The sequence below is a fragment of the Calliphora vicina genome, chromosome 5 (genome assembly GCF_958450345.1).
Source record: "Calliphora vicina chromosome 5, idCalVici1.1, whole genome shotgun sequence".
Classification (NCBI taxonomy): Eukaryota; Metazoa; Arthropoda; class Insecta; order Diptera; family Calliphoridae; genus Calliphora; species Calliphora vicina.
This window is the reverse complement of record NC_088784.1, coordinates 18,892,583-19,036,761: the sequence shown is the minus strand read 5'-3', so window position 1 is coordinate 19,036,761 and position 144,179 is coordinate 18,892,583. Positions and strand designations below refer to the sequence as shown.

The following is a 144,179-nucleotide window of genomic DNA, read 5'->3' as shown; positions in this document are numbered from 1 at the left end:
ACTATATAAAGACCTACAATTGAAGCTAAAATCTGACTATATAAAGACCTACGATTGAAGTTAAAATCGGACTATATAAAGACCTAAGCTAGAAGCTAGAATCAGACTATATAAAGACCTACGATTGAAGCTAAAATCTGACTATATAAAGACCTAAAATTAAAGCTAAACTTTTACAATATAAAGACCTACAATTGAAGCTAAAATCTGACTATATAAAGACCTACGATTGAAGTTAAAATCGGACTATATAAAGACCTAAGCTAGAAGCTAGAATCAGACTATATAAAGACCTACGATTGAAGCTTAAATCTGACTATATAAAGTCCTAATATTAAAGACAAACTTTTACTTTGTAAAGACCTACAATTGAAGCTAAACATTTACTATAAAAATACCTACAATTGTATCCAAAATCTGACTATATAAAGACCTACAATTGAAGCTAAAATCTGACTATATAAATACCTACGATTGAACCTAAAATCTGACTATATAAAGACCTACGATTGAAGCTAAAATCGGACTATATAAAGAAATACGATTGAAGCTAAAATCGGACTATATAAAGACATAAGCTAGAAGATAAAATCAGACTATATAAAGACCTACAATTGAAGCTAAAATCTGACTATATAAAGAAATATGATTGAAGCTAAAATCGGACTATATAAAGACCTACGATTGAAGCTAAAATCTGACTATATAAAGACCAACGATTAAAGCTAAAATCTGACTATATAAAGACCAATGATTAAAGCTAAAATCTAACTATATAAAGTGCTACGATTGAAGCCAAAATCCGACTATATAAAGACCTACTATTGAAGTTAAAATATTCAAAATAAATATGTAGGATTGAAGCTATTAAGAATAAGTTTGAATCTATTGAAATATTTTTTAATTATTTTTAATATCTATCCTAAAATACTAAAATATTACATTATAATAATCGATTAAATTGATTTCAAACCGGAATTATTACATCACTATTAAGCAAAATTCCCTCTAAATATAATTATTATAATTTGTTTGCTATTAAGATTAAAAACAATCTATTATTAAACACGAATTGTATTTATAATTATTAACTACAAAAAAATATATTTATTTAAATTTATTATTGTTCAACACATAAATAACTATTTATTTATATTTTTTTAAAATTATTGTCTTTTCTTTCTCTCATTTCTACAGATACACTTGATAAGGCGGCATGTTGTTAATTTAACACTTTATAAAAAGTTTAACAAACAAATTCAAATACTCTCTTTAAGTTTTTCTGTTTTTCAAATCGAAAACGAAAAATTATTAAAACAACAAAGAAATAAATATAAATAGTTGCATACGTATGTACCTAAAAAATTGCGTGTTTTCGTTATTGATTTAATTAAATCGAATCGAATTGAACGGACGTACAAAACGAGCGAACGGTCGGGTCGAATGATAAAAAGAATTGTTGTTAACAAAACATAAGATTGTTATAGGGTTTGTATGCTTTACGTAGAAGCATAAGTGCGTGTAAAAATAAAATAACGGTTATTTAATAAAAGAAGAGACCCTCCTCTCTCTCACTCATTAACAAGAAAAAAAGGAAAAAACAGTTACAAGAAAAACTAAACAAACAAAACAAAAAATAAACTAAACTAAACAGTTGACCATGTCACCATTTATGGAAAGAACATTACTTTTGGTGGCCTTATTGGCCTGCCTGCAAGGTGAGTATTAAATACAGTTTTTAAATTAATTAAAAGTGTAGCATTAAACTAATTTAATTAATTGGAATACCTTTAACAACTATTAAATTGTTTTATTAACACATTTTATATACATACATTGTACCTACATACTAAGATTTTATGTTATACAATTTCCCCTTTATTTAATTGCATTATTGAGATTACTTTTCTGTTTTGAAATACTTAGTATTTAATTGACAGTTGTTTGTATAACCGCTATTCTATTATTATTATTACTTTATTCTAATATGCAGTTTTTTATTTAATTTTTTTATGATGATTGCTTTTTTTCCTCTCTTTTTTTTAATATTTTGTAGTGACAGGTGTTATTGGAAATGTCACTAGCTTATAATAATGAAATGTTAAAATTATTTGACACGTGCATCCATAATAATGAATGTGTAGGAGTTGGGAAGAATTGAAATTGAGAAGTGTATAATCATACTTTGTTATAAATTTACTGTAGCTGTCAAACTATTTAATACATACATAAATAATTCATTTATTAAATGTATTTAAAACATTAATGTGACAAATTGAGTTTCTGAAATGGGATGGGGGTACTAGGGTTCCTAAGCGGGAATATTTCAAGTGCTATGCTGGCTTTGAGGGCCTAACCGGATCAAATCGCACGATTTCGGATGTAGTTTCAACAATATGGCCGCTATCAACTGTCAAAGTTCGAAAGTCCTTATTGGACGATTCTTTATAGGCTGATTTCAAAAATGTTTCCCTTAAAAACTTTGTACCAACATCGATATCGAGTTTTTCAGCAAAACATCGATTGTTCGAACGATCAGCTTATAGAACCCTAGTGGGAACCAATTAAAATAAAGTTAATAATGTCAAAAGTACAAAATTGTTAGAATCATTACCATTTTAAATATATGTAGATCATATCACGGGATTTTGAAATATAAATAGTCTGTCAATTTAGCAAAAAAACCTAAGTTGTACACTTTATAATAAAGTACATCTTTATTATATGGTACTAATTTTTAAAAAAGTACCAACCTCATACGGCCCAAGCCAATAATTGTCATATACATATTTATGTAAATAAATATTTGTGTGGCTTTTTAACAAATGTTTTTTGGACATTTTTCTCAAAGAGTTATAACAAATTAATTTGCTTGCCAAATATGCTCAAGCACGTACATAACACATACCATGGAATGAATACGAATGAAAATGGAAGCCGAGAAACATTGTAAACAAATGATACAACAAAAAATATTTAAATAAATAAGAGAATTGCAATATATGTATGTATTTTATTAAATATTTACAATGTGTGAACGTACCTTGCAATTTATTTTTGTTTATGTTGTTTGAGCTATAAAATTCGGCCTGTTGGTTTTGTTTCTTTTACTTTTGATGTAGTTTTTGCCGCAACAAACACTAGTAAATTTGACAGCTCAAACCAAGGCGAATTTATACCAGGTCGTAGCAGTGGCGAATTCAGGCAAATACGATCGAATTCATTATTTTTTATATTTTGAGTTTGACATTCGTATTTCCCTGAATTCGCACTGCCACCACCTGGTATAAATTCGCCTTGGATCACACATCAACAACTACAGAATCGGCTATGCCGAATCTTACAGACCCTTCACCAAATTATTCTTTAAAATAATTTTTTTTTTAATTTAGGTAAACAAAATTTAATTTTTTTTAATTGTTTTTCAAAATTTTTAAACGAATTTTTTTTTGAAAAAGTTTTTTTAAATTTTAAATTTTTTTTTTTTTTAATTTAAAAAAGAATATATGACAAAAAAATTTTTTTAATGAAAAAAAAATTGGGGTTAAAAATTATTTTTCCCAATTTTCACCCATTGTAGGTCCAACTACTATAACTGTATATACAACGCACAGTGGTTTAGAAACTTTTTTTTTGGAAATAATTCGGTATCTTGGGAATTATTGGATATATTGTTACGAAATTTTACACGGTTTGAGCTGAGGTGTTTTCGAGTTGATTTACGTTTGTTCAGATTCGTAACGATAATGGGGGCCAGTGCGTAGCTCCCCAAATTTGGTCACCTCGGGTCTCCAATTTTTTAAATAAGGAGTGAGATCGAAAAATTCTTAACACACGTTTTTCATTACATTTTTTAACCCAAGTATTATTTGAATTTTTTTTTGATCAAGTTACCTTTGAAAAACATGTCAGTTATTATGTGTAATGTCAATTATATTAATTTTTTTGTTAATCTGATTAAAATGAGTGACCAGAAAAAAGTGCGTACTGAAATTATTAAATATTTTCAACAAAACCCAACTTGGTCTTACAAAAAGTTGGCCAAGCATACAAAGGTCTGCCGTCAAACTGTTTCCAATGTTATTAAACAGTACCGGGAGAACTTGTCAGTTGATAGAAAACCTGGTTCAGGTAGAAGGAATGGTCCACATGATGTTTCTAAAGCCAAAAAAATAGAACGCATTTTCAAAAGAGCTCCCAACACATCCGGTAGGAAAGCAGCCCGGTTAGCTCAGTGCTCGGACTATTTGGTACGAAAAGTTAAAGCTAATGCAGGTTTAAAAACATACAAGGCTCAAAAAGTTCCTGACAGGAACGCTACTAAAAATTTAGAGGCCAAAAACAGAGCACGGAAATTGAAGTCAAGTTTTATAAAAAAAATATTCTTGCTGCATAATGGATGACGAAACGTATGTTCTGGCAGATTTTTCGCAACTTCCAGGTCAAAAATTTTATGTTGCTGATGCTCGAGGGAATGTTGAAGAAAAGTTTAGGACCCAAAAGCAGACAAAATTTCCCAGAAAGTTCTTGGTATGGCAAGCAATATGCAGTTGCGGCAAAAGAAGCCACTCATTTGTTACAACGGGCTCTATAAATACCGAAATTTACATCAAGGAATGTTTACAAAAAAGGCTGCTTCCATTCATAAGACTTCATAATGTGTCCACTTATTTTTGGCCTGACTTGGCATCCTGTCACTATGGCAAACAAGCCCTTGAGTGGTACAAGAACAATAATGTGGTATTTGTACCAAGAGAGGCAAATCCTCCAAACTGCCCGGAGCTAAGGCCAGTGGAGAGATATTGGGCTCTTGTTAAAAGAGAATTGAAGAGTACAAAAAAGGTGTCCAAAAGTGTGGTAGATTTTAAACGGAGATGGACTACATGTTCGAGCAAAGTGACAGAAAGCACTATAAAAACGTTAATGGAAGGGTTTCCGAAAAAGGTTCAAAATTTCATCACTAGTGATTAAAACTATAAAAATAATTTTTTTTGTAAATTGTAATAATAATTTCAATCAAATAAAAAAAAAATTAAAGCTGTAAGTTTAGTGGTTTCTTTTTTATAAACATATATGTATGTTAAGAATTTTTCGATCTCACTCCTTAAATCGAATGAGCTGAAATTTTAAATATAAATAGTCCTTGAGAAGGTCTACAAAAAATATGCTTACAAGTGTAGGTTATCTCTATTAGTTGAAGAGATATTCAGGTTTATTGATTTATTTTTTTTAAATTTTGCTCGATTTTTTTATGGTTTTTTAGATATGGCGGGCCTACGGAGGGTCGAAATTTATTTTTAAAATATCAGCTATATTGACGATAAAATTCTAAATAAAATAAAAAAATTGCTAACAGTTATCTGTTCCCCAGAAAAAGTATGCATCCAAAGTTGGAACTTATAAAAAGGCCAATATTTTTTACGTTTTTTCCCAAAAAAGCCCATATATTTTTTCTTTTGTGGAAAAAAATTTTCTTCGGGACGGAAAGACAACTTAATGCAAAAGCGTGTAAAGAAAAATTTGGCTCACTTAATCGGACATATCACCCCGCAGACCTATCCAAACTTGGCCAATTTTAAAAAAAAATGTAGGCAAAGAACCAATCTACAAAAAAGCTCCATATTTGTATAACCCGTATGTTTCTTAAATATTTACTAAGTGTTTTTACTATCACACGGTAAATAACGTCACATTAGGCACTTTTCTAAAAAAACTCAGTTTTTGGAACACATTTTCCCCGTTTTAGGAATTTCGGTATTTGAAAATACAAAATGTCAAAAATTCTAATGCCATTGATTTAAGGACATTTGAGTCTATATTGGTTCCAAATTTTGTTATGTTATCTTTAATTGTTAAAATTTTACATTAATTCAAATTTTATATTTTTATTCGTGGAAAATCACCATAGTTTTTAAAGTAAATGAAGTCCCAAAATTTTATAAAATTATTTAATTTTACTAAAATTTCATTCCTCAAGTGCTTAGGTTTTTAACAATATTAAATACTTATATAAAAAGCCTTTATTTACTCCTCAGAAGTTCCACAAACCTTGCCCCCTTTGACAAATTTGTACTTTTTTTCAAATAATGCGTACAAAATGTTATTAACATATCAAATGTAAATTTTGAATTGAAACACATACTGACTTAACAGAAATTTTAGTGTAACAGATTTTTGCACGCATTATATAAAAAAACGTACAAATTTGTGAAATTTCGTAACAATATATCCAATAATTCCCAAGATACCGAATTATTTCCAAAAAAAAAGTTTCTAAACCACGTTGCAAAAAATCGGCCATTTGTGGATTTTGTCGATTTTAAAAAGCAACTGAGCCGGGAGAATTGCCGGCGGATATATTGATGTATAAATCAAGTTTGTAAGTTATGTGGGGGCTGCGAAAAGTTGATTTCAACATACAGGCGGACATGGCTATATCGATTTCGCTTGAATATACATACACAGAGAATCGAATGGTTCTATCTTAGTGACCGAATTTTACAGTTATGGATACAATATTTTGGAAGGGTAACTAAAGTTTGGTTGCTCCAACAGAAATTCTTCTTTATCAACTGACTTTCTGTGGTTAGAACTGACAAATTCTATGTGACCAACCGAATCATTCGATTGGTAACAAATTCGGTTGCTATCACGAATATGTTTTCTCTGTATGTAGAAATTACAAACGGAATGACAAACTTATATATACCCATGCCACTCAAGGTGAAGGGTATGACAGATATGTACCCTTCAAAATGATATACAAATTATTAAAAATAAAAACCGCGTTCAAAATATACACCATCTATGGCCTATTTTAAGTCTTAATAAATAAGAGAATTGAAATATATTTTATTAAATAACAGATTCTTCTTAATTAAGTACGGCCTGGGCAAATGTGAGGATATGAAGTAAATTGGCTGTCAAATGATGAAATGTCAATAATTGAGCTGTCATCCTTTGACATTTATTTACTACAAACAAAATCAGCTTTAGTTGAGGTCCATTTTTGGTTATGTAAACAAACTAATTTTGACAATCCCCTGTCGGGATTTTTCTTGATTTGGCGATGTCAATTGGCCGTCTTGTTCCTGTGATTTAACGCCGATGTGCTATTTCCTCAGGGGCTAATTGAAAGACCGGGTTTTCGTGAAGAACCTTATGCTGTAAATTGGAGCTTTTGTAAAATGTGGTTACAAATTTTGCTCGGCATCATATTCCATTATTAATTCCCATATTTTTACTACACATTGGTGTCAATAAAACTAAATTTGTTAAAAAACTTGAACCCTTCTTTGTAATCTATAATTAGTATTCCGGTTCCTGGGTTCATTTGGAGTTTGTTCTCTTCCAATGAGTCACATATGAACTCAGATTGAAAAGGCGATTTATTACGATGTCAAGTACTTTGCGATTGTTTACCATTGAAGTTATGTTGAAGTAGGTTTCATGAGATTGGCTCCTATTGAGGTTTATAGGCTTCTTTTTTAAACTCTATTTGTTATGATGAACAAAAGTACTGCACTAAAGATCCTTCGGATAGCAGTGCTGTAGGCTCTTTAATTTACTTAATAATCAAAATAGAGTTCGCCAAGCTATGTCACAATAAGTGAAGTAGCGATTTTTTTTAAACAAAATCGTTTTGCTTGTCTACAGATACACCCAGAGTCTCTGGCGGGAATCGAACCCACAACCTCCAGATTGATAGTCCAGCACACTATCGTGTAGTCTATCGGGGCACCCATTACTTCCGCTAATAATGACTAATACTCATATATGTGCATAAAAGAACTTGTCTTTGCTTTCCGCGGTAATTTTCGCCTAACGCTATTTGCTGACATCATTTTTTTATTGATGGTGGAGGTAAACAATTTTTTCAAAACAAATTCGTAGATTATTTCGCACTAACAACTGTCGCCTAAAATATGTCTCCTTATTTCCGACGGATATTTTCTCGGGTATTTGCAAGCATAAATTTTGTCTTGTCCTCATTTGGCGGCAGACAAATATGAAGTCGATAATACAGTTTCCAAGGGCGATGCCAACTACTTATAAATTTCGTATTGTTTTATACTACGAAACTAGTTTTTAACACCATTTTTGAAAAGTAACTCCAATTTTAATTTGGCAAAAGTATTCCATATTCTTGATTTTTGGACACTGTAGGACATTTTAAAGACTAACTAAATCTATTATACATACATATATAAAAAAACACTAACATTAATTATCTTATTTCCTTATTTCCAGTTACAACTGCTTTAATGTGCTACGACTGCAATAGTGAATACGATCGTCGCTGTGGTGATCCCTTCGATCCTTATTCAATAGGTGAAGTTAACTGTAGTAAACAGGAACCACGTGAACATCTCAAGGATAAGTATAAACCAATTTTATGCCGTAAGACTGTACAAAAGGGTAAGATAACTTTAAAACCAATAAAACGTTTCTTCTTACATACTAAATAGAAACAAGTATTAATTACATTTTTTAAAATAATTTTCTTTTCATTTTAAAAAAAAAACCTTGTAGTTTATGGCAAAGTACGCATTGTACGAGGTTGCGGTTATATACCCGATGGACGTACCGATGACAAAGAGTGCCTGAAACGTTCCGGTACTCATGATGTCCAGGCTCTGTATTGTGCCTGCACCAATGATTTATGCAATCATGCTGCATCAACACTAAACAACAATAATAATTATTTGATTAATTTATTGCCCTACACAGTAGCTGCCCTATTCATAATGTTTTCGTGTCAACGTATCAATTTTCATTTAAAACAAAATTCATAAATATAAGTAACATAAAATTACAAACATAATAAATAGCAAAAAAATAAAAAATAAATTCATCTGAAAGAAAAAACCAAAAAAAAAAATAATAAAAAATTAAATAAAACTTAATTTGAAACCAAAGGCAGAAGAAAAAATGAATTGTGGTAATGAAAAGTTAAGAGGGATAAATAATTAAGCTAAATTATAACAAAAAAACAAAAACATAAAAACAAAACATTTACGCTTGACGATAAATAAACAAAATGATAAATGAAAAACTTAAATAATAATAAGTTATTGATTAATTGAAAGAGTCTATATATAAAAAAATAAAAAACAAACAAACAACAAGAACTTTATTAAACTAAAATACAGAAATTAGGTTTGAGTCTTGAATAACTGAACGAAGTCTTAATTAAATTTCATTAATTTTGTTTAAATACATTTTATGACATTTATGTTAGATTTTTTTTTCCAAACCATACAATAGTAAAACTGCCTAAAGATTTATTTATAAATTTTAAGTATTATAATGATAAGAAGATTTAATAAATAAATAGTATAAAACAAGTATAACAAAGAAATATGATTGATTGGCTTTTGTTTTCGGAATGTTAGAGAAATGCAACAAATTTAGCGAAAAGAAAAAAGTGGTTGTAAAATTGTAAACATTTTGTATTTTGTTTGTATTACGGAAACCCTATCATTATGAATATTAGATTTCAAATTTTCATTTTTTTTTTTTGTTTGGTTCAAATTTATATTGATTTTATAAAACATAAATACCAGCAGAATTAAAGCAAATTTAGTGGAATTTAATTTTAAATAGTTTAATATTTAAAAGAACAGCAATAATCTAAAATATAACTGTTGTTCTTGTTTTAAAACATATGGTAACTCCTTTATTTTGTTATTTGAGAGAGCAACGGTAAAATTCAGTGCTCTCTGAGATAAAGCTGTGCTTGTTATGAGATAAAGCAGTGACTTATATGGTAACAGTGTTTCTCTTAATAAGCAGGGTACAACGGTGCAATCACTTATACAGCAAGTGACAAAAAAATTACTGTTATATAATAAATTTGTGGAAATATCCATATTTTCAATATCTTTGTTATATTTAAAGTCATAAACTACCTTTTTCTTAAAAATTTAAATATATTTAATCATTTTTTTAAAGATTTCAAGATTTAATTATTTAAATTTATGAAACTTATTACATTATTCTAATATATTATCACATATTTATTGAAATTGTCCAAAATATTAAACATTTCCATATTTTAACGAAACTGCCATACCAAATTAAAGCCATTTTTCACTGATTCAATGTAAAATTTTTGATAAAACTGCCAATAAATAGTGTAGAAAATCAATTATCAAGCTAAAATTCAAACAATTTCCTGTTAAAAAATAATCATTAACTCCCAAAATCTATTTCCAGGACTCTAAGAAGTAATTTTTAGGGCACTTTTCTATAGAATAACGTCTTTTAAAGACACATTTTTATAGAATAGTGTCTAAAAATGACAGATTTTTATAGAAAATGTGATTTTTTAAATACATTTCCACAGTTTTCATTATTCATATAGAAAACAGTGTTTGTTGGGCAGTTTTCATATAGAAAACAGTCTTTGTAAGATAGTTTTCATATAGAAAACAGTGTTTGTCAGGCAGTTTTCATATAGAAAACAGTCTTTGTAAGACAGTTATCTTATAGAAAACAGTCTTTGTAAGATAGTTTTCTCATAAAATTCGGTCTTGTAAGACAGTTTTCTTATAGAATTCGGTTTTGTCAGACAGTTTTCTAATAGAAATCGGTCTTGTAAGACAGTTTTCTTATAGAATTCGGTCTTGTAAGACAGGTCTTGTAAGACAGTTTTCTTATAGAAAACACTCTTTGTAAGACAGTTTTCTTATAGAAAACAGTCTTTGTAAGACAGTTTTCTTATAGAAAACAGTCTTTGTAAGACAGTTTTCTTATAGAATTCGGTCTTGTGAGACAGTTTTCTTATAGAAAACATTCTTGTAAGACAGTTTTCTTATAGAAATCGGTCTTGTAAGACAGTTTTCTTATAGAATTCGGTCTTGTCAGACAGCTTTCTTATAGAATTCGGTATTGTAAGACAGTTTTCTTATAGAATTCGGTCTTGTCAGACAGTTTTCTTATAGAATTCGGTCTTGTGAGACAGTTTTCTTATAGAATTCTGTCTTGTCAGACAGTTTTCTTATAGAATTCAGTCTTGTGAGACAGTTTTCTTATAGAAATCGGTCTTGTAAGACAGTTTTCTTATAGAATTCGGTCTTGCAAGACAGTTTTCTTATAGAATTCGGTCTTGTGAGACAGTTTTCTTATAGAAAACATTCTTGTAAGACAGTTTTCTTATAGAAAACATTCTTGTAAGACAGTTTTCTTATAGAAATCGGTCTTGTAAGACAGTTTTCTTATAGAATTCGGTCTTGTCAGACAGTTTTCTTATAGAATTCGGTCTTGTGAGACAGTTTTCTTATAGAAATCGGTCTTTGTAAGACAGTTTTCTTATAGAAAACACTGTAAGACAGCTTTCAATACGAAACACTGTTTTCAATAAGAAACCCGATTTTGTTAGACAATTTTCATATAGAAAACCGACTTTGTAAGATAGTTTTCTTATAGAAAACAGTAAGACAGTTTTCTTATTGAAAACATTCTTTGTGAAATAGTTCTTTACAGAAAAATGTGTAGTTTACGCAGTTTTCTTTTTGTATTTAAAATATTCCTTCTGCAAATCTGTCTATTCCTATTGAAAATGATTAAACTCCACTAAATTTGTTGTGTAAATTTTATTCACAAAAACTAAAATTGCTCTCAAACAAACAGTCATAATAAAATAATTTAAAAAAAATTGTAAAAAAACTCTCATACTCTTTATAGTAGAATGAAATGGCCATAACCAAACTGTTGTTTAAAAATTCAAAAATTCTTTAATATTTTCAAAAACTTCTTAACCAGAATAAATAACGGAAAAGTTGTAGCCATATTTTTCTAAAAAACCACATTTTCTTTGTGTAAATTAGTAATTTTTATTGTCATAAAACCAAAAGTAAATACAAACAAATAAAATTCCTCTCATTATTAATAGAAAATACAATACAAATACAATAAAAAGCATTAATTCAATTTTCAAACCTAAATACCACGAAAGTAAAACAACTCCTTTTAACAAAGTTAAAAACCAAACTCTAATAACAATAAATTTTGAAATAAATTAAACTAAAGTCCACTTTAATACAACCAACAAAACCACTTTCATCATTTAACAGAAATTCTAATTCATCGAACTTAAATTTCTATGAAATGCAAAACAAAAAAAACCGTATATATTTAATTAAAACCAACAATTTAAACAAAATTTATAAAGAAAATATATATAAATAAAAAAAAAACAAAAATAATAAAGAAAAATCTTCCTATGATACCATTAAAGTATACATACATATTTAAATGTCATAGAGTATTAGAGCGAACAAAAAAAATAATTCTATATTTATGGAAAATTTTCAAAAAAAAAATAATATTCTGTTCAATTTTTTTAAGTTTTGTTGATGATTTTAAAGAAAATTATTTATCATGCATACAACAAAAGAAAAAAATTTATTTATTAATTAAAAATAAAAAAAACAAGTAACAAAACTTTAAAAAAAATGGTAATAGTTAAAATATTTTTTGGATAAACAAGATTTATAAGTGCAATTATAAGTAGTATTTTTAAAATTTAAGTTTAAAAAAAGTTAGGTGTTCTTTTCATGAGTTATAATTAATTTAAATTAATTAAATTTGGTTTTAAATACCTATAATTTGACAAATAAATGAGAAAAAAAACTCATGTAACTGCAAACTAAAACAGTATTTAGCAAAAATTACCACAATTTACAAAATTATTTTATGAAAAAAAAAAATTATTGAAACGAATTGATCAAAAGTTTTTTCTCCCAAACTATTATTATTAATTATGGGTTTTTATTTTCTTTTAGAAAATCATTTAATATTATAATTTTTAGAATAATTTGTTTTTTCATTGAGGTTTTTAATAAAATGTTGAGAAATTTCCACAAATAAGCTTCAACTGTAAAATATTTGTATGTTTTACATTGGCAACTCTATTGTGGTAATGCAGTAATTAATGCATTCTCTCTCTGTCTCTCACCCTTTCTTTCTTTCAAATTAACTGTGTTTATTGCAATCAGCAAATACAGTAGGCGTAAAAAAACGTTTCACTTACATTTATATAAAAATAGATAAATTATTGTCTAAAAAATACCTTTCTCTATAGAAAACTATATAAAAAAGATTTTCAATTTAATTGTGTAAAAATTTCAATAGAAAAAGTGTTTTTCTCTATAGAAAACTATGTAAAAAAGAAGATTTTCAATTTAATTGTGAAAAAATTTCAATAGAAAAAGAGTTTTCTATTGAAAACAGTCTTACAAAGGCTGTATTCTACAGAAAATTGTCTTACAAAGACAATTTTCCATAGAAAATTGTCTTACAAATACTGTTTTCTATAGAAATTTGTCATACAAAGATTGTTTTCTATAGAAATTTGTCATACAAAGATTGTTTTCTATAGAAAATTGTCATACAAAGACTCTTGTCTATAAAAAATTGTCTTACAAAGACTTTTTTCTATAGAAAATTGTCTTACAAAGACTGTTTTCTATAGAAAATTGTCTTACAAAGACTGTTTTCTATAGAAAATTGTCTTACAAAGACTGTTTTCTATAGAAAATTGTCTTACAAAGACTGTTTTCTATAGAAAATTGTCTTACAAAGACTGTTTTCTATAGAAAATTGTCTTACAAAGACTGTTTTCTATAGAAAATTGTCTTACAAAGACTGTTTTCTATAGAAAATTGTCTTACAAAGACTGTTTTCTATAGAAAATTGTCTTACAAAGACTGTTTTCTATAGAAAATTGTCTTACAAAGACTGTTTTCTATAGAAAATTGTCTTACATAGACTGTTTTCTATAGAAAATTGTCTTACAAAGACTGTTTTCTATAGAAAATTGTCTTACAAAGACTGTTTTCTATAGAAAATTGTCTTACAAAGACTGTTTTCTATAGAAAATTGTCTTACAAAGACTGTTTTCTATAGAAAATTGTCTTACAAAGACTGTTTTCTATAGAAAATTGTCTTACAAAGACTGTTTTCTATAGAAAATTGTCTTACAAAGACTGTTTTCTATAGAAAATTGTCTTACAAAGACTGTTTTCTATAGAAAATTGTCTTACAAAGACTGTTTTCTATAGAAAATTGTCTTACAAAGACTGTTTTCTATAGAAAATTGTCTTACAAAGACTGTTTTCTATAGAAAATTGTCTTACAAAGACTGTTTTCTATAGAAAATTGTCTTACAAAGACTGTTTTCTATAGAAAATTGTCTTACAAAGACTGTTTTCTATAGAAAATTGTCTTACAAAGACTGTTTTCTATAGAAAATTGTCTTACAAAGACTGTTTTCTATAGAAAATTGTCTTACAAAGACTGTTTTCTATAGAAAATTGTCTTACAAAGACTGTTTTCTATAGAAAATTGTCTTACAAAGACTGTTTTCTATAGAAAATTGTCTTACAAAGACTGTTTTCTATAGAAAATTGTCTTACAAAGACTGTTTTCTATAGAAAATTGTCTTACAAAGACTGTTTTCTATAGAAAATTGTCTTACAAAGACTGTTTTCTATAGAAAATTGTCTTACAAAGACTGTTTTCTATAGAAAATTGTCTTACAAAGACTGTTTTCTATTTAAAACTATCTTACAAAGACATTGTTCTATTGAAAACTGTCTCACAAAGACATATTTCGTTAAATGAACTGTAATTTTTTTTTAATAAATTATTCCCCTAAATGGGTAAATTTTGAAACAATTATTTTATTAATATTAAATTGTTGTTTCATAAAGCTGAGAAAAGAATCATAAATTTGTTTAAATTGAGTAAATAATCTCAAGTGAACTATTTTTTATCACTGTGTGTAAGCTTAAATGTTGTCCTCGACTTACATATTTGCGATTTGTTTACCTTTTTCTGCAATGTAAACAAACCTTACTTTTGCAATAACAAATCAACAGCAGACGCCATATTGAAAAAATAAACTCACAAAAGGTTTGTTTTAATGCTCTCTTCATTAAAGAGATCACGAAAACCCGTTATATTTAAATAGAGTTGCCAAACGAAAGGTTTTTGCTTAATATTGGAAATTTTTTGCTTTTTTTTATTAAAAACCCTTGATATTTTTCTTCTTTTTCCTTTTCTATGAAAACCACTAATTGATGTTAAAATTTGGAAACAAAAATACTCCATATATTGTTTGTTAAAGGTCTGTCTTAAAATAAAAAACATATAAAACAAAAACTTTAGTAAAAAATTTAATGAAAATATAACAACATAAAAAAACAACTAATTTAATAATAAAAACTTCATTAAAATTGTAGATAATAATCTATTTAATTTTTAGTACATATAAAATAAATATGTTATAAAAAAATTTAAACACTAGCCGGAAAAATCTCATATTAAAATATATTTAAATATAAGAAAATAAATATTAAAAAAAACAAACTTAAAGTTTAAATATAGTAAAATAAAATTTAAAAACAAAAGGTTCTTTACTAAAAACAAAGCAACTAAAATAAATAAATTTAAAAGAAAATCTTAATATAAAAACGTCTTTAATTAGATATTAATAAAGAAAAAAAGAATAAAGCAATGGGTTTAAACAAAAACAAAAAAATAAAATAATTATAATACTTAAAACAAAACAAAAAAAAAATACAAATCATAATTTACGTGTAACTTGACACGCTTACATTTTACATTTACATACATTACTCCGCCCCTCCTTAAAAAACACACATTAAACATTAAAACATTATTGAAAAAAAAAACAAAAAAAAATTATTTAAAACAAACAAATATTTACGCATAAATGGATTTATTAAAAAAAAAACAAAATAAAAATGCGTAAAACCATATCATGAGCTTTGCTTAAACTCTTGACAAACCAAAAAAAAAATTAATCATTAAATGCAATAATCAAAACAAGCCATTAAATGCATTAAATCATTAATTAAAACCAACACAAAAAACAAGGAAATACAAAAACAAAAATTTAAATTACCTTCCATGGTTCTAATATTTTTTAACAAATAACAACAACTACAACAAAACAACACCTTAAAAACACTGCTAAACAACAACAACAACAAAAATATTTAAACATTTAAGTTTTAAAACAAACACCAACCAACACAAAAACCAACAAACAAACAAAAAAGCTTTTCTTGTAACTTTTTATTAAGTTCATTTAATAACAAACCACTCGTTTTTTCCTTTAACAGTAATTTGACAAGCAAAAACAAAACAAACCAACAAAAAAAAAACATTAACCAAACGTTATAACAACAACAACAAAAAATATATAAATTGACAAACCAAGAAAATAAAAAAACAAACAAAAATAAAACAACAACAAACTATATTTTACTTTCATTCAGTTTTGTTTATGAATTAGTATTTAAGTCTGTAAAGCTCTGCTTGTAGAAGAAATCAATAATAAATGATTAAATAAAGGAAAAATACTAAATAAAAGTTAAAACTTTCACAAAAACAACACACAAAAACAAACCACCTACGTGTATGTTTTTATTTCATAACAAAAGCTTTGTTGGGGAGGAAAAGAGAAAGAGATAAAAGGTGAGTACATATTTACCGTTAAATACATATGAGAAAAAATGGCCAACTAGTTTGTTGTTATTGTTGAGTTGCCAAACATGAGGTTTACTCCTGCAAGGCTGCCATATGTTTTAAAAGAACATCGCCATTTCTAATTAAATGCTAAAAATTTATAGTTCTGTTTGAAAACAAGTGGAGAAATATAAAAAATAAAGAGAATAGCTAATTTAAAAAAGTTATTGAATAACTAGACTGGTGCAAATTTTAATTTTCACAAAATCATTTATATTTATTAAAAATATACCATTAAATAATGCAGATTTTCTATAGCTCTGCTTTTTGAATGAATTAAAAAGCCAAAACTTTAAACAGTAGCAGACAAATTCCACTATTTAGTGTCATATTCATACATTTTCTTTGAACATTTCTATTTCAATTAACCACTTTCCCTCTTTCAACATACATAGTACAGGTAGAAAGAATCTCCTTTATTTATATTAAAAATTAGAATAACTATTCACCATTATTTACATACTTCAAATGTAGGCCAATTTCCTAACGTATTGGACGCTCGTGCCTTTTTTTCTTACTTTAAATCTATAGTTATTTTTCCAATTATTAACTTTGTGCTTGATAGACAACATATTTATTTAAATAAAAAATCACACTTTTTCTAGCCAAATACTAGTTAGAAAGATTATACTTGCACGTTTGACTGCATTCTCATATACTAAATAAAAAAAATACTCGTAGCAGAGTTTTAAATTTTTATGATTTGTTTTTCGTTAAGACCAGGCATATTTGTTGCTTGTTTTCTCAAGAAGTTGTATAAAGTGTTACACAAATATTTATTCTAATGATGTTTTAACTAAACAACGTATTAAAATTTCCATATGCTATAAAAAAGCGATATGAACAGGCACTGTTAAGAGATAAAAGTGATTAAGTTGAGTTAATGAAAATACATTTTTAGCACAAGAGTTGCACATAATTTCGGTTATCATTTTTATAGCTAATTTTAAGTGAGATAATATCATAGAAAGACAAACAATGGGATATTGGCATGCGTCGTCTGTAGAGGAGAACAATGACCCATCTGTAGAGAAGAACACTGACTAGTCTCATATGTAGAGGAAACCAATGACTTGTCTCATTTATAGCAGAGACCAATGTCTCGTGTCATCTGTAGAGGAGAATAAAGTCTCATCTTAGTATATAGAGAAGACAGACTAATGTCCAGTCCACAGAGGAGACTGAAATCTTGTCTATAAGAGACAGATTAAAGTCTTGTCTGATAGAGAAGGCAAATTAAGTCTTGTATACAGTATTGTCTATAGAAGAGATAAACTAAAGTCTTGTCGATAGAGAAGACAAACTAAGTATAAACTATAGAGGAGACAGACTAAAGTCTTGTCTATAGAAAAGGCAGACTAAATTCTTGTCTATAGAGAAGACAGATTGAATTCTTCTAAAGTGGAGATAGACTAAAGTCTTGGTTATAGAGGAGACTAAAGTCTTGTCTATAGAGGAGACTAAAGTCTTGTCTATAGAGGATACTGAAGTCTTGTCTATAGAGGAGACTAAAGTCTTGTCTATAGAGGAGACTAAAGTCTTGTCTATAGAGGAGACTAAAGTCTTGTCTATAGAGGAGACTAAAGTCTTGTCTATAGAGGAGACTAAAGTCTTGCCTAGAGACGAGACTAAAGTTTTGCCTAGAGAGGAGACTAAAGTCTTGTCTATACAGGAGACTAAAGTCTTGTCTATACAGGAGACTAAAGTCTTGTCTATACAGGAGACTAAAGTCTTGTCTATACAGGAGACTAAAGTCTTGCCTAGAGAGGAGACTAAAGTCTTGTCTATAGATGAGATTAAAGTCTTGTTTATAGAGGAGATTAAAGTCTTGTCTATAGAGGAGATTAAAGTCTTGTCTATAGAGGAGATTAAAGTCTTGTCTATAGAGGAGACTAAAGTCTTGTCTATAGAGGAGACTAAAGTCTTGTCTATAGAGGAGATTAAAGTCTTGTATATAGAGGAGACTAAAGTCTTGTCTATAGAGGAGATTAAAGTCTTGTATATAGAGGAGACTAAAGTCTTGTCTATAGAGGAGACTAAAGTCTTGTCTATAGAGGAGACTAAAGTCTTGTCTATAGAGGAGACTAAAGTCTTGTCTATAGAGGAGACTAAAGTCTTGTCTATAGAGGAAATTAAAGTCTTGTCTATAGTGGAGACTAAAGTCATGCCTAGAGAGGAGACTAAAGTCTTGTCTATAGAGGAGACTAAAGTATTGTCTATAGAGGAGATTAAAGTCTTGTCTATAGAGGAGATTAAAGTTTTGTATATAGAAGAGACTAAAGTCTTGTCTATAGAGGAGACTAAAGTCTTGTCTATAGAGGAGACTAAAGTCTTGTCTATAGAGGAGACTAAAGTCTTGTCTATAGAGGAGACTAAATTCTTGTCTATAGAGGAGACTAAAGTCTTGTCTATAGAGGAGACTAAAGTCTTGTCTATAGAGGAGACTAAAGTCTTGTCTATAGAGGAGACTAAAGTCTTGTCTATAGAGGAGACTAAAGTCTTGTCTATAGAGGAGACTAAAGTCTTGCCTAGAGACGAGACTAAAGTCTTGTCTATAGAGGAGACTAAAGTCTTGTATATAGAAGAGAGTATAGTCTTGTCTATAGAGGAGACTAAAGTCTTGTCTATAGAGGAGACTAAAGTCTTGTCTATAGAGGAGACTAAAGTCTTGCCTATAGAGGAGACTAAAGTCTTGTCTATAGAGGCGACTAAAGTCTAGTCTATAGAAAAGATTAAAGTCTTGTCTATAGAGGAGACTAAAATCTTGTCTATAGAGGAGACTAAAGTCATGCCTAGAGAGGAGATTAAAGTCTTGTCTATAGAGGAGATTAAAGTCTTGTCTATAGAGGAGACTAAAGTCTTGTCTATAGAGGAGACTAAAGTCTTGCCTAGAGACGAGACTAAAGTCTTGTCTATAGAGGAGACTAAAGTCTTGTATATAGAAGAGAGTATAGTCTTGTCTATAGAGGAGACTAAAGTCTTGTCTATAGAGGAGACTAAAGTCTTGTCTATAGAGGAGACTAAAGTCTTGCCTATAGAGGAGACTAAAGTCTTGTCTATAGAGGCGACTAAAGTCTAGTCTATAGAAAAGATTAAAGTCTTGTCTATAGAGGAGACTAAAATCTTGTCTATAGAGGAGACTAAAATCTTGAGCAGACTAAAGTCTTGAGGATATTAAAGTCTTCTATATATATAAGAGAGTATAGTATTGTCTATAGAGAATACTAAAGTCTTGTATATAGAAGAGAGTATAGTCTTGTCTATAGAGGAGACTAAAGTCTTGCCTACAGAGGAGACTAAAGTCTTGTCTATAGAGGAGACTAAAGTCTTGTCTATAGAGGAGACTAAAGTCTTGTCTATTGAGGAGAATAAAGTCTTGTCTATTGAGGAGAATAAAGTCTTGTCTATAAAGAAGGCAGACTAAATTATTGTCTAAAGAGGAGAAGAATAAAACAAAGTCTATAGGAGAACAAAGTCTTGTCCATAGATAAGAACAAATTCTTGTATATAGAGGAGACAGAAAAAATACACTTCAATAACTGCAGTTTAAACTAACAATCACCCTTTCATTAAATCTCTGTATTTCCATATTTATGTTTTTCTAATGCACTTTCTATTTAACATTCAAAAAAACATATTTAATTAGTCAAAGTACTTAGCAATGACAATATTTATTTACATATAATTTCCATAGTAAAACACAATGATTAGATTCGAATAAAACAAAAATACCTTTTTCTCTCAAACACTGTTTGCTTAAAAGAAAAGGGTTAGAATAAGTATTTTCTTATCATTTGGCTGAAATTACTATTAAGTAAATAAAAGAAATTTTAAATTATTTTAAACAATATAAAAGTATAAAAGCCTAAATGGCTGCATTATGACAAATCAGTTGTAATTGAATATTAGTAGAAGCAACATTATGGCCAGGATTTCCTTAATAATAGTAGCTATAGTGGCTGTGTGTCTGGTGGATTTGACCTGGGCCATATTATATGTACCGGCGGAAGAATGGTCTGAGTATAAGGTGAGTCATAGAATATATACTAAGAAATTGAATTTTTAATTAACTTTTGTTTATTTTTCTTTATTTAGACCACCTATCAAAAGGACTACTCTAACTCCCATATCAGTGAGGCCTATGCCCAGTATTATTATGCCTATAACAAGAAAATGATTGAGAAACATAATGCTTTGTATGATCGTGGTTTCCGAACCTATAGACTGGCCATTAATCAATTTACCGATATGCGTTTTATACACTTTAATGCTCTATTCCCATTGGCTACGTCTTCGGCTGTTTCCTACGAAAAACCACCGCCTGCTGTGCAACCAGCTGGTCCCAGCTACGATCCTCGTGTTATGGGTTTCAAGTCTAAGATCGAAGATCAGGGCCTTAAGTGCAACAGTGGCTGGGCATATGCTGCTGCCAAGTCTATAGAACTATTTAGAGCCCAACAGACGGGAAATATGAATCCTGCCTCCCTGTCGGCACAAAATTTCATTGATTGTGCTGGCCGTTCGCAAGCCTGTAAAAACCAAGGACCCCTGGCTGCCTTTAACTATCTGACCGAACATAAAATGGATTTGCATTTAGAAAACGATTACAGAAACGTCAATCACCAAAGTCAACCAGGCATGTGTACGCCTCCAAGTGGTGCCCAACATCTGCAGGTGGAAACTTTGACGGCCTATTCAAAAATTAAAAATGGCGACGATGAGTCTTTAATGGCATTTGTATCTGCTGGTATGCCTGTAGTGGTGGAATTTAATCCTTCTTCATTTGAGTTTATGCATTATTCGGATGGTATTTTCCAGCAGCCGACTGCACGTAAAGGTTCTCATTTTATGGTGGTCATTGGTTATGGCACCGACAAAGCTACTGGCCTAGATTTTTGGCTGTTGCAGAACTCATTTGGCTCTACTTGGGGTAAAGAGGGCATGTTGCAATTGCACCGCACCGGAAATGTTAAGTTGGCCAAAAATGCTGTATTCCCCTCAGAGTGATCTTATTTATTTATGTATTTGCATTTGTATTTCATTTTGCTAAATTTGATTAAAATAAAAATAAAATAAGAAAATCGTTTGTATTAGTTAGTCTCCCCTATAAGCAAGACTTAAGTCTCCTCTATAGATGACACTTTAGCCTCTTCCATAGATGAGACTTTAGTCTCCTCTATAGACGAGATTATGGTCTCCTCGACTTTTATATCCTTCACAGCTGAGGTTAGTTTCCTCCATAGAAGAGACCATAGTCTCCTCCATTGATAAGACTTTAGTCTCTCCCATTGATGAGACTTAAGTCTCCTCCATAGACTAGACTTTAGTCTCCTCTATAGATGAGACTTTAGTCTCCTCGATTGATGAGACTTAAGTCTCCTCTATAGACGAGACTTTAGTCTCCTCTATAGATGAGACTTAAGTCTCTTCTATAGATGAGACTTAAGTCTCCTCTATTGACGAGACTTTAGTCTCCTCTATTGACGAGACTTTAGACTCCTCTATTGACGAGACTTTAGTCTCCTCTATAGACAAGACTTTAGTCTCCTCTATAGACAAGACTTTAGTCTCCTCTATAGACAAGACTTTAGTCTCCTCTATAGACAAGACTTTAGTCTCCTCTATAGACAAGACTTTAGTCTTCTCTATAGACGACACCTTAGTCTCCTCTATAGACGACACTTTAGTCTCCTCTATAGACGACACTTTAGTCTCCTCTATAGACAATACTTTAGTCTCCTCCATAGACAAGACTTTAGTCTCCTCCATAGACAAGACTTTAGTCTCCTCCATAGACAAGACTTTAGTCTCCTCTATAGACAAGACTTTAGTCTCCTCCATAGACAAGACTTTAGTCTCCTCTATAGACAAGACTTTAGTCTCCTCTATAGACGACACTTTAGTCTCCTCTATAGACGATACTTTAGTCTCCTCTATAGACGAGATTTAGTCTCCTCTATAGACGAGACTTTAGTCTCCTCTATAGACGAGACTTTAGTCTCCTCTATAGACGAGACTTTAGTCTCCTCTATAGACGAGACTTTAGTCTCCTCTATAGACGAGACTTTAGTCTCCTCTATAGACAAGACTTTAGTCTCCTCTATAGACAAGACTTTAGTCTCCTCTATAGACAAGACTTTAGTCTCCTCTATAGACAAGACTTTAGTCTCCTCTATAGACAAGACTTTAGTCTCCTCTATAGACAAGACTTTAGTCTCCTCTATAGACAAGACTTTAGTCTCCTCTATAGACAAGACTTTAGTCTCCTCTATAGACAAGACTTTAGTCTCCTCTATAGACAAGACTTTAGTCTCCTCTATAGACAAGACTTTAGTCTCCTCTATAGACAAGACTTTAGTCTCCTCTATAGACAAGACTTTAGTCTCCTCTATAGACAAGACTTTAGTCTCCTCTATAGACAAGACTTTAGTCTCCTCTATAGACAAGACTTTAGTCTCCTCTATAGACAAGACTTTAGTCTCCTCTATAGACAAGACTTTAGTCTCCTCTATAGACAAGACTTTAGTCTCCTCTATAGACAAGACTTTAGTCTCCTCTATAGACAAGACTTTAGTCTCCTCTATAGACAAGACTTTAGTCTCCTCTATAGACAAGACTTTAGTCTCCTCTATAGACAAGACTTTAGTCTCCTCTATAGACAAGACTTTAGTCTCCTCTATAGACAAGACTTTAGTCTCCTCTATAGACAAGACTTTAGTCTCCTCTATAGACAAGACTTTAGTCTCCTCTATAGACAAGACTTTAGTCTCCTCTATAGACAAGACTTTAGTCTCCTCTATAGACAAGACTTTAGTCTCCTCTATAGACAAGACTTTAGTCTCCTCTATAGACAAGACTTTAGTCTCCTCTATAGACAAGACTTTAGTCTCCTCTATAGACAAGACTTTAGTCTCCTCTATAGACAAGACTTTAGTCTCCTCTATAGACAAGACTTTAGTCTCCTCTATAGACAAGACTTTAGTCTCCTCTATAGACAAGACTTTAGTCTCCTCTATAGACAAGACTTTAGTCTCCTCTATAGACAAGACTTTAGTCTCCTCTATAGACAAGACTTTAGTCTCCTCTATAGACAAGACTTTAGTCTCCTCTATAGACAAGACTTTAGTCTCCTCTATAGATAAGACTTTAGTCTCCTCTATAGACAAGACTTTAGTCTCCTCTATAGACAAGACTTTAGTCTCCTCTATAGACAAGACTTTAGTCTCCTCTATAGACAAGACTTTGGTCTCCTCTATAGACAAGACTTTAGTCTCCTCTATAGACGAAACTTTAGTATCGTCTATTGACGAGACTTTAGTCTCCTCTATAGACGACACTTTAGTCTCCTCTATAGACGATACTTTAGTCTCCTCTAGAGACGACACTTTAGTATCGTCTATTGACGAGACTTTAGTCTCCTCTATAGACTAGGCTTTATTTATTCTCCTCTATAGACGAGACTTTAGTATCCACAATAAACGGCTTTAGTATCATCGATAGACGATTCTTTAGTCTCCTCTATATACGACACATTAGTCTCCTCTATACACGACACTTTCGTCTCCTCTATAGACGACACTTTAGTCTCCTCTATAGACGACACTTTAGTCTGCTCTAGAGACGATTCTTTAGTCTGCTCTATAGACGAGACTTTAGTATCCTCGATAGACGAGGCTTTAGTATCCTCGATAGACAAGGCTTTAGTATCCTCGATAGACGAGACTTTAATCTCCTTCACAGATGAGGCTAGTATCCTCCATAGACGGCACTTTAGTATCTTCTATAGACGAGACTTGAATCTCCTTCACAAATGAGACTTTATTCTCCTCCATAGATGAAACATTAGTCTCCTCCATAGGTGAGAATTTACTCTCCTCGATAGACAATTCTTTACTCTTCTCTCCTTCTCTATAAACGATTCTTTAGTCTCCTCTATAGATGATTCTTTAGTCTCCTCTATAGACGATTCTTTAGTCTGAGAATACACTCTCCTCGATTTATGCATGAATTTATGCATTATTCAGAGGGTATTTTCCAACAGCCCGCAGTACGTCAGGGTTCTCATTTCATGGTTGTCATTGGTTGTAATACGGATGCCTCTTCCGGCATGGACTATTGGATTTTACAGAACTCGTTCGATACTACATGGGGTAAAATGGATTTGATAAGAGTGCTTAGATCGGAAACGGCAAAACTGACTGAGATTGCACATCAAAAAAAAAGACTCTATAGGGTCCTCTAAGTATGTCTATAGATTTGACTAAGCTGTAGTAAATTCGGATAGACTCTAGACTAGAATATACAACAAAAATATTTACATTTTATGAAACAAAATATAAAGATTTTCTGCTTTTTCCCACTTTTCCCCTAAACCCACTTAATCTGTTTGGCCTGGTAACCGTCTTCTTAGTACACACATATTTATTTAACATTCACTCATCATTTCAATGGCAAATTAGATTACATTTTAACACTTTTTTATGAAGTCTACTTATATTTAAATGGGTTAGAATATCTTGTGTATTTTTTTCTCTCATTTGGTGGGTGAAATTTCTTGTTAAACAAATAGATGATAATAGTAACATAAAAACTTAATTTAAATAGAGATTTTAAAAAGAATTTAGGAAAGTATAAAAGTCTTGTTAGGTGCTAGAAGAAAAATCAGTTGATTTCGATTATTACTTTGGATTACACGGCGGAAATTGGAGGATACGTAAATAGTTATGGCGAGAATTTCTTTAATTGTATTAGCAGTGCTAGTGGTGGCTGTGAGTTTGGTGGATTTTTCGGTGGCCATAAATCATGTACCGACTGAGGAGTGGGCTGAGTATAAGGTGGGTGTTGTGAATAATAGAAATAAGAAAGAATTTAATTAATTTATTTTTTATTTTTGTAGGCCAAATTCAACAAAGACTATACCAATAGCGACGTCACGGAGGCCTATGCCCAATATTACTATGCCTACAACAAAAGACTGATTGATCGCCATAATGCTTTATATGAACGTGGTTCTAGGACCTATAAATTGGCAGTTAATCAATTTACCGATATGCGTCTTATACACTTTAATGCTTTATTCCCAGTGGCCACATCTACAGGGCCCTCTTTCCATTCTGGTCTACCCACTGTGCAGCTAGCCACTCCCACTTATGATCCTATTAATGATTTTGGTTTCCAGTCTAATATTGAGAATCAAGGTACCAAATGCAACAGTGGTTGGGCTTTTGCTGCCGCCAAATCTATAGAACTCTTTCAAGCCCAGCAGGCGGGCAATATGAGTCCTTTATCCTTATCTGCGCAAAACCTAATCGATTGTGCTGGTCGTGCAGCTGCTTGCAAGAACCAAGTTCCCCAAGCTGCCTTTGATTATCTGACACAATACAATATGGATTTGCATTTGGAAAGTGATTACCCTATCAATGGCACTATAAAGGAACCGGGTATGTGCACGCCCATGGGTCAATTGGTAACTAATTTGGGCACCTACTCTCGTTTAGCGGACAAAGATGATGTTTCGCTGAAGGCTTATGTTTCCAATGGTTTCCCAGTGGTTGTAGAATTTAATCCCACCTCATTTGAATTTATGCATTATTCGGAAGGTATTTTCCAACAGCCCGCAGTACGTCAGGGTTCTCATTTCATGGTTGTCATTGGTTATGATACGGATGCATCTACCGGCTTGGACTATTGGATTTTGCAGAACTCGTTCGATACTACATGGGGTGAAATGGGATTGATAAGAGTGCTTAGATCGGAAACGGCGAAATTGACTAAGAGCGCTATATTTCCCACAGAGTTAGCTTAAGTTTATAATGGACTTGGTAGTGTTAATTATATTTATTTAATGTATTTAATATAAAGTAAAGAATTTTTTAAAAATAAATATACAGGATTTTAATAAAACAAAATGGCTAATAGAAGTAGTATTATGAAATAAAAAGGAGCAAATCACTATTAATTCCAATATAGCTGTAATATGAAGATGGTTAAATGAAATTAATAAAATTATTATTATTCGTTTATCATCTCTTCGTACCCGTCAAGTTTTAGGTCATTGACCTATTGATGTAAATACTACATCAATCAGTATGCAGGTAAATATCGTTTCGTATAAAAATATTTATTTTCCATTGCAACCATACAAAACTCCACTTAAATCAAACACACACAAAGTTGTGTTTATTTAAGAACCAGGCAGACAAAATGCATTTGAATCTTTGTCAACCGGTAGCTAGCTGCAGCCTCACTGTGCTAACTAAACAAATTTAAACAAATCATTGCGACAAACAAAAGCAAACAGTCAGAGAATAAACCAATGTCGTGTTTACAAAAACAAATATTTAATTATTTATAAATGAAAGACAAACAATTTGAAGTACCTAAACTAAACATAAATAAAATAAACCACAAAGTAAACTAATGCCGAGAAACTGTACAATAATTTAGGCATACTTTTTACTTAAACTTGCCAAGCTGTCATTGAATACCTAGCCGATGAAGTCAAGAAACTTCTCTGTAATTCACATAAAGGAGTCATTTGAAACTGACAGGGAATAAACATCAGAAAGATGATGGTGGCTAGAACAGAACTAGAACAGAACTAGAACAGAACAGAACTAGAACTAGAACAGGACTAGAACAGAACTAGAACAGAACTAGAACAGAACTAGAACAGAACTAGAACAGAACTAGAACAGAACTAGAACAGAACTAGAACAGAACTAGAACAGAACTAGAACAGAACTAGAACAGAACTAGAACAGAACTAGAACAGAACTAGAACAGAACTAGAACAGAACTAGAACAGAACTAGAACAGAACTAGAACAGAACTAGAACAGAACTAGAACAGAACTAGAACAGAACTAGAACAGAACTAGAACAGAACTAGAACAGAACTAGAACAGAACTAGAACAGAACTAGAACAGAACTAGAACAGAACTAGAACAGAACTAGAACAGAACTAGAACAGAACTAGAACAGAACTAGAACAGAACTAGAACAGAACTAGAACAGAACTAGAACAGAACTAGAACAGAACTAGAACAGAACTAGAACAGAACTAGAACAGAACTAGAACAGAACTAGAACAGAACTAGAACAGAACTAGAACAGAACTAGAACAGAACTAGAACAGAACTAGAACAGAACTAGAACAGAACTAGAACAGAACTAGAACAGAACTAGAACAGAACTAGAACAGAACTAGAACAGAACTAGAACAGAACTAGAACAGAACTAGAACAGAACTAGAACAGAACTAGAACAGAACTAGAACAGAACTAGAACAGAACTAGAACAGAACTAGAACAGAACTAGAACAGAACTAGAACAGAACTAGAACAGAACTAGAACAGAACTAGAACAGAACTAGAACAGAACTAGAACAGAACTAGAACAGAACTAGAACAGAACTAGAACAGAACTAGAACAGAACTAGAACAGAACTAGAACAGAACTAGAACAGAACTAGAACAGAACTAGAACAGAACTAGAACAGAACTAGAACAGAACTAGAACAGAACTAGAACAGAACTAGAACAGAACTAGAACAGAACTAGAACAGAACTAGAACAGAACTAGAACAGAACTAGAACAGAACTAGAACAGAACTAGAACAGAACTAGAACAGAACTAGAACAGAACTAGAACAGAACTAGAACAGAACTAGAACAGAACTAGAACAGAACTAGAACAGAACTAGAACAGAACTAGAACAGAACTAGAACAGAACTAGAACAGAACTAGAACAGAACTAGAACAGAACTAGAACAGAACTAGAACAGAACTAGAACAGAACTAGAACAGAACTAGAACAGAACTAGAACAGAACTAGAACAGAACTAGAACAGAACTAGAACAGAACTAGAACAGAACTAGAACAGAACTAGAACAGAACTAGAACAGAACAAGAACAGAACTAGAACAGAACTAGAACAGAACTAGAACAGAACTAGAACAGAACTAGAACAGAACTAGAACAGAACTAGAACAGAACTAGAACAGAACTAGAACAGAACTAGAACAGAACTAGAACAGAACTAGAACAGAACAAGAACAGAACAAGAACAGAACTAGAACAGAACTAGAACAGAACTAGAACAGAACTAGAACAGAACTAGAACAGAACTAGAACAGAACTAGAACAGAACTAGAACAGAACTAGAACAGAACTAGAACAGAACTAGAACAGAACTAGAACAGAACTAGAACAGAACTAGAACAGAACTAGAACAGAACTAGAACAGAACTAGAACAGAACTAGAACAGAACTAGAACAGAACTAGAACAGAACTAGAACAGAACTAGAACAGAACTAGAACAGAACTAGAACAGAACTAGAACATAACTAGAACATAACTAGAACAGAACTAGAACAGAACTAGAACAGAACTAGAACAGAACTAGAACAGAACTAGAACAGAACTAGAACAGAACTAGAACAGAACTAGAACAGAACTAGAACAGAACTAGAACAGAACTAGAACAGAACTAGAACAGAACTAGAACAGAACTAGAACAGAACTAGAACAGAACTAGAACAGAACTAGAACAGAACTAGAACAGAACTAGAACAGAACTAGAACAGAACTAGAACAGAACTAGAACAGAACTAGAACAGAACTAGAACAGAACTAGAACAGAACTAGAACAGAACTAGAACAGAACTAGAACAGAACTAGAACAGAACTAGAACAGAACTAGAACAGAACAAGAACAGAACTAGAACAGAACTAGAACAGAACTAGAACAGAACTAGAACAGAACTAGAACAGAACTAGAACAGAACTAGAACAGAACTAGAACAGAACTAGAACAGAACTAGAACAGAACTAGAACAGAACTAGAACAGAACTAGAACAGAACTAGAACAGAACTAGAACAGAACAGAACAGAACTAGAACTAGAACAGAACAGAACTAGAACAGAACTAGAACAGAACTAGAACAGAACTAGAACAGAACTGGAACAGAACTAGAACAGAACTAGAACAGAACTAGAACAGAACTAGAACAGAACTAGAACTAGAACAGAACTAGAACAGAACTAGAACAGAACTAGAACAGAACTAGAACAGAACTAGAACAGAACTAGAACAGAACTAGAACAGAACTAGAACAGAACTAGAACAGAACTAGAACAGAACTAGAACAGAACAAGTAAGAGAGCTATATTCGACTGTGCCGAATCTTATATACCCTTCACCAAATTATACTTCAAAATAAAAATTTTAAATATTTTTAGGTAAACAAAATTATTTTTTTTTCAGTTTTTGGAAAAAAAATTTTCGAAATGTTATTTTAAATTTTTAAAATTTTTTTTTTATTTTTAAAATTTTTTTTTTTTGTTGAAAAAAAATTCGGTTAAAAATATTTTTTCCGATTTTGACTCGTTACAAAGGTCTTTCAATCCCGAAGATATCTTGGAACATACTTTGGGGATAAATAGGAAACACAGCAAGGTTTCCAAAGCTGCTTTCCGTTTTCTGATCAAAGCTTTGGGATTTTAGAACATGTGGCCCAAATATGAAATTTTTATAAAAAAATAGATCAAATTCCAAAGGGCGTAGGGGCGACATTTTTTATACCAAAATGTTCTTCGTAAAGATTTTATTTATTGTTTTATGTTCTGAAAGAAAGTTTTTTTTTAATAAAAAAAAGAGTTAAGCCACCTTTTCGACCAAAACATAGCAAAAATCTACTATTTTCTTGAATTAAAAATCGTTTATTTTTGGATCCATATTTAATATTGTTCTGAAATCTTTTGTATATTATTTGTAATTTAGTGGGAAAAAAAACTAAAAATGGCATGTGTCGAAGTTACCCTACTTTTAGCCCCTAAATGTAGCATTTTTAGGATACATTTTAATAACTTAAACTCGAATACTCCTTGGCTACGCCCACATAATATTTTATACCGATCCTACCAGCCGTTTAGAAATGCCAGATTTATTTCCAAAAGAAATTGATTCTACCCCACTGTGTCATGGTGAAGGTTATAACTAGAACAGACTAGAACATAAAAGAAATGGAAAAGAAATACATAGATCTCATCAAAAACCAACTAGTTCCAACAATACATTTTTGATTCAAATAATTACTTAATCAACTGAAGATCAAAAGAAAATATGTCACCATAAAAAAGTCATTAAAACCAGTTAATCTCTCTACGTGAACCCACCTAATGTCGCACTACAACATCTGTTAGCTGCTGACCACATGCGAAAAAAAGCGAAATTTAACACACATTATTTTTTTCAACTTCAATATTATTTTTTTTTTGCTACAAATGATTAATTAGCCAATAAAAATTATTCGAAAAAGTCCATAAGTTTCATATAAAAATATTTTATTTGTTTAAAAAAAAACAAATTAACATAATTACGTAGATTCAGTTCAATTTCTTTCTAAGCTAAAAAAATATAAATACAAATCAATAGATTTCTATAGAAACTATGTATATTCCAATGAAATTAGAGCTGAAAATAAAACAAGCTGAAGTTAGACTAGCTTTACGAAAGCCAAACAAACAAAAACAAGTCTATGACAAATTAACAATTTATTTAAAATAAAATTCAACACACAAATTTACATTAATTAAAGATTTTTGGTGATTTTTTTTGTTGATAAATTTTTTCTATCAACCACAAAAACTCTTTAATATTTTCTTAGAGCTAAATTTTAGTCACAGTGATGCTATATGAAAACATAAAACATCTGCAGCTATATAAAAAGATTTACAAAAATGAAACAAAGTTTCATTTGATATAAAGACGTTTAACATAAAACATCGAAAGTTAAAGAAAACGTGTAAACGTGAACATTTATTTTAAATTATAGCAAAAATAATAAATAATTTCTGGAAATTGAGGTGCAAGTGAGCGGATATAAGAAATTGCAATAATTATCGTTAATAATTTATTACGGTTTTTGTGCATCTTAAATTAAAAAAAGGTGCGTTGTGTAAAATTTAAACAAAAAAAGTGCAGAAAACTAATGACTAAAAGCAAACAACAAATGAAGATTTATGATATAATATTTATTTAAAAATTATATAATAATATTGAATGATGAATTTTATTTAGCTTAAAGCGTTAACATAAAAACAAAAGGAAATGTTACAAAAAATATGTTTATAAATGCATAATAAAGTAAAGAAATTTGTGTGAAATTTAAATACATGATTTAAAACATTTAATTAACTTTAAATTATATGAAATTTGTGTGTCTAATAAAAGAAAATTGATACGAAAAGTTATTAAAATAAAACCGCCTAAAATTATGCTTCATAATAACAAACATTAAACGTTTATTGTGCAATAGATAAGTTGTTTACTGCAGTGTTTATAATTAAGGGTATTCATGGCATGATATTAAAAAAAATATAATTGATTTGATTAAACGTATAATTAATTTTAATATTAAAATAATTTTACTCAATTTTTGGATTAAAAATTTTAAGTTGTTTTAAAAAGTTTATTTGAAAATATTTAATCAAAAAAATGTTTAAAATTTTTTTTATATTAAAAATAATTATTCGAATATTGGATAATTCTGATAAATATTTAATTTATTAATCGTTTTAACATATTATTAACCAAATTTAATGAATTAAAACTCTAAATGTAAAAAATATATTTTATTCGATTAACCAGGTATTCGTTAATCGATTAAACTTAATACAAAACATTTTTTAAACGGAGCAATATAGAAAAATAAAATATAATCGAATAATTGATAATTCGGGTACAAAATTAATCGATTAACTGTATAACTAAATAGTTTTTTAGAAAAATTTAAACAATTTAAAATATTTTATAAAAAAAAAACAGTAATTTACCCCGAATAATCGATTATTCGGAAAAATAATTATTCTGATTTAAAAAAAAAATTTAATAAATAAAACTTTTAAAAAACAAATATTTTTTGTCCATTAAACCTAATTAGAAATATTTTTTAACTTAAGATATTTTATAAAAAAAAAATTATATTCGATTATTCGATTAAACCTAATTCGAAATATTTTTTTTTAAAACAAACTAATCGATTTATTACATTTAATTAAAAAATTATTATTCGAATAATCGATTATTCGGATAAATTAGTAAAATTATTCGATTAATCAATTAATAAATAACATCTTTTAAAAAACAAATATTTTGTATCCATTAAACCTAATTAGAAATATTTTTTAACTTAAAATATTTTATAAAAAAGAAATTATATTCGAATATTCGATTAAACCTAATACGAAATATTTTTTTTTAAAACAAACTAATCGATTTATTAAATTTAATTAAAAAAATATTATTCGAATAATCGATTATTCGGATAAATTAGTAAGATTATTCGATTAATCAATTATACGGGTAAGTCATTAATCTAGTAATTTAACCAGACAATTATAAACTATTTTATAAAAATTAATATTCGAATAGTCGATTATTCAGGTAAATATTGTTACGTTTTAACCTTTTCAAAACGTTGGTTTATTTCCTTTAAATAAACCGGATACTTTTGATTGCAAATAAAAGCCGTTTAGTAGTTTGAAAATTGTAACAACTCTTTATTTATTCAAATGTACAACAACAACATAATTAAATAGTCACTCAATGTTTTTTATACACGTTTATAAATTCGCAGAAATACAGACACAATTTATAATGTACACGAATTCACTTGAAAAATACAACACATTTTAAGGCACTCAGTTAATGTTTATTCGAAAAGCGTCTCTGATAAACTCACTCACGACTGCAACCTCTGCCACTATTTATAACACTGCCATCTGCATTCTAGATTGCTCTTTAACTGTCTAGAGCTTTCTAATACATATGCCATCTGAGGTGTACTTTCTACAATGTTCTATAACTGAATATTCGAATTCGAATATACGGTCGCAGCAAACAGCGTTGCCAACATACGATCAATGGTCAACTGAAAGCTTTTATTCAATGTTAATAATGCCCACAGATATGTTAAAGTTTGCTATTACAGCACTGCTATTTGAAAGCATTATACTACTTTTAAATCAGCCGTTAAAATCGTTATATTTGAATTCAAGTACAATTTCGTAACAATATATATTCTCGCAATTGTATAAAAACAAAATTTTGTAATTTCCTGGATCCTGGATCCTCATAGATAGCGGAGTCGATTAAGCCATGTCCATCTGTCTGTCTGTTGAAATCAACTTTCCGAAGCCCCCAAATAACTTACATACACGATTCATACATCAATATCTCCGGAATCGAGAAAATCAGTCCACAAATGGCTGAGATATGAGGAAAAAACAGGACAACCTCGATTTTTTACCCATATCTGGATTATCTGGATTATATTATCATTAATATAGACAATAATGATAGATATTTCAAAGACCTTTGCAACGACGTATATAAGACCATAGTAAGTTGGACCTACAATAGGTTAAAATCGGAAAAATATTTTTTAAACCGAATTTTTTTTCACCAAAAGTTTTTTTCGCTAAATATTAAAAAAAATATTGATAAAACAAAAAATAATTTTTTAAAATTTTAAAAAAAAAATTGAAAAAATTTAAAAAAAAAAAATTCGAAAATTGTTTTCCAAAAATTAAAAAAAACAACTTTGGAAAAAAAATTTTGTTTACCTAAAAATATTTAAAATTTTTATTTTGAAGTATAATTTGGTTCGAATAAGATTCGGCACAGCGGAATATTGCTCTCTTACTTGTTCGAATAATCGATTATTCGGATAAATAATTAATTTCTTAATCGTTATGTGAACAAAATGCATGATGCATGAAAATACTGTAATAAATAACACATTTAATTTCAGTAATCGATTATTCGAATAAAATGTTAATCGATTAATCCAAATACGAAATATATATTTTAGAAATGAGAAAAAAATTACAAAATTTAATGAAATTTAAGAAAAAAAAATATTTTATTCGATTAACCGATTATTCGGATAAAAAAAATTAATCGATTATTTTGTAATATTATTCAAGTAAAAAATTGATATATATTTTGCAAACAAAACTAAAGTATTAAACAATCATTGTGTAAAATAATATTAATTATTCGAATACTCGATTTACGGATAAAAAATTGATAATTATTCGAATACTCAAATGCTTAGGTAAACGATTAATTGATTAAAATTAATATGAAATATTTTATATATAAAAAAATAAAGAAATGGGCAATTGAAAAATTAAATCGAATTCAAATCTGGATAATCGAATATCGAGTATATATAGGATAAAAAATTAATTTATTAATTGTATGACCAATTATTTGTATCATAACTGCAATTCAATGAGTAAAATAACTACAGAAGAAAAAAGTATTTTATTCAACTAACTTATTATACGAATAAAAATTAATCGATTAATTGCAAGAATAAAAATTTGATTATTAGTCATACGAATAATCGATTAATTTTTATTCGGATAATATGTCAATCGAATAAAATATTTTTTTTTATTCAATGAGTAAAAGAACTACAGAAGAAAAAAGTATTTTATTCGACTTATATTTTTTATTTTTTTCCTTTACAAGTGTTAATTTTTATTCGAATAATAAATTAATCGAATAAAATATTTTTTTCTTTCGTAGTTCTTTTAATTAAATTTAAAAAATTTATATACAAAATAAACGATTAATCGTTTATTTTATAAACAAAAAATTGAGCTTATATTAATTATTTGACCGAAAATATAAACAAAATTCATCGAGTAAAAGATCTATAGCTGAAGAATGGTTTATTTTATAAACAAAAAATTTAACAGTCGAGTACTCGATTATTCTGGTAAATAAGGTCTATATTAATCGTTTGACCAAAAATATTATAAACAAAATTCATTGAGTAAAAAATCTATAGCTGAAGAAAATATATTTTATTTCATTAAACGATTATTCGAATAAAAATTAATCGATTAATCGTATGACAAACAATTTTTTAAACTAACAAAAAATTAAAAATTATGTAATATAGACCAACAACCAGGTAATCGATTATTCGTTTATTCGGGTAAAAAATTAATCTTTAAATCGTATTACCAAATACATTATAAAACAAATTTAGTGTAAACAATTTAAAGGAGAAAAAAATATTTTATTCGATTAACCGAATATTCGAATAAAAATTAATCGATTATTCGCATGACAAAATATGATGTAAATGAGAAAAAAAATTAAAAAAAAATAATATAAACAAATTAAAGAAGAATAACATATTTGATTAAACGATTATTCGTATATATATTAATCGAATATTCGCAGGACAAAATACTTGGTTTCAAAAGAAACAAAATTGTAATAATGAAATAATGTAAACAAAATATATGTAGTATAAAAAACAAATATTTACAAAAAATTGGTAATCGATTACTCAATTATTCGGTTAAATAATTCTTGCATTGACCAAATATATTATAAAAAACTTAGCTGAAAAAAAATTAAATATTATATTCCATAATTCGATTGATTTTTACTCGAATAATCTACAAAATATTTTTAAACGATTAAAATTATTGTAATGACAAAAACTTACTCTTATGATAAAATGTTTTTTAAGAAAAAATATGTAATCGAATACTCGATTATTCGGTTAAGTAATTCATGTTTTAATCGGTATACCAAAAATATTATTAACAATATCACAGAGTAAATAGATTAGAGGAGAAAAAAAATATTTTATTCGATTAACCGATTATTCGAGTAAAAATTAATCGATTAATCGTATAATAAAATATTTTGTAAGCAAAAAAAAATAATATTGTAACATACATATATGTATTACGAAATAAATACATATATGTATTCGAATAATTATTTGAAAAACTCCATTGAAATATTTGAGGTCTTCAGAAATTCATTATACTTAGTAAACCTCTTGAATACCCCTACTTTCAAAAATATGTCACATTCGCCACACATTTGCATATGTGTTACCAACATCTCCATGTATTAAAACCATCATCATTTGATTATCTTCAATCTTTTGTTTTTTTCTCCCCAAATCCATCGATTTATTACCTGTCAAAAGTTACAATTTCAACAAGAAAAACTAGTTTCATCTTCAAAAACAATGATGTCGTTACCCTGCATTTACACACAAATTCATTAACATACATTTTTATTCAAAAAAAGACAAAAGAAACACAATAAAGTAAAAGAAATAAATGTTAGACGAAATACAAAAAACTGAAAAAAAAGTTAGCAAAACTTACCTACAAACATAATTACATGTTATGTATTGTAGTAAACAAACATAATTCAATACATAATCTAATGATCACTGAGATGTATTACAGAAAAACCTTACATGTTGAAGATGAATACAATAATAATAGGTTTGTTTAACCAAATTATGGTAATACCCGGAAATAAACAATTTTTTGGTTAATTTTCTAAAAAAAAAAAAAATACTTGTTTTGCCAGCTTAGAAGACATATTAGCCTGATTGTTTTGTTTATTTTGGAAAGGAGAAATCCCCTACTAATATAAAGTGGTTGTTAAAGTTCTGTTAACTATAAAACTAATACCTACATATTCAAATAATAAAAAAAAATTGAGGATTTCAAGATTTTTTGTAGTTTTCATAAATAAATTAGTTGTCTGTTGAAATCAACTTTCCGAAGCCCCCAATTAACTTACTTACGTGATTGATATATCAATATTGCCGCTATAGTCCTAGTTCGGTTGCTATTTATTATTGGAGAAAATCGGCCCATAAATTACTGAGATATAAGGTATAAGGTATTACCTTCGTGAGAAGGGTATATATAAGTATGTCATTCCGTTTGTAATTTCTACATTTTTCATTTCCGACCCTATAAAGTATATATATTCTGGATCCTTATAGATAGCTGTCTGTCTGTTGAAATCAATTCTCTGAAGACCCCAGATATCTTCCGGATCCAAATCTTCAATAATAATTTCAGACATGCTTTCGAGAAGTTTGCTATTTAAAATCAGCAAAATCGGTCCACAAATGGCTGAGATATGAGGAAAAAACCAGGACAACCTCGATTTTTGACCTATTTTTTTTACCTATATCTGGATTACTAAGACATTAATATAGACAATATGGATATCTAATGATAGATATTTCAAAGACATTTGCAATGACGTATATAAGACCATAGTAAGTTGGACCTACAATGGGTCAAAATCGAAACAAATATTTTTTAACCCGAAATTTTTTTCACAAAAAAAAAATTGAAAAAACAAAAAAAAAATTTTAATTTTTTTTTTTCCAAAAAATGAAAAAAACAAAGATTCGGCATAAAAGAATATAACCAGGACAACCTCGATTTTTGACCTATTTTTTTTACCTATATCTGGATTACTAAGACATTAATATAGACAATATGGATATCTAATGATAGATATTTCAAAGACATTTGCAACGACGTATATAAGACCATAGTAAGTTGGACCTACAATGGGTCAAAATCGAAACAAATATTTTTTAACCCGAACTTTTTTTTCACAAAAAAAAAATTTAAAAAACAAAAAAAAAAATTTTTTAAATTTAAAAAAAAAAATTTAAATTTTTTTTTCCAAAAAATAAAAAAACAAAGATTCGGCATAAAAGAATATATCTCTCCAGTTTTTATACAACAATATTTCTAATTTTGTTGTTTACGTCATACGATTAATCTATTAATTTTTTATCCGATTAACCAAATAATATAAAACATTTTTTTCTCCCATTGTTTTTATTTGCTAAATTTTGTTTTTAATATGTTGGCTTATACCAATAACAAATGAATTATTTACCCCAATAATTGAGTATTGGATTACCCAATTTATTTGTTAATAAAATACATATTTGGTATCCAATTAATCGATTAATTTTTAAAATATTATAATACTTTACTATAATTTTCATTGTTTATAAAATATTTTGTGATATAATTACCAATTAAATTTTTACCGAATAATTGGTTAATCGAATAAAATGTATTTTTAATTTCTGAATTTTTTTAATTTATAAAATATTTCGTCATTCAAATAATCGATTATTTTTACTCGAATAATCGTTTAGCCGAATAAAACTATACTATATTTGTTTATAAAAAATTTTTAACATTTAATTAGCTATTAAATTTTACCCGAATGATCGATTAATCGAATAAAATATATTTCTAATTTCTTTCGTTTAAAAAATATTTAGTGTTGTGATTAATCGATTAATTTATACTCGAATCAATGGTTATTCGAACATTAAAATATTGCTATCTATATATATAAAAGAGTAACGTTACTGACTGACTGACTGATTCATCATCGCACAGCCCAAACGGCTGAAGCTAGAATCACGAAATTTTAACTGTGGGTTCATCCCTCCCCAAAACGATCCGATAAGAAGGGATTTTTGGAAATTCGAACGTTTAGGGGGTAAAAAAGGGTAAAAACGGGTAAATTCGGTAACCTTATATCTTCAAAACTAATAAAGATACAAAAAAACTTAAAATTGCATGTTACTTCATCTAAAAAATAAGCTGACAGGTGTTTCGTACTTTTTCGAAATTCGAACATTTTAGGGGAGAAAACGGGTAAAAACTGTATTTTGGTACTTTTTTGGCACCTTATGTATCTTTTAAACCAATAAACATAGAATCAAATTTTAAATCGTATTCTTTACTTATCAAAAAATAAAAAATATAAGTTTGGTACTTTTTGGAAATTCGAAACCTTAAGGGATAAAAATTGTGTTTATTTTTGGTACTTTTTCATAAAATATGTTTTTCTATAATTTGACATAGACATACGAATATTTTATTATGAGCTCCCACCACGTTACGGAAATTTATTTGAATAAAATTGTACCACCTCAATGGGGATAAAAAAAAGGTACCAAAAAGGGGATAAAATCGGGAAAATACATTATATTTGAAATTATTAAGTCAATTTTGATAATTTTTTTAACGTTGGATCCTGGATTCATACAAAAATTAACTAACAGGGTGTTATTTGGAACTCGAGTACCAAGGTGTATATTAGGCCAAATCCGGGTAAACAGTTTGGTACTTTTTTTAAAACATATTTATTCTTGGGCACATTAACACAGATTTTAATATTTTGAGACATGCCTGTAGCATAAACAATTTTGGCAAAATGAAATATTTTTAAATTTCAAACTTGATGGGTGTTCAAGGAAGAAAAGGGAAATTGGTACTTTTCTCCTAATGGTACTTTTTTAACATTTTAAATTAATTCAGTTATCGACATTAAAGTTAGCTGATATGTATCTGAGTGAAGTTAGTGTTAGGAATAGGGAATAATATTTAGGTACCAAAATGTGTGAACTGAACTATACTTTTTTGTTCTTCTAATGGTACTTTTTTGAAATTTCTATAACAATGGACTTAGAAACATGAAATTAAACATATATGGTCCTAAGTGAGTTAGGATTCTAGGGGGAAACTTTTTGGTACTTTTTCTGTATTCAAATTGTACTTTTTGTAATTTCTTCACCAATGAACATAGAAACATGAAATAAAGGTTATATGGACCCGAGTGGGTGGGCAACTACAAGTGGGTGCTTTTTGGTACTTTTTCTATATTCTAATGGTACTTTTTGAAATATAAAATTAAGCGTATATGGTTCTAAGTGATTGAAACTTCAAGCGGATACCTCATGGTACTTTTTGTTTATTCTAATGGTACTTTTTTTAATTTTCTATAGCAATAAACTTAAAAATATGAAATTAAGCATACATGGTCCTAAGTGATTTAGAATTCTAGGTGGAGACTTTTTGGTACTTTTTCTTTATTCGAATGGTACTTTTTGTAATTTCTTCACCAATGAAGCTAAAGCCATGAAATTAAGCTTATATGGACCCGAGTGAGTGGGAAACCACAAGTGGGGGATTTTTGGTACTTTTTATATATTCTAATGGTACTTTTTTGAATTTCCTATAATAATGGACGTAGAGTTTCCAAAAAATCTAAGAATTTCAAAACCGCGGTTTCGGTTTTAAAAAATTAAAAACCGCTCGGTTTCGGTTTTGTGATAATTTATTAAATATTATGTATTATAGAAACAAAATTAGTTGATAATATGGGAAATGATATACAAATCTAAAATTCAAACTTGACGGGTTATGGTTTAGTGAATGCGAATTTAAAAGTGATAGTCAATGGTACTATTTCCTTATTGCAATGGTACTTTTTGAATATTTTATAATAATAAACCTAAAAATTTAAAATTAGGAACACATTTTGCATTTTCTATAATAATGGACCCAGAAATATGAAATTAGACATTTACAAATAGATTCACAATGTGAGACTTGATATTACTATTTATTTCTTTTAATTGGGGTGGCGAAGCGCACCGGGTCAGCTAGTAAAATATATTTAGTAAATTTTCCCTTTATAAAGTATTTTGTCATACGAATAATCGATTATTTTTACTCGAATAAAATATATTTTTTTCGTATAAAACTTCATTTATTTTTTTGTTTTGCTTATAAAATATTTCTTCACTCGAATAATCGATTAATCGAATAAAATATATTTTTAATTTCTTTCGTTTATAAAATATTTCCTCATACATATAATTAATCCATTAATTTTTACTCGAATAATCGGTTATTCGAAAATTAAAATATATGTAGTATAAAATATTTGTACATTTATTTAATCGATTATTTCTTAATCGTGTTAAATGAATAATTTATTTAGAATTTTTTTTTCGTTTTTAAAAAATCTTGTCATTTCAATAATCGATTCTTTTTACTTGAATAATCGTTTAATCAAATAAAATATTAATTAAAGCTGTAAACTATTTTTAGAAGAAACAAAAATTTATTATTCGATTAAACGATTATTCGAATAAAAATAATCGATTATTCGAATGACGAAATATTATATATTCGAAAAAAATTAAAAATATATTTTATTCGATTAAATATTAATTTTTTTTGAATTTTGTGTTTGTATCATAAGATTAATCGATTAATTTTATATCTCATGATATAAAATTATCATCGAGAATTCAATTACACAATTTTGTTCTTTATAATATTTCATCGGTTAGTCGAATAAAATATATTTTCCCTTTTAATCGATTAATTATTTATTGCCAAATAATCAAGTATTTGGTTGCCAATTGTTTGTTTACAAAATATTCCTTCATATATGCATGCCACTAAACAAATCATTTTTAAATACGAGTATTTAAGCTAATTTTGTAATTTTTTTTGTTTTCCGAATAATCGGTTAATCGAATAAAAAACATATTTTTATCGTACGAAGTTTCATACGAGGAATTAATTGATTAATTTTGTAAACGAATAATCGCTTATTCGAATAAATTATTGAATATAAAATTAGTTGATTAATCGTTTAATTTTGTACCCGAATAATCGAATAAAATATTTTTGTACATCATACAATATTTTTAAACGATAAAACTATTAACAATTGGTTAATAATATATGTTGTCAATCGTTTATTCGAATAATTTGTTAACCGTATAATCGGTTAATCGTAAAATTTTTTTGAATTTTATAACATTTTTGCTTGATTATTTTTATGTCGTTTTGCGACATAATAGTTAAATATTTTATCAGAATTATCGGTCGATTGTTCGATTAACTTTTGATATGAATAATCGGCCAATTAATCGACTATTTCTTGATTTGATAATCAGCCAATTACTGAATTATATGCTGTTTAAGACGATTTTTTTGTTTAAAACATCTTGTAAACATTAATCAATTAATTTCAAAATCGAATAATCAGTTATTTTAATATTTTTTTCAATATGTATTTTAATTTGATTAATGTTATTAAAAACAAAAATAATTTTGTACCCGAATAATCAAATAAAATATTTGTTTCCCTTACAAAGTTTTTACTAGATGAAATTTGTTTATAATATAAAATATTCGATTATTTTTTTATAACATATAACAATGATGCTTAACCCTCCAATGTTCAATCATACCCAAGGCACTCATCGCAAAAATGCCAATAAATGCAAATATAACGGATTTAGAATTTCACAAATTTAGAATTCTTAAAAAGTTTTTCTTGATGAAATTTGTTTTTAATTTTGTCATGAGATTAATTTTTTAAACGAATAATCGGTTGTTGTAATAGCGTAACAACTTTTTAACTCAATTAAACGGTCGTTTAATAGAATTATTGTTAAATCGTATGATTGCAATAACAGTTTTTCTTTAATATTTAAGAAGATATTTTTGTTTATTAACTAGCGTAAAAATGAATCAATTAATTTTATACCCGAATAATCGTTAATTTTAATTTGATTATTTTTGTTTAAAATAAAAATAAGTTATATAATTATTCAATTAATATTGTGGCCGAATAATCTATTAATCGATTAATTATTTATTCGAATAATAGTATAGTTTCTTTTATACATATATTAAGATATGTTTGCTCTATTATTTCTATTTACAAGATACGTAGTCGACTAATCGTTTAATCGAATATTTTTTTAAATATCACAATCGATTAATTTTATTTCCAAGATATTTCGTTATGGTATTGCATAAAATATTAAGTCATTTCAACTTCGTGAGAAGGGTATATATAAGTTTGTCATTCCGTTTCTAATTTCCACAATATAATTTTCCAACCCTATGTAGCATATATATTCTGGATCCTTATAGATAGCGGAGTCAATTAAGCCATGTCCGTCTGTCTGTCCGTCCGTCTGTCTTTTGAAATAAATTTTCTGAAGACCCCAGATATCTCCGGGATCCAAATCTTCAATAATTCTGTCAGATATGCTTTGGAGAAGTTTCCTATTTAAAATCAGCAAAATCGGTCCACAAATGGCTGAGATATGAGGAAAAAACCAGGACAACCTCGATTTTTGACCTATATCTGGATTACTAAGTCATTAATATAGACAATATGGATATCTAATGATAGATATTCAAAGACCTTTGCAACGACGTATATAAGTTGGACCTACAAAGGGTCATAATCGGAAAAAATATTTTTTAACCCGAATTTGTTTTCACCAAAAAAAAAATTTTAAAATTTAAAAAAAAAAAATTTTTAATTTAAAAAAAAAAAATTTTAATTTTAAAATAATAATTCGAAAATATTTTTTTTCCAAAAAATTAAAAAACAACTTTGGAAAAGAAAAATTTAATTTTTATTTTGAAGTATAATTTGGTGAAGGGTATATAAGATTTTTTTACCTCATTATTTTTATTTACAAGCTAATCAGTATTTATCGAATCATAAATTAATTAATTATTAATTAATCACGAATACTTGGTCCAAATTAATTCCAATATTCTCTTATTGTAGTTTTTTTAGCAGAGATACCCTTAATATACCCTCATGCACAAAATAACGGTAAAATAGCTGTTACAATAAACTATTATTTGCTTTGATTCCGTGAAGCATACTTTCAGGCTTAAAATGCAAATGGTTGGCAGTGATGCCACAATTATGCAAATAATTATTAAAAAAAATATTTGTTTAACTAAATTTATCGTATGTCTCTACAAAAATAGCGCATCATTAAGTCATCGATACTTAAATTAAATATTTGCAACAGTTTCAAGTTTAACGAACTTCTTTTTTTGTAGCAATTTGTTTCTCCCTCTTACTATTAATTTTTAAGATACCAGTGACTAAATTAGCACATTTTTAACAAGAAAAGCAAATAAATTCTTTAACTATTTTTAGCTTGCTTTAAAAACCGCAGACAACAACACAACACGGCAAAAAAAAATGTTTAAAATCTCTAAATCACACAGCATGCTGGTGGCGACAGTGACGTTTCTAACCAGTTTTATAACATTGAGTCATGCGCTACACAGCTTTCCCAAATTGTGTGATGTGCGGAATTTTGACGAGTATTTACAGCAGACGGGTAAAGTCTACAAAGATGAGCAAGAGAAGCAATTTAGAGAGTCTATATTTATGGGCACCAAGGCGGTGGTGGATATGGGCAATAAATATGCAGCTTTGGGTTTAGGCTCATTTCATATGGCCTTGAATCCTTTGGCAGATTTGACGCACAAGGAGGTGGCAAAATTATTGGGCTCTAGAATTACCTTTACGGGAGAGTAAGTTTTTTGTGTTATAATTGAAAACTACTTCTTACTAATCTGATAACTTTTTCTTGTTTTTACAGAGAAATCACTTCCAAACATGTGAATTTTGTTACCGCCAAATCTAATACGAAGAATTTACCCGAACACTTTGATTGGCGTGAATTGGGTGGTGTTACACCAGCCGGTTTCCAGGGAATAGATTGTGGTTCTTGCTGGTCTTTTGCCACCATAGGCGCCCTAGAGGGTCATTTGTTTAGACGCACCGGTTTGCTAATACCCCTATCCGAACAGAATCTGGTGGATTGTGCCGAGGACTATGGCAGCATGGGCTGTGATGGCGGTTTCCAAGAGTATGCCTTCGAGTATATACGTGATCATGGTGTTTCTTTGGAGGCCAAATATCCCTATACCGAAATGGAAAATGCCCAGTGTGGCCGCAATGAAACCTATGACAAGGGTGTCTTTATCCGAGATTATGCCCGCATTAAGCCAGGCGATGAGGAGAAAATGAAAGAAGTTATAGCCACTTTGGGTCCTTTGGCCTGTTCCATAAATGCTGATCTCATTTCATTCGAACAGTATAGTGGTGGCATTTTTGATGATGACACCTGCAATCAGGGTGAAGTTAATCATTCCATAGTTGTGGTGGGTTATGGTTCGGAGAATGGCCGTGACTATTGGATTATTAAGAATTCATATTCCGCGAATTGGGGTGAGAATGGTTTTATGAAATTGCCACGCAATGAGAATAGTTTTTGTGGCGTGGCTAGTGAGTGCAGTTATCCTATATTGTAGGATGTGCTTGTGGTTTTTTAGTTTTATTATAAATATTTTATTTTGTAAATTATATTAGTTAATGATGTAAGACAAAATGTTGTTTTATTTAGGTTTATTTTAAATAAAAAATTTCTTAGAAAAATTGTATACGAAAAATTAAATGTTTTTAATTATACTCAAATTATATAAGAAGAAGAGACTGAAAGTAAGGGATCCAGTTTAATTTCAGCGTTAATTTGGCAAAATTTATTATTTAAAATTTCGTCTACTTAGATGACGTCGCAGTGGCAGTCTCCGGGATCCACTTGGGCACGATATATCAATGCAACGCCTGGAATATGCACTCAGTGTACTCAGTCGGTGGAGTACAGACAGTGGATTGGGTGTTAACCTAAGAACAACCAAGCTTGTACTGTTCATAAGGCAGTACAAGATTCCTCATTTCTCGCTTCCCCGATTAAATGGTTTTAAACTAACATTAAACTAATCAGACAACGTAAAATACTTAGGAGTTATTCTGGATAGTAAACTATCCTGGAAACCCAATACCCTTTCAGGGACATCAAAAGCCTTGATGGCTATGTCCATATGTCTGTAAGAAGACCCCAGTTCGTTAACTGGCTATGTGATACGGTCATTAAGCCGACACTATTCTATGGAGTTTTAAACTAATATTAAACTAATCGGACAACGCAAAATACTTAGGAGTTATTCTAGAAAGTAAACTATCCTGGAAACCCAATAACCTTTCAAGGACATCAAAAGCTTTGATGGCTATGTCCATATGTCTGTATGAAGGCCATTTCGTTAACTGGCTATGTGATACGCTCATTAAGCCGACACTATTCTATGGAGTTTCTATCTGTTGGAAGGCACTAGACAAAGGCTCAATTTGTATGCTATTCGAGGGAGGTTTAAGAAGAATGACAATCCTGATAACAGGAGCTCTTAGAATGACCGCAACAAAGTAGCTCTTTACTATATTGAACTGGATCCCTGTGGATTTAATGGCAAGACCTTGGCCTTTAGGCTAAACGCGTTTGGGGCATGGAAACATGCTCCATACGGATAATATCGATTACTGCATTTCTAGGCCCTTCATGGCGAGGAATTTCGGTTTCTCAATTCCGTATAATACGGAAGTAATTGACGGACCTAAACATGACACGAGTCTCTCAGTCTATACAGACGGTTCTAAGAAGGGAGATCGAGTAGCCACAGGTGTCTACATGCAGGAATTCGACACTAGGTTATCTTTTAGACTTCCAAATGAATGTAGCATTATTCAGGCTGAAATATCAGCCATTAAAAGTAGTAAAACTGGCTCAGTTATAACAAGATATCAGGCAAGGATATTCGTATATATACTGACAGTCAGAACGCAATAAAATCTATAACAGGTGTATACTCAACCTCTAATTTGGTCCAGGAATGCGGGGCATCCTTAAATAGCATGGGGAGACATTCAACACTCGTACTCAAGTGGGTACGGGGACACGGAGATACTACGGGCAATTGCGTTGCTGATGATTTGGCGAAAAAAGGCGCCATGCTATCTGACGGAGACATAGATTTCCTATGTGGGATTCCATTATCCAAATGCAAGCATCATATTAGTAACGTCTACTATGAGCTCGCTCAGACATGATGGGGTTGTCAATCCACAATTGAGTGGTGTAGTGGCGTTCATTACCGGACACTGCACTTTTGGCAACCACGCGACGATACTTGGCTTGCCATACAACGATTTCTGCAGAAGTTGTCAAAACGAGGAGGAGAATGAGACCATTTTTCATCTTCTTTGTCACTGTCCGGCATTAGGAGATCTACGCTTAAGGTTTCTGGTACATCGCTCCCTAAATAATCACCCCTATCATCAATAACATGTGAAATATACATTTCCTTCGAAGGAAAAATTGCTATCTTGAAATTCCCCATGAACTTTTCATTCACAATAGTTGATTGTGTTCGTAACAGCTGTTTATTGTTTACAAAATTCCATCGAAAAATTCCACAACATGGGAATTTTTTCATTTTTCATGTGTAATATTGATTCGGGTGAGTCTTTCTGAGCTCTCAAATATGAGGCTAGAGGGCATTAATGACTTTATAAGGAATACGATTTGGTTAAAAATACCAGACATGGGGATCTCCTTAAAGTGAACTAATAACCGCCAACTCATTGGTACGCAATTTAAAAATCTCCTCCCTATCTCTTTCTTCAGACACCTTCCTCTTACTTTTCAATTTTCCCCTGCTCTCTTTTGATTTCCATCTGTCCCTGTTTTTCTGACTTTCTACTTTCAGGTAACACAAAGGGACCTATTGCTTGGACTGCTCTTCTTTTCTTCACTTTGCGGCTACCTGAAAACCTTATCTTACATTTCTTTCTGTTCTTTTTGTGTTAAATCACTGAGAAAGTGTTTTGCTTGAGCAAGGTTTAGGTTAGAATTAGAAAAAATATTAAGAAAGATATTTCAAAGCCCTATCCAACGACATCGTATAAAGTTAACGGACCTGCGCAATATCTGCATTATCTGATTTTTCTTTGTAACATGATTCTCGACTTATGCTCAAGGAAAAAGTAAAAGAGAGAAAATGCAACAGTAATTATTGAGAAAGCAAGAGAGTTAAGAAAAGCCAGAGATGGACACTATTGAATTTCTATACAAAAAGATCACAGTAGCTCTGCGATTTAGCAAGAACTAAATAAATACTATTAAATTGTTATAAAGCTTTAAAAAAATTTATTTCGAATTTTTTAAAGTTTTTTGCGATTTTGATTTTGAAGATGAAGTTTTTTTGATTTTATATGTTTGCAATTTTTGTTCCTTATGACAAGGACTACAACTTTGCCTCAGAGAGTAAATCAAAATTCCGAACTATTTGCAAGATATGAGCCAGCGAAAATTATCACTTTTTTGCAAAAATGACACCAAGTCCCCAAAGCTTTGGGGCCCCATAAAAAAAGTGCATGACTTTGGGCGAAACTGAGAGACACGGGTCTTTTTATACCCTTCACCTTCGTGAGAAGGGTATATATAAGTGTGTCATTCCGTTTGTAATTTCCACAATATAATTTTCCGACTCTATAAAGAATATATATTCTGGATCCTTATAGATAGCGGAGTCGATTAAGCCATGTCCGTCTGTCTGTTGAAATCAATTTTCAGAAGACCCCAGATATCTTCGGGATCCAAATCTTCAATAATTCTGTCAGACATGCTTTCGAGAAGTTTCCTATTTAAAGTCAGAAAAATTGGTCCACAAATGGCTGAGATATGAGGAAAAAACAGGACAATCTCGATTTTTGACCTATATCCGGATTACTAAGTCATTAATATAGACAATATGGATATCTAAAGATAGATATTTCAAAGACCTTTGCAACGAGATATATATACAAAGGACCATAGTAAGTTGGGCCTACAATGGGTGTCGCTGGCTGCGACCTGAGCCTATATGTTGAGGACAGCGAATTTAACCAGTCTCAAATAAATGAACCACAAATTTACAATTAATGATGCATATACTTGAGCAACCGTTTATTTCGCAGTCTTTATCCCCAACAAACTAAATTTTAATTCTAAAGCCAGTTATTACTGAGCCTACAAATTTCTTTTTGTTTATGTACTATTACAACAGTTCATTTCCAAATAAATAAACTGAACGAAAATACTGCAGTATAATTTAGGGACAAAAAGTGCGATTAGTTCGTAAACAAATATGAACAAAAGGGAATACAAAACAATATAAAAAAATCCTAACGGACAAATGAACCAAACAACAATGATCATACAATTGGTAAATAAGACAATTTAAGTAAACATTAAGGTAGCTCACAAACAATAAATATAAACAAACCGAAATAATTAAAATTAATAAAAATAAAAATCGTAATAAATTTAAATAAATAAATATATGAGCCATCGGCGACATTCCCACCCCCGTGGATCGGCAACGATTCACTACTCCAAATCAAGGACTGCTAGTTTGGAAACTGGGCGTTTAAGTATTCCACTACTTGTTTGGACATCAGCTCTTCGGATTACACCATCACTGCCAGGAAACACATTTACGACACGACCTCTCTTCCAATCTCGGCGGGAAACAGCTGGATCACAAATTAGTACAAGATCTCCCGGGGCCACAGGCTTCGTATGTTCGCACCATTTGGACCGTCTTGTAAGTGTGGGCAAATATTCCACAATCCATCTTTTCCAAAAATGATCTCGTAGCTGTCGAGCAATTCGCCACTGCTTCTTCAGTACCACTGGCTTTGTAATTTCAATACCTTCTGGCGTTTGAGCCGTATTTGCAGAACCCAACAAGAAATGATTAGGCGTCAATGGTTCTTCGTCTTCCGGACTGACAGGCAAGTGAGTCAATGGGCGAGAGTTCACGATGTTTTCGGCTTCAATTAAAAAACTTTGCAAGGTGTGCTCTTTTGGGGCGACTTCTTTTAGGGTTACTCTTAAAACCTTTTTAACACATTGAACCATTCGCTCCCATATTCCACCTTCTGCAGGATTATGTGGACAATTAAACTGCCATTCAATGCCCCTTGTGGACAACTCATCTTCAATTTTAACCAGATCAAATACTTCATCAAATCGCTGGGCTTCTTGGTTAACTCCAACAAAATTCTTTCCGTTATCACTCCGAATCTTCAACGGGGTGCCACGACGATTTATAAAATTCCGTATAGCCAAAATACACGAATCAGTAGATAGATCATAGGCCACTTCTAAATGTACAGCTCTGATTGTAAGGCACGTAAACAGGGCAACCCAACGTTTTTCATGGCGTCTACCAACAGTCACATTTAATGGGCCAAAATAGTCAACACCAGTATAAGTAAATGGCCGGACATATGGAGTTAGTCTATCACTTGGCAACGATCCCATAAAAGGAGCTACTGGAACAGCACGACGAATCTTACAAATGTTGCAATTTGATGTGGTCTTACTCAACAGATTTCGAAGTCGTGGAATCCAGAATCTTTTCCTTATTTCGCCTATGGTAGCCTCAAAATTTTGATGTCTCATTTTATTATGCACATGGGCAACAAATAGTTGTGTAAAGCGGTGACAGGGCGACAAAATAATGGGGTGCCTGGCATCTAAAGGCAACCAACTCGCAGCATCAATACGACCGCTCACTCGAAGTAAATTATTTTCATCAAAATAAGGCGAAAGGGAAAATAACACGTTATCCTTTTTTAAAGAACCACCAGATTTTAAAACGTTTATTTCAAAGGCGAAACACTCTTCTTGGGACAGACGACACAGACTAGTTTCAGCAACCATTAACTCTTCAGCACACAGGCATCTCGAACCATTACATTTATCATATTTTCGGCAGCGATTGATAAATCTCAGAACCCAAGCCATTGTTCGTTTAAGCCTGAGAAATGAAGAAAAACGATTAAAATCAATTACTAAATTTGTACTAACCAGCATAACAAATTTGGGGCGTAGTTCTTCTTCACACAAATCATCAGATTTCTCAGAATTCTTATTCGGCCAGTCAGCTTCGTTTTCATACAAAAATTGTGGCCCTTGGAACCAACGTGTTTCAATGGAAAAATCAACTTCATTTTTAGCTCTTGTAGTATCATCGGCAACATTGAGAACTGTAGGCAACCATCTCCAAACATCTTCACTGGCATCAACAAAAATATGCAGCTCTAACTCCAAGGGCAAACCATTTCCAAAATAAAATCGTGGAACCTTTACATGGACAACATTTCTTAGCTCTTGGCGCCATTTATTCCACATCGCTTGTAATGACGCAACAATGGGCAACATCTCGTCCCAAAGTACACTATGTCTCCTGAGCATTTCAAAACCAGCAACTTTATGTATTTCCTTCACATAATGGGCAATACAGGGCGAACAGGCAGCTCCAAACGTCATCACAAGCATCTCATACACTTCCGGTGGACCACTAGCATCATCTCGCCACAAGAACCTCTGCGAACACCTGTCTTCCTCAGCAACAACAACTTGATGAAACATTTCCTTTATGTCCCCACAAACAGCTACGGAACCGATTCTAAAATTAAATAAAACTGATGGCAACGGTTTGTATTGCTGAGGGCCTTTCAATAACTTTGAATTCAACGAGACACCTTCCACCTTTGCTGCTGCATCGAACACCATACGAATCTTCCCTGGCTTATTAGGAATTACGACACCAAAGTGGGGCAAGTACCACGTTCTCGGATGAAACGTATCGACTTCACTCAATGATAATTTGCGTACATACCGCTTCTGCAAATATTCACTTATTATTTGTTTATAGGCCGCACCAAATTCAGGATTATTTTTCATTTTTCTTTCCATTCCAAAAAATCTATTAAGGGCCATGGAATAGCTATCCGGCAGGACTACGTCATCATTACACCATAGTAGTCTGGATTCAAATCTTCCGGCAACCCTCTTCGTCGAATTTCTCAATATCTCTCGTGCACGTAAATCATCTCTTGACTCAATCACTGGTAGAGCCTTAACACCAAAATTTTCAGTTTCAAAATAATTTGCCACCAAATTATTTAGATTATCCAACTGTGTCAGCAAACATGTTTGGGTTCCAGGGCGACCTCCTTTCACGTTTCCAAAAACAACCCATCCAAGAGGAGTATTGGCAGCATATGGACCAGCATCTTCCAAAGGGACTATTTCATCGGGCAATCCTAAATGGCAATGGTCCAATCCAATTAGTACCTTTGGAGCCACACATTCATATGAGTTTAAAGGCACACCATGATTCTTTACTAAATCCGCATTAAAACTCTGACTAGGCAACTTCAAATTCGAGACACCATACACATTTTTCAAAGCATATTTCCTCTTCTTATTAACACCGCTCACATGAAGATCCACCACCATAACTGGTTCTTGTGCCGATTTACCACCATACCAACTCAAATTCAATTGACTTTGTCGACCATGCAGTCCAAGCTGTCTCACTAAAGAGCTATCCATCATCGTGACCGAAGAACCTTCATCTAGGAGTGCATAAGTTTCAATAGCACAATTTGGTCCATAAAGAACCACTGGGAGCACTCTGAACAACAAATCACTTCTTTCACTAGCACTGGAAACACAACTAAGCACTGGCTCGACTGTTGAAGATCTCTCTGTTGGCGGCACATTTACGGATCGTTCACTTGGTTCATTAGGTTTAGTTTCATGCAGTAATTTATTGTGATTTCTTTGGCACTTTTCCACTGGACACTGCTTACGCCGACGACAATCTTTACTTGAATGGCCACCACTGAGACACGAAAAACATAACTTCAATCTCTTCACTTCACTCCATCTATTAGGCACACTCAATTCTAAAAATTTCTTACAATCAAAAATTTTATGTGGGCCAACACAATAAAAACATTTTAACTGACGTTCTGGGCCATCAGAAGCATATAAAACCACTTTTCGTTTTGGATCACTGTTAGATCTATTGCCACTTGAACTGCTTATTTGCACACTTCTTACCAAATTTGCAACACGCTGGAGCCAGGTACTATAATCCAAAATAGTCGGCAACTGAGGTAAAGTTGAAGCAAACTGGGCCCAATCCAAACGTTTGCTCATTGGCAGCTTCTGTACTAACTCCTCCATGAGTGTTGGATTCGACAAATGTTGATAACCATTGGCAGATTCCAAAAATGCTGCTAAATTTCTGACCTTAATGGAATACGGCACCAATTTATCGATCGCGTTTTCTGCTATGGGCTGAACTTCCTTCATCTGTTGCAATTGACATCGAATAAGCAACTCTGGGCGACCATATTGTAGCTTTAATTGCTCTATAACTGTTGGCACATTATTTGGGTGGATGAGCAACGACTTCACGCACTCTCTGGCTTCACCTTTCAAAGCCTTCTGTAATCTCAAACAATTTTCAAAATTATTGTACGAATATGCCGCTGTCGAATGTTCAAGGGCAGACAAAAACATTGGCCAGTCCTCGGGAGTACCACAAAATTCGGGCAGATCATAAAGTTTGCGTTGTACTGGCATGGGCACTGTAGCAGGGGAAACAATAAGAGGCTGAGATGTCATCAACTGGTCTGACTGACTAACATAGGAATATGGCGTTGGATTCCGGCGATCAACCATGTTCTCAGGGCCACTGCTAATACTTTGGATGACTGGCGCATTATGTCCAATAACATTCGGCGTATTTAAATTTTGATTTGCTCTTAAAGCACGTTGAGCGTTTGCCAATTGAGCTTGCAGGATATCAATTTGTCGTTGCAGGTTCTCATTATCAGACGATATGGTTTGTGGTGGCTGGGTTCTCACATTAGGACCGGGCACTAACGGCGGCAGACTAAAGGGCTCTTCACTTGTTGAACTGAAAATGTTTTGTGTTGATACAGCAGGTGTCGGTTCTCTAGGGGCACTTATAGAGGCACTAGTTACGGTTGTTGTCGTTCCGAGGGCAACAGAACTGACATTTTGTATCGACGGCATTTGAGAAACATTTGCTGAACTATCTGTTCCGGCAGGCGTGGAACTATTCACATTTTGGCTAGTTGCTGTCTGCAAACGAGAGCTTTTTCTAGATGGCGACCGTTGCATCTTGAATCACAAATATTTTTAAAGGGCACACAAATTCACAAATATTAAACAGCAACACAAAATTAATTTGTTCCGGCAGGCTTGGGGCTTCACAAATTCACAAATTAATTGCTATTCACTGCAGATTAAAATTTAATTGCTCCGGCAGCCAAGGAATCACACAATTTATCACAAATAAAAAACACAATTTGTTCCAGCAGGACAGGTTACAATTTCACACAAATTCAGCTTAAAGTTTTACTCGTTCCGGCGTGTAAGGAACCACAAAAATTTCATACTTTAGTTTAAGCACTTGTACCGGCAGGCATGGGACGGCTTCACAATTATTTCTATTTGTTCCGGCAGCTTGGAACCACAAATTCACATAAAGTACAAGTAAAATGTTCCGGCAGGCAAGGAACCACAAGTTCGCTCAAAGGTTGCGAAATATAATTTGTTCCGACGGGCAAGGAACCACAAGATCGCTCAAAAATTGCGAAATAAAATTTGTTCCGACGGGCAAGGAACCACAAGTTCGCTCATAGGATGCGAAATAAAATTTGTCGCTGGCTGCGACCTGAGCCTATATGTTGAGGACAGCGAATTTAACCAGTCTCAAATAAATGAACCACAAATTTACAATTAATGATGCATATACTTGAGCAACCGTTTATTTCGCAGTCTTTATCCCCAACAAACTAAATTTTAATTCTAAAGCCAGTTATTACTGAGCCTACAAATTTCTTTTTGTTTATGTACTATTACAACAGTTCATTTCCAAATAAATAAACTGAACGAAAATACTGCAGTATAATTTAGGGACAAAAAGTGCGATTAGTTCGTAAACAAATATGAACAAAAGGGAATACAAAACAATATAAAAAAATCCTAACGGACAAATGAACCAAACAACAATGATCATACAATTGGTAAATAAGACAATTTAAGTAAACATTAAGGTAGCTCACAAACAATAAATATAAACAAACCGAAATAATTAAAATTAATAAAAATAAAAATCGTAATAAATTTAAATAAATAAATATATGAGCCATCGGCGACAATGGGTCTAAATCGGAAAAAATATTTTTTAAACCGAATTTTTTTTCAACAAAAAAAAATTTTAAAATTTAAAAAAAAATTTAAATAATTCGAAAAAAAAATTTTTCCAAAATATTAAAAAGGAAAATAATGTGTTTACCTAAAAATATTTAAAACTTGTATTTTGAAGTATAATTTGGTGAAGGGTATATAAGATTCGGCACAGCCGAATATAGCTTTCTTACTTGTTTTTTGGTCTTTTATCACGTAGTGGTGTCCGTTATTTTTTTTTCGTGTTGCACTGTGTTATCGACAAATTTATATTCCTCCCAAAATTTCTCTCTAATACCCTGCAAGAAAAATTAAACATACACAATTTATTTATTTTTTTATATTATTTGTTTAATGTGTTTTATTTTCAAATAATTTTTTTCAACCAAACATATTTATTTATCTTATTCTTTTCTATGTATATTAAATTATTTTTATTTTTTTTTTTTGTTCTTTTATAGTTTATTTTTTATTAATAATATAACATAATCATTATTAGTTACATTTATATGTATAATCATATTTATTTATATGTTTTATGATGTATTTTTTTTTCTTTATTTTTTATTATTATTAATTATTTGTTTTATTTTTTTTTTCTAAAAAAACGCGCACATTTACTACTTAAATAGACAATTATATAAATATATGTATGTATGTATTTTGTTTATATGTAGTTAAATTTTTAATTTTTTTTTTATTTATATATAATTATTGAATATTATTTAATGTAACAATGCTCTTTTTTTGTCTATATTTCAAGACATAATGGAATTTTTTTTTTTGGTTTGTTTGTTTGGGGGAGGGCATGGGGGCGGTATAAATATTTATTGATAAACAGCAAATTATTTGTTTGTAAGTATAATTAATATTTTTCTTTATTATTCCATACTTATTTGGTTTTTGGCATTTAAGTGGGTTTTTTTGGTTTAAATTATACTGCAAAAAATATTGTAAATGTTTATGCAATTTTATTTTTTATTTCAATTTTAGTTTTATTTTTATTTTTTAAGTTTTTTTAATTTTTTTTTAGTTTTTTATTTTTTGAACAACTATGTGTGTGTTTAATTAATGAGTGTATTGTTTTTGTTTTTATTTTTATAAAATCGTTGCATAATACTAATTAATTATTAATATTCATATGCCTTTATTTTTTAAGAAATAATAAAGCTTGATTTTTTTTAAATAGTTTTTTTAAATTATAGAAAATCTTATTAAATTAATTAGTAAAATTAATAAAACTATATTTAAATAAATGTACTATTATAATGAGAACAAGGAATTTGATACTCTTAACATTTCAAAAATAACACATTTGTAAGATAATCTTGCTCAGTGTAGTCTTCATAAAATGGGGTCTCCACGGGCAATAAACTTGGCAATAATTATGTACTTAACTGACAATTTAATTTACAAGCTTTAAATAGGGCTTTGGTCAACTTTGACACACTATAGCACAAGCTGTATCTTAAAGCTTAAGATCTTATATATGAACTTGAATTACATTGTTTTACAATCGGCCCAGTATTTAAGATGTTGGAAACATATTCATGTTGGAAACATATTCATTCTTTGATTTCAGAAATTCGAACTTAGAAAATTTTAAGAAAAATTTAAAATTTTCTTATTTTTGTTACTATTTTCAAAGGTAGTGGCAAAATTGGATGTTTTGGGTTATGTTCGAAAATTCGAACTTAATTTCGAAAATTCGAAATTTATGCCAAAAAACTTAGTTTGTCGTACTGATTATAGAAATCAAATAAAATTTAAAATTTTCTTTAATTTCCCAGCATTTATGAAATTCGAACTTCCTAAATTTCGATTAAAGCAAAAAATTTTATAATTCTTAAAACCCTTTAAAGCTAAATTATTTAATTTTGTAATTTCAAACAGCTTCAAACCTTTTTTTGCATATTTTTCGCTTTTTAAACCATGTTCGAAAATTCGAATTTTATTTCGAAAATTCAGAACATATGCCAAAATGTTTATTTTGAATTACTGATTATAAATATCAATTAAAATTTATAATTTGTTTGTTGTTTCTTTGATTTTAGAAATTCGAACATAGCTAATTTTAAGAAAAAATACAAATTTTCTTATTTTTTTAATATTTTCAAAGCAAGTTTCAAAATTTGATGTTTTTGGATGATGTTCGAAAATTCGAACTTAATTTCGAAAATTCGAGCTTAATTCGAAATTTATGCCAAAAAGTTTATTTTGTCGTACTGATTATAAAAACCAAATAAAATTTAAAATTTTCTATAATTTTCTAGCATTTAAGAATTTCGAACTTCGAACAGTTCGAGAAAATTTAAAAAAAAATATTATTTTTGACCCCATCTGAAGCTAAATTACATAATTTTCCCTTTTTAAAAAATGTTCGAAAATTCGAACATAATTTCGAAAATTCGAAATATATGCCAAAATGTTTATTTTGATGTACTGATTATAAATATCAAATAAAATTTTATATTTGTTAGTTTTTTCTTTGTTTTCAGAAATTCGAACTTAGTTAATTTTAAGAAAAATTTTAAATTTTCTTATTTTTGTTAATATTTTCAATGCTAGTTGCAAAATTTGATGGTTTTGGATGATGTTCGAAAATTCGAACTTAATTTCGAAAATTCGAAATTTATGCCAAAATGTTTATTTTGTTGTGCTGATCAGAATTCTTAAATAAAATTTTAAATTTCTTGTTATTTTTTATCATTTCAGAAATTCGAACTTCGAAAAAATCAATTGAATTTCAAAAAATTATAATTTTTGAAATCGTTATTTTATTTTATAAATTTTTTACAGTTTTCAAAGATTTTAGAAATTTTTTAGGTTTTGAAAATTCAAACTTAATTTCAAAAATTCAGCTACAGTATTGAATATCGTTAAAGAGACAGTTAGAGTATCTTGCCTTGATTCTCATTTCAGTTAATTTCGTTTTTCTTTGAAATTATTTATAACATTTAAAGGTAAATATTAAATTAAAAAAAAAGAAAATAAACTAAAATTGTTTAAATATTAAAGGATGTTTACAATTTGAATTATAACCTGAGTTATCAATACATATAATAATGCTTTTATTTAAATTTGTTTTTCAACATTTATTTTTTGTTTTAATACTTTTATAATACAATTATAAATTTTTAGTTTTTGTTTGCCAGTTTTGTAAATACCAATCAATAGTTAGTTAGTTTATTTATTAGTTTAACCAATTAATTTGTTTTGTAATTAGCAAAGTTTTATAAAAACCTTGTTATCTACTGTATTGTATATGTATTTGTGTATATAAGTATAGTTAGTATGTATGTATTTATGTATATTTTAACAACTTTTCAATTTTTATTGTTTAAATTTTTTTATGTTAATTATAGTTTTCTGTTAATACTTATTAAAATACAAAAGTTTTTTTTATTATTTCTTTTTTTTTTGTTAAATTCTCATCTAAAGCTGAAGCAAGTTTTTGTTTTCAGTGTATATATTTTTTTTATCCAAACAAAGCTTTTATTTTTTAATTCTTGGTTGTAGGTGTTTTTTTTAAATTTATAATTTTAGGTGTGTATGTATATATGTATGTATGTATGTTTGTATATATAGTAAATTTATCCTTTTCTCTTTTGTTTTATATTTATTTAATATGTATGTTTTATTACAGTTTTATTGTGAGTTGTTTGTTTTAAATGTTGTTTGTCTTTATGTTTTTTTCTTTTTTTTGTTGTTTTAAATATGTATCATTTCGGTGTATGTTTTGTATTGTTCAAGTTTACAATGTTTTATTTGTTTTGTTCTTTATGTTCTTTACCTTGAGCGCCCGATTTAAGTTTAGATGCAAAAATATTTTTATTTTTTTTTTGTTTTGTTTTCTTTTGGGAAATATCAACAGTGAGTAGTGTAGTATGTCAAGTGATGATATTTTGTTTAACAACTACAAAAATTTGGGAGTATTTTTTCTTGTTTTATTTAGGAGAGGTTTTATTTAACTGATATCTAATAGGTGGGCTGCTGATATTCCATATTGGGTTGTTGCTGCTGCTCCATGCCTACAAAGTAAAATTATATATTAATTTTTGACATAAATTCTTAACAGATCTTGAGAAAATTCCATTAATTTAAATAAATCTTAACCTGTTTGTTGAGCTGTGAATGGTGAAGCACTATATTGGTCATTATCATTGTCCACGGAATAGCTGTTGTAGGCCTGTTGGTGCACCACATTGGCAGGATCATTTTCAAAGGCAGAGGTAAATTCATCCCCAGCACCAATTAAGAAACGTTTATAAGCCAAGAAAGCACATAAAGCCTGGAATTAAGATCACAAAAATTGCAAAATTTTTATAAAGCAAAAACCAAACATTTTGTATCTACTATAGATGTAGCTCAACCTATATTAAGATCGTAGCCAGGAAGGAAATCTGCAGACATGGAACAGTCATATTTTGAAAAGGCAAACACTGAACTGAAATCCACAGGGCCATAGAGATCCTGGTAGGCCCCGGAATTCTTGGATTCGAATGATGAAAAAGAAATGTATATCTCTCAATCTGACTTGGAACCAAGCAAAGATCCTAGCTAATGATCTAGCAAAGTGATCTCTGTGAACTCGTATGTAAAATATATCAGCGAATTCAAATCAAAAGCATGATTGAAAGTTTAATAATTCCTAAAATGTTTGTGTAAAATCCCAAAATGGGAAAGCAAATAAATTCGTATTAAAACTTTAAACATTCACAATTAGTCTTGTATTATAAAATTAATTATAAAACGATGTAAATTTTTAGGTTTCTACGAATTCCTAAAATGTTTTAAGAAAATCCCAAAATGGGGAAGTTTAATATACCGCAAAAAATTCTCCATTGTTCATGTATTATATATTATTTTACAAAATATTGGATATTTTTAAGTTTCTACGAATTCCGAAAATCTTTTAAGAAAATCCCAAAATGGGGAACTTAATATCTTATAGGAAAATATTAAAAATAATATAATTTTGTAGTTTCTTGAAAAACTTGACAATAAAATAGAGAAAATTTAATTTTTTTTAAATTCCTAAAATATTTAAAAACAAGTAAGAGTGCTATATTCGGCTGTGCCGAATCTTATATACCCTTCACCAAATTATACTTCAAAATTTTAAATACTTTTAGGTAAACAAAATTTAATTTTTTTTCCAGTTGTTTTTTGAATTTTTTGAAAAAAAAAATTTTTCGATTATTATTTTAAATTTAGTTATTTTTTTTTTAAATTTAAAATTTTTTTTTTTTAAATTTTAAAAATTTTTATTTTTTTAAATTTAAAAATTTTTTTTTTTTAATTTTAAAATTTTTTTTTTGTTTTTTAAATTTTTTTTTTTTTAAAAAAAAATTCGGGTTCAAAATTTTTTTTCCCGATTTTGACCCATTGTAGGTCCAACTTACTATGGTCATATATACGTCGTTGCAAATGTCTTTGAAATATCTATCATTAGATATCCATATTGTCTATATTAATGTCTTAGTAATCCAGATATAGGTAAAAAATAGGTCAAAAATAGAGGTTGTCTTGGTTTTTTCCTCATATCTCAGCCATTTGTGGACCGATTTTGCTGATTTTAAATAGCAAAATTCTCGAAAGCATGTCTGACCGAATTATTGAAGATTTGGATCCCGAAGATATCTGGGGTCTTCAGAAAACTGATTTCAACAGACAGACAGACAGACAGACAGACAGACAGACAGACAGACAGACAGACAGACAGACAGACAGACAGACAGACAGACAGACAGACAGACAGACAGACAGACAGACAGACAGACAGACAGACAGACAGACAGACAGACAGACAGACAGACAGACAGACAGACAGACAGACAGACAGACAGACAGACAGACAGACAGACAGACAGACAGACAGACAGACAGACAGACAGACAGACAGACAGACAGACAGACAGACAGACAGACAGACAGACAGACAGACAGACAGACAGACAGACAGACAGACAGACAGACAGACAGACAGACAGACAGACAGACAGACAGACAGACAGACAGACAGACAGACGGACATGGCTTAATCGACTCCGCTATCTATAAGGATCCAGAATATATATACTTTATAGGGTCGGAAATGAAAAATGTAGAAATTACAAACGGAATGACAAACTTATATATACCCTTCTCACGAAGCTGAAGGGTATAAAAATACCAAAAAGGGGAACGCAAAATTTCAGCCTAAAAATTATAAATGAAATAAAATTTTAATATTCTTCAAGTAACTAACAAATTTTTTAAATAAATTTATATTTTTTTAAGCATTCCTAATTTTATTAAGGAAATTCCCAAAATGGGGAAAATAAAATCTAGCAATAAAATCATAATTTATGTTTTAAAAGTCTTTAAATAACAAATTTTAAGAATTTAATTAATTTTTAAACAATTCCTAAAAAATATACAGAAAATCCCACAACGGGGAACTTAATATTTTATCAAAAAATATTAAAAATATCGCAATTTGATTGTTGTTTGAGAAGTTAAGAAATAAACTAGAGAAATTTGTATTTTTAATAAATTCCTAAAATGTCTATACAAAATCCCCAAATGGGGATTAAATTTTAATATTTTTAAACAAACTTATTAATATTTTAAATAAATTTATATTTTTTTAAGAATTCCTAATTTGTTCCCAAACTGGGGAACTTAGAATCAAACAAAAAAAAACATAATTTAAGTTTTAAAAGTCTTTAAATAACAAATTTTAAGAATTTCATTAGTTTTTAAACAATTCCTAAAATATGTACAGAAAATCCCAAAACGGGGAACTTAAAATTTTATGGGAAAATATTAAAAATATCAAAACTTTATGGTTCATTGTGAAATTAATCACAAAAAAGAAACTTTTTTATTTTTAAAAAATTCCTAAAATATTTAAAAAAAATTCCAAAATGGGGAAATTCAAATAACAATAAAAATGTTAAAAAAAAAATAAAATTCTAATTTTTCTTGACAAACTATCAAATATGTATATTTTTTTGGAAGAACTCCCAAACTGGGGACTTTAAAATCAAACACTTAAATTATAATTTAACTTTTAGAAGTCATTAAGTAAGAAATTTTGAGAATTTAATTCATTTTCCAAAACGGGGTACTTTTAAAATGATATTAAACTTACCCAAGTGAATATGGAAAATAATGAGAATACAATGGCAGCTTGCATATTACTGGCACCAATGCCACCGGGTGGCATTTCAGCAGAACTCCACTGTGACCAAACATAAATAAAGGCCACAAAATACATAAAGGCCCAAAATGCTACAAGAAATTTCAAAAAAAAAAAAATAAATAAGTTTCTATATAAAGTGCATAAATTGTAAAAGTAAAATACATACCTGAAAAACCCATATCGGCCATCACAAAACGTTTCCGACTTTTCACCGATGACATGCGTTCAAATAGAAATTCACCCACTATAAAGGCCATAGACGCTAGAAAACCAAATACACCCACTGTGTTGCCATATTTACAGGCCATATTGTCATCGTTTAATATGCAAACATCTTTGCCATCTTCTTCGCGATAACCTTCTGACGATATGCAACCGAAGACAACAATGGAGAAGAGCTAAAAATAGACAAAACCAAAATGAGAATGAGAAATTTGTGCCAACCAACAAACACATAGTACATGCATGTAATAGAGACAATTAAAAATGTTAATAGATTTTTTTGTTGTTGTTGTTATTGCTACAAAATTTGCATTGTTTAGTTATGTTAATTGAGGGGGGGGCAAACGGGAGAACAATAACTGACAGTTATATTATGTTAAGAAAAAGAAAAATAAATGAATACTTATATAAGTAAATAACTAGAAATACAAAATGTCAGAAACAGTGCAAACCTTGTTTAAGGCAACTTCTCATTTCGAATTGAAAAGGTTTTTAGGCATAAAGCAACACCTAAATTTATGTCCGGCATTTAGCAACTGACTTGGATTTCATTAGCTGCTCATAGCAAGGGATCACTGTAGAAAAAACTAATTGCTGAATTCTAATAAAAGGAAATTTGGAATTTAAACTGTCAATACGCTGTAAAATTATTAAAACTATGTAGTTACAAATGTGGACATTTAAATAAAAAATAACCATTTGCATAATTTTATGTTTATTTCTAAAATGTTTAAACAAAATCCCATAATGGGAAGCACAATATTCCGTAAAAATATTGTGCTTCCCATTCATATTTATCGATTCCGTGTTATAAATTAAACTAAACAAAATTTTGAAGTTTGGAAAAGTTAAATAATCCAATATCAAACTCAATAATTTCTCTATCCTAAGAATATTTTAAATTAAATTACAGAATTTAGTAAAATTTTCCAGAAATTCATAAAATTTAATAGAAAAATCCCCGAAAAAAAAATTAAAACTCAAAAAATATACAAAAAAGAAATAAAAATGTATGTTGTCGTCAAGAAGTTAGGCGATAATGTATAAATTTTTTTAATTCCTAAACCTATTAAACAAAATCCCAAAATGGGGAAGTACAATTTTACCTAATAAAACTCACTACCTTTTCTATACTACCCATTTGTAATAAAACTGGATCCCAAAATGGGGAAGTTTTATATACCGCACTAAAACTCAATACATTCTCCAACATTCGCGTTTTATATATTAAATTACAAAATATTGTAAATTGTTAAGTTTCTACGAATTCCTAAAATGTTTACCGAAAATCACAAAACGGGGAACATAATATTTTATAGCAAAATATTAAAAATAATATAATTGTATCGTTTCTAAAGAATCTTGGCAATGAAGTAGAGAAAATTTGAATTTTTTTTTAAATTCCTAAAATGTGTTTAAAAAAATCCCAAAATGGGGAACACAAAATTTCAGCCTAAAATTTGCCTTCCCACCAGTTTTTTTATACTTTGTTATTTAGAATGACGAATTTAAAATAAATTTGTATCGAAAATAAAAAATTTTAATAGGATTGCAAATATTAGGAACAATTTGATCAATATTTATTCCGAACTTATTTTTCTTTTGTTTAGATAAGTTAATTTTTGGTCTTACAAAAAAAAATTTCAAGTCAATATCTCAATTAGATTCAAAAATATGCCACTTTAAAACTCCCTTATTCAAAAATATTGCACTTTTGCATAATAAATTTTTTTTTACAAATTTTCTTAATATTTTTTTCTGACATTTTATGCTAAAAGATATTCGAAATAACTATCATTAGATATCCATATTTTCTATATTAATGACTTAGTAATCTAGTTATACGAATATAAAAAAAAATATGTCAAAAATCGAGGTAGACGTAGTTTATTGTTTATATCTCAGCCATTTATTGGCCGATTTTCTCGAATTTTAATACCAATCGAACCGGGACTATAGCGGATATGTATGAATCATTTATGTAAGTTATTTGAGGGCTACGGAAAGTTGATTTCAGCATTCAGATGGACAGAGGAACATGGCTATATCGACATCGCTATATATAAAGATCTAGAATAAATATATTTTATGGGATCGCAAATGAAAAATGTAGAAATTACAAACAAAAGGACAAACATTACACAATAATTTAATTTTTTTTTTTGAATACCTTTAGAATACGACAAAAATAGGATGTTTAATTTTTATAAAAATAAAGAATTATAATGAAACATTTTAATTAAAACTTGCTTTAAACCAGATTAACTGAAACCGGTTTAAAAAAATGATGTATTCGTGATCCTAATTTTACTAATATTTAAAATTTTTTATCAGTATTAGTTAAACTTAGATTAACGAAGTTTAACTAAACCTGGATTAATTAATTATTTGTTTAAAGATTTATAAATTTTGAAACAAAATTTCACTAAAATTGTATACAGTTTAACTAAACCTGGTTTAACTCAGTTTTATTTTATTTTTTTTAAACTAATGTTGTTTGTAACCTAATTTTATTATTATTTTAAACAATTTTATCAGTTTTAGTTAAGCTTAGTATAAAGAAGTTTAACTAAACCTGGATTAACTAAATTTTATTTAATTTGTAGAAAAAAGAATCTGTTTTTAAACCAAATTTTACTAATATTTTAAATTTTTCTATCAGTATTAGTTAAACTTAGTTTAACTAAACCTGGATTAACTTAGTATCATTTAATTTTTCAAATCTTTATAAATTTTGAAATAAAATTTCACTAATATTTAATACAATTGCATAAGTTTTAGTTAAACTAGTTTAAACCAGTTTAACTAAACCTGGTTTAACTCAGTTTTCTTTAATTTTTCAAAAGGTTAGAAACATAATTTTACTATTATTTTAAAAAACTTTATCAGTTTTAGTTAAACTTAGTTTAAAGAAGTTTAACTAAACCCGGATTAACTTAAATTCATTTAATTTTTAAAAGATATATAATTTACGAATAAAAATTCTACTAATATTTTACAAAATTCCATAACTATTAGTTAAACTTGCTTTAAACCAGTTTAACTAAACCTAGTTTAACTTTGTTTTCTTTAATTTTTCAAAAACTAATGTTGTTTGCAACCTAATTTTACTGTTATTTTAAAAAATTGTATTAGTTTTATTTAAACTTGGTTTAAAAAAGTTTAACTAAACCTGGATTAACTCAATTTTATTTAATTTTTCAAAAACTAATGTTGTTTGTAACTCAATTTTATTATTATTTTAAAAAATTGTTTTAGTTTTAGTTAAACTTAGTTTAAAGAAGTTTAACTAAACCCGGATTAACTCAATTTTATTTAGTTTTTGAAAGATATATCCGTTTTGAATCCAAATTTAAGTAATATTTTACAAAATTGCATAACCATTAGTTAAACTTGCTTTAAGCCAGTTTAACTAAACCTGGATTAACTCAATTTTTGTTATTTGTAAAAATATTTATGCTTCCTGAAACAAAATTTTACTAATAGTTTATAAAATTGTATATGTTTAGCTTAATTTAGCTTTAAACAAGTTTGGTTAAACCTGGATTAACTAAAGTTTATTTAATTTTTAAATGATTAATGTTTTTTAAAACAACATTTTACCAATATTTCATCCTAAAATGGGGATAATATAAATGTTAAATAAATAAAAATTTATTTCTATTGGACAAACTAAAAAATATTCTATAGAAATTTTATTAAATTTTAAAGAATTACTAATTTTTCTAAAAGAATTTCCAAAATGTTTATTATTGATTTCAATAATAAACAAAATCCTGAATTTGGTTAAAGATGCTTAAGCTCTCATGAAATCTATTTCAACCATTTAAAATTTACTTGAGTTTTCAATACCAAGTAAAATGTTGCCTAAGGCAAACTATGTTTAAAAAAACAGTAATAAATATATAAAAAACAGCAATTTTCCTTTAACAAATCATTAACATTCATCATACGCCTACACAGATAAAAAAACTTTTTATAAAGACAAAAAAAAACCAACAAATAATTGACATAATAGAAAAAAAAATTCAAAACAAAAACTAGGACAAAAGTATTTGTTTTACAAATATTTTTTGTTGCTCCTTTTTAGCAAGATGAGATAATAAAGTTTGCTCATACTTAGACAATAACTACATGATAAAATATATATACTCTTATATGAACTAAGTAAAGAGTATATAAAATAAATATTTAGTATGAGTAATACCATGAGTAACAAACTAAACATTATAAAAAGTACTTTTTCTAAACTATTTTACAACTAGAAATATAGTTTGTACTTTTTATGTTGATTTGAATGCATTTATTACATTGTTTAAATTCATTACTTTGCATAATTAAACTGCCAACATTGTGGAAATTTACAAAAAAAAAAGAAAAAATTATTAAAATAGCCAGATTTTTGTTTTATTTGCTAAAATATTCAAAATCTACTTTAGCAAACCTTGTCATGTTTGCTTTTTCTTCATTTCCTATAAAGGTCAGGGTAATATTTATATAATGGTGATGGAGGTATATTTATAATTTTCAAAACAGTTCGTTTCAATGCAATGTTGAAAATGTACTTAGTTAGAAATGTATAAATGACATTCTAAACAAATGTATAGTTGGGTTTTTTCTGTTGCTGTTTTTATTAATTCAATAGTAGTGGTTTGTTATTAATACAAACAGATTTCTTTTTAACATTTCTTAGCAAATGAAAAGTGCAAACATAAAGTTATTAAAGGGAGGTCACGGAAAAGTTATTTAGAAGAAGCAAAAAGTGCCAGATAAAATTCCCAAAATGGGGACAATAAAACCAAGCAATACAATTTTAATTTAACTACTAAAAATCCCCTAATTGCATATTTTAAAAATTTAGACATTTTTAACGAATTCCTAAAATGTGCACTGAAAATTCCCAAAATGGGGACAATAAAACCAAGCAATACAATTTTAATTTAACTACTAAAAATCCCCTAATTGCATATTTTAAAAATTTAGACATTTTTAACGAATTCCTAAAATGTGCACTGAAAATTCCCTAACTGGGGAACTCAAAAATAAATCATAAACCTTGACTATTATCACTAAAAAAATTAATTAAAAATTTTGAAAGATTTTCATGCCCTTAAATTTAAATTTTAAAGAATTCCGTAAATGTCTCAAGAAAATCCCCAAATGGGGAACATAAAATATCACTTTTGAAATTAAAAAATGTATATTTCAAGTTTACTTATGAATTTAATGAATAAATTTCTAAAAATATTATTGTTTTAAGAATTCCTAAAATGTTTTAGAAAAATACCCAAACTGGGGAACATAAAATTTCACCATAAAGTTGTTTAACAAAGCAATACAATTTTAATTTAACTTCTAAAAATCCCTTAATAGCTTATTTTTAACGAATTCCTAAAATGTTTACAGAAAATTCCCAAACTGGGGAAATCAAAAATAAATCATAAACCTTGAATTTTATTACTAAAAAGAACAAATAATCATTTTAAAAGATTTGTATAACATTAAGTTTAAATTTTAAAGAATTCCGAAAATGACTCAAGAAAATCCCCAAAATGGGGAACATAAAGTATCACTATTCAAATTAAAAAATGCTTATTTTAAGTTTACTTAAGAATTTAATGAATAAATTCCCAAACATTTTAGTGTTTTAAGAATTCCTAAAATGTTTTAGAAAAATGCCCAAACTGGGGAACATAAAATTTCACCACTATAATGTTTAACCAAGCAATACAATTTTAATTTAACTTATAAAAATTCCAAATAAATTATTTTAAATATTTTGAATTTTTTAAAGAATTCCTAAAATGTATTCAAGAAATTCCCAAACTGGGGAAATCAAAACTAAATCACAAACCTTGAATTTTATTACTAAAAAGAACAAATAAACATTTTAAAAGATTTGTATAACATTAAGTTTAAATTTTAAAGAATTCCGAAAATGACTCAAGAAAATCCCCAAATGGGGAACATAAAATATTAATTTTGAAATTCAAAAATTTATATTTCAAGTTTACTTAAGAATTTAATGAATAAATTTCTAAAAATTTTAATGTTTTAAGAATTCCTAAAATGTTTTAGAAAAATTTCCAAACTGGGGAACATAAAATTTCACCACAATAATGTTTAAGTGAATAAAATGTTATTTTTATTTGTGTAACTAAGAATTATTTTAAAGTAATTTTTATTTTTATAGAAATCATAATTTTGCTAAAAGAATTCCCAAAATGGGGAACATAAAATCTAGCTACAATCATACAACTAACTTCTAAAAGTTCTCATATAAGATATTTTAAGAATTAAGACTATTATATGTGTTTTTCAAAGAATTCCTAAAATGTTTTCAGAAAATCCCCAAAATGGGGAACTCAAAAATTAAAAATAAATATCGAATTCGACTTAAAATATAACAAATTTTTAATTTTAACCAATTTTATGGCTTAAAGTTCAAATTTTAAAGAATTCCCAAAATGTGTTTAGAAAATCCCCCAAAATACCCATATGGGGAACCTAAAATATCACTTTTGAAATTAAAAAATACATATTTTTAGTTTATTTAAGAATTTTAACAATAAATATATGAGAAATTTTGAATTCCCAAAAAGCCTTTATAAAATCCCCAAATGGGGAACATTAAATTTCCCCACAAACATTTAAAACAAAATAAAAATTTTTATTTTCTTACAATAACTAAATCATATTTTATAGAAAATTTGATATTATTGAATAATTCCTAATTTGGCTTAGGGAATTCCCAAAATGGGGACAATGGGAAATGGGAAAATATATCAAAAAAGTTATAATTCAACTTCTAAAAGTCACCAAATAAAGATTTATGAGAATTTAATTAATTTTTAAACAATTCCTAAAATGTTTACAGAAAATCCCAAAACGGGGATCTCAATATTTTATAGGAACATTTTATAAATAACACAGTCTTATTGTTCTTTGATAAATTAGGCTATAAACTAGAAAATTTTTTATTTTTAAATAATTCCTAAAATCTTTACAAAAAAATCCCCAAATGGGGAACCTTAATTTTTGTTTAAAAAATCTTAAACCAAATAAAATTTAAATTTTCGTAGAGAAACTAACAAATTATGCAAAATTTTATAGAGATAAATATTTTTTAAAGAATTCCTAATTTGTTTAAGAAAATTCCCAAAATGGGGAACATAAAATCAAGCAATAAAATTACAATTTACCTTTTAAAAGTCACTATTTAAACAAATTTGAGAATTTAATTAATTTTTAAACAATTCCTAAAATGTGTATAGAAAATCCGAAAACGGGGATATCAAAATTTTATAAGAAAATTTTAAAAATAACACAGTCTTATTGTTTTTTGAGAAATTAGGCAATAAACTAGAAAAATTTTTATTTTTAAATAATTCCTAAAATCTTTACAAAAAATCCCCAAATCGGGAACATTAATTATTGTTTAAAAAATTTTAAACCAAATAAAATTCAAATTTTATTAGAGAAACTAACAAATTATGCAAAATTTTATAGAGATAAATATTTTTTAAAGAATTCCTAATTTGTTTAAGAAAATTCCCAAAATGGGGAACTTAATATTTTATAGAAAAATTTTGAAAATAATACAGTTTTATTGTTCTAGGAGAAATTAGTTAATAAACTAGATAAAAATTTATTTTCAAATAATTCATAAAATCTTTACAAAAAATCCCCAAATGGGGAACATTAATTTTTGTTTAAAAAATTTTAAACCAAATAAAATTTTAATTTTCTTAGAGACACTAACAAATTAAGAAATATTTTATAGAGATAAGTATTTTTTAAAGAATTCCTAATTTGTTTAAGAAAATTCCCAAAATGGGGAACATAAAATCAAGCAATGAAATTACAATTTTCATTTCAAAAGTCACTATTTAAACAAATTTGAGAATTTAAGTAATTTTTAAACAATTCCTAAAATGTGTATAGAAAATCCCAAAACGGGGATCTCAATATTTTATAGGAAAATTTTAAAAATAACACAGTTCTTTGAGAAATTAGGCAATAAACTAGAAAAATTTTATTTTGAAATAATTCCTAAAAAGTTTATAAAAAATCCCCAAATGGGGAACATTAATATTTCCAAAATGGGGAACATAAAATCAAGCAATAAAATTACAATTTACCTTTTAAAAGTCACTATTTAAACAAATTTGAGAATTTAAGTAATTTTTTTAGAAATCCTAAAATGTGTACAGAAAATCTCAAAACGGGGAACTTAAATTTTATAGGAAAATTTTGAAAATAACACACTTTTATTGTTCCATGATAAATTAGATTAAATATAAAATTTTTTCATATAAAATACAAATTTATGAAAAGAAAACATTTTCGTGTTCAACCTTTACAAACCGGGCATGAGTAGTAAAACTTTATTTTATTTGTTCTATAAAATATGGCAGTATAATATTTGATTTTTCTTCTTTGCTTTAAAGCTTTACACGTACAAACGTTCTGAACACAAACATACATATGTATGAATGTATATATAAGTTTAAACGAGAGTTTAGTATAAAACCAACAACAAACTAACACTTTTAAACAACATCATCAACAACAGCAGCTACATCATCAACAGCAACAACAACAATGCTAACAGGTGTGAAAAACTATTGTATATGTGTGTGTGTATATATATTTAATGTTGTATTTGTACTTGAAGGTCATCGGTGGCCTTGGAAACTAATGAAATATTTATGATTTGACCCATTTACAGCTAAAAACAGAAGCAAAAATAAAAAAAAACCTAACCAGAAATGCTAAAAACTACAAACATACTTATAGGCAAGCTTTTACAATATGGTATAACTTGTACAAGGTTGCAATAGCCTTAAGTTTTCTAGTTTGTACTTATACTTAATCGAAGGGTATAAATAAGTATAGTAAATTTTACGATTTTATTATACTAGACCTTTTTTACTTACATCCATACATAAAATTTTTTGCTGTGTATACTTTTCTTTTAAGGTCACTCTAGCGTATACGTAATGTGTAATTTGCAATATGAAAATAATAGTGCTCATACGTTTAGGGGGCGGGGTTTTGGCATTGTTTAAGGGGGAGTATACTTAGTTGGATTAAAAAGTTTAGCTGAGCTGTGATGTGATGTGGAAATGAAAATGAAATATGTAATAAGCACATATTAGAGATCAATTTTGTGAAATGCGACAAATTAAAGGAATAAAACTGTTAACAAAAATGTTGCAGAAATTGTTAAAGAAACAATTTGTTTAATATAAAAATACTGTTTTTTTAGTTGGCACTTTTTTTGTAAGCTGCCTTTAAACATCAGGAATATATAAACTTTATTCCTATTATCACTAAAAAAATTAATTAAAAATTTTGAAAGATTTTCATGCCCTTAAATTTAAATTTTAAAGAATTCCGTAAATGTCTCAAGAAAATCCCCAAATGGGGAACATAAAATATCACTTTTGAAATTAAAAAATGTATATTTCAAGTTTACTTATGAATTTAATGAATAAATTTCTAAAAATATTATTGTTTTAAGAATTCCTAAAATGTTTTAGAAAAATACCCAAACTGGGGAACATAAAATTTCACCATAAAGTTGTTTAACAAAGCAATACAATTTTAATTTAACTTCTAAAAATCCCTTAATAGCTTATTTTTAACGAATTCCTAAAATGTTTACAGAAAATTCCCAAACTGGGGAAATCAAAAATAAATCATAAACCTTGAATTTTATTACTAAAAAGAACAAATAATCATTTTAAAAGATTTGTATAACATTAAGTTTAAATTTTAAAGAATTCCGAAAATGACTCAAGAAAATCCCCAAAATGGGGAACATAAAGTATCACTATTCAAATTAAAAAATGCTTATTTTAAGTTTACTTAAGAATTTAATGAATAAATTCCCAAACATTTTAGTGTTTTAAGAATTCCTAAAATGTTTTAGAAAAATGCCCAAACTGGGGAACATAAAATTTCACCACTATAATGTTTAACCAAGCAATACAATTTTAATTTAACTTATAAAAATTCCAAATAAATTATTTTAAATATTTTGAATTTTTTAAAGAATTCCTAAAATGTATTCAAGAAATTCCCAAACTGGGGAAATCAAAACTAAATCACAAACCTTGAATTTTATTACTAAAAAGAACAAATAAACATTTTAAAAGATTTGTATAACATTAAGTTTAAATTTTAAAGAATTCCGAAAATGACTCAAGAAAATCCCCAAATGGGGAACATAAAATATTAATTTTGAAATTCAAAAATTTATATTTCAAGTTTACTTAAGAATTTAATGAATAAATTTCTAAAAATTTTAATGTTTTAAGAATTCCTAAAATGTTTTAGAAAAATTTCCAAACTGGGGAACATAAAATTTCACCACAATAATGTTTAAGTGAATAAAATGTTATTTTTATTTGTGTAACTAAGAATTATTTTAAAGTAATTTTTATTTTTATAGAAATCATAATTTTGCTAAAAGAATTCCCAAAATGGGGAACATAAAATCTAGCTACAATCATACAACTAACTTCTAAAAGTTCTCATATAAGATATTTTAAGAATTAAGACTATTATATGTGTTTTTCAAAGAATTCCTAAAATGTTTTCAGAAAATCCCCAAAATGGGGAACTCAAAAATTAAAAATAAATATCGAATTCGACTTAAAATATAACAAATTTTTAATTTTAACCAATTTTATGGCTTAAAGTTCAAATTTTAAAGAATTCCCAAAATGTGTTTAGAAAATCCCCCAAAATACCCATATGGGGAACCTAAAATATCACTTTTGAAATTAAAAAATACATATTTTTAGTTTATTTAAGAATTTTAACAATAAATATATGAGAAATTTTGAATTCCCAAAAAGCCTTTATAAAATCCCCAAATGGGGAACATTAAATTTCCCCACAAACATTTAAAACAAAATAAAAATTTTTATTTTCTTACAATAACTAAATCATATTTTATAGAAAATTTGATATTATTGAATAATTCCTAATTTGGCTTAGGGAATTCCCAAAATGGGGACAATGGGAAATGGGAAAATATATCAAAAAAGTTATAATTCAACTTCTAAAAGTCACCAAATAAAGATTTATGAGAATTTAATTAATTTTTAAACAATTCCTAAAATGTTTACAGAAAATCCCAAAACGGGGATCTCAATATTTTATAGGAACATTTTATAAATAACACAGTCTTATTGTTCTTTGATAAATTAGGCTATAAACTAGAAAATTTTTTATTTTTAAATAATTCCTAAAATCTTTACAAAAAAATCCCCAAATGGGGAACCTTAATTTTTGTTTAAAAAATCTTAAACCAAATAAAATTTAAATTTTCGTAGAGAAACTAACAAATTATGCAAAATTTTATAGAGATAAATATTTTTTAAAGAATTCCTAATTTGTTTAAGAAAATTCCCAAAATGGGGAACATAAAATCAAGCAATAAAATTACAATTTACCTTTTAAAAGTCACTATTTAAACAAATTTGAGAATTTAATTAATTTTTAAACAATTCCTAAAATGTGTATAGAAAATCCGAAAACGGGGATATCAAAATTTTATAAGAAAATTTTAAAAATAACACAGTCTTATTGTTTTTTGAGAAATTAGGCAATAAACTAGAAAAATTTTTATTTTTAAATAATTCCTAAAATCTTTACAAAAAATCCCCAAATCGGGAACATTAATTATTGTTTAAAAAATTTTAAACCAAATAAAATTCAAATTTTATTAGAGAAACTAACAAATTATGCAAAATTTTATAGAGATAAATATTTTTTAAAGAATTCCTAATTTGTTTAAGAAAATTCCCAAAATGGGGAACTTAATATTTTATAGAAAAATTTTGAAAATAATACAGTTTTATTGTTCTAGGAGAAATTAGTTAATAAACTAGATAAAAATTTATTTTCAAATAATTCATAAAATCTTTACAAAAAATCCCCAAATGGGGAACATTAATTTTTGTTTAAAAAATTTTAAACCAAATAAAATTTTAATTTTCTTAGAGACACTAACAAATTAAGAAATATTTTATAGAGATAAGTATTTTTTAAAGAATTCCTAATTTGTTTAAGAAAATTCCCAAAATGGGGAACATAAAATCAAGCAATGAAATTACAATTTTCATTTCAAAAGTCACTATTTAAACAAATTTGAGAATTTAAGTAATTTTTAAACAATTCCTAAAATGTGTATAGAAAATCCCAAAACGGGGATCTCAATATTTTATAGGAAAATTTTAAAAATAACACAGTTCTTTGAGAAATTAGGCAATAAACTAGAAAAATTTTATTTTGAAATAATTCCTAAAAAGTTTATAAAAAATCCCCAAATGGGGAACATTAATATTTCCAAAATGGGGAACATAAAATCAAGCAATAAAATTACAATTTACCTTTTAAAAGTCACTATTTAAACAAATTTGAGAATTTAAGTAATTTTTTTAGAAATCCTAAAATGTGTACAGAAAATCTCAAAACGGGGAACTTAAATTTTATAGGAAAATTTTGAAAATAACACACTTTTATTGTTCCATGATAAATTAGATTAAATATAAAATTTTTTCATATAAAATACAAATTTATGAAAAGAAAACATTTTCGTGTTCAACCTTTACAAACCGGGCATGAGTAGTAAAACTTTATTTTATTTGTTCTATAAAATATGGCAGTATAATATTTGATTTTTCTTCTTTGCTTTAAAGCTTTACACGTACAAACGTTCTGAACACAAACATACATATGTATGAATGTATATATAAGTTTAAACGAGAGTTTAGTATAAAACCAACAACAAACTAACACTTTTAAACAACATCATCAACAACAGCAGCTACATCATCAACAGCAACAACAACAATGCTAACAGGTGTGAAAAACTATTGTATATGTGTGTGTGTATATATATTTAATGTTGTATTTGTACTTGAAGGTCATCGGTGGCCTTGGAAACTAATGAAATATTTATGATTTGACCCATTTACAGCTAAAAACAGAAGCAAAAATAAAAAAAAACCTAACCAGAAATGCTAAAAACTACAAACATACTTATAGGCAAGCTTTTACAATATGGTATAACTTGTACAAGGTTGCAATAGCCTTAAGTTTTCTAGTTTGTACTTATACTTAATCGAAGGGTATAAATAAGTATAGTAAATTTTACGATTTTATTATACTAGACCTTTTTTACTTACATCCATACATAAAATTTTTTGCTGTGTATACTTTTCTTTTAAGGTCACTCTAGCGTATACGTAATGTGTAATTTGCAATATGAAAATAATAGTGCTCATACGTTTAGGGGGCGGGGTTTTGGCATTGTTTAAGGGGGAGTATACTTAGTTGGATTAAAAAGTTTAGCTGAGCTGTGATGTGATGTGGAAATGAAAATGAAATATGTAATAAGCACATATTAGAGATCAATTTTGTGAAATGCGACAAATTAAAGGAATAAAACTGTTAACAAAAATGTTGCAGAAATTGTTAAAGAAACAATTTGTTTAATATAAAAATACTGTTTTTTTAGTTGGCACTTTTTTTGTAAGCTGCCTTTAAACATCAGGAATATATAAACTTTATTCCTATTGAAGCCAAAATCTTACTGTATAAACTCCTACTATTGTAGCTTAAATCTGACTTTAATAGACCTACAAATAAAGCTGAAGTATTGGGCCTACAATTGAAGCTAAAATCTACCTTCATAAAGAAATGGAATGGAAGCTAAAATCTGACTGTATAAAGACCTGGATAGAACCTAAAATCTGTTTGTATAAAGACCTACGATTGAATCTAAAATCTGAATGTATAAACACCTTAAAATGAAGCTAAACTCTCTCTGTATATACACCTAAGATTGAAGTTAAATTCTGTTTATATTAAGAAATTCAATGGAGCTAAAATCTGTCTTTATAAAGACCTTCAAATGAAGCCAAAATCTGAGTTTATAAAGACCTTCAAATGAAGCTGAAGTCTGACTGTATAACGACCTTCAAATGAAGCTAAAATCTGTCTGTATAAAGACCTTTAAATGCAGCTAAAATCTAATTTTATAAAGACCTTCAAATGAAGCTCAAATCTGACTGTATAACGACATTCAAATGAAGCTGAAATCTGATTGTATAACGACCTTCAAATGAAGCTAAACTCTGTCTGTATAAAGACCTTTAAATGCAGCTAAAATCTGAGTTTATAAAGACCTTCAAATGAAGCTAAAATCTGACTGTATAAAGACCTTCAAATGAAGCTAAAATCTGAGTTTCTAAAGACCTTCAAATGAAGCTAAAATCTGACTTTATAAAGACCTTCAAATGAAGCTAAAATCTGAGTTTATAAAGACCTTCAAATGAAGCTAACATCTGAGTTTATAAAGACCTTCAAATGAAGCTAAAATCTGTCTTTATACAGACCTTCAAATGAAACTAAAATCTGAGTTTATAAAGACCTTCAAATGAAGCTAAAATCTGACTGTATAAAGACCTTCAAATGAAGCTAAAATCTGAGTTTATAAATGAAGCTAAAATCAGAGTTTATAAAGACCTTCAAATGAAGCTCAAATATGACTGTGTAAAGACCTTCAAATGAAGCTGAAATCTGACTGTATAGCGACCTTCAAATGAAGCTAAAATCTGTCTGTATAAAGACCTTTAAGTGCAGCTAAAATCTGAGTTTATAAAGACCTTCAAATTCAGCTAAAATCTGACTGTATTAAGATCTTCAAATGAAGCTAAAATCTGAGTTTATAAAGACCTTCAAATGAAGCTAAAATCTGAGTTTATAAAGACCTTCAAATGAAGCTAAAATCTGTCTTTATAAAGTCCTTCAAATGAAGCTCAAATCTGACTGTATAAAGACCTTCAAACGAAGCTGAAATCTGACTGTATAACGACCTTCAAATGAAGCTAAAATCTGTCTGTATAAAGACCTTTAAATGCAGCTAAAATCTGACTTTATAAAGACCTTCAAATTAAGCTAAAATCTAACTTTATAAAGACCTTCAAATGAAGCTAAAATCTGAGGTTATAAAGACCTTCAAATGAAGCTAAAATCTGACTGTACACCCAGCGAAAAAATGAACACATCCGTGTACAATTTGACACCATTCGGTGTCAATAGTGTATTAACCCCGTATGTGTACAAATTGTACACGAACGGTGTCAATTTGACAACGAAAAAATGACACCATTCCGTTGCCAAATTGACACCATCTGTTGTCGATTTGGCAACGTTCGTGTACGATTTTATAACAGACCGTTGACAATTTGACACCGTTTGTGTACGATTTGACACCAAACCGTTGTCTATTTGACACCATAAGTTGACGACTTGATACCGTTCGTGTACGATTTGACACCTGACAATTTTTCCTTTCTATTTTTTTTGGTAATTAATATAAATAACAATTTCTTTATTTTTTACATTGTTTTAATACAATACATATAAAACATAAATATAAAATAAATATAAAAACTATAAATTTCCATTTGGAGTTGTATGTCGTCACTGGATTTGGTGGTCTTCTCTGCCTGGATCTTCACTGACTTCACTGCCTGGATCTTCATCTGCATCAACACAAATTCGCAATCAAACACAATTACACTTTCTTTTATATTTTGGTTTTTAAACCATTTATTTGCATCACTATTACCATTCACTATTTATTATTTATTAAAATATTTTAAATTTTTTTATGTAAATTAAATTAAAACACACTTATAAAAAGCAACTCACGTTGAAATGCGTCGCGAATAATTTAACAACACTGTGTTGTCGATTCGTACCCGTTTGTTTACAAATTGTAAACGTATGGTGTCGAAAAAAAGTGACAATGTATGGTGTCAAAATGACACCAACCGTTTTTTGCAACGCCGTTTTTCCCTCAGTGTATAAAGACCTTCAAATGAAGCTAAAATCTGACTTTATAATGACCTTCAAATGAAGCTGAAATCTGAGTTTATAAAGACCTTCAAATGAAGCTAAAATCTGACTTTATAAAGACCTTCAAATGAAGCTAAAATCTGAGTTTATAAAGACCTTCAAATGATGCTAAAATCTGAGTTTATAAAGACCTTCAAATGATGCTAAAATCTGTCTTTATAAAGTCCTTCAAATGAAGCTCAAATCTGACTGTATAAAGACCTTCAAATGAAGATAAAATCTGACTTTATAATGACCTTCAAATGAAGCTGAAATCTGAGTTTATAAAGACCTTCAAATGAAGCTAAAATCTGACTTTATAAAGACCTTCAAATTAAGCTAAAATCTGACTTTATATAGAGCTACGATTGAAGCTAAACTATGTCTGTAGAAAGAGCTACGATTGATGATAAAATCTGAGTCTATAAAGACCTTCAAATGAAGCTAAAATCTGTCTGTATAAAGACCTAAGATTGAAGCTAAAATCTACCTTTATTAAGAACTATGATTGAAGCTGAATTCTGACTTTATAAAGACCTTCAAATGAAGCTAAAATTTGACTTTATAAAGAGCTACGATTGAAGCTAAACTCTGTCTGTATAAAGAGCTACGATTGATGATAAAATCTGAGTCTATAAAGACCTTCAAATGAAGCTAAAATCTGTCTGTATAAAGACCTACGATTGATGCCAAAATCTGACACTTTATAAAGAACTATGATTGAAGCTGAATTCTGACTTTATAAAGACCTTCAAATGAAGCTGAAATCTGAGTTTATAAAGACCTTTAAATGCAGCTAAAATCTGTCTGTATACAGAGCTACGATTGATGCCAAATGAAGCTAAAATCTGAGTTTATAAAGACCTTCAAATGAAGCTAAAAATCTGACTGTATAAAGACCTTCAAATGAAGCTAAAATCTAACTGTATAAAGACATTCAAATGAAGCTAAAATCTGAGTTTATAAAGACCTTCAAATGAAGCTTAAATCTGAGTTTATAATGACCTTCAAATGAAGCTAAAATCTGACTTTATAAAGACCTACAAATGAAGCTAAAATCTGACTTTATAAAGACCTGAATGAAGCTAAAATCTGACTGTATAAAGACCTTCAAATGAAGCTGAAATCTGACTGTATAACGACCTTCAAATGCAGCTAAAATCTGTCTGTATAAAGAGCTACGATTGATGATAAAATCTGAGTCTATAAAGACCTTCAAATGAAGCTAAAATCTGTCTGTATAAAGACCTAAGATTGAAGCTAAAATCTACCTTTATAAAGACCTGGGATTGAAGCTATAATCTAACTTTATAAGCCCCTGGGATTGAAGCTAAAATCTGACTTTATAAAGACCTGGGATTGAAGCTATATTCTGACTGTATAAACCCCTACGATTGAAACTAAAGACTGACTGTAGAAAGACCTAAGATTGAAGCTAAAATTTAAATGAATAAAAACCAATGACTGAAGCTAAAATCTGACTTTACAAAGACCTACGACTGAAGCTAAAATCTGTCTGTATAAAGACCTACGATTGAAGCTAAAATCTGACTGTATAAAAACCTGCGATTAAAGCTAAAATCTGTCTGTATAAACAAATATAATTAAAGCAAAATCTGACTTATAAAGACCTGGAAGCTAAAATCTGACTGTATAAGGAACTAATATTGAAGCTAAAATCTGTCTGTATAAACCCCTTTGATTGAAGCTAAAATCTGTCTTTAAAAAAACCAACAATGGAAGCTAAAATCTCACTCTATAAACACCTACGCTAGAAGCTAACTCTTTTGCATTGTTTTCCCAATTTTAAACGAATTATACTTAAGTGTTTTGGAATATCCTTTTTAAAAATTAAAAGAAAAAATATATTATATAACCACTTAACCTTTATAATAATATAATACTCATAAAACCAATATCAAATAGAAAACTAACGACATTTTCTCCAATTTATATTATTTTAATTTTGTGAAGTGTCAATTTAAAAGTTAAACCAACAAAAATAAATATAATTTTCAAACAAAACCAACAACTGCTGCTGTCTTTGGCAATAAATACTAAAAAGAAAAAAATAGAACACAAGTAAATACACAAAAATTTCGTAAATTCTTTTTATATTTTTCTAAACGTATAAATTCGATATATTAAGCTATTTATAAATAAAATGAACAAAGGCAGTTAGTTTAACAACAACAAAAAAAGAACAGAACAGAAAAAAAAACACTTAAGCATTTCCATCAATTATTCTTTTTTAGCATTTTTTCTAACAAGAAAATATGTATTACGACGAGTTTTTTCTTAATACTCCACACGTACAATGTGACATGAATACTTACTATCACAAACACTCACACAAACACATTTCTGTTTCCTTCCCGTTATTTGCACTACAAAAATACACGTCGTATTCTCTTCTTTTTTATGATGTTCTCATTTCATTTCCCTTTTTTTTTGTCCATTTAACGAACTAATGTTTATGTATTGTCCTACATCACGTTTTTTGCTTACTATTTTGTTTGTGTGAATGAATGTATGTATTTGTGTACATATCTATGAGTATTTGATTGTCCTTATTTCAAATTTTATGAAGTATTTTTTATATTTTAGTATCCCTGCAGCTCCTGAAAATAGTTTGCCATTTTTGGTTTAATGAAACTATAAATATCAAATTAGCGATCGTGTTGGTAAAAGATAATAGAGTAGGCATTAGAAAAGTTACCTGCAGCAATGATTGTAGTAACTTACAACATGACTCATAAACTATCAAAGTACAGATTAAAGTTGGCATTTGCCTCTTCTAAAACTGCATGGACATTAAGCAGATATATTGAAGGAACTTAGCTGCATATTTTATCTCCGATCGTACTTCTTTTTACAGTGATATTTTAGCATTAGTCATAGATTTTTATGCTGAACTTTACACAGTCATATTTTGCCTACAATCGTAGGGGTTTATTCAGTTATATTTTTGTCAGTTTATATTAAAGTCAGATTTTAGCTTCAGTCACTGGTCTTTATACTGTCGATTTTAGCTTCAATCGTAGGTCTTTATACAGTTAGATTTTAGCTTCAATCATAGGTCTTTATACAGTCAGATTTTAGCTTCAATCATAGGTCTTTATACAGGCAGATTTTAGCTTCAATCGTAGATCATTATACATTCAAATTTTTGCTTCAATCGTAGGTCTTTATAAAGTCAGATTTTAGCTTCAATCGTAGGTCATTATACAGTCAGATTTTAGCTTCAATCATAGGTCTTTATACAGGCAGATTTTAGCTTCAATCATAGGTCTTTATATAGGCAGATTTTAGCTTCAATCATAAGTCTTTATACAGGCAGATTTTTGCTTCAATCGTAGGGTTTATACAGTCAGATTTTAGATTCAATTTAGGTTTATAAAATCAGACTTTAGCTTCAATCACAGGTCTTTATACAGTCAGATTTTAGCTTCAATCATAGGTCTTTATACAGGCAGATTTTAGCTTCAATCATAGGTCTTTATACAGGCAGATTTTAGCTTCAGTCACTGTTCTTTATACTGTCGATTTTAGCTTCAATCGTAGGTATTTATACAGGCAGATTTTAGCTTCAATCATAGGTCTTTATACAGGCAGATTTTTGCTTCAATCGTAGGGTTTATACAGTCAGATTTTAGATTCAATTTAGGTTTATAAAGTCAGACTTTAGCTTCAATCACAGGTCTTTATACAGGCAGATTTTAGCTTCAATCATAGGTCTTTATACAGGCAGATTTTAGCTTCAGTCACTGTTCTTTATACTGTCGATTTTAGCCTCAATCGTAGGTCTTTATACAGTCAGATTTTAGCTTCAATCATAGGTCTTTGTACAGGCAGATTTTAGCTTCAATCATAGGTCTTTATACAGGCAGATTTTAGCTTCAATCATAGGGTTTATACAGGCAAATTTTTGCTTCAATCGTAGGGTTTATACAGGCAGATTTTAGCTTCAATCATATGTCTTTATACAGGCAGATTTTAGCTTCAATCGTAGGTCTTTATACAGGCAGATTTTAGCTTCAATCATAGGTCTTTATACAGTCAGATTTTAACTTCAATTTAGGTTTATAAAGTCAGACTTTAGCTTCAATCCTAGGTCTTTATACAGGCAGATTTTAGCTTCAATCATAGGTCTTTATACAGGCAGATTTTAGCTTCAATCGTAGAAAATTATACATTCCAATTTTAGCTTCAATCGTAGGTCTTTATACAGTCAGATTTTGGCTTCAATCATAGGTCTTTATACAGGCAGATTTTAGCTTCAATCATAAGTCTTTATACAGGCAGATTTTAGCTTCAATCGTAGGTCTTTATACAGTCAGATTTTAGCTTCAATCGTAGGTCATCATACAGGCAGATTTAGCTTCAATCGTAGGTCTTAATACAGGCAGATTTTAGCTTCAATCATAGTCCATTATACAGTCAAATGTTAGCTGCAATCGTAGGTCTTTATACAGTCAAATTGTAGCTTTAATTATACATCTTTATGAAGTTAGATTTTATCTTCAATCGTAGATTATTATTCCGCCATATTGAATCGTAGATCCTTATTCATGTCCTTATACAGTCAGATTTCAGTATCAATAGTAGGTCTTTATGCAGTCACGTCATATTTGATTTTCAATCGGGGGTCTTTAAGTCATTCAAATTTAAGCTTCAGTCTTTATACAGTCAGATTTTAATCGCAGGGATTTGTACAGTCATATTTTAGCTTCAATTGTAGGTCTTTATAAAACCATATTTTAGCGTCTATCGCTATCTTTATACTATTATATTGTAGTTTATGTCATCCTGTCATATTTTATCTTCAATAATTTAGCCATTTTATTTACTTTTTTCACACTCATACCCAGTATTATAAAATGTCTATATAAATTTAAACATATTTAAGAAGACATTTCAAAATCATTTCCTACACAATTCTTACTACCCCCACTATAAGGGCATTACAAAAAATCACAGAGAGAGCTTTACAATTAGCTAGGATTAGGGTTAATTGGGTTTAATTATGTGCCTGTTGGCTTGATTTTGTAACACACATGTTTATTTTAAACTTAATTATATCCCAGGGCATCATATAATTGCTATTTTATATTTTCACTCTAAATAATATTACTCATACGCATTAGTATTGTCAAGTTTTTTATTATCCTTACACTACGTGCTTTGTTTAGTTTATTATGGGGGTTTTGTTTGTTAAAATTTCATAGAAAATAAATGTAATGATTTTACAAAATTAAAGTTGAATTTAATATTGATTTTTTTTTTTTTGGAATGTGTTAATAAAGTTTTCAAGGGGGAAAAGTGGTGGGGGGTTGGATTACAGTTTTGCTAAAGAGTTTATAATTATTATAAGAGCAAAGGTGAAACTGAATATCGAGAGCCTATATTCAAAACCCTCTATCTTTGATTTGCACGAAAATGACTTATCTATTGTGTGAATTTCATAACAATTTCATAACACCATACTCAAATGAAGTGCGATAGTGCCCATGCTAAGATAGATATTAAAATGAAAAATTAATATATACATTTGCCAATCGATTACATTAGAATTACTACAGAAGCTAGAAAAACGGTTAAAATTAATAATGAAGAAAAGCCGTTTTATGCAGCTTATTTTCGCTTTTCTTCTATTAGACCAGAACGAGTAAAGAACGATCCAACTGTGCCTAATTTAAGGTATCTTTTATATCTAAAAATATAAATTAAATTTCAATCTTGAACAGGACATATTGCAAAAAAACCCTCATATTCTGGTCCACTATCAATTCTGCCAAATTAGTGGACGAATTTGTATGAATTGAAGAGCGTAATACTAACGGAAAACCATTATTTACTACAATTTGCACCAATAAAAAAGGCAAACAAATTGTCTATATCTTTTTCTATAAGTTTTTAAGATAGAGGCTTTTGAATATAGGTCCACGATATATCTTTTATAAGGAGAAGTTTTGTTCTGACTTTATAACGACCTAGGATTAAAGCTAAAATCTGACTGTATAGCGACCTACCATTAAGCTAAAATTTTACTGTATAAAGACGAATGATTGAAACTAAAATTTGACTGCTACGATTAAAGCTAAAATCTGACCCTATAAAGACCTACGATTTAAGCTAAAATCTGACTGTATAAAGACCCACGATTAAAGCTAAATTCTGACTGTATAAAGCTAAAATCTAACTGCATAAAGACCTACGCTTAAAGCTAAAATCTGACTGCAAAAATACCTACGATTAAAGCTAAAATCCGACTGTATAGAGACCTACGATTGAAACTCAGATCTGACTGTATAAAGACCTATGATTGAAACTAAAATTTGACTGCATAAAGACCTACGATTAAAGCTACAATCTGACTCTATAAAGACCTACGATTTAAGCTAAAATCTGACTGTATAAAGACCTACGATTAAAGCTAAATTCTGAATGTATAAAGCTAAAATCTGACTCTATAAAGACCTACGATTTAAGCTAAAATCTGACTGTATAAAGACCTACGATTAAAGCTAAATTCTGACTCTATAAAGACCTACGATTTAAGGTAAAATCTGACTATATAAAGACCTACGATTAAAGCTAAATTCTGACTGTATAAAGCTAAAATCTAAATGCATAAAGACCTACGATTAAAGCTAAAATCTGACTGTATAAAGACCTACGATTAAAGCTAAAATCTGACTGTATAAAGACCTACGATTGGAACTCAAATCTGACTGTATAAGGACCTACGATTAAAGCTAAAATTTTACTGTATAAAGACCTACGATTGAAGCTAAAATCTGACTGTATAATGGACTATGATTGAAGCTAAACTCTGGCTGTATAAAGACCTACGATTGAAGCTAAAATCTGACTGTATGAAGACCTATAATTAAAGCTAAAATCTGACTGTATAAAGACCTACGATTGGAACTCAAATCTGACTATATAAGGACCTACGATGGAAGATAAAATAAGACTATATAAAGATCTACGAATGAATCAAACTGTATAAGAACCTACTATTGTAGCAAATATCAAACTGAAGACATATTTTTGTAGCTAAATTCTGACCGTATAACGACCTTCAAATGAAGCTTAATTCTGACTGTATAAAGACCTACGTTAAAAGCTAAAATCTGAATTTATTATTTACCATTTCTCCAGTTGTATTTTATTACATTTATTTTCTTTACTAATTTCTCTAAGTGTATGAATGATTCTAATTTAACTATTAAAATACGTAAACATTTTAATTGGCATGAAAAAAAAATAAATAAAATGTTTAGCTATAAAAAAAAGAAAATGTTAATAAATTGTGAATATTTGTACGTATAGTATATATAGAGTATTAAAACCACTACACAATGACATTTCATTGCAGGCCTTGAGTAAAAACAACAAAAAAAAAGTACGTAATAAAAGAAACAAACAACTATGTACTATGTATAAAATGTAGGGGTATTCCCTAGAAAATCAGTTTGAAAAAATGACAGTAGTGCAAAAAAAAATACAAAGCAATAAAAAAAAACGTAAATAAAATCAATAGAAATGTCTATGATTTGAATTGATACCTACTATACATACATTTGAACAACATTTACATACATACATATGTACATGACACAAACAAAAATAAAATACAATGTAAATATTACATTTATTTCGATTTGTAAAAGTATGAGTAAAAGTATAAATATTGTAAATTGTAGGCCATTGTGTAAAACAAGGTGTCAAGTTTACAGCAAGAGGCAGCATAACAAAAAAAAAAAGTAGTATATGAAAAATATGAACGAACATATTATATGAGTATATAGTTTTAATTAAAACAATTAAGGGTTAAACGTGAGAAAACTACAAATTAATTTAAAAAAAAAAAAAGAAAACTTGTATGAAAAATAAATAACAAAATTTATTGGAAAAAAAGAGAGATTTTTCTCACTTTTGCTAAAAAAAAAACTACATGTGTATAAAAATGTATGTATATGTATCATGTTCAATTAGTTTGCTCATACTATGACCCTCAAAACTTACCCAACACAAGGCTCGTATCACTACTTGTGGTTTCATGGCAAATGAAAGGGGATCAAAGGCGCCACCAGCCTTGCCACCGCCATAAGCACCACCAGCATTCATATTTAATATTTGATTTAACATATCCATTTTTTTTAAAGGTTGTTGTTTTCTTTAACAAAACACTTTTAACTAAATTCTTGCTTTTTGGTTTTTGTTTTTATGGTTTTAGATTAATATTGATTTTAATCGATTTTATTTTATTTTCCTTAAACACAATATTCTGTTGGTTTTGTTAGAACAAATCAAGTTTAATATTAATTTTTTAATTAAAGTTTATTTTAAATTATTATTATTCGTTTTATTTATAATTTAAATTGCTTTAGTTTTCTTTTTAAATAATAAAATAAAATGTCAGATTTTCTCTATGCTTGATTTTTGTTTTACTGTTAAAATCCTTACTCTCTACTATCTCTTGCTTTTGTGCTTATGCTTGTTCTTCCTATTATTTTATAAATGTTTTTTCTCCTTTTTCTTGTTTTTTTTTGTGTGAGAGTATAGTAAAATTCTTGCTCCTTACAAATTTTACGTATGTTTGAATGTATATATGTGTATACTGTAGTTAAAACTCTGTGTGTGTATATGACTCTTTTTTGTATTTAACTTTTTTGTTAGTGTTTTTTTCTTCTTTCTTTTCTCTATATAAATATAAATTCCTTTTGGTACGGGGTGGCGTATACGTTTTATTATTTATTTTTATTAAATCGCAATATTATTTTTGCTTGTTGTTTTCTTCTATATTCATTAATTTATATAAACTTTTTTTCTAATTCTTTATTTTTCAGCTGATTATCTGTTAATTTTATTATTATTATTATATTTTCTTTTTTACGCCTTAATAAAGCGCTCGTGTTATCACAACAAAACCTTAATCGAACTGAGTTGAATTTTGTCCACAAACTATTTAAGGAAAACAGATGTTGTGCCTACTAAAAGCTTTTGGAAATGCTTTTTTATTTATTCTCATGTGTATATACAATCAATTGTTTAGCTAAATACCTTAATTTAAGCTTTAAAAGTTTGTAAAAAGCTTGGACTACAATCTATAGAAGTAAAAGTGACCGCCTAATAAAGGTTTTAAAATAAAAAAATATAAATTTTTACAAACAATGTGTAGTTCAAGTGAAAAAGTTTTGAAAATTCTTAAAATTCTTTAGATTTGAAGGCTCATACGAAAATGCCCGCTTAAGATAGCGTGATAACTGGAGTTTTTCTATACCCGCACTTTTTCATTTCCCGGGAAATCGGGATTCATTTTGAAATTTCCCGGGATCCCGGGAATTCCCGCCTAGAACAAATTATTCAATTTTAAGATTGTAGACTTCGTTAAAAATCTATAAAATGTCTTCGGTTTTAAAATGTAATTGGATACAAATAAAAAAATCCAATAAAAACTTAATATAAAGAGATAATCTGACTCGATTTTGGTTATATACAAACCTGTCACCATTTACATTTGCATCGGAATGGCTTCAAATTCCATTAGATTTTGTTCTACCTTCGCTAGATTCGCAAAAAATAAATATTAAAATTTTTTTTAATTTTGAATTGGAAATGTTTTGCTTATTAAATCAAAAATTAAGTAAAGATGATAATTAAAATCTTTTTTCTTGTATGAATCTGCATTTGTTTTAAAGTTTTAAGCATCTTTTAGAGAAAGTCAAGTTCAAAAAACATCAACTAAAACTAGAAAAATAAGTCCCGGGAATTCTCGCATAATTTCCCAGAATTTCGGGATTGAAAATTTGGCGTAATTCCCGTGAAAAACTCTTTAGTACAATTTTTAAGGAATTGAATAAAATGCTATTGAAAATTTGTTTATTTTGTTGGAATTTGCCTTGAATGCTAATAATGTTTTAAACTTGAAAAATATTTTAAAAAATTATTTTGTACTATTCGTTCGTAAATCATTTCACAATCCGACCAGTAGCTTAGAAGATCATTGCCATATTTTTCGATCAATTCCACAACTGAAATAATAGAAGTAGATATCTCAAATAAAGCCCGATAAGTCATTCATAAAATATATAATATCTCAGAGCCCCCAGGCATAAGCTATATCCATGTACACACAGCCTCAAAAGTGAGTAAACATCCGCGAATTTTTTGATTTTTTTAGGATCATGAAAATCATTAAGTCCGACTTAAATCTTTTTTTTCAGAACCGAATCTATTATTCAACTCAATCTCCAACGAACCGAAACATTGAAATTTTAATCGATGAATAAATTTTAGGATTTTCATTATCTTTTGAACAATTTACAAAACGATACATCACATCCGTTTTCGTTTTCGTTTTCGAAATCGATTTTCCATTTCCTTATTATTTTAACTTCTCTTAAGGTAATCAATCTAGGCAAACTCAAGTTAAGATAACAAATAGCAAACTATTTACAGTATTTAAGCAAGAAATTTGATAAAAATTAATTAAATTAACAAAATGAAAGTTTGAACAATTTACAAAAAGATATACAAATCATATCCTTTTTCATTTTCAAAATCGATTTTCCATTTCCTGACTATTTATTTTAACTCTTCTTAAACTAAAACAGAACGTTTTTTTAAATATCTATAAATTTTATTTATTCTTACACAGTAAACCAACAGATTATCAGCCCAATTATGAATAAAAAATTCCGCGGGAGTTTTTTCCCATTGAATTTGAATAGGAAAAATGAGAAAAAGGAAAAAATTCCGAGGGAATTTTTATTCATAATTGGGCTGTATAACGATATTATCTCGTATCATAAAGGATAGTATTTACGGATTAAATTGTACCTTTCCTTATGATATCGTTTTTCCATGAAATTATGATATGGTTTTCGCTATCACAATTCCCATAAACCTATTGGTTTATTCCCATGAACATTATTTAGTTATTGTTGAATTTAGCAGCACGCTTTTCCACAAAAGCAGTCATACCTTCCTTGCGATCAGCCTAGGAATATTAAGAAATATAGTTTATTAATTCATTCTATAAATAAAATATCATTTAAAACTTACTGTAGCAAAAGTAGCATGAAAAGTTCTTTTTTCAAATTTCAAACCTTCCTGCAAAGTCGTCTCATAAGCAGTATTAACAGCTTCCTTGCACAATTGCACCACCAATTGGGAGTGAGTAGCGATCTTTTCGCCCAATTTAATAGCTTCAGTCATCAATTGATCGTCTGCTACAACCTTGCTAACCAAACCCATCTTTTCAGCTTCAACAGCATTTATCATATTGCCAGTCAAGCACATTTCCATGGCCTTGGATTTACCAACGACACGGGTCAAACGTTGAGTGCCACCAGCACCGGGAATTGTGCCCAAAGCAATTTCAGGTTGGCCAAACTTGGCTTTATCGCCAGCATAAATAATGTCGCACATCATGGCCAATTCACAGCCACCACCCAAAGCATAACCATTTACGGCAGCAATTAGGGGCTTTTGACATTTGGCAACGCTGGTCCAATCGTTGAAGTGACTACCCATAATTAACTTTCCATAAGTATTGAATTGCATTTCCTTGATATCTGCTCCTGCGGCAAATGCCTTTTCGCTGCCAGTAATAATAATTGCGGCTACACTGTCGTCCTTTTCGTATTTATCCAAAGTGATATTGATTTCGGCCATTAAACCGTTGCACAGGGCATTAAAGGCCTTGGAACGGTTCAAAGTGATGACAGCAACATTTTTCTTTTCACCAGCCAATTCGGTTTTGATATATTGGAGGTTTGTGGCTAAGAGATTACAAAGGAAAAGTGAGAGTTGGAGTTAAACAGTCAATTCCAATATATTTATTAATACTAAGGTGACCTAAAATTCCAAAACTATTTCATTACAAAAGCTTCCAAAATTAATTTGCAAATTTTAGCCTTCAACTCCACCTATAATTGTTCCTTTTACTGTAAAAATCTTTTAATTAAATATAAATATGTATATACCTATTTAATGCACTCATAATTTATATTTAATAGAAATTACCTTTAAAAATCTTTAAATATAAATATATACCTACTTAATGGAGTAATAATTTATATTTAATAGAAATTATCTTTAAAATTAAAAAATAAAGTCGTTACAACTTACCAGCAGCACAATAGAAACGAGCACCCAATTGGGGTTGCTTGGCAGCAGTTTGTATAACATTTTGGGCACGACCAGCAAATATTCTAACAATTTGTGCCATATTTTTAAAATAAATCGTTCTTCTCCTAAAAGCACTTAAGAATTAATTCAAATTCAGAAACTTAACACAATATTTTGTTGCAAAATGAACTTTGTATACTTATGCCAGACTAAAATGGTCATTAAACAAATAATACTAATTTGCAAAAACAGAAATGATAAGATTTTTAATATTACCCCTCTCATGAACCCCTTAAAAATAAACACAAATTTTATTTTAATACCTATAAATACAACCCTGACTTAATTATTTTAATTTTATATACAAATTAAAAACTTCGTTTACAACAACAACTGTTTTATTTGAATAATTTTGAAGACCTTTTTTTCTATCTTACGTTTTCGATATACAAATCGGTAAGTTACACCTTTCTCCAAAAATTGTTAAATTTGGAGATTTTCAAAACTAAATTAGATATAGGAGAAATAATTCAAGACATTTAAGTATTTATTAATACCCTAGAAAGTATTTGTAATGTATGACATCCCCCCGGTATATTTTACCGATTTAAATTTCTATTAAATAAAATTCATTAATTTTTGATAAAATATCTATAAATTTAGTTTATTCTTATACATATTAAAAAAAAACAGAAAACTTGGTTTTCGCAATAATATTTATAAATGCATTACTGGTAATGTGAAAAACCATATAAAATAGAATCTCGTTAACGTTTTACGGTTGCTCTAGCAACATGATAAACTTAATACGAAACGGATTTAGTTGTTTTGGAAGTTAGCGGGACGTTTTTCAACAAAAGCAGTCATACCTTCCTTACGGTCACCCTAAAAATATTAAAAAAATAAAGTTATTATTTATTATTCCATAAATAAAATCATTTAAAACTTACAGTAGCGAAAGTGGCATGGAAAGTTCTTCTTTCGTATTTCAAACCTTCTTGCAAGGTGGTTTCATAGGCAGTGTTAACAGATTCCTTGCACAATTGCACAATCAATTGGGAATGGGTACCGATCTTTTCGCCCAATTTAACAGCTTCAGTGACCAAATGATCGGCTGGTACAACCTTGCTCACCAAACCCATCTTTTCAGCTTCAGCAGCATTGATCATGTTGCCAGTCAAGCACATTTCCATGGCCTTGGATTTGCCAACGACACGGGTCAAACGTTGGGTGCCACCAGCACCGGGAATTGTGCCCAAAGCAATTTCGGGTTGACCAAACTTGGCCTTATCACCGGCATAAATGATATCGCACATCATGGCCAATTCACAGCCACCACCCAAAGCATAACCGTTAACGGCAGCAATGATGGGCTTTTGGCATTTGGCAACACGGGTCCAATCGTTCAAGAAGTTACCCATAATGCACTTTTCATAAGTGTTGGGTTGCATTTCCTTGATGTCGGCACCAGCCGCGAAAGCCTTCTCGCTTCCAGTAATAATAATGGCAGAAATGCTGTCATCCTTTTCGTATTTGTCCAAAGTGGTATTGATTTCGGCAATCAAACCATTGCACAAGGCATTCAAGGCCTTGGGGCGGTTCAAAGTGATGACTGCAACATTTTTCTTTTCACCAGCCAATTCGGTTTTGATGTACTGGAAGTTGGTGGCTAAGAGGAAAGAAGTTTTTTTTATTAATTTAACAAAAGAATCAAAACTTATTGAGCTTATAGAAGACTTGATTGACTAATCTCTTTTTTCTATTATTTTTAAAATGCCTTTCGGTCTGCCCTCGTTTTATTAATTTTGTTTGGTTTCTTGTAACATTAAGTCTGGCATCACAAATGGAATTTGCTATAATCCTGTGTCACTACAAAAGTGCTACCAAACTCAAGGACTGTTAATCGACAGTGCTGCCAAATTTTAGAAAGTAATTTTTATTTACATTTTTTTTTGTTCAACAAATAAATATAATCAAGCTAAATTAATTCCATGACAAGCACATTATGTTGATTAGCCATTAAAAATAGATAACAATAAACCAAAGTATATAAATATACTTTGCAATAAACTACACAACAATAATTAAAAAGGACTTACTAAATTGTAGCAAAATATGTGGTTTGTTATTTAAACATAAATAAATCACTACATGACTGTAATTTTCTTTGTATAATTGATAAAAAGACAAATTAGAATAGTTTTAATGTTGTTACGTAATACTAAACAACGATATACTTATAATTGATTTAAAATGCAAAAAACAACAACAATACTACAAAGCCGGTTGATAATTTTCTGTATTTTTAATCAATACAAAAGACACTCCTAATAAAAGCTATTTTAATGAATGCAACTTTATCGTGGATAGCTAAGTGCAGCCGGGGTGGGAGCAGTGGCTACAGACGGACGACAATCTTATAAGGTGTAGGAAATTTTTCATAATTATGTACAAAAACACACTAGAACTTACCAGCAGCACAGTAGAAACGTGGAGCCAATTGGGGTTGTTTGGCAGCAGTTTGCAAGACTTGCTGGGCACGACCGGCAAAGATTTTAGCGATTTGAGCCATATTTCTAAGATATACTTCTACTGAAAAATAGGAAGAAAACAAATATTTATATAGTTAATTAAGAGATAGCGATTACTTAACAAAGTACAAGTTTAAAGAAAAGCAATAACTATTAATACAAAATAACAACACTCACGCCACGAACACTGGAGAAGGAATGTAATAGAGAAAAAATATGATCATTAAAAAAGAGAAAACATTTGCAAAAATCACAATAATAAGTGCATGACCAGAATAAGAGCGCAGCCACAAGCGATTGTCGCTTTAGAAGAAAATTTACACAGAAATCTCTGTTAATTTATTATTTTCGAGTTTTTTTTTGCTCATTGATACTTAATACCCCATTCACATTAATTAAATTTGTGATTTCGGTCGAAATTAACTTAAAATTAAGTAATTTCCCGTACATTTTGGTTACTTTCAAGTAAAGTTATGTTCATTTCTACGAAATTTACTTGAAATAACATGAACATCTCTTTCTAATTGTAAATAGTCCGTATTTTTCCAACCATGTAAAAACAAATAAATTTAAAACAAGTAAAAATCATTGAATTTCAAGCCAAAGTGGTCCAATAAGTGAGTAAATTAATAATTAAAACAACTTTTTGAATTATTTATTTAAAAAAAAAATTGTTATTAAAAATTATAAGAAGCTGTTAGCGAATTTAATTCAATTGTCAAAAAAAGAATATATTTCGGTTATAATTTCGGTGCATTCTGAATCTGCTACTCAGTACTTAGAAATGCAACCCTGCTTATTCTGGCGGTATATGCTATAAAAATACAACTCTGATATTATAGCATCGCAAAATACAACTCTGTGTTCTATAAGAAAACAAAAACAACGCAGCTGCTACACAATTTTCCTTTTTTCAAACGGCGTTTTTAAAAAAACAGGATTAACACGCGCAAAATATAATTTTATAAGAAAATCATTTAGAAACATTAAAATTGTATTAAATTTGTTTAAATTACTTGGAAAAACAAATAAATGCCAAAGATTTTGAGAAACTTTATGGACATCAATTAAAAATCAAGTTATTTGTTACAAAAGCAAGAAAAAATGACCACCACAACGTTATCCACTTTGGCAACGTTTGATGACTTGAGACGCTGTGTTCAGGTTTTAATAGATGGCTCTGCCGAAGAGGAATTTCTCAAAATTCTACAGCTGCAAGAAAAAATGCAATTGGAGTGCCTAGCTAGGGCCCACGAAGCACAGCGGATACAGCGTGAGTTAGATGCTTCCTTGCAGTCCATGGCGGATTTAGAAACCAAACTATTCCACGCCCGACGTTTGCTGGAAATGGAAAGTAAGGCTCGCAAAGAGGCCGAACATGAAAGGGATCTAATGGAGAAGAAAATTGTGGCCGTTGCTGATCTATTGCAACATGAGAATAATTTAAAAAATGAGACCAAAGATAAGTTGGCCTTTTTAAATACCTTGCCCAGAAAGAGAAGATCTAAATCTTTAAATACCCATTTAGAGGAAAAGTATGGCAATGACATAAATTCCACGGGTAGTTTTTTGTCAGATTTGTCGATTACCCAATCGGAAGATGATTTCCTAGATATACGTCCGGCCAGAACCTTGCCCAGAAGTAAAAGAAGTCGCTTAAGTAATGCTGCAAGTAACACGCCTATGGATAATCCACGTACTAGCAGACGCTCGACTAGACGCAGCAATGCCGGCATTCAAAAACATACCATTGATACCGATTTGGGAACGGAAAGGATTTGTGCTACTACCAAGGTTACCATACCACAAGATGGTAATGGTGCCATACGTGCAGAATCTACCATAGAAACTGTACCGGTTATAGTACACCAACAAGATATACCTGATGATTTAGTGTGTTTAGGAGAGGGTCCTTGTTCAACACCTCGCAAATCACCATACAAACAGGCCACAGCTCCACCAATGACTCCGGCTAATGCCAATATGGACTCACCCATGAACCAACACAACTTGAGATCAGCGGGAACAATGAAACGTCAACACAATTTTGTTAGTAAGACATTTATAAGAGCTGAAATGTGCACACAGTGTCAGAAGAAGTAGGCTTAAAAAGAGATTAAGAAAAACAACAAACATTTTTATAATTTTTTTTATCTTCACTCTTTACAGAATACGTTTTGGTTCGGTTGGTTTACGTTGCCGGGATTGCACGGTACGCTGTCATACAGATTGTCGGCCTTTGCTTACGATCATGTGTATGCCCTCCACGGGTACTCCAGTTTTCAAAGGTCTTATGGGTTATATAACTGATTATGCTCCCTCGGTGGCGCCACTTATACCTGCCCTAATTGTACACTGTGTCAATGAAATCGAATCTAGAGGACTCAATGAGGTGGGCATTTATCGTGTCTCTGGCTCTGAACGTGAAATCAAGGCATTGAAAGATCGCTTTTTACGCGGCAAATCACCTCCACACCTAGCCAACATTGATATTCATGTGCTGTGTGGTTGCATTAAAGACTTTTTGCGTTCCCTACGTGAACCTCTCATACCAACAAGTCTGTGGAAGGATTTCTGCAATGCTGTTCAAAATCCGTCCGAGCAAGATATACAAAAAGATTTATATAAAGCAGTCGATGCAATGCCACAGACCAATCGTGATACTTTGGCTTTTCTAATACTACACTTTCAACGTATTGCTGACTGTCGTGAAGTGCTGATGCCTTTGGATAATATTGCTCGAGTATTTGGTCCAACTATAGTGGGTTATTCCTCCCCAGATCCAGATCAACATGCCATATTCACTGAAGTCTATACACAATATATGGTAATGTTGAATTTATTGAAAATCCCCTTTGAGTATTGGTCACAGTTTGTGTCGTTGGGTGAGGCAAAGGAAAATTATCAAAGTGCTTCGACTTTAACCCGAACACCAAGTCATAATAAAGAAGCTGTTTTTTCTTTATATGGTGAGTTAATTTAAGAAATATGTTAAATTAAATTTTAATATTCGTCTATCTTTACAGCCACTCCTATGAAATCCACCCTGAAAAAACGTAAATTTTATGATTAAACTCTTTTTTTAAAAGGTTTTAAGAACCACTACTTTAAACATGACTTAACTTTAACTATATTTAAGAAATTTATATCAGCTTAATTTAAATAATTTACACAATATAGTATTATATTATTATATGTTGTTTATTAATCACAACTTATCTCCTAAGTATTCAATTTTGGCATATTTGGTTTATTTTTATACTGAACTAACTTTTATTTTTCTATTTTTATCAACTTATTAACATACCTTCTATCTCTCACACACACTTTGGAGGTTTTTTGGATTTTTCTGGAATATTGTTTTAATTTTTTTATGGCAAAGTAAAGGATTTTTGCTGAATTTTTTTGTAACATTTTTTTATAACATCCATTTTTGAATTTTTGGTTTATTTTGTTTAAATAAAACTCAATTAATTCACAAAGAATAGTAATTACCAAGGCATTTTGTTTTATTTAATTGCATTCTTTATCAGCTATATCAAATATAAATTTCTTGTTGGTTTTATTGGCCAGTCTTAAAGCTTGCTCTCCAAACTTTTTATATTGTTCGAAAGGTATTAACTCATGATTAGGAGCTAAAAATTCATTGCGCTGCATTAATTGGGTTAAATTGCGCAACATATAAGATCTTTCTGGAGATGTGTAATTTTTCTTAACCCACTCCGTAATCCAAAAGCCATGAAATGAGTGCTTTTTGAAAATCAAAGATCCTGTGGCTAAAGTAAGAGGTTTTCTGGACATACCACCATAGGTCACCATGACGCCTTGATAGTCTAAATGTTTGGCTATATTTGTGGCACTTTCGCCACCCACACAATTTAAAGCCAAGCGTGGCTTAGGCAAGCAATCGGATTTGAATAGTTGAGTTTTAGATAACTCTTCGTCCGTTAAAATTTCTGTGGCACCCAGTCTTAATAAATCTTGTTTTAGTTTTATTAACTCCGGACGATCACGTACCACACCCATGGACTTAATTCCCCAAATTTTACACAATTGGTGGACTGCCTGACCCACTGCACTATTAGCACCATTTTGTATAATACAGTCGCCCGGCTGTAGCTTAATAAAATCTTTCAACATGCGAAATGCTGTACAAGGATTAATAGTTAAAGTGGCCGCTGCAGGCAATGGCACCTCAAAAGGTATAGCATATATTTGTTTGCAATCAAGCAATAGGTATTTGCTCCATGTTCCTAAACCTGATTCAAAAGCCACAACATGTTCTTTTAACACAAAATTTTGTACTTTTTCACCCATTTGCACAATTTTGCCCACAAATTCATTACCAGCAGTATCTGGTAATTTAGCGGGTTGCAAAGGATATCGACCTGGAAATTGTAAAAATATTTAATTCCATATAAATTTGTTTCCTTTAGTTTTGTTTTAAACACCTTGTATTATATTAATATACGATGGATTTATGGGAGCCATTAAAACTTTTATCAATACTTGAGAATCTTTTGGTTCCGGCAATTCTTCTTCTACCATTTCCAAAACCTCCAAAGGCTCACCATTGCTGGTGAACTTTAGCGACAGGGTTTTTATAAAACGTGAATAAGTTTTGAACAACATTAGATTAGTTTTTAATAAATGCTTTGCTAACATTTTTAAGGCTGCAATTTTTATTAGAGATTTTTTAAAAGAAATTAATTTTTTTGGATTTAAAATTTGTCATTTGCTGTAAAAAAGACAACTGTAAAAATAATTAAACCTTTTAGGACGATTTAAAAATCGTTGAATACATTATTACAAGGTTTTCTACAAATCGTGTGATCTCAAGTGAATAGGGATCATCTTCATTGAAATATCTGTGTGCTCTCGGTTTCAGTTGTCCGCGAAATTGATTCCACCCCAAATTGTTTCAGCCCAATTATGAATAAAAAATCCGCGGGAGTTTTTCCCTTCTCCCATTTTTAACATTGAATTTGAGTAGCAAAAATGGGAAAAGGGATGTATAAAATATTTAGAAACTAAATACAGTTTACCATCTACTTTTGTGGCACATTGATAAACAAAAATTGCAGTTTCCACAAGACATAGACCAAGTTCAGAGATGCATCGCATGGCATTACCGGAAACAAGGTGACTTTCTGCGTCAGGCAGCATTATTTAGTTTTCATTTTATTCATTGTAATATTAAGCCATTTAAGCCAATTTAAGGCTCTAAATGGCCACAGAGTCAAATCTAAGCTGGTACATGACTGCAAAAGAGTTACTAAGGCCGGGTAACTTATCAATATTTTAAACATAGTTAAGGCTTAATCAATGTTTAAATATATTTTCTGTACGGAAAAAATTTATTTTAACATTGATTACGCCTTAACTATGTTTAAAATTTTGATAAGTTACCCGGCCTAAGACTCTTTTGAATGAAATTGGAACAAACCCTTAGAGGTGAGTGATACATACATACATATGTAGGTGAAACCACCAATAAGCCATTACCACAGGATAGTATTGGATGAGATTCTGCTCAGCACAAACCGGTCATGGGGAATTATACTGGATTGTAGGATCTCCAGTGCCTTGTTGCTCAGAGTAAATATTTCAGTTACCAGAATATTACTGGATCTAAAAAGGAGTAGTGTTAGAGTGATCATAAGTGTGATTATTGGTCACCCAGTTAGAGCGAATAGAAGGTACTTCGGCTTATTGCAGAGTGTGAGGGGCTGAAGAGGAATTAGAATCCGTAAAGCATATTATCTGCCATCGCCACAGATTTAGTTTTTTAGTTATTTCATCTCTTCTGTATAATTTATTTTTTTATTGTCAACTCAATTATGAATAAAAATTCCCCGGGAGATTTCTCCCTTTTCTCATTTTTCCTATTCAATGGGGAAAAAAACTACCAGGGAACAAACTCCCGCGGAATTTTTTATTTATAATTGGGCTGTGTATGTATTCTATCTTGAAGGAATTCACACGTCTCCGTGTGGAAGTGTACCCGTTGTACACTACTATTCTAATTTAGTCTCTACCAAAATTAGAGTTTCGTTTGTTAATGCAGTAAAACATTTTATAGTTATGTAGGTCCCAAACGAAATACATGTGGCCAATGCAAGCCCTCGAGGTATGTGATGAAAATCGATCGATTTGAACAAGAGTAAAGAATTTCTTTAGATCTCAAATATCATTTATCTATTGGGTTCATATTTCTTTCCAAAATACAGCCCATATAACAAATATCAAATAATGTAGTCAACAAATATGATAAAAATTAATGGAAAAGTATCAAGTTGGAATTTAAACAACGGTTTCAAAATGGATCTTTTTAAAATCAATTTCCATCGCATAATATACATATATAAAACATATACATACATACATGTAATTCGTAAACTTGTAGTACTCCCAAAGTTCATTAAGAGAAATTCAAACTAATCCCCCAGTAAAAAATACTACTCTTAAGAACCATTCTATCAACCTGAAAGATCTACCCACTAATATAACCCCACCAAAATATAGTAAAATAATAACACATTATTAATTTTTTTTGTAGGTATTTATAAAATAAACTTTATTCAGAAATCTTCTCTTTGTCAACACGCTAAAAAATGTGTTACATCTTAACGTTTTCTGTGCATGTTCATGCGGTTCTTGCGCTTCCAGGCAGCACGACGAGAACCACCAATAGTTTGAGAGTATCTGTAACCCTTGCCAATACCACGGGAGCTCTTGCCGGCGGAGGTCAAACCACGAAGTTCACGATGTTTGTGAACGTGCTTGCAGATCCAGTTGATCTTGGGATCACGACGGATGGCATTGTGGTGAGTATCAACCAAGATGACTTCGAAGTATTTGTAAGAAGCATCTTGGGCAACCCAGTAGGAGTTCAATACACGTAAACCTCCCATTCTGCGGCCAACACGTTCCTAAAAATTACAAAAGAAAAACATTTATTAGTTTCAATAATATTAAGAAATTAAAAGAGAACAATAATAAATTAAGCAAGCAAGTAATCAGACATCTAAGGAAGGATATGTGGGTCAACATTATTTATTCTCACATTAAAGTAGGTTAGCATCATGAACAGGTGGTTCGGGTTAATATAAGTTTTAAGGTTATGCTAGGGTGTTTAACCTTAGGGTTTATTTTGTAATTAAAATTAATTCTTACCTCAGCAATAGATTGCAATCCACGGTATGGTTTCAATTCGTTGACACCATGACTCTTGGGCTTGCCGTAAGTGCAACCCTTGGGTACGGGACGCTTGCGACCACCACGGCGTACACGAATTCTGTAGATGACAAAGCCTTGCTTGGCCTTGTATCCCAAACGACGAGCCTTGTCGGGACGGGTTGGTCTGGGAGAACGGTGCAATTTTGTCAATTGACGGTATTGCCACACGCGGATGCGAAGCAAGTAACGCATAACATCACTCTGCTTCTTCCTGTACAATTCCTGCATGTAACGGTAGGCACCCATGATGAAGATAGACCTAGTAACAAATTCAAGCAAATGTTATTTGTTTTTAAATAACTGTCACATCATCGGTCTATCCGCGAATATAATTCATTGAGAATAGACATTTTTGTGAGTTTGTTTTTGTGCATGGTATTGGAATGCTCTAAAATTAAAAGTGTAATTAATAAAAAATTTCGTTTTTCCACACAAGTCAAAAATTATTTCACTATTTGTATTATTCTTTATTTTTTTCAGATCTGCCGTATCAACAGGATAGATGCTTTTGGTGAAAGCTTCAGAATGGTGCAAGGCCAGTATATAAATCATCACGTGTAATAATTTTATAGTAACTTTTTTCACTTTAATTTTTATTTTTTCCACTACCATTGGACAAAAAACACCTACCTTCTACGAGATGCAAATTCCAAAAGAAATAAACAGCGCAGGAAATTACTGAAGTTGGCTGCAGTTGAATTACAAAATGGCCTAACATTTGGAGTTGCCAGATTAGTATTGGCAACGATGAAGTATTGCCAGCACAAAAAATGTAATAATGTTAATTGCCAAGTGTGGTAAATAAATTTGATATTAAAAGTGTTTTTTTTTATTTTCTAATACAAAATTTCATTAAATATGCATAAATGAAAGTTAAGCGACAATTTTAAATGAATTTAATATTAAATCAATAAAATAATTTGGTTTGCTACTGTACTAGTCAGGTTTTAGTCGGAAAAACAACAAATTACATTGAAATTTTAAATACAGAAAACCCATTCCACCATAGATCGCAAACTCTCATGTCAAAGAACTTACTCAGTTGTCAAAAAACTATGTGGTGTGAATGTTTTAGAAAAAAAACTATGTGAAAGCAAAAATAAACACTAGTATCTGAGATTATTTTGACCTATTTTTTTGTTTGAGTTTGTTTGTATATCTAAGTGTATTCTTATATGTACTCTGCTATAATATAGTACTGCATCAAAGTTATTATTTAAATTATTTAGTTTTTCAAAATCATCTAAGAATTTTGAATTGGATCGAATTTCCAAAAATTATGGCCTTATTTTATAAACCGAATAAACGTAAGCAATTAGTGTGAAGAATAATGGGAAAAATGTTTGAAACTTGAATTTTTTCCATACAAAATATGTTTAACGTTTGTCAATGCGTTTTTCAAAATAAGGCCCTTAAGGTGCATCGAATCCAAATATTTGTGTATAAACATAATCAGATTTGTATTTAACTTTAAAACAAAAATTGTTTTTCAGTGCAGAATCATTTGTTTTGGTTTATGAAAATTATATTGAAACATTTCTATGATTATTGTTGCCATGCAACAACGTCATTGCCAACCTTCTTCCTTCCCACCTAACTGGCAACACTATTGTTATCTCTTTTATATCTAGCATATCTTATCTCATTGGCCGTATTTACACTATACGCCTAAAAATGATGTAAACAAAAAACAGCTGTTCGGTTAAATATTTTTTTTATGGAATTCGATTATTTCATAACAATTATTGAAATAATAACGATTAAATAGTAGTCTGGAACTTGCATTATGTTATTCAAACATTTACAATTGTTAGCCAAACCATTAAAACCAATATCCACTATAAATTCTTTGCAATGGTCACGCCAAATGTCAGTTTTAGCCAAATCCATTAAGTATACACAACACGGTGAGCCGGCTGATGTTTTGCAATTGGTGGAAGAAAAGTTGGAAAGTCCACAAAGCAATCAAGTGCTGGTGAAAATATTGGCAGCACCCATAAATCCTGCCGATATTAATACCATACAAGGTTAGAATTTAAACCTCAAACTTAAAATAAAAGTAATTTTAATTTTGTTTAAGGTAAATATCCTGTAAAGCCTAAATTTCCAGCTGTGGCTGGTAATGAGTGTGTAGCCGAGGTTGTGCAGGTAGGCGACAAAGTTAAGAATTTAACTAAAGGTCAACATGTGGTGCCTTATGTTACGGGCATTGGTACTTGGACCACACATGCTGTTTATACTGAAGAGCAGCTGATGCCAATCTCAAATAAAATTGGTCTTGCTGAGGCGGCCACTATAACAGTTAATCCTTGCACAGCTTATCGTATGCTTAAGGATTTTGTTAAACTTTCTCCTGGTGACTGTGTCATACAAAATGGTGCCAATAGTGCCGTTGGCCAGGCAGTTCATCAACTCTGCAAAGCTTGGGGCTTGAAATCGGTAGGTGTTGTTAGGTCTAGACCTGATATTGACCAGCTAAAAACCTATCTGAAATCCATGGGTGCCACTGAAATATTTACCGAAGAAGAAATTCGTACTTGTACTTTGTTTAAAGAAGGCAAGTTAACCAAACCTAAATTAGCTTTTAACTGTGTGGGTGGCAAAAGTGCCACTGAAGTTACCCGCCATTTGGCGGACAAGGGTGTTATGGTCACCTATGGTGGCATGTCACGTGAACCTGTTATAGCCGCTACTGCTGCCTTGATCTTCAAAGATTTAGCTTTTCGTGGTTTCTGGATGACCAGATGGACCAAAGAGAATCCTCAATCGCCCCAACGTACAGAAATGTTCAAGGAATTGTGTGATCTAATGGAACAACAAAAGTTTGTGGCTCCCGTGCATGAGTTGGTGCCTTTGCAAAACTTTAAAGATGCTGCCGCTGCTGCTTTGAATTTTAAAGGTTTCACTGGAAAAAAATACATTCTTAAAATGGATTAAGTGGGTTGGGAAAAATGTGTATTTATATATTTATAATATACATATATATAAAATTTTTGTTGTAATTGTTTTTTATTTGAATAAAATGTGGAACATTTTTTTTGCCTTAAAAAATTGAGTAGCATTTTATTGTAAGATTAAGTTTGCACATAACCTAAAATTAATATTGAACTTAACCTCAAATTATAAACATTTTCATTTTAAAATAATTTACAAAAATAAATTATTCTGTTACCAATTTAAGCTTGCCACGTTTTGAAATGAAACTTATTTAATAGAAAATCGTTATAATTTCTTTTATATTTAAATATTTTCAACCCCATGTTTAACCTCAAACTTAATTGAACCTTAACCTTAAAATGATATCGTATATTTTTCGTTTGCTTATTTTGCTTTTATAATTAGTTATTTAGAAAAAGAATTTATTGTCCTACAACTATAATCTAAGTAACACGCCACTGCACAACTTCCGGCAATTGAAACTACCCCAGAGAGTTTATGGCACAAGGCACTGTGGGATGGATTTGTTAAAAAAGTAAATATAACAAACATTAACGAATTGTCTTTAATGTTGAAGAAACCTTTGGTGCATTGTGGTGATATATATCCAAATAAATAATCACAATCTAGGGCAATAAATATACAGCCGAGATTCTTAACGGATTCAAAAATAGAAGCTTCCTTCTCCAACGTGAAAATTTGCTAAACATTTTGAAAATGAAGCAGTGATAGATAATTATGGGAAACATCAGGGATTTTATATGAAAAATCGAACTAGAACTTTCCTCAAATGTTGAATATTCATATATTTTACAACAGTTTGTGTATTTTATATTAATCCGCATGCTTACGTTTTGTTATAACGTTGATTTAAGGTTATGAGAAGATATACTTGATATATGCATTTCGTGAAGAGAATCCTGATGGAGTATCATTTTAAACTCACTGCTGGAGAAGAATTAAATCATAATTGAAGAAAATCTTGAGTAAAAATACAAATTTAATTAATACTCAGTAGAAAATGTCATTGTACCAGCTTCCTATACGAAGGTATAGGTTAAGGAATATAGAGCTTCAAAACCTAAAAATAAATTATGCTCTTTTAATTTCATTATTCTAAAAAGTTTTATTTCCCACTGTGCAACTTAAATTTATCACTTTACACCATAGGGTGGTGAAATTTTGTAAATTTATCAAGGATTTAAAGTGGCTCGTGTTTAATTATCGTTGATTTATATTTTGATACGAGTCATTAACATGGACAGGACAAGTTTGAGATTTAAACAAAATAAAATATCAGTTGCGTTCTCGTTTAAATGAATTGTAAGCAATAGTTCTCTGGAACAGTAAGTAGTTAAATGTTTTTAGTAGTTACAGTTATAATAATTAATAAAATTAAGGGAACTATTGATTGATGCCGCTATTAGAAACGTTCCAATGAATATTTTAAATACTTATGTAGATCAAAAGTAGTTCGAGCTGGGTTCGATTTTTCTGATGACGATTTTTTTTCGTTATGGGGAATCCACTTGATTTTAAGTTTAGCGTGTCATTTCAATCATATGTGAAACAATAAATGGCCTTTCATACATAGAAGTTCGATTAATTGTTTTTTACCGTCTTTATAAATTTCAAATACATACAAACGTTTTTTTTTTGCAACTTTCGACATATCATAAGTAAATATTTTTCTAAAAAAATAATTGTTTCTTTAGTATTTCCATTTACAAGTGCATTTAGTAATAATTTAAATAATAAATTGCGTGTTTCAACTATGGGTGTAAAATGCTCGTAAATTACCTTCTTACACTACTGGCAAAAGGTCTTTTAAAATACAGTTGAATGTGCTAAATAGTTTAAATAAATCAGTTAAGTTGTGGCATATTTTATTGGAACATAATAGGTTTTAAAGTTGAAAACAAAGGTTCGATTGAATTAATTCTTAATTCAATTATCTAATTAAATTTTATTTCTTAACCATTTCGTTTATGAATTTATTGGCTTCCTTCCTTAGTACTTCAAACATATTGAATTCATTCCTTTGAGAATTCATTCTTTATAGAATTAATGCCTTATTGAATCATACAAGTTTTCTATAATTCAAATCCATTACAAAATTGCTTTACACAATTTTTTCAATTCATTTTGTAATTGATTAAAATCTTGAGTGAAGAAAAAATATTTTCATTAAATTTAGATTTGATTTTGAGAATTAACAAAAAATTAATAATTTTAAGGTTAAATAAATTTTGTTATGAATTAATTCAACAATGGAAGAATTCTATTTAAATAAAGCCTTTCAATGTAGCTAAAGAATTTGTTTTGTCGGGAAAATGTATATGGAACGAATTGCTGACATTTACAGATTTTAGAGAATTAATAAAAATAAAATTAATTAATTAATTAATTCGAAGCGAATTAAGGGCGAAAGTTAAAACGACAAGGTTGGCTATATAGTAAGCATTGAAGTAACGTAACCGATTTAATAAAAAACAATTAAGAGAGCTATATTCGGTTGTGCCGAATCTAATATACCCTTCACCAAATTATACTTCAAAATACAAATTTTAATTATTTTGCAGGTAAACAAAATTTATTTTTTTTTTCATAATTTGGAAAAAAAAAATTTTGCAATTGTTATTTTAAATTTTTTTTTTAAAATTTTAAAAAATTTTTTTTTGTTTTTAAATTTTTTTATTTTGGTGAAAAAAAATTCGGGTTAAAAAATATTTTTCCGATTTTTACCCATTGTATTTCCAACTTACTATGGTCTTATATACATCGTTGCAAAGATCTTTGAAATATCTATCATTAGATATCCATATTGTCTATATTAATGACTCAGTAATCCAGATATATGTATGTAGGTAAAAAATCGAGGTTGTCCCGGTTTTTTGCTCATATCTCCGTTATTTATGGACGGATTTTGCTGATTTTAAATAGGAAACTTCTCGAAAGCATGTCTGACAGAATTATTGAAGATTTGGATCCCGAAGATATCTGGGGTCTTTAGAAAATTGATTTCAACAGACAGACAGATGGACATGGTTTAATCGACTTCGCTATCTATAAGGATCCAGAATATATATACTTTATAGGGTCGGAAATGAAAAATGTAGAAATTACAAACGGAATGACAAACTTATATATACCCTTCTCACGAAGGTGAAGGGTATAACAAGTAAGAGAGATAGCTCTTCGGCTGTGCCGAAAATATTTTAAATATTTTTAGGTAACAAAATTTATTTTTGTTTCCAAGTTGTTTTTTTTCATATTTTGGAAAAAAAAATTTTGGAATTGTTATTTTAAATTTTTATTTCTTATTTTTTTAAATTTAAAAAATTTTTTTTTTTGTTTTTTTTTTGGTGAAAAAAAAAATTCGGGTTAAAAAATATTTTTCCGATTTTTACCCATTGTAGGTCCAACTTCCCAGCGGGAAAAAGATGCAGTAAAGAGGCCTTCCTAAATGCCTCATTTTGCAGACACAAGGACTTACAAAATCATTTTGCCGCATTGCAAAATCATTTCAATTTTACACGGCGTGTCATTGCGAGCCAAGGCCTTGCATACTCGCTGCTGTTAGAGGGCTGAGAGAAGGCCTACTTATGATGGGCTGTTGGCAGCCAACAAGCTCACTTGTTATTAGAAGTGGATTCATAGGGCTTCTTGAACACCTTCTAAGAGCAGGCAGGGTGGAATGAGTATCGGATCTTTTAGAATGTGTAAGTATGCCTTTTAGAAGGCCTACAAATTGAAGTCCTATCATTTTTTCCCGCTGGGTTACTACGGTCTTATATACATCGTTGCAAAAATCTTTGAAATCATAATATTAATAGGCAAGTCGATTTCTTTAGACCCCTTTTACGCTCACATTATACATTCAATTTGGGCAAGAAATATACCATTTTAAAGGGATTTATTCACAGAAGTGCAGAATATATATTTTATTGAAATCGGTTCAGTTTTTTAAGAGTTATAAGCATTTAAAGATGTTACTAACACATATGCAAAAACGTGTACATGTGAACCTTAAGCTAAAATGTAAACAAAGCAATGCGTGTTTGTCCAATTTGTTGTTGTAAATAAATAAGAGAAACAATCAAACAGTATTGATTTCGCTCTGTTTTAAGTGAGAGTTGTTATAGAAAACAAAGAAGAAGACTTTAGTAATTCAAAGTCACTTAAAAAAACTATATTTTGAAGGTGTTTTTTTGTTTTCTAACTCCCATATGCATAAACAATTTTTAAATTTATCAAAGGTTTATAAAACAAAATTTCCATTCAAAATTTGTTTTACAAACTTTTGACAAATTTAAAAACTGTTTATGCATATTGGGGTAAATACTTCATACGAATCAATTTCATATCACGGCATGAAGTTTAATATAAAATGGGACGGGTCGGGACAAATGGTGAGTCACCTCCCATACAAATTAAATAGTTATTTCTAAATATTTTGTGAACTATAATTGCAAGATTCTTCAAACTTAGTCTAAATGGCTCATTTATAATTTTGCATAGTTTCGCTGAAATTGTTCGGGATTAGAATAGTGGGCGTGGCACACCCTATACAAAGTAAATAATAAATTTCGAATATCTGTAGAACTATAATTGTAAAATGTTTAAACTGTTTACGAATTTATTACTGTGCAGAGTTTAGCTGAATATAGACGGAATTAGATTAGAGGGCGTAGCACCTCCCATACAGAGTAAATATTGAATTCGAATATCTGGGGAACCAAAATGGGAGGGGTCGGAAAAGTAGTAAGTCCATACAAAGTAATAATTGCAAGGTTATTCATACTTTGTCCGCATAGCTCTCTTACCATTTTACAGAGATTGTCTGAAAATGGTCGGGATAGCAGTAGTGGTTGTGGCACAATGTAAATAATTAATTTTGAATATCTCGAGAACAATAATTCTAAAAATATTTAAACTCTGTATCAATAAATTTATTACCATTCATTACCGAAGGTTAGCTAAAAACGAATTTATTCCTGATCCCTGTACGAAGTTTAGCTAAGCGTGATCGGCGTAGTAGGAATGACCCCTCCCTTATAAAGGAAAGTTAAAGTAAAGCTTGATATGAGTTATTTCTTTACACAAAAGATTTAAAAATGGGTGGGATTAGAACAGTGGAGTGGTATCTCCCATACCAAATTAGTTAGTTATATTTTACATGTGTTATTTTCATACCATTGTACGTAGTTAGGTTGTATCAGAAATCATTTATATTTTTTAATTTTACTAGGGTAGGGGTAGCGAAGTGCACCGGGTTATGCTAGTATCTATCATTAGATATCCATATTGTCTATATTAATGACTTAGTAATCCAGATATAGGTAAAAAATCGAGGTTGTCCTGGTTTTTTCCTCATATCTCAGCCATTTGTGGACCGATTTTGCTGATTTTAAATAGGAAACTTCTCGAAAGCATGTCTGACAGAATTATTGAAGTTTTGGATCCCGAAGATATCTGGGGTCTTCAGAAAATTGATTTCAACAGACAGACGGACATGGCTTAATCGACTCCGCTATCTATAAGGATCCAGAATATATATATTTCATAGGGTCGGAAAATTATATTGGAATGACAAACTTATATACCCTTCTCACGAAGTTGAATTGCAGATGTTACGGAATATCCTTCGAATATCGCTCAAAATTTGAAAATAATTGATTGTTTTGTCCAAATTTCACGTTTCAAAAAAAGTTTCCATTGTATTTTCACTCACTGTATTCGGGAATTACACATATTTGTTTCCCATCTCTTTGATAGAAGTAAAGTATTGTTTCCCCAATACTCTTTATTATGCAGTTCTATTCAGTTTGTTATTATAACAAATATTTAGTCTATTAAATAGCGTGAGAAATTTTTATAATATTGATTGATATGTTGATTGTATGTAGTATATATAATATGCAGGACTTCCCATGTGGTTGGCTTTTCTATATTTCATTTGAAATAAGTGTGTGAACTAAAGGTTTAAAAACCAAATGTTTTGTTTCTTATATTGAAATGTGTTATTAAAACTGTAAGCTAAATAAATATTAAAATTTTAATTAAATAAATATCAAGGACGTCTGGAAAATTGTTCAAATTATATTTATAACACCAACAGACACTCAAAGGTAAATACATTGATAAATCCTATAAAAATATGTATTCTGCAGGTTTATCTCCCAGTTTATATAGAACGATTTGTATTATTGCAAAAGGTTTAAATTTGTACAGACTTTGTTAAATGAAAAACTTAAAATATTCAGCCCAATCATGAATCATAATTCCGCGGGTGTTTTTCCCTTTTCCCATTCCTCCTATTATGAATTTTTAATTAATTTCTTCATAAAAATTTGATCAGAATAATCAGTGCTTGATTCAAAAACAAATAAATATGATCAAATAGGATCAAGCTCTTAAGAGGTATTCATGTAAGTTTAAGCGTAAATCTTGGTAGCTGCAAATATTAATATATTGATTGATTCCTTAAAAATTGTTGTTTCGGAATCATATTTATCTGGTTACATTAAATTATGACTGTTATAAACTCTTTAAATCAATCATAAAGTCTATTAATATTTTCTTATTTAGATTTGTATAACAAATTGCAATTTAGTCATAACATGGCATATTTTTTTTATTATTATTTTAGCACTCAAATATTAAATACCTCCTTTATAAATGTACTTATATGTGAGTACAAGGAGCAAACAAAATAAAATTTTCTTTTTTATACCCTTCACCTTCGTGACAAGGGTATATTATAAGTTTGTCATTCCGTTTGTAATTTCTACATTTTTCATTTCCTACCCTATAAAGTATATATATTCTAGATCCTTATAGATAGCGGAGTCGATTAAGCCATGTCTGTCTGTATGTTGAAATCAATTTTCTAAAGAAACCAGATATCTTCGGGATCCAAATCTTTAATAATTCTGTCAGACATGCTTTCGAGAAGTTTGCTATTTAAAATCATCAAAATCGATCCACAAATGGCTGAGATATGAGGATAAAATCAGGACAACCTCGATTTTTTACCTATATCTGGATTACTAAGTCACTAATATAGACAATATGGATATCTAATCTATCTATCTATATATATATAAAAATGAAATGGTCCATGTATGTAATGGCATCACGTGAGAACGGAGATGGTTTGTAAAGAAAAAAAATCAGAAATTCCGGGTAAAGCTCGGATTTATTTTTTGAGTCCAGTCAAATGTAATAAAAAAGCTCCCTAAAGTATGCAGTATAAATTTAGATATTTTATTTGCAAATAAATAAGAACAGGCAGGTTTATGTGTGTTGGAGAAACTTGAAGAACTAACATTAGTAAATGCTACCGGGCGAAGCCGGGGCTCAACTAGTGATAGATATTTCAAAAACCTTTTCAACGAACTTTTAACCCGAATTTTTTTTTCACCAAAAAAAAAAAATTTAAAAAACAGAAATTTTTATTTTTAAATTTCAAAAAAAATTTAAAAAAAAATTAAATTAACAATACAAAAAAACATTTTTAACAAAAAAATAAAAAAAATCAACTTTGGAAAAAAAAAAATTTTTTTTTTACCTAAAAATATTTAAAATTTGTATTTTGAAGTATAATTTGGTGGAGGGTATATAAGATTCGACACAGCCGAATATAGCTCTCTTACTTGTTATATTTATTATCACTATAGCAGTGTTGTTGAGTAATCGATTAATATTTATGTTACGAATTGAGGTTATGGTGAAATAAGCTGGAAATTCAAAAAACACATTATAATACTTTAAGCTTATTTATTCTTCACACTTAAAATCGGTTCATATTTGTAATATTCTGATAATTTTTTTTTTAATTTGAAAATCACGCAAACAATATTTTAATAATATTCTCCTCATCTATCATTCTCTTTACTAGACCGATCGGTCTAATAGAGGGTCTTCCAATAGAGACTTCCGAACGTTGTCAGTTGATATCGGCCATATTGTTGAAGCTACATCTATCGAATTGGCTTCAATTTATTCAGTTTGTTTTCCCAATCACCAATCGCTGAATGGACCCTGAAGCAGTTGGAAACTGACTCTAATTTTCATCAAAAAATCATCGGTCATCGGTCAATATTTCTTTCAGAACAATGTTGGCCAGGCCATCACCGTCAACGGCAAAACCTATAGGTCGATGACTACCAACTTCTTTTGCACTGAATTGTGTGATATGGCCACAAACGACAGTTGGTTTCGACAGGACGAGCAACGTGCACTAGGGATTTGAGGTTATGGTCTTCGCACATGGAGGTGATGTGAACTGGGTACCTAGATCGTGCAACTTTAGACTTTTTCTTGTGGATTTTCTTAAATCACAGGTTTAAGCGAATAAGCCGCAGTTGCCCTCAAAGCCAACATAACCCATTACATCGGTAAAATTTAGCCAGATTTATGGGCTAGTCGGAGGAAATTGAATATTTTGGATGCGCGTCCTCACAGCGGACATTTATACGGTTTTATATTTTGGAACAAACACTTTCAGCCCAATTATGAATAAAAAATTCCGCGGAAGTTTGTTCCCCGGGAGTTTTTCCCCATTGAATTTGAATAGGAAAAATGAGAAAAGGGAAAAAACTCCCGAGGAATTTTAATTTATAATTGGGCTGTTTGTTTTATTAAAATTTAAAGACAGGAAGCGCTTAATAAAATACCCTTTAGTTTGCAAAATATATATTTATTTACAATTTGTTTAGTATTTAATACCACCTTCTCTTAAACATTAGTGTTTATAACTTTAGTATAAACAGAAATTTATAAAACCCGATTCATTTCAACAAAACACTAACCACCTAGACACGCTATTTTCTAGCTAGCCTCCTTCTACCCCCATAAGAACCCCGCAATATACCCTAAATATCCTTTAGCAGTCAATTGTTTTAGTTAGTATGTACTCGGTAATTGGCTAAAATAATAAAAATACTAGACAATAAACAGTTTTCTTTTGAATTTCGTGTTTAACGGACGTGTTTCCCTAACGTGTCGCTTTGCATAAGGATAAAACATACGGCCGGAATACAACTAAATATAAAATGACTTCTTTTAGTCACAAGTTAAAGTTAAATCCTCGAGCAAATGTTTTCATTATGGTCAATTTGGGTTGTGAAATGTTGTTTGTAATCGACCAGCGTTTGAAGGCGCAACAAATTGCGCTTGACAAGTCGATACAAGGTACGAGAGAGTTCTTTAATTAACCACAAAAAAAATATAGATTGAAAATAAGGAGTTATTATTGTTGTTGTCTAGGGAGAGAGCTAATTGTGTTTTTTGTTGTTGTTGCTGTTGTTTGTTTGCATTGGTAATGGGGGAGCAGCTACTTAATTTGTTTACAAATGATTTTTTGTGGTTTGTTTGACATTGAAAAATATAATGAAACATTTTTCAATAAAATGTTTTATATAATTTTCTTTTTTGGGAGATATCAATAAAGGTAAATTAGCGAAATATACTATGCACTCAGATATTTTAAACTTTCGCTGAGACATTTAAAAGACAACTTGAAACTTTTTCGAGACTAATCGTTAATTGTTTTTGTGGACCAATCGTGAATGTTTTTGTAGTACAATCCTGCAGGCTAATTGCGGGTCTTTCAGAGGACCAATAATAGAGCTTTTTGTAGACTAATCATGCATTTTTCAGAACAAAAATCATAGATAATTTAGAAAATTAATCGCGGATAATTAAGAACAATAAAATTCGAACAACAATATTGGATAATTAAAAATATTAGTCGCTGATATTTTATAACTAACGTAGATAATTTGGTAGATTAATCGTGGATCTTTTAGAAGAATAATCGAGAATATTTTAGAAAAACAATTGGTAGATTAATTGTGTATCTTTTAGAATAAAAATAGTGTATAATTTAGGAGATCAATCGAGGACCTTTTAGAACAATAAACGTTGATAATTTGGATTTTTTAGATAATCAATCGAGGATTTTGTAGAAAATTTCTCGAATAAGTCCGTGTCTTTTTGAATGAAATACAGGTTTTTGGATAAAAAAAAATATTTTTCAACAAAAGAGACTATGTGTTGTTGTATCTCTGCCAAAAAATAAGATTTGTCGAGGTCATCAAAATAGTTATTTGTTTGTGAGATGATTTCATCTTGGGGAAAGTATTCTCATACCCAAATGATCATTCAAAATTGAAACCACTGAGCTTTGTGTGTTACCTATGGCTTCCATAATCTTCCGCACTTTCAATCTCTGATCGGCCAACACCATATGGTGAATTTTTCAATTGTTTCGGTTGTAGAGACCTCCACTGGGAGTCCAGAACGTTCTTCATTTTCCGTGTTTATACGGCCACAACGAAATTCAGTAAACCACATTTTTAGTCTGCTATCAAGGGCTGTCAAACGCCAATTAAATGACGCAGCTTGTTCAAATTTTGACAGGAGTCAACTGACAGGTGGTGCCTGTTAACAGGATCATTGTTGCCTTTCAAAAAGTCACGGACTTATTGAACCACCCTGGTATTTTAGATTAAAAATCATAGATGCTTTAGAACGTTAATAGTGAATCTTTTAGAACAGTAATAGTGGATCTTTTAGAGCAATTATTAGTGGACCTATTAGAAGACTAAAATGTGGATCATTTAGAATATTAATCGTCGATTATTATATTTAGAAGATTATTCGTGGATATTTTAGAAGACCAATTATGGTTTACATAGAATATTAATCGTCGATTATTTAGGAGACCATATTTAGAAGATTATTCGTGAATATTTTAGAAGACCAATCATGGTTTATTTATAATATTAATCGTCGATTATTTAGGAGGCCAATCGTGGTTTAATTATAAGATTATTCGTGGATATTTTAGAAGAACAATCATGGTTTATTTAGAATATTAATCGTCGATTATTTCGGAGAACAATCGTGGTTTATTTCGAAGATTATTCGTGGATATTTTAGAAGGCCAATCATGGTTTATTTAGAATATTAATCGTCGATTATTTAGGAGACCAATTTATTTAGAAGATTATTCGTGGATATTTTAGAAGACCAATCATGGTTTATTTAAAATATTAATCGTCGATTATTTAGGAGAACAATCGTGGTTTATTTAGAAGATTATTCGTGGATATTTTAGAAGACCAATCATGGTTTATTTAGAATATTAACCGTCGATTATTTAGGAGACCAATCTTGGTTTATTTAGAAGATTATTCGTGGTTATTTTAGAAGACCAATCATGGTTTATTTAGAATATTAATCGTCGATTATTTAGGAGACCAATAATAGTGGATCTTTTAGAGCAATTATTAGTGGACCTATTAGAAGACTAAAATGTGGATCATTTAGAATATTAATTGCCAATTATTATTCGTGGTTACTTTAGAAATGTGGATCATTTAGAATATTAATCGTCGATTATTTAGGAGACCAATCCTCGTGGATTTATAAGATTATTCGTGGATATTTTAGAAGAACAATCATGGTTTATTTAGAATATTAATCGTCGATTATTTAGGAGACCAATCGTGGTTTATTTAGAAGATTATTCGTGGATATTTTAGAAGACCAATCATGGTTTATTTAGAATATTAATCGTCGATTATTTAGGAGACCAATCCTGGTTGATTTATAAGATTATTCGTGGATATTTTAGAAGAAAAATCATGGTTTATTTAGAATATTAATCGTCGATTATTTAGGAGAACAATCGTGGTTTATTTAGAAGATTATTCGTGGATATTTTAGAAGACCAATCATGGTTTATTAAGAATATTAATCGTCGATTATTTAGGAGAACAATCGTGGTTTATTTAGAAGATTATTCGTGGATATTTTAGAAGACCAATCATGGTTTATTTAGAATATTAACCGTAGATTAATTTGGAGACCAATCTTGGTTTACTTAGAAGATTATTCGTGGTTATTTTAGAAGACCAATCATGGTTTATTTAATATATTAATCGTCGATTATTTAGGAGACCAATAATAGTGGATCTTTTAGAGCAATTATTAGTGGACCTATTAGAAGACTAAAATGTGGATCATTTAGAATATTAATTGCCAATTATTATTCGTGGTTACTTTAGAAATGTGGATCATTTAGAATATTAATCGTCGATTATTTAGGAGACCAATCCTCGTTGATTTATAAGATTATTCGTGGTTATTTTAGAAGAACAATCATGGTTTATTTAGAATATTAATCGTCGATTATTTAGGAAACCAATCGTGGTTTATTTAGAAGATTATTCGTGGATATTTTAGAAGACCAATCATGGTTTATTTAGAAATATAATCGTCGATTATTTAGGAGACCAATACTGGTTGATTTAGACGATTATTCGTGGATATTTTAGAAGACCAATCATGGTTTATTTAGAATATTAATCATCGATTATTTAGGAGATCAATCGTGGTTTATTTAAAAGATTATTCGTGGATATTTTAGAAGACCAATCATGGTTTATTTAGAATATTAATCGTCGATTATTTAGGAGACCAATCCTGGTTGATTTAGACGATTATTCGTGGATATTTTAGAAGAACAATCATGGTTTATTTAGAATATTAATCGTCGATTATTTAGGAGACCAATCCTGGTTGATTTAGAAGATTATTCGTCGATATTATAGAAGAACAATCATGGTTTATTTAGAATATTAATCGTCGATTATTTAGGAGACCAATCCTGGTTGATTTAGAAGATTATTCGTGGATATTTTAGAAGAACAATCATGGTTTATTTAGAATATCAATCGTCGATTATTTAGGAGACCCATTTCGAAGATTATTCATGGATATTTCAGAACACTAACCGTGGATATCTTAGATGATTATTCGTGGATATTTCAGAATACTAAACGCGGATAACTTAGAAGAATAATCGTCGGTTATTTAAGAGACATTTTAGGAGATTAATCCTGGATCATTAAAAAGATTATTCTTGGCTATTTTAGACGACTAAACGTGGATCTCTTTGAAGATTAATCGCCGATTATTACGGAGACCAAACGTGAATTATTTTGAATATTATTTGTGTTTATTTTAGAAGGTCAAAAGTGGTTCATTTAGGAGCAAAATTTTAGGAAACCTAACGTGAAAAATGTGTATTATTGGAGATCTTTCGAGGAGATCAAATGTGGATCATTAGTAGATCAAACGTGGTTCTTTTAGGAGATAAAACGTTGATCATACCAGATTAATCGTGTATCTTTTAGGAAATAAAACGTGGATCATCAGAATATTCATAGTGGATCTTTTAGGAGATAAAACGTAGATAATTAGGATCATTATTTTTGTAGTGGACTCGTAGATATATTAGTGGACAAGTCCACCATTTATTAAGTCAGTCATGAATTTTTTAGCAGCTTGATTCAGACAAATTAGTAGAACAAATTGAACAGTAAACGTGGTTCATTAAGAAAATACAATTTTTAGAACCAATCCTTTATATTTTGTTGGCTTCATAATAGTTTTTTTTTAATTTTAAACTTTCCCAGATTTATGTATATTTATTAAATTAAATTTATTTTCCTACCTCCCAGTTATTCACGATGTCACGGCCGTACTGTTGGAACCCAAATTTATTGACTCCCTTATAGTGGGCTCCACCCAACCAAGTGCTCAATTGTTAACCGAAGATCACTGTAAATTTATGCTCAAAGATATAGCAACCTGTTCGTTAATGCGCTTAGATGATGTGTCCATGGATAAGTTGTGGAATCTAATGACAATGATTTACAAATGGCAATTATTTCAAACCAAACAACAATATCATCTCATGGATATCACTTTCAGGCATCTGCAGGCCATTGGAAATTTCTATCCCGATGAAAAACGCTCAATGTTAATAGATTTTACCAAAAATACTCTATTAGATTTTTGGAATTCGTGCACGGATGAAGAACAAGAATCTGTATATAGAACGAATAAGGCCTGGTTGGAGTTGTTTAATACGAAAATATCATTATTAATAAGACTGGGTTTTCAGGCCTTAGATGGCACTTTCATTCGAGATGTGGAAGCCTTATACTATCAGGATTTTAAAGATTGTATAGGTGATAATATTTATATAAAAAGTGCCGAAATAGCGGAGATTAAACGGCAGCAGATCAATGAGAAGGGGGTGCACAATACAGTGAATCAATTGGCGGAGATGTTAAATTTTCCACAGACTTCAACATCTGCGACGGAAGCAGTATCCCATACAGATGACTTTAAACCCATAGATGTTCAGGAAATTCAAAAGAAATTTGAACAAAATCTACAGCAATGCAATATATTATTTGAAGACTTAGATGTAAATGGTGTATTTAATCGTAATACATCAGCCTGCTCTTCGGCCCAGCAAACAGGCGGCTTTGTACACCTACAACCAGTTTACAACAAACAACTGGAGGTTAGTACTTCACAAGGTACAGCTACATCAAATACATACTTTCAAACAAATGCTCAACTGCCTTTAAATAAACCCGAGATATCTGACACAGCGCTAACAAAGGATCTAATGGATTTATATAGTAATATTAATTAAGAAGCTGCGTTAAATAATAAATTATTAAAATATTTTTTTGTGTTGACGGTTTTATTTGTTTGTTTTTAAACAATTTACTTGTTTTCTTTCATTGCATTTTTTTCTCAGTTTATTATTATTTTTTCTGTTTTTTACAAAATATTTGTGGTTTTAATAAAAGGAAACAGGTGTCATCATGAAATAAATAAATTATATAACCAAGAGTAATTAAAATGAATTTCAAATTTGTAAAGTTCTTTTTTTAATATTTCAAACCTAAGTATAACTTTCAAACTATTTTTGAAGCTGGTTTAGCATAATTTAATTATTAAAAAAAATTTGAAAAATTAAATTACTTTTTGTTCTCTTAATTGTGGCTTTATAAAAAGTGATACGAAGAGACTAAGTTCTCGAATCGAGTAGACTAAGTTCTCGTCTATCGAGTAGACTAAGTTCTCGTCTATCGAGTAGACTAAAGTCTCATCTATCGAGGAGACTAAAGTCTCGTCTATCTATAAGACTAAAATGTCATCTATAGAGGAGACTAATGTCTCGTCTATCGAGGAGACTAAAGTCTCGTCTATCTAGGAGACTAATGACTCGTCTGTCTAGGATATTTAAGTGTTATCTATCGATGAGACTAAAGTCTCGTCTATTGAGGAGACCTAAGTCTCGTGTTTTGAGGAGACTAAAGATATTAAGTCCCGCCTATCAGGGAGACTAAATTCTCATCTATCGGGGACACTAAGTTAGAAGATAAATCGTGGAGGCTAAAGATATTAAGTCCCGCCTGTTAAAGATATTAAAGTCTCGTCTATTGACACCAAAAGTGGATAAGTTAGAAAAGTCGTGGATTATTTAGGTGATTAATCGTGAAACTTTTTATTTAGGATAAGAGAAGTGGATTATTTAGCAGACCAAACGTGAATTATTTAGGAGATTAATCGAGGATTATTTAGGAGATTAATCGAGGATTATTTAGGAGATTAATCGAGGATTATTTAGGAGATTAATCGTGGAACTTTTTGGAGACAAAACGTGGATTATTAGAAGATTAAACGTGGATTATTTGGAAGACCAAACGTGGATTATTTAGGAGATTAATATAGGATTATTCATTAGATTAATCGAGGAACTTTTTGGAGACCAAACGTGTGGATTATTAGAAGATTAAACGTTAATAATTTAGAAGACCAAACGTGGATTATTTAGGAGATTAATATAGGATTATTCATTAGATTAATCGAGGAACTTTTTGGAGACCAAACGTGTGGATTATTAGAAGATTAAACGTTAATTATTTAGAAGACCAAACGTGGATTATTTAGGAGATTAATCGTGGATTATTTAGGAGACCAAACGTGGATCATTTAGAAGACCAATCGTGGATTATTTAGGAGATTAATCGAGGATTATTTAGGAGATTAATCGAGGATTATTTAGGAGATTAATCGAGGATTATTTAGGAGACCAAACGTGGATTATTTAGGAGATTAATCGAGGATTATTTAGGAGATTAATCGCGTAACTTTCCGGAGACCAAACGTGGATTATTAGAAGATTAAACGTGGATTATTTAGAAGACCAAACGTGGATTATTTAGAAGACCAAACGTGGATTATTTAGGAGATTAATAGTGAATTATTTAGGAGATTAATCGTGGATTATTTGGGTGACCAAACGTGGATTATTTAGAAGACCAAACGTGGATTATTTAGGAGATTAATCGAGGATTATTTAGGAGATTAATCGTGGAACTTTTGGAGACAAAACGTGGATTATTAGAAGATTAAACGTGGATTATTTAGGAGGTTAATCGTGGATTATTTAGGAGACCAAACGTGGATTATTTAGAAAACCAAACGTGGATTATTTAGGAGATTAATCGAGGATTATTTAGTAGATTAATCGAGGATTATTTAGAAGACCAAACGTGGATTATTTAGAAGACCAAACGTGGATTATTTAGGAGATTAATCGAGGATTATTTAGGAGATTAATCGAGGATTATTTAGGAGATTAATCGAGGATTATTTAGGAGATTAATCGAGGATTATTTAGGAGATTAATCGAGGATAATTTTGGAGATTAATCGTGGAACTTTTTGGATACCAAACGTGGATTATTAGAAGATTAAATGTGGATTATTTAGAAGACCAATCGTGGATTATTTAGGAGATAAATCGAGGATTATTTAGGAGGTTAATCGTGGATTATTTAGAAGACCAAACGTAGATTATTTAGGAGATTAATCTAGGATTATTTAGGAGATTAATGGTGGAAATTTTTGGAGACCAAACGTGGATTATTAGAAGATTAAACGTGGATTATTTAGAAGACCAAACGTAGATTATTTAGGAGATTAATCGTGGATTATTTAGGAGATTAATCGACGATTATGTAGGATATTAATCTTGGAACTTTTTGGAGACCAAACGTGGATTATTAGAAGATTAAACGTGGATTATTTAGAAGACCAAATGTGGATTATTTAGGAGACCAAATGTGGATTATTTAGAAGACCAAACGAGGATTATTTAGGAAATTAATCGAGGATTATTTAGGAGATTAATCGTGGAACTTTTTGGAGACCAAACGTAAATTATTAAAAATTAATCGTGAATTATTTAGGAGATTAATCGTGGATTATTTAGAAGATCAAACTTATATTATTTAGGAGATTAATCGTGGATCTTTCGGAGAACAAACGCGGATAATTTAGAAGATTAATCCTGGAGTTTTTTGGAGACCAAACGTGGGCTTTAGAAGATTAATCATGAATTATTAAGGAGATTAATCTGATTATTTAGAAGATTAATCTAACATCATTTTGGAAACCAAACTTGGATTATTTAGAAGAGTAGTCGTGGATTATTTAGGAGATTAATCGTGGATATTTTTGGAGACCAAACGTGTATTATTTAGGAGACCAAACAAGTGTTAGGTTGAAGAGAAATTATGGATTATTAAGATAATTAATCGTACATATTTTTGGAAACCAAACGTGGATTATTTAGGAGATTAATCATCTTTGTGGAGACTAAACGTGGATTATTTAGAAGAGAAATGATGGATTATTAAGCAGATTATTAAGGAGATTAATCGTACATCGTTTTGGATTAAGCCAAACCATTCAATAGTTACAAAAAATTTCCTGGCCGCGTATTTTCAAACAACTTATACTATGAAATATGAAATTTGGAAAGGGTATTTTTTAAGCCTAATTTCATGTACATCTTAATAGTTTTTGAGTTTCTTAAATTTTGTCTAATGATAAATAAATTCTTTGAAATATTTATGATTTGAGGAAACAAATTAAAATTTGTAAACTACTCTCCTGTTTAAAATATTTTTTTTAGAAAATAATGTAAATTTATCAAATATTTTAAGCGTTAACTTTAAAAATATTACCTTAATTTTTGCTTTTAATATTTCCGTACAAAAACCATACCTTGTTCCTTTATATATAAACAGTTTTTGTTTGTGAAAAGTGTGAGTGATATATTTTGTTTTAATTTTAGTTTTGTTTTTTTCTACAAATTAAAAAACGCGTTGATATTTTTGTTTCTTACTTCAGCTTCTTCTTGTTGTTCAGCTCCTATTTCTTAGTTTTGTTGTTTGTATTCACAATTTAAACATTTAAATTTAAAAATAATTTTTTTTAAGGTTCGTCGAAAACCTTTATCTATCAAAATAATTAAACAATCGGCATCATTTATATGTATATAGTCAAACCATTTTTGTCGTGTTTTTTTCATCTTTCTTCAGCTAAATATGGCATCCAAAGCATTTTTTTGTGTGAGTTGTTGTTATCTCTTTTTTTAATTTGTTTTAACTTCAGTTTTCACTTCCTGGTTCTGTTTAATTTCCGTTTTTAGATTATCTTCATTCTCGGTCTCTTGCTTGGCCTCCTCCGCCTTAGTTCTATCGAGAAATTGGGGACTTTGATTCATTTTTGCTTTGAGAGGCACCGCATCGACTAAAATGTGCAGGGCCATTTTGAGACTTTCTTCGGCGGAGCTGATTTGATCGCAGGGGTAGGCCTCACCGTATTTGGTTAGGAATTCACAGTATTTGCGATAGTTTTTCAAAGCAAAATCGAAATCATACGCTATCAGACTACTTATGTGGTGCTCGTCATTCACATACGGTACAAATAGTTTGGGCATGAGTTTATCGATAGTGGGATAGTCTTCTTGACAGGCTTCGCATTTGCAGGTGAAACGGTATTGCATGGAAAGGATGTCAATGCGTTTTGCCTTGGGAGATATTGCATAATGTTGGCTAAAAGTATTTAAATGGAAATTAAAATTTTAGAACTTTTTTTTGGTATTAAACAGAAACTCACCCATAGTTATCATGCAGCATGCCACCGGCAGGTATTGGACGAAGCACAAACAAATAGGCTTTGCAGCCTTTATAGATACGCACCGTATTGGGAGCACATGAATGATTAAGCAGTGATAGAAAAGCAAATGCTCCTGACGAATGCGTGGTATCATCTTTAGTCTCATTGATTTGTTCCACCAAATCGATGCCATGCATATTGGAGGGTGAGGTCTGCAAGTGTCTGAACAACAGCTCAGTGAAGAAGTTCTGGCCCTCTTCACCGCCCAAAAAGTCTTTCAAAGGCGTATAGTTGATCATGAAATGCTTGAGCACAGCACACACAACCGAACGCTGAAATAGATCGGAAACATGGCGCAAATGTTGATTAGTCACCAGCCCGTGTATGGCCCTATAGTGTTCTCGTGGCGTAAAGTTGGTATAGTCTAAATCAAATGCAGAACGATTTTGATTATCGGGCTCATCGCAAAACGCCATAAGCTCCTCAATGGTGGGAAACAGTTCCAAGGCCGAGAGACACACCCTCAATGCAATGCCATGGATCTTATTGAACATGGTGTGCAGTAAATCGATGACGGGACATTCATATTTGTGGAAAGTGTTGACGGCCGTCTCGCGACACTCCTCCGAGCAAAACATGACCGAACAACAACTTTCGCAGGGTATAAGTGTTAGATAATTCTCTTCTTTACAGGTGGCGCAGCGTATAAAACGCATTGGTGGCAGTAGAGTTGAACAGAAAGGCTCATCGGTGGCTACCAAATCGCCCACAACCAAATCACGTTTAGCGCACACAAATCGTCCTTCCTCGGCCGTTTCGCGCAACTCCAGACACTCGCCTATATGAGGCACTTGGGGGTGTGCTTCGAATTCCATTTGAAATTCATAAGGCTGAATGTCGGGCGGTTGGCTGGCCAATAGTTTATGACAATCCTTTTCACGTTTATCCAATTTGTGCATCAATCGGCTGGGATAGTTGGCCTTGCGCGCCAATTCTATATTGTGTAGACATTCGCGATAGCGTTTCCATTCGAACAGTACGGCCGAGCGGTTGGCATAACCAATGGAGAGATTCTCGGAACCGGGTTCGGAAAAACAAATACTTTTGTTGTACAATTCCAGAGCCTGGAAAAGATTAATAAAACATAATTTTAGTATAAAAAAAAATACTTTTTGTTGAAAATATAGTTGAAAAAATTTATTTATAGAAAATTTTAAAACTTAATTGAGATTATTTCATTAAACCTACAAGTAAATTTAGATTTTTTAACTTCTGCGTAAATTTTTAGAAAGTCCCCGATAAAGCAGGGTAAAAACAGAGAATTAAGCAGTGTCCTATAAGCATGGCATCAGAATCCGTAGCCTCATCAGACACATTGACCTATTATTGTCGTGTGACGCGGTGAAGGGAAAGGGTATCTTCTTGAAAAGAGCACGAGACTTTAGTCCTTTCGATAGACGAGACTTTAGTCTTTTCGATAGACGAGACTTAAGTCTCCTCGTTAGACGAGACTTTAGTCTCTTCGATAGGCGAGACTTTAGTCTCTTCAATTGGAGTGGCTTTATACTCCTCGATTTATAGACGGTCTCCTCCTTTATAGGCGGCCTTTGCCATTTCAAAGGTTTATTTTACCTTTGGAATATATTGGATACAGGATTCGCTTAATAAATGTTTGTCTCTGTAGATGGCTTTCAGTTGATCGTATGTCGAACACTGGCTTGGCTTATTATTCGGCCGAACAGAAAGATTTTAAAAAGAAAGGGGGCAACTGTTGCTGCATCTAGTTCTGTTGTACCAGAACTACTCTTTTATTGTCCCGTGGAATATTCTGAGTGTTTGCAATAGACGGTCGACAAGTTTAGAATATAATTAATATATATGAGCTGAAACGGGCTCCAACATTAAAAAAACAATTTTTTTGGAAAGGAAACGTTTCGGTTTGCTTCGGATTAAGCCGAATATTCGGTTCAGTTTCGTCCTAAAAAACCGTATTCTCTCTAACAAAATTCAGATTTAAACGAACATTTTATTATAATAGCTACAATATAAAATATTTATATGTCCAAAATGGACTAATAGTAAAATATTTAAGAATTAGCCGCCAATTATATTTCCAATAAACTCTCTCATAAATTTTGCAAAACATGTCAAAACAATATGTTTGACAGCAGAATTGTACAAAAAAAATAAAGAACAACAGAGATGTTTTAATTTTAGCTCAAAAACACGCACACACACTCTCTCAAATAATAAAAAAAAATATGTAAATAAAAAGAAAAACTTGGCCAATAAAAATTAATTTCCCAATTTTCATGCGTGCAAGCAAAGCAAATGAAAATTTTCATTATTACTCACCTGAAAATATTTTTTATTTTTCAATGAAAATTGTTCATTGCCCAACATACGATATTCGGAGCTACGTTTATTGCACTTCTCCTCGCGCAGTTTAACATTCAATAGAATTTTCTCGATGTATTTGAAATCGATCAAGGCATGTTCAACAAAATTTACCTTGGAGTGATTCTCTTTCAATTCATTAAATTTACCCGATATTATACCGATTAGTTTCCAATCGTTTAGTTTCTTAATCAAATCATCACTAACATCATACACATCCATTGTGAAGAAGGCAGCCGCTGCTTGCTGTTGTAAATCCCCTATTTAGGTGCTATTTTGCTCAATTCCAAACACTCGGCACAATAAAGCACGTTTACAATGTGGGAGGTCGGTCGTCTAGTGGCGTGTGAGAGTAAATGACTCTTAAGGCCGGCGGCGGCTCAACAAAATTCCTTATATAATTTTATCCAACAACAATTAAAATATGCTGGCGTTTTTCGTTCTTACTTTTTTGGCAAATATTTTAAACAAATATATTTGAACTAATAATGTTTTTTGTGGGTAACGTGAAATATGTGGTAAAATTCCTTTAAAAAAATTTTATTGCATGTGCATTTATAGTTTCTATTTTATTTTTTTCCGTATTTATTTGTTCCCCTTGTATTTGTTCTTTCTTTGGGTTATGATTTTGTTCTTCTTTTTTTTTTTGCCGACCACCCGGTTGTATTGTGTGCATTTATGCACCGCCTGTTTTTTTATTTCACAAATATCGTGAAAATTTGCTAGCTGTTGCAGTCACTGTAGCGTTAAGTTTAAAATAAACAATTCGATTTCACTTTAGAAGTATAAAATTTTGCAATATTTTGATAATAATTTAACAAAATAAATTTACAAAAAAATAAAATTATTGTAAAATATTCCAGTAGATGCTGTGTGTGTGTTGCTTGAAGCAAGTAGAGTAATTTTTGACATTTCCTTTTCAGTTGCCCTTCTTTGTGTAATATGGCCAATTTATTGTGACACTTGTTTTGATTATTTTTTTTGGAAGGAGTATATCATTGCCAGGTTGAATTTTTTAGTGTTGCCAGTGTTTAAAAATGGAAATTTGTTATATTTTGTTTAGAAAGGGAAATTTAAAACATTCCTGGTTTCGTTTTAATTCGAATGAATAGGAAGAACGAGAGTTTGGGCAAAATCCAATGGATTTCAAGACAATCAATTGACGGACCGACTAAAGAACTACGTTAGAACTAAATAGTAAGCAGAGAAAGAGAAAAAACAGTAGAACGGTGTATAGTGGAGAGTAGAATTGTTGGCGAAACAAATTGACGAATTCATCTTTTGCATCCTGAATGACGACTTAATGATCGTATCTTCAATGGTCTTCCCATACCTTCGAATGTTCACGAAGCAGATAGTAAATTCCAGGAAACAGCCGGAGCATACTTCCTGTTTTGTGACTATCTATTTGTAGGCCGATAAAGATTTCGAATGGTGCTTGCGTGAATTTTGCCAGCTATTTATTGAACACCATGAGGTGATAATGTAAAACGAAATATTGTTCTCAAACTTCAAAATGTTTTCCAGTGACGGACCCAACTCCACAACTTTATACACCAACTTAAGTTGCAAAAGCCTTAAATACATCAAAACTATACAAAGGTTATTAGCCTCGCCGATATCCATGATGAAGTTAAAACATCGAGCGGGCAGTTCTGTATCTGATTATAAATACTTCATAGAGTAGGAGTTTTCCGATATTCAAATCTGGGATGGACGCGACTGAGTCACAAAAATACAGGTCGATATCCTTCTTATAACCGATCACGAAGAGTCTTGAGGTTCTTCTTCACCTCCCTCCTCCCTCTCTTTTTCTTCTTACATCTCCTTCTTAACTTCTTCAATCTTCTTCTTCTCCCTTTTTCACTTATATCTGTCCCTCTTTCTTCTACTTTCTTCTACTTTCAGGTAACAAAAGGACCATTGCTGGACCCATGTGAGCTGCTCTTTCTCTCTTCCTCATTTCGTGGCTGCCTGGAAAACCTAACCTAACCTTCTTCACCTAAAGCTTCGTAAACTGCATACAATTGATTCATCTCAAAAGAATAAATTTCAATGTATTTGTATGTACAAATAATATTTGAAAATGGATAGAAAGAACATTGCACAGGGGCTCAAAATTTGTAATAAATCTGAATCTTGTAAACTACTGGTACTAATGCAAAATGATGTAGAAAAGAATCGTTGAGGAAGACATAGACTTCGGCCAACCTATTGTAATACAAGGTTAGTTATCTCTTACACTTTTAAAGATTTTTTATGAGCTTTCAAATCCAGAAATTAATTGTGTAAAAATATTATTATTTCATTGCGCCTAAAAGTATGCTAACAAAATTATATATACCAAATACACTAGAAAATAATACTGATTTGACAAATTTGAACCGAATTTATTGGAAATAAGAGGATATTTTTTAGAAAATTATTTGAAAAACAAAATAAAGTCAAGGTAAACAATTAATAGAGCTATATTCGGCTTTGCCGAATCTTATATACCCTTTACCAAATCATGCTTTAAAATACAAATTTTAAATATTTTTAGGTAAACAAAATTAAAATTTTTTTAAAATTGTTTTTGAAAATTTAAAAAAAAAACAAGTAGCGAGAGCTACTATTTTCGGCTGTGCCGAATCTTAGATACTCTTCACTTAATTATAATTAAAAATAATTTTTATATTATTATTTTTTTAAATATTTTTTTTTTTTTGCTAATTTTTTTATAAAAAAGTTTTTCGAAATTTTTTTTTTAAAAAAGTTATTTCAAAATTTTTTTTGGAAAAATAATTTATGACAAAAAAAATGTTGATGAAAAAATAATTTTCACAATTTTGACCCATTATAGATAGGTCCAACTCACTATAGCTTTATATATACATCGTTGCAATGGACTTTAAGATACCTATCATTAGAAATTATACTTAAAATAATTTTTTTTAAATATATTTGGTAAACAAAATTTAAATTTTTTTTCCAAATTTTTTTATAAAAAAGTTTTTTTTAATTTTTTCTTTTCGAAATTGTTTTTAAATTTTTTTTTAAAATTTTTTTGTTTTTAATTTTTTTTTTTAAAAATAATTTATGACAAAAAAATGTTTGATGAAAAACAAATTCGGGTTAAAAGATATTTTTCCCGATTTTGACCCATTGTAGGTCCAACTTACTTTATATACATCGTTGCAATGGACTTTAAAATATCTATCATTTGATATCCATATTTTCTATATTAATGACTCAGTAATCCAGATATAGATACATAATAGGCCAAAAAGCGAGGTTTTCCCGGTTTTTTTCCTAAATTTGTTTATAAAAAAATTTTTTCGTTGCAATGGACTTTAAAATATTTGTCGTTAGAAATTATACTTAAAATAATTTTTAGGTAAATAAAATTAAATTTTTTTTCCAAATTTTTTTTATAAAAAAGTTTTTTTGTAAAATTTTTTATTTTCGAATTTTTTTAAAAAAGTTTTTTCCAAATTTTTTTTTTATTTTTAAAAAAAAAAAATTGTTTTCTATATTAATGACTTAGTAATCAAAATATAGATACATAATAGGCCAAAAAGCGAGGTTTTCCCGGTTTTTTTTTCCAAATTTGTTTATAAAAAAGTTTTTTCCCAATTTTTTTATAAAAAAGTTTTTTTCAAATTTTTTTATAAAAAAGTTTTTTCCAAATTTTTTTATAAAAAAGTTTTTTTTTTAAATTTTTTCTTTTCGAAATGGTTTTTAAATTTTTTTTAAAGTTTTTTAAAATTTTTTTTTTTTTTATTTTTAATAAAACATTTTTGGAAAAATAATTTATGACAAAAAAAAAATTTTAATGAAAAAAATATTCGGGTTAAAAAGAATTTTTCGTTGCAATGGACTTTAAAATATCTATCGTTAGAAATTATACTTAAAATAATTTTTAGGTAAACAAAATTAAATTTTTTTTCCAAATTTTTTTATAAAAAAGTTTTTTTTAAATTTTTTCTTTTCCAATTTTTTTCTTTTATTTTTAAACAATTTTTTTTGGAAAAATAATTTATGACAAAAAACTGTTTGATGAAAAAAAAATTCGGGTTAAAAAATATTTTTCCCGATTTTTACCCATTGTAGGTCCAACTTACTTATTTTCTATATTAATGAGTAATCCAGATATAGATTAAAAATAGGCCAAAAATGGAGGTTTTCCCGGTTTTTTCCTTATATCTCAGTCATTTTGTGGATTTTAAATATATTTAAACTCGACAAAATGACTGAGAACAGCAGACTTGCGACTTATTTTTATACCCTTCACCTTCGTGGGAAGGATATATATATGTAAGTTTGTCATTCCGTTTGTAATTTCTACATTTTTCATTTCCGACCCTATAAAGTATATATATTCTGGATCCTTATGGATAGCGGAGTCGATTAAGCCATGTCCGTCTGTCTGTTAGTTGAAATCAATTTTCTTTTTTGAAGACCCCAGATATCTTCGGGATCCAAATCTTCAATAATTCTGTCAGACAAATATTATTTGACCCGAATTTTTTTTTCATCAAAAAATTTTTTGTCATAAATTATTTTTCCAAAAAAAAATTTTTTAAAAAAAATTAAAAAACAATTTCGAAAAAAAAAAAATTTGAAAAACAATTAAAAAAAATAAATTTTTGTTTACCTAAAAATATTTAAAAAAATTTATTTTAAAGTATAATTTGGTGAAGGATATATAAGATTCGGCACAGCCGAATATAGCTCTCTTACTTGTTTTTTTATTTTTTGTTTGCAAATACAAAATTCTATAAATAGCTCTACAACAAAACAACTTATTTAACTGCCTATTTGTAAGCGAGGGTGGTAAGTACTTGCCTCCAATGACATCACAGTGTTAAAATATTGGGTAAGTAGTAGGGTATTCAATTAATCGGGTTTCTGGTTTAATCGGTTAATCGAGCAAATAATTAATCGAGGTTTAGATTTATTCGGTTAATAATCGGTTAATTTAAAATTATTCGATTAACCGAATAATTTCTACTTTCATTTTAAATTGAAAATACAACAACAGCAGCAAATAAGGTATTTGAGATCATTTTTGTAAACATATCGCCTATTTGCTGCAACAACGTCATAACTCAAACTCCGTGTTTTATGAACTGAAAACAAATTTCTTGAAAATTTATTTAAGAAATAGTAAAATGTCATAAAATATTCAAAGACGATTTTCTACAAAACGACTTTTTTTTAATTATGACGTTGTTGCAAATGAGCGATGTGTGAGTTTTTTAAGGTTTTAGTGAGATCTTCTGAAATAATCTTTTATAAAAAGAATATAATTTAAACGATTTTTTTCTTTAGATTTAATAAAATTTTTCTTGGAAAAAACTCTCTCGCTGATTGTATATTTTGGAGAATTCAAAAGCATGATAAATAATGCAGAGATTTCAGCGATCAAAAGGGCGGTACACTGGATGAATTACTATAGGCTATTTGGTGTGAATATCCGAATATGGTATATGGCGTCTACTCGACATCCAGATTGGTACATGAATGCCGGGTATCTCTTAATGAGATGGCGAGACATTCTAACCTGGAGTTATTCTGGTGTACCCGGCAATGCTATTGCGGATGAACTGGCCAAAAGAGGCTCACGTCTACATATTGACGAGATCGATCACTTGGTCGGTTTACCGCTATCTTGCTGTAAGTCAACCATACAGCGTAAATTATTTGAGTCTGCTCAGCTCAGATGGTCTAATTTGACAAATTGCTCGATATCGAAACTCACTTGGCCCATATTTGACCATCATAGGTCAATGTCCCTCACGGGGCTACCTCGGGATAGGCTACGAGCTCTGATATCAGTGCTCACCGGGCATTGCTTGATAGGTGCGCATGCTAGGAGATTGAATACTCCATACAATGACTTCTGTAGGAGTTGCCATGATGAAGACGAGGATGAGACGATTGAACGTCTCCTCTGTCTTTGCCCTTTGTCCATTTTTGCACGGCCTAGCGGATCTATCTACTTCGGATGTCAGGAGGTTGGGACCAAAGGGACCAATTTAATGGACCCAAGTGAGCTGGTTGATAACTAGCTGCCTTTATAACCTAACCTATGATAAATAATATTCCTTTTTGGAATGTTTTAGATTTTTATTAATTTAATAGTTACGTTTAGTAATGATAAAAGACTCATTTCAAAAAAATGTCGTCTATACATGTAAATACAAACAAAGTTTCAAAGACATGTAAATTAAATATGTCAGTTGTTATTCATACTCACTATTCATGTTTATTGGATGTTCAAAAAATATCTAATTTTAATTTGAAATTTGAATTGAAAGGGAAAAATAAATACAAAAAAATTTGTTAAAGTACAAAAAAAAGGAATTTCGGTTAATCGGTTAATCGACACATATTAATCGGTTTATTTGTTATTTGAAAATCGGTAATTTCAAATTATTCGAACAGTTAACCGTCCAAAATTAATCGGTTAACCGATTAACGGTTAATCGATTGAATACCCTAGTAAGTAGTGAATAGTAGGTATATTAGCTTTTTAACTCATTACTTTTCAATAAGTTTTTGCTGGGTAGCAACCGGAGCCGAAAGAATTCCCGACATATTGATGTATGAATCATGTATGTAAGTTATTTAGGGGCTACGGAAAGTAGATTTCAACATACAGACGGACATGGATATAGCGACTTCGCTATCTATAACGATCCAGAATATATGTATATACTTTGTGGGGTTGAAAATGAAAAATGTAGAAATTACAAACGGAATGACAAACTTATATATACCCTTGCCACTCTTGGCGAAGGGTATAAAAATGTTTTTATTTTTTTTTTAAATTTTTTAGTGAAAAAAATGTATGACAAAAAAAAATTTGGGTTAAAAAATATTTTTTTTTACCAAAAAATTTACTTATTAAAATAAAAATTTTGTTTCTCATTATATTCTTTTAATGAAAAATGTCCTATTGGGACCTCATTGGATCCGTTTTATCGCCATATTCTGGCTTTTTCTCTTTTGTTTAATTTTTCTTCGTCTATAAAAAAAGTTTTAAAGAAATCCTTGTTAATTTTTATTGCAGTTTTTTTATAAAACATATAGAAATAAATAAATCAAGTGTATAAAATAATAAATGAAATCATAAACTTTATTATTATTTTTTTGCATTTTACCTTTTTGGTATATTTTTTTTATAATGAATTATAGCTGTTAGTTTGAATTTTTGTATTATAAACTTTTTTGTTATTGTTATACCCTACAGCACCATAGTGGGGAGGGTATTATGAGTTTGTAATGCTCAAAAATATTTGCCTAGCACACACCTTAAAGAATACCGATCGTCCAAGAATCACGATCGACTCAGAGTCATTCACTGAGTTGATTTAACGATGTCCGTCCGTCTGGCTGTCCATGTAAACTTATGCGCAAAGTACACGATAAAAATTGGCATAAGAACAAATAAATCACATCTACAAATTTTATGCTGATCGATTCATAATTGACCATAGCTGCAATATAATTACTCACGAAAAAAAAATATTGAAATTTTCTAAAAGAAACAATTTTACTCAGTATAGGGTATTAGATGGTCGGGCTGGACCGTCAATACTTTCTTACTTGTTTTTTATGAAGCTATACTGTTGAAAGTTTAAAACATAATGCCAACGTTAACAGATTTATACCATTATCCTGGTATTTCCTAAGGCAGAGAGACTTAAACTGTTGAAATGTTGAACTACTAAAATCATGAAAAGAAAAACATGGGAATTTTTTAATTCCAACCTTTTTTTTAAAAACATTTGAATGTTTATAACTATGTTTGAAATCATATATTTATGTTTTCCTCATATTCCGTTAAGAATCTCTGCATGTTTCTAACTTTGTTATGCTGAAAATCTGCATACATATTTTAACTACTGGCATCTGCTTACGTTTATTTTTCTTTGTATACGAGCACTTAATAGTATAAATGTCTTAAACTATACTAAAACTGTAAGTTAAAGTAGTTACATTCATGCAACTAACCACATTGTTGCATTCTATTAACAATATTGTGGCAAGAGCAAAAAAAAAAAAAGAAATAAAATATACAAAAAACTGCAGACAAGATAATGGTATGAAACACAGCTGGTGTGGTTTTTTGTTTTACAAGTACTAAAAATAAAATTTAAAACTTGTAGAATATTTATTAACAAAATGGTGGAATAGAAAAAAAAATTGAAAAATGTAATTGAGGAAAAATGGACTATAGAATGCTGTATAGTCTTTAGACTAGAGTCTGATCTATAGTCTTTAGACTATAGACTAATCTATAGTCTTTAGACTATAGACTTATTTATAGTCTTTGGACTATAGACTGATCTATAGTCTTTGGACTATAGACTGATCTATAGTCTTTAGACTATAGACTGATCTATAGTCTTTAGACTATAGACTGATCTAAAGTCTTTAAACTATAGACCGATCTATAGCCTTTAGACTTTGGACTATAGACTGATCTATAGTCTTTTGACTATAGACTGATTTTTACTCTTTAGGCTATAGACTGATCTATAGTCTTTAGGCTATAGACTGATCTATAGTCTTTAGGCTATAGACTGGTCTATAGTCTTTAGGCTATAGACTGATCTATAGTCTTTAGGCTATAGAATGATCTATAGTCTTTAGAATTTAGAGTATAGGCTAATCTTTAGTCTTTAGACTATAGACTGATCTATAGTCTTTGGACTATAGACTGATCTATAGACTTTGTATTAATAGTCTTTTAGACTATAGATTAATAGTCTTTAGACTTTGGAGTATAGACTGATCTATAGTCTTTAGGCTATAGAATGATCTATAGTCTTTAGACTTTGGACTATAGACTGATCTATAGTCTTTAGTCTATATACTGATTTATAGTCTTTAGACTATAGACTGATCTATAGTCTTTGGACTATAGACTGATCTATAGACTTTGGATTAATAGTCTTTTAGATTATAGATTAATAGTCTTTAGATAGTCTAAAGACCAATCTATAGTCTTTAGACTTTGGACTATAGACTGATCTATAGTCTTTTGACTATAGACTGATTTTTACTCTTTAGACTATAGACTAATCTATAGTCTTTAGGCTATAGACTGATCTATAGTCTTTAGGCTATAGACTGATCTATAGTCTTTAGGCTATAGACTGGTCTATAGTCTTTAGGCTATACACTGATCTATAGTCTTTAGAATTTAGAGTATACGCTAATCTTTAGTCTTTAGACTATAGACTGATCTATAGTCTTTGGACTATAGACTGATCTATAGACTTTGGATTAATAATCTTTTAGACTATAGATTAATAGTCTTTAGATAGTCTAAAGACCGATCTATAGTCTTTAGACTTTGGAGTATAGACTGATCTATAGTCTTTAGGCTATAGACTGATCTATAGTCTTTAGACTTTGGACTATAGACTGATCTATAGTCTTTAGGCTATATACTGATCTATAGTCTTTAGGCTATAGACTGATCTATAATCTTTAGACTTTGGACTATAGACTGATCTATAGTCTTTAGAGTATAGACTGATCTATAGTCTTTAGACTGGCCATACCGCTGATAGCAGCAAATGTTCTGTATTTAAGAAGAACTTAACTTGCGTAACTAATGAAGATCATACAACTGAAACTCCTTAGCCAGACAATTCGTGAAATGGACGTAGATGAATAATATGTGATCATATTATCTAGGAATGAGTTTGAAACTTTTATTCACAATCTTGTGACCGACGCATTAATCTATAATCCGAAGATTATAGGTGGAGCCTTTAATGCTTGGGCCATTAATTAGGGATGTTGCTCTACAAATACAAGAGGTCGTATTCTTTTGAAGGCTATTTCAAAACTAGACCTTTGTACATTGCAATATTGGAGATACCCAACTGGGTTTGTCGTCGATTTAACCTTCGTGAGAACAACCCTTGTAAGGGTCCTTGAATGGAGCGTAAGGCCATAATCGTTTCGCTAGCAAACATTTTAGATGTAAGCAAATTGAAGGAGTTCCCCGATGGACCAGTCGATAGTGTGCTGGACTATTAATCTGAGGGTTGTGGGTTCGATTCCCGGCAGAGATGCTGGTTGTATCTGCAGACAAGCAAAACGCTTCACAGTTTGTGTTTGTTTTTCACCGATATCTGCCAGTCCGTATGTTGATGGAAATTAACTTTCCTAAGACCCCAGATATTTCACTTAAACGAACAAATCTTGTACCTATCTGATACACCTTAAAACCTAACATTTACCATTAAGTTTTTTAAAAAAAATAACATTTAAGTTTATTAACTACATTATTTAATTACCTCACAAAAATTCACTCGAAATTTTATAAAATGGTGTCACTTCCTTTGGAAATACGAACATACATACTCATATACATACATGTGTGGCATGTTCTTTGCAAATACTGCAACATTAAAAACTTTGACCTTTAACGTTAAACCGTCATAATTTACTTATACATTGTATGTATTTTTTTTATATGCTCACTTGTGTAAAATTTCAAATGAAATTGTTAAAAAATAAGCAACGCATATAAAATGAAACTGAAATTTCACACGGTCTAAGCGTTTACCAACCCACAGCATTTATACAGGCTGCCTTCAAGCAGAGATAGATCATCATCAGATTCAGCAACAGCAGCAACATCAATAAATCCTACAAGCTTTAAGGTACAAAGTAAAAGTTCATAAAGCATGTGCGTAAGCGTGTGTTCAAAAGGATGAGGTGTCTTTCTTAAAAAAATGAGGTTTTAATATACACTTGTATACACCAAGTAGTTCTGGGGACTAGGCACTTGACTAGCCAAAAGGAAACACTAAAATTTATTAGTAAACAGATAAACCCCTACGATTGAAGCTTAAATCTGCCTGTATAAAGACCTTCAAATGAAGCTAAAATCTGATTGTATAAACCCCTACGATTGAAGCTAAAATCTGACTCGATAAGGACCTTCAAATGATGATAAAATCTGATTGTATAAAGACCTTCAAATGAAGTTAAAGTCTGACTGTATAAACCCCTACGCTTGAAGATAAAATCTGACTCTAGAAGGACCTTCAAATTAAGCTAATATCTTTCTGTATAAAGACCTTCAAATGAAGATAAAATCTGACTGTATAAGGACCTTCAAATGAAGCTAAAATCTGACTGTATAAACTCCTACGATTGAAGCTAAAATCTGACTGTATAAAGACCTTCAAATGAAGCTAAAATCTGACTGTATAAACTCCTACGATTGAAGCTAAAATCTGACTGTATAAAGACCTTCAAATGAAGTTAAAGTCTGACTGTATAAACCCCTACGCTTGAAGATAAAATCTGACTCTAGAACAACCTTCAAATTAAGCTAATATCTTTCTGTATAAAGACCTTCAAATGAAGATAAAATCTGACTGTATAAGGACCTTCAAATGAAGCTACAATCTGTCTGTATAAAGACCTTCAAATGAAGCTAAAATCTGCCTGTATAAAGATCTTCAAATAAAGCCAAAATCTGACTGTATAAAGTCCTACGATTGAAGCTAAAATCTGACTGTATAAGGACCTTCAAATGAAGCTAAAATCTGACTGTATAAAGACCTTCGATTGAAGTTCAAATCTGACTGTATGAAGACCTTCAACTGAAGATAAAATCTGACTGTACAAAGACCTTCAAATGAAGCTAAAATCTGACTGTATAATGACCTTCAAATGAAGCTAAAATCTGACTGTATAAAGACCTTCAAATGAAGCTAAAATCTGACTGTATAAGGACCTTCAAATGAAGCTAAAATCTGACTGTATAAAGACCTTCAAATGAAGCTAAAATCTGCCTGTATAAGGACCTTCAAATTAAGCTAAAATCTGCTTTTATAGGGACCTTCAAATGAAGCTAAAATCTGACTGTATAAAGACCTTCAAATGAAGCTAAAATCTGACTGTATAAAGACCTTCAAATGAAGCTAACATCTGACTGTATAAAGACCTTCAAATGAAGCTAAAATCTGACTGTATAAAGACCTTCAAATGAAGCTAAAATCTGACTGTATAAAGACCTTTAAATGAAGCTAAAATCTGACTGTATAAAGACCTTCAAATGAAGCTAAAATCTGACTGTATAAAGACCTTCAAATGAAGCTAAAATCTGACTGCATAAGGACCTTCAAATGAAGCTTAAATCTGCCTGTATAAGGACCTTCAAATGAAGCTAAAATCCGACTGTATAAGGACCTTCAAATGAAGCTAAAATCTGACTGTATAAAGACCTTCAAATGAAGCTAAAATCTGCCTGTATAAGGACCTTCAAATTAAGCTAAAATCTGCTTTTATAGGGACCTTCAAATGAAGCTAAAATCTGACTGTATAAAGACCTTCAAATGAAGCTAAAATCTGACTGTATAAAGACCTTCAAATGAAGCTAACATCTGACTGTATAAAGACCTTCAAATGAAGCTAAAATCTGACTGTATAAAGACCTTCAAATGAAGCTAAAATCTGACTGTATAAAGACCTTTAAATGAAGCTAAAATCTGACTGTATAAAGACCTTCAAATGAAGCTAAAATCTGACTGTATAAAGACCTTCAAATGAAGCTAAAATCTGACTGCATAAGGACCTTCAAATGAAGCTTAAATCTGCCTGTATAAGGACCTTCAAATGAAGCTAAAATCTGACTGTATAAGGACCTTCAAATGAAGCTAAAATCTGACTGTATAAAGACCTTCAAATGAAGCTAAAATCTGCCTGTATAAGGACCTTCAAATTAAGCTAAAATCTGCTTTTATAGGGACCTTCAAATGAAGCTAAAATCTGACTGTATAAAGACCTTCAAATGAAACTAAAATCTGACTGTATAAAGACCTTCAAATGAAGCTAAAATCTGACTGTATAAAGACCTTCAAATGAAGCTAAAATCTGCCTGTATAAAGATCTTCAAATAAAGCCAAAATCTGACTGTATAAAGTCCTACGATTGAAGCTAAAATCTGACTGTATAAGGACCTTCAAATGAAGCTAAAATCTGACTGTATAAAGACCTTCGATTGAAGTTCAAATCTGACTGTATGAAGACCTTCAACTGAAGATAAAATCTGACTGTACAAAGACCTTCAAATGAAGCTAAAATCTGACTGTATAATGACCTTCAAATGAAGCTAAAATCTGACTGTATAAAGACCTTCAAATGAAGCTAAAATCTGACTGTATAAGGACCTTCAAATGAAGCTAAAATCTGACTGTATAAAGACCTTCAAATGAAGCTAAAATCTGCCTGTATAAGGACCTTCAAATTAAGCTAAAATCTGCTTTTATAGGGACCTTCAAATGAAGCTAAAATCTGACTGTATAAAGACCTTCAAATGAAGCTAAAATCTGACTGTATAAAGACCTTCAAATGAAGCTAACATCTGACTGTATAAAGACCTTCAAATGAAGCTAAAATCTGACTGTATAAAGACCTTCAAATGAAGCTAAAATCTGACTGTATAAAGACCTTTAAATGAAGCTAAAATCTGACTGTATAAAGACCTTCAAATGAAGCTAAAATCTGACTGTATAAAGACCTTCAAATGAAGCTAAAATCTGACTGCATAAGGACCTTCAAATGAAGCTTAAATCTGCCTGTATAAGGACCTTCAAATGAAGCTAAAATCCGACTGTATAAGGACCTTCAAATGAAGCTAAAATCTGCCTGTATAAGGACCTTCAAATTAAGCTAAAATCTGCTTTTATAGGGACCTTCAAATGAAGCTAAAATCTGACTGTATAAAGACCTTCAAATGAAGCTAAAATCTGACTGTATAAAGACCTTCAAATGAAGCTAACATCTGACTGTATAAAGACCTTCAAATGAAGCTAAAATCTGACTGTATAAAGACCTTCAAATGAAGCTAAAATCTGACTGTATAAAGACCTTTAAATGAAGCTAAAATCTGACTGTATAAAGACCTTCAAATGAAGCTAAAATCTGACTGTATAAAGACCTTCAAATGAAGCTAAAATCTGACTGCATAAGGACCTTCAAATGAAGCTTAAATCTGCCTGTATAAGGACCTTCAAATGAAGCTAAAATCTGACTGTATAAGGACCTTCAAATGAAGCTAAAATCTGACTGTATAAAGACCTTCAAATGAAGCTAAAATCTGCCTGTATAAGGATCTTCAAATTAAGCTAAAATCTGCTTTTATAGGGACCTTCAAATGAAGCTAAAATCTGACTGTATAAAGACCTTCAAATGAAACTAAAATCTGACTGTATAAAGACCTTCAAATGAAGCTAAAATCTGACTGTATAAAGACCTTCAAATGAAGCTAAAATCTGACTGTATAAAGACCTTCAATTGAAGCTAAAATCTGACTGTATAGAGACCTTCAAATGGAGCTAAAATCTGACTGTAGAAAGACCTTCAAATGAAGATAAAATCTGACTGTATAAAGACCTTCAAATGAAGCTAAAATCTGACTGTATAAGGACCTTCAAATGAAGCTAAAAACTGACTGTACAAAGACCTTCAAATGAAGATAAAATCTGACTGTATAAAGACCTTCAAATGAAGCTAAAATCTGACTATATAAGGACCTGCAAATGAAGCTAAAATCTGTCTGTATAGGAACCTTCAAATGAAGCTTTAATCTGCATGTATAAAGACCTTCATATGAAGCTAAAATCTAACTGTATAAGAACCTTCAAATGAAGCTAAAATCTGACTGTATAAGGACCTTCAATGAAGCTAAAATCTGACTGTATAAAGACCTTCAAATAAAGATAAAATCTAATTGTATAAAGACCTTTAAATGAAGCTTAAATCTGACTGTATAAGAACCTTCAAATGAAGCTAAAATCTGTTTTTATAAGGACCTTCAAATGAAGCTAAAATCTGACTGTATAAAGACCTTCAAATGAAGCTAAAATCTGACTGTAAAGACCTTCAAATGAAGCTAAAATCTGACTGTATAAGGACCTTCAAATGAAGCTAAAATCTGACTGTATAAGGACCTTCAAATGAAGCTAAAATCTGACTGTATAAGAACCTTCAAATGAAGCTAAAATCTGCTTTTATAAGGACCTTCAAATGAAGCTAGAATCTGACTGTATAAAGACCTTCAAATGAAGCTAAAATCTGACTGTAAAGACCTTCAAATGAAGCTAAAATCTGACTGTATAAGGACCTTCAAATGAATCTAAAATCTGACTGTATAAGGACCTTCAAATGAAGCTAAAATCTGACTGTATAAGAACCTTCAAATGAAGCTAAAATCTGCTTTTATAAGGACCTTCAAATGAAGCTAGAATCTGACTGTATAAAGACCTTCAAATGAAGCTAAAATCTGACTGTATAAAGACCTACGATTGAAGCTAAAATCTGACTGTATAAAGTTCTACGATTGAAACTAAAATCTGACTGTATAAAGACCTTCAAATGAAGCTAAAATTTGACCGTATAAAGACCTACGACTGAAGCTAAAATCTGACTCTATATGGACCTTCAAATGGAGCTAAAATATTACTGTACGAGATCTACGATTGAAACTAAAATCTGACATTAGGTTTTAGGTCCTTATATAAAATAAGGTACATTGCTACCCACAGTACAATGGGGCACCTATAAATCTTGTTCTTTCAATGGCTGTGTGTTAATGTTGGCGTGTATTTAGTACTGAATGTACACCTAGATATTAGATAATGATGACTTGTGGAGCATAAAAACATCATTAAGTACAAATACACACTTGCAAACAAACAAATGCACAACACAGAAATGTCATGTATAAACCCAGCAATCATAAAGGTTTACAAAAGTTTTCAAATATTATGACTAAATTGCATAATCAAATTGAATTTTAAGGTCTGTAATGGTTGCTTGCAACATTCATCATGTTTATAAACATTTTCATTAGTAGAAACTTTTATTTATCAACACTGTTGATAGTGAGTTTTTTACGCTATATTATTCATGAGACTTCTAGAAGATGGCGCTGTGTATATAAATATCTAGTAACAGCGAGTTGTAAGGAACATTAACAATTATTGTGGAAAAAGCTTTTCATCTTCAATCATGTTCAAAATTCAAATTTGTTATTGTATTTTCATAATTAGAATTCTTTATAAATTTTGTTATAAAAGCTGTGTGTTTGCTGGGCATATTATATATCCTTACACTAACACATAACCGCTAAAACAATGTTTGTAATAAGTTCAGTTGTTTGAACAAAAAAAAATATGAAAGAATTGTGTGATAAATGTTGTTCACCGAATGCTTAACTGCTTGCTTGAGGTTTTTTAGGTTTAGAGTACCCTATACTACAAATGAAAATAATTAAATTTCTTATTAAGATGTTAAATATCGGCTTTATATTTCGTAATTTTTGTAAAATAGAAATTTACTAACATCAACAATTTGCAAAAAAATATCACAAACATTTTAAAAAATATCTCGATTCTTCTAGGCAAATTTAATTAAAACGTGTTTTACAATAAATTATTTATTTAGAAAAAAACGCTAATATTACAAAAATATTTTTTTTTTATAATTTTTCCCAAAAAATTGCTAATTAAGAAAATATTTATAATTTAAATAAGAATTGAAAATAGAACAAATTTTACAAAAAAATCGCTAATTTAAAAAAACGTCAATTTTCAAAAAAGCACTAATTTAGTAAAAATCGCTAATTTGCAAATAAAGTTAATATGTATTACAAAAATTATTTATTTTTCAATAATTTAGCAAATAACTGAATTAAAGAGTGCAAAAAAAAATGGCTAATGAATCTAAAAAAAACGCCGATTTTCAAAAAAGCGCTAATTTAATAAAAATCACCAATTTTGAACCGTGTAAATATCACAAAACTTGTTTGCAAGTTTGATTTGATATAAAACACAAAAATAACTTTAAAAAATTCCAAAATTGAAAAAGCGCCTAAATCAGAATTTCATAGAATCGACTTTAAGTAGAAATTTGTAACAAATTATGGCCAAGAGGCTAGGATACTGAAACGTGATAGAAAAAATAAAGAAAAATAAAAAAAAAAAATTGATAAAAAACGCTGAAATAAAAATATCCAAATTTAAATTTTTAAAAATTGTTTTTTTTTTTCACAGAAAAGCTCTAATTTTGCTTAAATGACATATTTCACTCAAATAGCAAATTTGACAAAAAATCGTTATAATAATTTTGCTTAAATGACATATTTCACTCAAATAGCAAATTTTATAAAAAAAACGCTTAAAAAATCGCCAATTTAAAAATCGTTATTTTCATCTTTAAAAATCGTTTTTTCACAGAAAAGCTCTAATTTTGCTTAAATGGCATATTTCACTCAAATAGCAAATTTGATAAAAAATCGCCAATTTAAAAATCGTTATTTTCATCTTTAAAAATCGTTTTTTTTTCACAAAAAACTCTAATTTTGCTTAAATGTCATATTTCACTCAAATAGCAAATTTGACAAAAAACGCTTAAAAAAATCGCCAATTTAAAAATCGTTATTTTCATCTTTAAACATCGTTTTTTTCACAGAAAACCTCTAATTTTGCTTAATTTGCTATTTTACTCAAAAAACAAATTTGACAAAAAAACGCTTAAAAAATCGCCAATTTAAAAATCGTTTTTGTCATCTTTAAAAATCGTTTTTTCACAGAAAAGCTCTAATTTTGTTTAAATGGCATATTTACTCAAATAGCAAATTTGACAAAAAACGCTTAAAAAATCGCCAATTTAAAAATCGTTATTGTCATCTTTAAAAATCGTTTTTTTCACAGAAAAGCTGTAATTTTGCTTAAATGACATATTTCACTCAAATAGCAAATTTGACAAAAAACGCTTTAAAAAATCGCCAATTTAAAAATTTTTATTTTCATCTTTAAACATCTTTTTTTTCACAGACAAACTCTAATTTTGCTTAAATGGCATATTTCACTCAAATAGCAAATTTGACAAAAAACGCTTAAAAAAATCGCCAATTTAAAAATCGTTATTGTCATCTTTAAAAATCGTTTTTTTTCACAGAAAAGCTGTAATTTTGCTTAAATGGCATATTTCACTCAAATAGCAATTTGACAAAAAACGCTTAAAAAAATCGCCGATTTAAAAATCGTTATTTTTATCTTTAAAAATCGTTTTTTTCACAGAAAAGCTCTAATTTTGCTTAAATGGCATATTTCACTCAAATAGCAAATTTGACAAAAAACGCTTAAAAAAATCGCAAATTTAAAAATCGTTTTTTTTACAGAAAAGCTCTAATTTTGCTTAAATGGCATATTTCACTCAAATTGCTAATTTGACAAAAAAAGCTTAAAAAATCGCCAATTTAAAAATTGTTATTTTCATCTTTCAAATCAACTATTTTAATTTTAATTAGCAATTTAAAAAATTTTTCAATTTTAAATATTTTAAATTTCAATAAAAAAACGCCTTTTTTTTAAATAATTTGAATCTCAATAAAAAACCCCAAATTCCAAGTTTACAATCAAAGCAAATTTGACAAAAAACGCTTAAAAAAATAGCCAATTTAAAAATCGTTATTTTCATCTTTCAAATCAACTATTTTAATTTTAATTAGCAATTTCAAAAATTATCCAATTTCAAATATTTTAAATTTCAATAAAAAAACGCCAAGTTCCAATTTTTTTAATATTTTAAATCTCAATAAAAAACGCCAAATTCCAAGTTTACTAAAATTGACAATTTCTTAAAAAAATATATCAATTTTAATAAAAATAGCTAATTTAACAATAAATGACAAAAAATAAAATAACACCAATTTTAAAAATTTCAAATTTTAATAAAAAACGCCAAATTACAATTTTACTAAAATCGACAATGTCTTAAAAAAATTATAAATTTTATAAAAAATAGGAAATTTGACAATAAATGACAAAAAAAATTGAAATAAAAATATCGCTAATTTTTAAAAAATCGCCAATTTCAAAAAATTTAAAATTTTTAAAAAAAAAATTTCAAAAATTTCTTATTTCACTCAAAATTTATAAAACAAATTTCAAAAATTGTAAATTTTAATAAAAAAATTATAAATTTTATAAAAAATAGGAAATTTGACAATAAATGACAAAAAATGCTGAAATAAAAATAACGCTAATTTAAAAAAAATCGACAATTTCAAAAAATTTAAAATTTTTAAAAAAAAATTTTCAAAAATTTCTTATTTCACTCAAAATTATAAAACCAATTTCAAAAATTGTAAATTTTAATAAAAAAAATTTTCTTAAAAAAATTATAAATTTTATAAAAAATAGGAAATTTGACAATAAATGACAAAAAAAACTGAAATAAAAATATCGCTAATTTAAAAAAAATCGACAATTTCAAAAAATTTAAAATTTTTAAAAAAAAATTTCCAAAATTTCTTATTTCATTCAAAATTTATAAAATCCTATTTTCTCAAAAAATCACCAATTTCTGTGTGTATGTTAAACAAAATTCTCCTTTACCGAATACAACACTTTATCATGTTTTTTATATATTTTAATTTGAGGCGAAAATTAATGAGCAGCATTTTAATGTAATTTACAACAGCTTTTCCTTTTCTCAAACTCCTAAGCAGTAGAGCATCATCAGGTTACACATACTTTAAGATTTAATGGTAATACTTAATAACAAACAAAAAAAAATAAACAGAACCAAAAACTCAGCAATAATATTTAAAAAAAATTCTTCGTATAAAAAAAAGTAACAAGGCGTAAGGCATGGC

General features: G+C 29.8%; 14 protein-coding genes across 15 annotated transcripts; 7 read left to right on the top strand and 7 right to left on the bottom strand.

Annotated features, from left to right (window-relative positions):
* Positions 1-1,221: 1,221 nt before the first annotated feature.
* On the top strand, positions 1,222-9,361 carry LOC135960773 (UPAR/Ly6 domain-containing protein crok). Its single transcript, XM_065512157.1, has 3 exons — positions 1,222-1,718; positions 8,251-8,418; positions 8,533-9,361. The coding sequence occupies exons 1-3, from the start codon at positions 1,661-1,663 to the stop codon at positions 8,793-8,795; spliced, it is 489 nt and encodes a 162-aa protein (XP_065368229.1). The 5' UTR covers positions 1,222-1,660; the 3' UTR covers positions 8,796-9,361.
* Positions 9,362-20,468: 11,107 nt separating this feature from the next.
* Positions 20,469-21,572, top strand: LOC135962049 (uncharacterized). Its single transcript, XM_065513783.1, has 2 exons — positions 20,469-20,587; positions 20,656-21,572. Exons 1-2 carry the CDS (start codon positions 20,483-20,485, stop codon positions 21,565-21,567), a joined length of 1,017 nt encoding a protein of 338 aa, XP_065369855.1. The 5' UTR covers positions 20,469-20,482; the 3' UTR covers positions 21,568-21,572.
* Positions 21,573-25,238: 3,666 nt separating this feature from the next.
* On the top strand, positions 25,239-26,424 carry LOC135961924 (uncharacterized). Its single transcript, XM_065513572.1, has 2 exons — positions 25,239-25,394; positions 25,457-26,424. Exons 1-2 carry the CDS (start codon positions 25,284-25,286, stop codon positions 26,363-26,365), a joined length of 1,020 nt encoding a protein of 339 aa, XP_065369644.1. The 5' UTR covers positions 25,239-25,283; the 3' UTR covers positions 26,366-26,424.
* Positions 26,425-44,314: 17,890 nt separating this feature from the next.
* Positions 44,315-45,551, top strand: CtsL2 (Cathepsin L2). Its single transcript, XM_065512626.1, has 2 exons — positions 44,315-44,625; positions 44,694-45,551. The coding sequence occupies exons 1-2, from the start codon at positions 44,315-44,317 to the stop codon at positions 45,406-45,408; spliced, it is 1,026 nt and encodes a 341-aa protein (XP_065368698.1). The 3' UTR covers positions 45,409-45,551.
* A 3,807-nt stretch (positions 45,552-49,358) lies between these two features.
* Positions 49,359-53,984, bottom strand: LOC135961128 (uncharacterized). Its single transcript, XM_065512625.1, has one exon. It carries the CDS (start codon positions 53,982-53,984, stop codon positions 49,359-49,361), a length of 4,626 nt encoding a protein of 1,541 aa, XP_065368697.1.
* Positions 53,985-58,883: 4,899 nt separating this feature from the next.
* Positions 58,884-87,495, bottom strand: Syngr (synaptogyrin). Its single transcript, XM_065511806.1, has 5 exons — positions 86,425-87,495; positions 62,411-62,642; positions 62,194-62,333; positions 59,172-59,346; positions 58,884-59,086 (listed from the first exon to the last, which is right to left on the bottom strand). The coding sequence occupies exons 1-5, from the start codon at positions 86,551-86,553 to the stop codon at positions 59,034-59,036; spliced, it is 729 nt and encodes a 242-aa protein (XP_065367878.1). The 5' UTR covers positions 86,554-87,495; the 3' UTR covers positions 58,884-59,033.
* Positions 87,496-89,019: 1,524 nt separating this feature from the next.
* On the bottom strand, positions 89,020-90,695 carry LOC135960618 (probable enoyl-CoA hydratase, mitochondrial). The gene is made up of 3 exons (XM_065511951.1): positions 90,535-90,695; positions 89,467-90,185; positions 89,020-89,401 (listed from the first exon to the last, which is right to left on the bottom strand). The coding sequence occupies exons 1-3, from the start codon at positions 90,632-90,634 to the stop codon at positions 89,336-89,338; spliced, it is 885 nt and encodes a 294-aa protein (XP_065368023.1). The 5' UTR covers positions 90,635-90,695; the 3' UTR covers positions 89,020-89,335.
* A 475-nt stretch (positions 90,696-91,170) lies between these two features.
* On the bottom strand, positions 91,171-93,261 carry Echs1 (Enoyl-CoA hydratase, short chain 1). The gene is made up of 4 exons (XM_065512130.1): positions 93,243-93,261; positions 93,007-93,126; positions 91,485-92,203; positions 91,171-91,419 (listed from the first exon to the last, which is right to left on the bottom strand). Exons 2-4 carry the CDS (start codon positions 93,104-93,106, stop codon positions 91,354-91,356), a joined length of 885 nt encoding a protein of 294 aa, XP_065368202.1. The 5' UTR covers positions 93,107-93,126; positions 93,243-93,261; the 3' UTR covers positions 91,171-91,353.
* An 816-nt stretch (positions 93,262-94,077) lies between these two features.
* On the top strand, positions 94,078-96,563 carry tum (tumbleweed). The gene is made up of 3 exons (XM_065513789.1): positions 94,078-95,164; positions 95,235-96,034; positions 96,092-96,563. Exons 1-3 carry the CDS (start codon positions 94,170-94,172, stop codon positions 96,136-96,138), a joined length of 1,842 nt encoding a protein of 613 aa, XP_065369861.1. The 5' UTR covers positions 94,078-94,169; the 3' UTR covers positions 96,139-96,563.
* A 15-nt stretch (positions 96,564-96,578) lies between these two features.
* Positions 96,579-97,720, bottom strand: LOC135961127 (enoyl-[acyl-carrier-protein] reductase, mitochondrial-like). Its single transcript, XM_065512624.1, has 2 exons — positions 97,517-97,720; positions 96,579-97,453 (listed from the first exon to the last, which is right to left on the bottom strand). Exons 1-2 carry the CDS (start codon positions 97,695-97,697, stop codon positions 96,579-96,581), a joined length of 1,056 nt encoding a protein of 351 aa, XP_065368696.1. The 5' UTR covers positions 97,698-97,720.
* A 1,892-nt stretch (positions 97,721-99,612) lies between these two features.
* RpL15 (ribosomal protein L15) lies at positions 99,613-101,057 on the bottom strand. Of its 2 annotated transcripts, none has more exons than XM_065511408.1 (3): positions 100,935-101,057; positions 100,242-100,563; positions 99,613-99,997 (listed from the first exon to the last, which is right to left on the bottom strand). In XM_065511408.1, exons 2-3 carry the CDS (start codon positions 100,548-100,550, stop codon positions 99,692-99,694), a joined length of 615 nt encoding a protein of 204 aa, XP_065367480.1. In that variant the 5' UTR covers positions 100,551-100,563; positions 100,935-101,057; the 3' UTR covers positions 99,613-99,691. The 2 variants fall into 2 exon arrangements, with proteins under 2 accessions (XP_065367480.1, XP_065367481.1); XM_065511409.1 differs by having other exon boundaries at positions 100,931-100,954.
* Positions 101,058-102,053: 996 nt separating this feature from the next.
* On the top strand, positions 102,054-103,355 carry LOC135961604 (enoyl-[acyl-carrier-protein] reductase, mitochondrial). The gene is made up of 2 exons (XM_065513131.1): positions 102,054-102,331; positions 102,385-103,355. The coding sequence occupies exons 1-2, from the start codon at positions 102,091-102,093 to the stop codon at positions 103,239-103,241; spliced, it is 1,098 nt and encodes a 365-aa protein (XP_065369203.1). The 5' UTR covers positions 102,054-102,090; the 3' UTR covers positions 103,242-103,355.
* An 8,945-nt stretch (positions 103,356-112,300) lies between these two features.
* Positions 112,301-117,768, top strand: OSCP1 (Organic solute carrier partner 1). Its single transcript, XM_065512623.1, has 2 exons — positions 112,301-112,439; positions 116,780-117,768. Exons 1-2 carry the CDS (start codon positions 112,301-112,303, stop codon positions 117,766-117,768), a joined length of 1,128 nt encoding a protein of 375 aa, XP_065368695.1.
* A 3,453-nt stretch (positions 117,769-121,221) lies between these two features.
* Smyd4-4 (SET and MYND domain containing, class 4, member 4) lies at positions 121,222-125,398 on the bottom strand. Its single transcript, XM_065514496.1, has 3 exons — positions 124,451-125,398; positions 122,096-123,219; positions 121,222-122,031 (listed from the first exon to the last, which is right to left on the bottom strand). Exons 1-3 carry the CDS (start codon positions 124,712-124,714, stop codon positions 121,569-121,571), a joined length of 1,851 nt encoding a protein of 616 aa, XP_065370568.1. The 5' UTR covers positions 124,715-125,398; the 3' UTR covers positions 121,222-121,568.
* Positions 125,399-144,179: the final 18,781 nt, after the last annotated feature.

Excerpts from the sequence above, each read along its gene's own strand:
- LOC135960773 (XM_065512157.1), top strand. The coding sequence starts at position 1,661 with ATGTCACCATTTATGGAAAGAACATTACTTTTGGTGGCCTTATTGGCC. Across the intron at positions 1,719-8,250 it reads CTTATTGGCCTGCCTGCAAG|TTACAACTGCTTTAATGTGC; the intron begins GTGAGTATTAAA and ends CCTTATTTCCAG. Across the intron at positions 8,419-8,532 it reads CCGTAAGACTGTACAAAAGG|TTTATGGCAAAGTACGCATT; the intron begins GTAAGATAACTT and ends AAAACCTTGTAG.
- LOC135962049 (XM_065513783.1), top strand. The coding sequence starts at position 20,483 with ATGGCCAGGATTTCCTTAATAATAGTAGCTATAGTGGCTGTGTGTCTG. Across the intron at positions 20,588-20,655 it reads AAGAATGGTCTGAGTATAAG|ACCACCTATCAAAAGGACTA; the intron begins GTGAGTCATAGA and ends TTCTTTATTTAG.
- LOC135961924 (XM_065513572.1), top strand. The coding sequence starts at position 25,284 with ATGGCGAGAATTTCTTTAATTGTATTAGCAGTGCTAGTGGTGGCTGTG. Across the intron at positions 25,395-25,456 it reads AGGAGTGGGCTGAGTATAAG|GCCAAATTCAACAAAGACTA; the intron begins GTGGGTGTTGTG and ends TTATTTTTGTAG.
- CtsL2 (XM_065512626.1), top strand. The coding sequence starts at position 44,315 with ATGCTGGTGGCGACAGTGACGTTTCTAACCAGTTTTATAACATTGAGT. Across the intron at positions 44,626-44,693 it reads AGAATTACCTTTACGGGAGA|AGAAATCACTTCCAAACATG; the intron begins GTAAGTTTTTTG and ends TTGTTTTTACAG.
- LOC135961128 (XM_065512625.1), bottom strand. The coding sequence starts at position 53,984 with ATGCAACGGTCGCCATCTAGAAAAAGCTCTCGTTTGCAGACAGCAACT.
- Syngr (XM_065511806.1), bottom strand. The coding sequence starts at position 86,553 with ATGGATATGTTAAATCAAATATTAAATATGAATGCTGGTGGTGCTTAT. Across the intron at positions 62,334-62,410 it reads GGCCGATATGGGTTTTTCAG|CATTTTGGGCCTTTATGTAT; the intron begins GTATGTATTTTA and ends AATTTCTTGTAG. Across the intron at positions 59,347-62,193 it reads TATTTTCCATATTCACTTGG|GCTTTATGTGCTTTCTTGGC; the intron begins GTAAGTTTAATA and ends TCTTAATTCCAG.
- LOC135960618 (XM_065511951.1), bottom strand. The coding sequence starts at position 90,634 with ATGGCACAAATTGTTAGAATATTTGCTGGTCGTGCCCAAAATGTTATA. Across the intron at positions 90,186-90,534 it reads TCGTTTCTATTGTGCTGCTG|CCACAAACCTCCAATATATC; the intron begins GTAAGTTGTAAC and ends GTAATCTCTTAG. Across the intron at positions 89,402-89,466 it reads TTCATGCTACTTTTGCTACA|GCTGATCGCAAGGAAGGTAT; the intron begins GTAAGTTTTAAA and ends TAATATTCCTAG.
- Echs1 (XM_065512130.1), bottom strand. The coding sequence starts at position 93,106 with ATGGCTCAAATCGCTAAAATCTTTGCCGGTCGTGCCCAGCAAGTCTTG. Across the intron at positions 92,204-93,006 it reads ACGTTTCTACTGTGCTGCTG|CCACCAACTTCCAGTACATC; the intron begins GTAAGTTCTAGT and ends CTTTCCTCTTAG. Across the intron at positions 91,420-91,484 it reads TCCATGCCACTTTCGCTACT|GGTGACCGTAAGGAAGGTAT; the intron begins GTAAGTTTTAAA and ends TAATATTTTTAG.
- tum (XM_065513789.1), top strand. The coding sequence starts at position 94,170 with ATGACCACCACAACGTTATCCACTTTGGCAACGTTTGATGACTTGAGA. Across the intron at positions 95,165-95,234 it reads TGCACACAGTGTCAGAAGAA|AATACGTTTTGGTTCGGTTG; the intron begins GTAGGCTTAAAA and ends CACTCTTTACAG. Across the intron at positions 96,035-96,091 it reads AGCTGTTTTTTCTTTATATG|CCACTCCTATGAAATCCACC; the intron begins GTGAGTTAATTT and ends CTATCTTTACAG.
- LOC135961127 (XM_065512624.1), bottom strand. The coding sequence starts at position 97,697 with ATGTTGTTCAAAACTTATTCACGTTTTATAAAAACCCTGTCGCTAAAG. Across the intron at positions 97,454-97,516 it reads GTATATTAATATAATACAAG|GTCGATATCCTTTGCAACCC; the intron begins GTGTTTAAAACA and ends TACAATTTCCAG.
- RpL15 (XM_065511408.1), bottom strand. The coding sequence starts at position 100,550 with ATGGGTGCCTACCGTTACATGCAGGAATTGTACAGGAAGAAGCAGAGT. Across the intron at positions 99,998-100,241 it reads GATTGCAATCTATTGCTGAG|GAACGTGTTGGCCGCAGAAT; the intron begins GTAAGAATTAAT and ends TGTAATTTTTAG.
- LOC135961604 (XM_065513131.1), top strand. The coding sequence starts at position 102,091 with ATGTTATTCAAACATTTACAATTGTTAGCCAAACCATTAAAACCAATA. Across the intron at positions 102,332-102,384 it reads CGATATTAATACCATACAAG|GTAAATATCCTGTAAAGCCT; the intron begins GTTAGAATTTAA and ends ATTTTGTTTAAG.
- OSCP1 (XM_065512623.1), top strand. The coding sequence starts at position 112,301 with ATGACTTCTTTTAGTCACAAGTTAAAGTTAAATCCTCGAGCAAATGTT. Across the intron at positions 112,440-116,779 it reads GCTTGACAAGTCGATACAAG|TTATTCACGATGTCACGGCC; the intron begins GTACGAGAGAGT and ends CCTACCTCCCAG.
- Smyd4-4 (XM_065514496.1), bottom strand. The coding sequence starts at position 124,714 with ATGGATGTGTATGATGTTAGTGATGATTTGATTAAGAAACTAAACGAT. Across the intron at positions 123,220-124,450 it reads AAAATAAAAAATATTTTCAG|GCTCTGGAATTGTACAACAA; the intron begins GTGAGTAATAAT and ends AATCTTTTCCAG. Across the intron at positions 122,032-122,095 it reads ATGCTGCATGATAACTATGG|CCAACATTATGCAATATCTC; the intron begins GTGAGTTTCTGT and ends AAATACTTTTAG.